Source organism: Suncus etruscus, chromosome 1 (assembly GCF_024139225.1).
Source record: "Suncus etruscus isolate mSunEtr1 chromosome 1, mSunEtr1.pri.cur, whole genome shotgun sequence".
In the NCBI taxonomy this organism is placed as follows: Eukaryota; Metazoa; Chordata; class Mammalia; order Eulipotyphla; family Soricidae; genus Suncus; species Suncus etruscus.
In genome coordinates this window covers 41,484,852-41,606,747 of record NC_064848.1, presented here as the reverse complement: position 1 = coordinate 41,606,747, position 121,896 = coordinate 41,484,852, and the positions used below count along the sequence as shown (strand labels likewise).

Sequence of the window (121,896 nt, the reverse complement as noted above, 5' to 3'; positions counted from 1 at the left end):
AGAGAGACCACAATGACAATGAAATGTCATATGAAATGTACTGATCACTCTGTACAAGAATGGTGTGCTAACAGGAGACAATGTGATATACCTGATATCTCTTCAGTGACAATTAAAAACCACAGTGTATGAAGGAAACAAAGAGGAGGAAGAGGGAAGGTGGGGAGGAATGTCTGCCACAGAGGCAGGCAGGGGAGAGGGCAGGGGGTATGAGAGGAAAACTGGGGATATTGGTGGCAGTAAATGTGCACTAGTGAAGGAAGGGTGGTGTACATTGCATAATTGAAACTCAATCCTAAACAAATTGGTTACTATCTCATGTGATTCAATTAAAAATTGTATTAAAATTATAAAATATCAAAGAAAAAAAAAGATATACATACACCTATGTTCCCATTCCCTTCATTCCATCCTCTCCCCACTTCATGATAATCTGTTTTGTAATTATGGACCAAAAACTTGTTTAATTCATTACTTTCTATTCTTTTGTTTTGTTTCCCTATATACCACAGATGGGTATAATCATCTGTTATTTGTCCTTGCTCCTCTAGCTTAGTTTTTTTAAATATGATAATCTTACAGTTCCATCATGTTGCAGGTGAACTGCATGATTTCATCTCTTATTGCTACCTAATATTTTTTTGTGTATATTTGCCACAGCTTCTTTATGTATTTGTCAGTTTTTGGACAATTAGGTTATTTTCATATCCTGGCTATTATGCCAAGTGCTGCAGTGGATGTAAGAGATTTTGTGAGTTAATGTGTTCGCATTCTTGGGATATATACCAAGAAATGGGATTACCAGGTCATATGGAAGCTCTATTTTTAGTTTTTAAAGATGTTTTCATATTGCTTTCTATAGAAACCAAACTAGATGACTTTCCCAACATTGAATAAGGGCTCTTTTTTACCCACATTCCTGACAACACTGGTTGTTTACAGTTGTTTTGATATATGCCATCCTCACTGTGTGAGATGATATCTCATTGTTTTGATTTATATTTCTTTCATAATAAGTGATGGTGAATGCTTTTTCATATTCCACCCATCTGTCCTCCTTGGGTAAAATGTCTTTTCATCTCTTCTCTTATTTTTGATAGTTATTGATTTTTATCATTGTTGTTGAGTTTTGAGAATGCTTTATGAACCTGGGATATTAGTCAGTCCTTTATCTGATATATGGTATGTGAATAATGAAGGAAGTGTTGACTTTAAACTGAATAAGCAGATCAGTAGAGTCATTTCGGATATAAAGAAAGGGAAAGGGAATATTATTTTATGACCAGTAATAATATCACATTGGCTGAGATGGAGTGTCATATACAACTAGTTTTAGAGATATATGTTTGCTATATTACTTTTAAATTACTTTGACCAATTTCTAGAATTTTCAGAATGTACATTTTGATGTTAGTTTTCTCCTACATAACAGTTTTCTGTTTATAGTATATCATGTATTCTTCCTGCGGAAAATAAAAAATGAAATTTGGTTTTCTGAAGAGGTAAGAAAGGAAGGGAAACCTCCTGCCTAAATACTTTGAAACATTGTAAATATGCAGGTAGTCTCGTTTATTGGAGTTGAATTATAATTTCTTTTCAAAAAAAGCTTGTGATGTAGTAATTTGCACCATTAATGAAGTTAGTCACAGCACTCAAGTATAGTTACTCGATAGCAATCTGAAAAAATGTTGAGAAACTAGTTTGTCCACTAGTTAAATCAAAGTCTGAGCTGTGAGTTCACCATTTAATATGCATATTAACATGTTGGATTCTCCAGCTAATGAAAGTATTTTACAAATGTTACCCTTAAGACCAGGTAGCAGCCTTGTGTTCAGTTCAGTTGTTGCTCAGGATGTGTAATAGTTTCTGTTCAGCCATAGCCACGCCTGGTAGATATTACAGAGTACAGCGATCCTAAGACTACGAGTTATGTGTTTCTGGTTGTAATCTGATGTGGAACTCTTGGGAGACTACCATTTTCTTCTCTACAATTCAGTTGTAAGGATTATGTGTCACTAATTGTCACTAATCAGGTATTTTTTTAAATTTCCAATATTTTCTTTGATTATTATTTTTCTATCCTTTCTTCTTTTCTTTGAAGTGGATGTTCTTTTCAACTTTGTAGTCTGTATATATTTATTTATATTCAGGAAAACACACATTTTAAACAATATAGGCCATTATTTTTGTTGTAAAGAATCTTCTAGTAATCTGAAAACTATTATTTTACATAAAGAAGAATAAAAATGCTGTTCAAAAATGGATGGAGAGTTGCTAGAATTGCTTTACTTGTTTTGCTATTCATTTTTCTATTTCTAATAGCAGTACATTCAGAAATAACTAATGAAATTAATGGAAAATTAAATAATTAGTAAAATTAATATAATTACTGGCATTCACATTTTTGAGTCTTGAGTAGAGTGAAATGTTGAAGGAAAAAAGATACATGAAGTTAATAATATTGAATGTATTGAGAGATTGAGCCATCATTTCTTTTAACACTAATGTCAAGACTGTAAAAATAAGTCTTTTAAGTGTTTCTCTCTTTAGGTAAGTAAGTAGTTTATCTTTTGTATTTTGGGTTTTATGAAATTATTATTTAAAGCAAGTTTTATTGTATGTTATATCTTCTGTGATTTTTCTAAGTGATTTTTAATTAAAAATAATTTAATTGAGTTTGATAATTAATGTGGCATAGGCCTTATCCCTATTACATTTTTTATATATAAAACTATACATTTTGACGGCTATCTTATTTAGACCATTCCGTGGTATTTCATTTGAGTATTTGCTTTTTGCTTTTTTTCTTTTTTCTTTATTGCTCTACTATTTGCACCTTCCATGTATGATAGGAATGGTTCTTTAAAATTTAGTAATTATTAGCTTTATGCCCCTTGTTCTGATAGTATTTTAGCTTTAAAGTACTTTATCAAGACCTGTAATTTATTTTTTTTCCCAAAATGGGGAATATCCTCTTCCAGAGATGCTGAAAGATCACAATGCATTGATGTTGGGAGTGGGGTTACCTATTTATTTACTTACAAAAGGGTAGGTTTTCAGGGGTTGCTGAGTAATATTTCTTTTTAGAAAAAGAGGTGGTAATAGGCCAGAAGGTTTTGGAAGCCTCTGATGTAAGGATTGGCGCCATGAGACTCTTCAAATGATCGTGAAGTGTGGTATATAAGATAAATATGAAATCACTCAGTCAAGCTTGCTATTTTGTTCCCATTTCTTCAATTGATCTCCAAAATAAATTTTACATTTGGTTTTCACTTAATAAGATCGCCTTTAATTTTATCCCCCACATCTCAGAATAATAACTTGTTCAAAGTTTAAATCTTGTTTTGTTAATGCCCAGCTTTAATTAATTTCTACTGCTTAATAATGAACGAAATCTTCGCATTTTAACATGACATCTTTGTGCCTTTTATCATACAATACCACATTTCTCATCACTCATAATTTATGTCAGCAGTTTTTACTATCTCTCACAATTTTAAGTCTTGTATACCGCTTCCTCTTCCTTTGTTTCCGGTATCACTGTCACTTTTCTTTGCCAGGAAAACTTTTACTTAAGACTGAATTCAGGTTTCACCTCTACAATAAGTCTTACCTCAATTTAAATAGTCCTCATCTTTTTTATTTTATATATATTCACACTTAAAGTGGCTTTTATTTTCATCTTATCTACAACTGTGGAACTTATCATATTAAATTTTTTTATTATTCTTTTCCCATAAGACTGTTAGTCCTTTAGGCAAAGATCTTGTCTTATTCACTGTTGTTTTTACAATGTCTTGCATGTAGCTGGTATTATAGTGGAATGGAGTTTCAATGAATATTTGTTGAATTGAGTTCAACTCATTGCTCTAACACTGAAGCATTTCTGTAAGCTCTATGGATCAGTGCTTGCTAGATATCAGTCAGCTGAATCAGAGACACCTGGGGAGCATTTTAAAACATTTTATTGGTTTTTTTTTTTTGTTTTACTCCATAAATAATTATGGTTCAGTAGATCTGGAATTGGCCTACGGACAGTACTTTTATTAAGCTTCTCTGATTCTGGCTTGCTTACAGGTTTGAGAAACATTAGGCTAGTTTCTTATTGTGTTATTCCATTGTATTTTATGTAAGAGACAGATGTCCCTAGATCTTATATATTGTTTAAGATTTACAATTGATATATAAATAAACTATATGTATATATAAAGTAACATTTTTGGTATAAGTGCAATAATATTCTAACTTATTGTGTCTCTTTTGTAAGTTTGATTAATATTTTGTTAACATTCATCAGAAAAAAAGCCTTATTTCAAGAGCAGTCTTAAATTGAATAAAAATATTAATTGAGCTTCATTCCACATGTTCTAAGTTTTGGGAAATGTGTAATTACTTCTGTTTTCAAAATAAAGAAAAAAAATTGTGTGGCTTAAAACCAAACTAAATGTTTTTCAAAAAATTTTGGAGGTAGCTTTTCTACTACTCTCTTGGAGTTCACTTCTGGCATATGTAGTTTAGAGTGTGAGCCTGAACAGGGCCGTCTGCATGTAGCTCATGTGCAAGGGTTGAACTATATCTCTCTGTCCCAGTTTCAGAAATTTTCAATGCTCAGTGAAATTTCATAGACTTTTTATCTATAAATCAAGTCAAAGTAAAAAAATCTACTCCCACCAAACTGGTTTACTTAGTCTTATAAGTAAAAGTACTGAAATATTGTATCTTTTTTGAAGATATGTACTCATTTTTCTCTGATTCACACATGAAATTGTTAGGTTTTTTTTTTTTTTTTGTGGTTTTTTGGGTCACACCCGGCAGTGCTCAGGGGTTATTTCTGGCTCCAGGCTCAGAAATTGCTCCTGGCAGGCACAGGGGACCATATGGGGCGCTGGGATTCGAACCGATGACCTCCTGCATGAAAGGCAAATGCCTTACCTCCATGCTATCTCTCCAGCCCCGAAATTGTTAGGTTAAGGATAATCTTGCATTTAATTTCAGGAGGGAACTTGATAGTAGTTCACAATGAAAATTGATATAAAATTGTATAAAATTTACAGTGAAATCAGAATATTCTGATTATTTTTGTGTTCTTAAGTATTTAATTTTTCAAAAATATTAAAAAAAACAACCTCCCTACAAAGAATACTCAGTATTGTTTTATAGTTACCAGCAATGTTGTTTTATTTTACTCATCTGATTTTTTTTCTCTGATTTTCTCCACCCACCCCACCCCTCCCTTTTAGGACTGTCTTTTCTTGTCACGCAGATATAGCCCTGGAGAATGGGTCTCCGGATTCACTTTGTGATTGACCCACATGGTTGGTGCTGCATGGGTTTGATTGTCTTTGTCTGGTTATACAATATTATTATAATCCCCAAAATTGTCCTCTTTCCTCATTATGAAGAAGGACATATTCCAGGCATATTAATAATAAGTAAGTTTATTAATATTTATTTCTTTATATTATTATTTTTCTCATTGTGAATGTATTAGAATATTGTGCCACTATGGTATTTTTGCTATTAATATCATCAGTGTTGTTAATTTGCTGTTTATTAAATTATGATTGTTTTTTATTGTTGTGGGAACCAATAGTGACACTTGGGACCACATAATGCCCCAAATTACAAACAGAGCCTTAGATATGCCAGAATATATCTCTACCAGTTGGGCTGCATCCTTTATTTTGGAAGGATTTTTAAAAATGGAGATGGTATATATTATTGAGGCATGAATTTCACCATATAAAATCTAGAGAATAAGATGTTTATAATAATACTTTAAATTTTGACATGAATATTTTCTAATATAGTTTATTGGTAGTGTACTGTTTATGGCTAAAAGAATAAGGCTAACATGATATATTGCAAATATACATAACTTTTACAGTTTTCATGTATAGAATGGCATTTTGAACTGACAAAAGCTGTAGGAAATATAATCTCTGCACAAATGATAATACTTACTCATATTATGAAATTAATCCAGAATTAGTACTTATACCAACTTTTCTATTTCATAGATAGTGCCTTCTTCCATGCCTTTCCCTCTCACTCTCTCATTTCTGTTTTGTAATGGCCACCTCTTGTGGTTCACTGGGCCCAGTGGCCAGTCCCTGCACTTGCCCAAAAATTTGCAGTTGAGTGACTGAGCCCTATTGTTAAGGAAGAAATCCTGGCATTGCTGAGGAGTGGACCGATTATATGATACTTAAGATCAAACTCAAAGCCTTGAGCATGCTAAGCATTTGTTCTACTCTATCCATTTGAGCCATATTCCTGGGCCAAAATACCTGTATTTTAATGCATTAAATAAGAGGTAGACTTTGGTTCCAGAGAGATACTATGATGTTATGATACTTGGATTACATTCTGCGGACTCAGGTTCAAATACCCAAGGGCCAGCGAGATAGCATGGAGGTGAGGCATTTTGCCTTCCATGCAGAAGGATGGTGGTTCAAATTCTGGCATCTGATATTGTCCCCCGTGCCTGATAGGGGCGATTTCTGAGTTTAGAGCCAGGAGTAACCCCTGAGCGCTGTCAGGTGTGACCCAAAAAACAAAAAAACAAAACAAACAAACAAACAAACAAATCCCTGATCTACATATGGTTTCCTGATAACTGCTAGAGGTCATGCCTGTGCACAGAGCTAGGAACAGCCCTTGAACTCCATAAGATGTGACTCAAAGACCTGCTTAGACCACCAGAAGTTAGATTTATCATAACAGAATCTGTTATACTTCACTATTAATTTTCTAATTATTTCTTTTATTTTTTTAAATTATTTTTTTTACATGTCAGGGTTCTGGGAACTACTGGTGATTCTTGGCCAGCTAGCCTGGTGATTCCATACCAGGGCTCAGGGATGTAGTGCTGCTTATGGCCTTAGATTTTGGGTACCATCAGGCCTGCCCACTGGGGCTCCAGGACATCTAGCTGGCAGTGTGCTTGAGAGCTCCAGGAATATACCAAGTAAAGCTTATAAGTCACGTGGTACTGGGGTCAAACCTTGGTAGGCACACATGGCATGTGTCCTAATGGCTACTATCTCCTGGTTCTGGTATTACTTCTAATGCTCAAAAGTTTATAGATTTTTATTTTCTTTTTTTTTTTTTTTTTTTTTTTTTGGTTTTTGGGCCACACCTGGCGGTGCTCAGGGGTTACTCCTGGCTGGCTGCTCAGAAATAGCTCCCGGCAGGCATGGGAGACCATATGGGACACCGGGATTCGAACCAACCACCTTTGGTCCTGGATCGGCTGCTTGCAAGGCAAACGCTGCTGTGCTATCTCTCCAGGCCCTAGATTTTTATTTTCAAGTTCATAAAAAGGAGCAATTAAATATTTAACTCAGTTAATTTTGAAGATAGCCTCCCAGGCACCCAAAAACCAACCAAATGAAATGAACCTTATCTATATTTAGTTCAACAGTTAGTGTAATGCAAAAACAGTATTTAAAATGAATCATTTAATTTAGTCCTCTTGGTGGTGTTATTTGACTTGTAAAAATTATTTAATCTTGTGCTTTTGAAAATTATCCTGATATATTAAAATATATAGTTTAAACTTTATGTTTATTGACTTTGTGTTTGAATGGGTTGATAACTACTTTATTTTATTTATTTCTATAGTATTCTATGGCATTTCCGTATTTTGTCTGGTTGCCTTAGTGAGGTCCTCAATAACTGATCCAGGAAGACTCCCCGAGAACCCTAAGATCCCACATGGAGGTATGGAATCTTCAGATTGATCACTTTTACTATGTCATACTTGTTACCTTGATAGATCTGTATGATATGGTAATATGGTATGTGTTTGTCCTTTTTTTTTTTTTTTTTTTTTGGTTTTTGGGTCACACCCAGCAGCGCTCAGGGATTACTCCTGGCTCTATGCTCAGAAATCGCTCCTGGCAGCCTCAGGGAACCATATGGGATGCCGGGATTACCGACCTTCTGCATGCAAGGCAAATGCCTTACCTCCATGCTATCTCTCCGGCCCCTGTGTCTGTCCTTTTTATACATATATAAACTAATGCTATTTTAAAGTATTTGAAATGATTTATTTACAGAATTTTGACTTCTCACATCAGTCACTCTCTGGCTTTCTTCTTTTGGGTTTTCTTATTTCTCTCCCCCACCATCCACCTTAGATCTATGACATGCATTATTAGGGTTTTATTTTATTTTATTCATTTGCTCTCTGCTATTTCATTGGATACAGCAGAACAGTGCCTATCACTTAGTAGTTATTAGGTAGTTGTAGTTATTTCTTGTATGGTTATCTGAGTTTCTGAATATTTTATTTTGATGTGGTGCCAGAGCCAGGGCCAAACCCAGGGCTTTACATATGTGAAATAGGCGCTCTGCCACTAAGTTATATCCCTGACCTGAGAAATTGCTTTTGTATTTGAAAAAGGAATTTTCTTGATGTTACCACCTTACTTATGATTTTATAAAGAGTTTGGAATAAATAAAGCATTATGGCTATGATTGCCTCTATTCTCCAGGTGCTAACAATTTGGATGTCTTTAGTGTCAATTGAATGTAATTTTTGATGATCTTATAACTATTCATACCACAAAACCAAAAATGTTGTGTTTGCTTTATTACTGCTAGATATAGTTTTCCTCCTTTCCCAAATTTCATTTTGATTATTTGCTGTATAAGCTTGCAGAACTCTATGTACTATGTACTTTCTTCTAGTGAAGGAATTTATATGTTTATGATGTCAGTGGATTTGAAACTTATTTGGCCTTTTGCCCTTTTCCAAAATAGTACATAAATAAGTATATGTATATATATGTATATATACTTACATATATAATTCAGCACCTTGTTGCAAATCTACCTTCTTTAAATGAACAAACAAAAAGTTTCCCCCTTCCAAACACCAGATAGTCAATGTAGTAATTCCTTCTGAAAGTTGATTAAGTGACAAGATTCTTATAGAACTTTCCAGATTATTCTTTTTGAGGCCTGATTATTGTTTGATTATTGTCTTTGAGACAATTATGTAAGACTTTACCTGCCTTGTAATTCTGGATATTTAAGTGCTACCATTTAATAAGATACGATGTCTACATAGCTATAGAAATTTGTGAAATTTTTGTTGACTGTTGAGTTGTTTTTTGCAGACAGAAGTAGTATCACTGTCCTTTAGCAGGTATTGTGTGCAAATGCATATGCACAAGTGCATATATGCATATATAGAATTTTTATTTACAACTAACCTAAAGAAAGGGCTTTTAAAATTTGAAAACATACTATATGCTTTAATTCTAATATTGACTGTCCCAGAAAATCAAAGAAGAAGATTTTTTGAAACCCTAGGATGTAGTTCTGATATCTTCTCAGCTTTTGGTTGCTGAATGTTCAATTGATTCTATATGCCAGAAAATAAGTGAGGGACCAGTTATGAAATATTTAATGAGAAAAAACATCATGTCTTATCAAACAAATTGGTCACTCTATAACAAAATTATATAGGAGGACTGGTGGTCTTTGCTTTTAACTTTTTTTTTTAGAAACAGAATTTCCACTTTAAAGAGAAAACCTGTGACTAAAAAATATAGCAATTAATTGAAAATTTCAAAGCATTAAGTTTAAAAGAAATTAAAACATATTATAAGTTTCTTTAGAAGCCATAGCCCATTAGAATCGACTCCGGAGATTGGGGCCAGACAGTGAAGATACTGTCTACTGTTATTGACCCATGTTTCATTGCTGGCACCACAAATGTTCTCCTAGAGTAGACACTACCACCAGGGGTCACTTCTGAATACAGATCCAGTTTTGCATCCACATGAGCTTGATCCCAGACACTATATTTCAACCCTTGAGCACAACCTGAATTTACTCCTGAATTCAAAGTAGGAGTAGACTCAGTGTACCACTCAGTGTGACTCCAAAACTCAAAAAAATGATATAAAAAACCCAAATAGTGCTATTTACTTATGGTATGGATAATTTCAGTTATTTTTGGTTAGTATTTTTTATGTTTTGGTTCTTCCTTTATAAAAACTGCTCTATTTTTTTATAGCTTCTATTTTTATAGCATCTATAATTCCTTTGAACTTTCTGTCCCACCAACACTTATTTTATATTGGTAGATGGGTCATGTAAAGTCTAGTAATTCCTATGTTGGAGAATGTATCAGTCTCCAAGATTGTATTTATGCATGAGTAAATCCTGAGATGGAAAGGGAAAAGACTAATACATAGTTTGGAGTCATATAGAATAAGTTAAAGAGAGTAGTTAATTTTTTGCTACACAAATACTTTAAATTTCTAGGTATTTACCATAGTTTTCATTTCATCCCTAAAGACATAGGCTTGTTTGTATTTGTATATATTAACCTAGTGTGTGTCTGTGAATTGTGTGTTTTTATAATTATTTCTTGTTTTAGATATTTGTATATATAAATTTGTATATCTTGCATTCAACCAAAGGAATGACTCACATCATTTAATGATGAAGGTTGCCAAGGCCTCTTGCTGAATATCATCATCTTGCTGATTAATTTATGGCTCAGACAATAATTAATCAGCAAATTCTTCTTGATTATAAAGTGGTCAGATGGTAAATATTTTCAGCCTTGTGAACCTTATTTTCAGTTGTTCATCTGTATTAAAACTCCTTAACTTGGTTGGAGTTGAAGATGTATAGTGGATAGGGTACTTGCCTTGCACATAGCTGGCATAAGTTCTATAATCAGTGTGCCATCTGGTTTCCCAAGCACTATCAGGAGTAATTTTTGAGAGCAGAGCCAGGAGTAAGCCCTGAGCTTACTGAGTGTGTCCCCAAAACAAAACAAAAAGCCAAAAGAACTCCTTTGACTTTTCCTTTGTAAGATAATAGTAGTCATAAATAATAGTTTTAAGTAGATGGCTGTAATTTACCTTCAAACAAAATTTTATGAACACTAAAATTTACATGCCATGATTTCATATGCCTTAAATAAAATTATGACCGTAATGATAAAGTTTATTTTTACTGTTTATTCCCGAGTCATATGAAATATAAAAACCATTCTTAACTCACAGATCATATGAAAATAAAGGTGGTGGACTGAATTTGCCTGTACCAGCCAATGGTACAGATGACAAAAATACAGCCTTTCTCTGATGTTAGCTAAAGATTTGTCTTTTCTAAGGATGAAACATTTTAGGCCTGAAATAAGTAATTGGTTCTCTAGGAAATATGTTGATTTCTCTAAAATTGCTTAGCATGAATAGATCATATTTATATTGTAAGTCTTTGGTTTAAGAACAGGGGTCTCAAACTCGCGGCCTGCGGGCTGTTTGCGGCCCTCCATACAACATTTTGTGGCCCGCGGCCGGCCTTCAAATAATCGCAATAAAAATCCCATTAGTAAGAAAAAAATAGCATTAAACATTCGCATACCCAGAGCAGTTCCATTCGGGGTATGCAAATGTTTAATGCAATTTTTTGCGATTTTTTTCTTACTAATGCGATTTTTTATTGTGAATATTTGGTAAGCAAAATCTCTTATTGGGCCCTGCCTCACCCTGACTTTGCCTTCTGCGGCCCCCAGGTAAACTGAGTTTGAGACCCCTGTTTAAGAACGTAATGTGGGATTTTATGTTGTCTATTAATGAAATGCTTTACTCAGGAGAGTTATTCTCTGTCTTATCCTTTGCAATGCAGATTTGTGCTGGATGACAGTGTTTTTGAGTCAGTCAGCATGGGCCATATATGTGACCATGATCTCCAGAGTAGTGTTGCCTAGAGGATGTTGTGGGTGTCAGACAGCCAGTGTTTTTTATAGCAGCTCTATTCATTTCCCATTCACTGTGCCTCTTGATATCGTCATTGTCTCTTGTCTTTGGAGTTTAATTTTGGGTTATCTGGTTCATTAATGCTTCTAAGCCTACAAGATTTTCTAATGATACAAGTGAGAGTGACCCGGAGATGAAATCAAAGGTCATCACATTTTGTAGGAGATGGAAAATCAGGGGTTATTTTTCTTGCTAGCCAGGAATATTTCTTTCCACCACAGTTGTAATGTTGAAGAAATAAAGGACAAAATGACAGATCCCTTTAAAAGGTTTTATTTCACTGGAAGCAAAAAGACAATTTGAGGTGGGTCTGTAGAGATGTAGAAAAACTTTCAGTGACATGGGCTTTGGATCAGAAAGGATGTCTCTTAGCACTGTAGTTTTGAATAACAGGAAAGTTTTGTGATAGTTGAAGATTTAGTCTGTATTTGATGATAGTGTAAATTTACTGCTAGCTCTTGGTTTAGAGAATTTTAGTTCTGATTCATTGCATATTATGAAAGTGAATGGTATATTTGTGAGTGCTAATGTAAAGACAGATGAAAATACTTGGAAACTCTAGCTAGCTGTTTGTGGAGAATTACTTACCAAAGCAAATCCTTAGTGTGGAGGGAACCTTTCTGTTCTGGCAAGGGATGTTTGCAGGGACTTTTCTTCCTTGAGGAGACTAAGTCAATGCCAGCTTTCCAGGCATTAAGTGCAGGAAACAGTTTTGCCTGGAGTCAGTGTTTCTGGCTACAAATTAAAACCCTTTGTTATCTGGCACTGTGAGAATACAGAGGCCTTCAAGCATAGCAATACTCACACTGAAAGTGTACTACAGGAGCAATAAGGAGTCATGGACGACCTAATTTCTTCATCTTCCAAGTTAGTCTACTCAATTGCTGTGCCAAAGAAATGGAGAAGTGCTGTTTGGAGAATAACTTAAGTTTGATGATGTTCACACTCTGGAAGAAATTGTCTAATGGCACATTTTTGAGACGTATTCGCTATATGTTAAGTAACACATAATAGATGATACATTCAAAGTTTGTTGAAACCTTGGTGTGTGGGTACATCTAGGTAAGAGGTAAGAAAACTTACATGCATGTGGCATTTATTGTGTTTCTTATAAAATTAATTTTTATGTATCTGATGCCAAGACAATTTGAACCGAATCAAAGATACATTGGGGATAACTTCCATGTTAGAGCTCTTTCTTTGCACGGGTAAGGCACTTGGGTCAATCTCCAGTAGCACAAAGAAACTAATTAATTAAAATGAAATTTTAAATTAAAATGATAATAAAAGATAATTTTTCATTTCATATTGGAGCAAAACGTTTGTTATAGGGTTTATTTAAACTTTCAGAGATAGCAATTCTGAGATAGCAATCACAGAATATTTTCACAACCATATTTTATTTAAAAATTCCTTATTTGGGGGGTAGTCATATAGCAAAGAGGCTCAAGTATGTTTAGAATGAAATGAAGATGCAATTTTGAGCATTGCCCTTTGCCCCAGGTACCTCAACCCTCAAGTGCAGACAGGTGTCACCCAATAATCAGAAAAGAAAAATTGGGCCAGAGATAGTATAGCAGATAAATCTATTTCAATTTTTGGCATTGCATGTTTTTCATTGAGGCCAGTTATGAGTGATCCCTGAACACAGAGCATTGCAAGAGGGGCGGGGGGAGAGAGAAAGTGGGAAGAGAGAAGAAACGGGGAGAGAATAGAGGGAGAATTGATGGAGAGAATTGAGAGAGAAGAGAGAGGTCTTTCATGAATATCTGAAGCTCTCCTCAGAGGCCTAGGGAGCATACCACCCAAAACACTGTTACCTAGAGGCCGCTTCACGGCTGCGCACTCTTTCTAAACAATGAACCCCACCACAACACGCAGAAAAAATCACACAACAAGCGTGACAATGGGGAAACCTCGCAGGCAAACACCATGCACAGAAAATGAAGATGATAGCTCGGATGACCTAAAAAATTCCAACTATCTGATTAACCTCACGGATAAGGAATTTAGAATAGAAATATGGAAGATGTTTGTAGAACTCAAAGCATAGATCGATCTGAACAGAACACAAAGACAGAAATCAGAAAACTCCAAACTGAAATAACAGATCTGACAACTGAAAACCTCAGTGGATGGCCTCTCCAGCAGGGTATTAGCAGCTGAGTACAGAATCAGCATGCTGGAAGATGATTTGAAGAAAAACTCAACACAGTAGAAGAAATTGGAAAAGAACCTTAAGACAAACGATCAGGCAATGGAAAAAGTACTCAAGGAATGCAAACAGATGAAAATAGAAATCTTTGATAAACTCAACAGAAACAATATAAGAATCATTGGAGTCCCAGAGGCCCAGGTAGAAGATACCCAGGAAGAATCAACTGTCAAAGACATCATCAAAGAGATACTCCCAGAGTTAAAGACTACATGCAATCAAATCCTGCATGCCCGAAGAATACCAGCTAAAAGAGACCCGAAGAAAAACACCCCAAGACATCCTCGTTACAATGACAAATCCCACAGATAGAAATAGAATACTGAAAGCAGCAAGATCAAAAAGGGAAATTACATTCAAAGGAGTATCCTTAAGTCTTACAGCAGACATGCCACAAGAAACTCTCAAGGCCAGAAGACAGTGGTGGGATATTGTGACAAGACTGAATGAAATGAACGCCTCACTGAGAATACTGCACCCAACCTGACTCACGTTCAGGTTTGAAGGAAGGATACATAGCTTCATGGATAAACAACAGCTCAGAAATTTCACAGATGAAAAACCAGCCTTAAAAGAAAAACTGAAAGGTCTACTTTAAGACAAGAGAGACCAACAAACACAGCAAACTTATCTACAAAGATGACATTAAATCCTATGACAATCATCTCCCTCAATGCCAATGGACTAAATTCACCAATTAAAAGACACAGAGTGGCAAAATGGGTCAAAAAGATGAATCCAACCTTCTGCTCCTACAAGAAACACACCTGAATAGCCAGAACAAACATAGACTCAAAATCAAAGGCTGGAGGAAAATCATCCAAGCAAACAACACCCTTAAAAAAGCTGGGGTGGCCATAAATATCTGATGACACCAACTTTATACTCAGAAAAGTTGTAAGGGACAAAGATGGACACTATGTACTAATCAAGGGATATGTGCAACAGAAAGAAATCAGACTATTAAACATATATGCACCCAATGAGAGACCAGCAAATTATCTAATTTGAAAGAAGACATCAATAATAACACAATAACACAATAATTGTGGGAGACCTCAACATGGCTCTGTCAACACTTGGTAGGTCAACCAGACTGAAACCCAACAAAAACATACTAGCTCTGAAAAGAGTAATGGAAGAAAGAGGACTAGTGTGTGTGTGTATATATATATATATATATATATATATATATATATATATATACACACACATATATATATATGACACTCCACCCCAAAAAACTGGATGCACATTCTTCTCCAGTGTACATGGGTCATTCTCCAGGATAGACTACATGCTGACACATAAAACATACTTCATAAAATCAAGAGGATAGAAATCTTACAGGCTACCTTTCCTGACCACAAGGCTCTGAAATTAGATGTGAACTACAAAGGCACACAGGAGAAGAGAGAGAATTGATTCCAGTACCAGGGCAATGGTAAAGGGTTATGATAGTATAAGATTGATATCTGGAACTGCTGGTGAGTGTCTTACAGATCTCATATGCACTCAAGGCTCCAAATACTGAACCAATAGCTCGGTTGGCTGAGAGTTGCTGAGAACAGTTCCTGAGCATCCTATGCTTTGCCTGGAAGGTCTCTCACCTTTAAGATTTTAATATATTGATACCATTCTCAAACATTACTGAAAAGAATGATGGAATTAAGATAGTCTCCATATTTTGATTATTTATGTTTTTGCATTTGGGTTTTGAGCTACACCCACTGTGCTCCAGGATCACTCTTGGAAATACTTGGGGATTCAAGTTGGTGCTGCTACTTGAATTTGGGTCAACTGCATAAAAAGCAAGCTCCTTACTACCAAGATAGGGTATCTTTTCCATTTTCTACTATAATCATTTTTTTCAGAATCTTTTATTTTAAAACTATTTTTATATTGTAGCAATATTTAGTGACTGGTGTTTTACTTAGCATTTATATATAACAGTGTCTGCATATACTAATCATTTGGTTTGAATATGGGAGTTCGGTTATTTATTATGTCTATACTTTTAATAAAGTTAGCATACAGTTCAAACATGAGTAATTTGAATTTTTTGAAATTTTGTAAAAGTTTTGGTTTTGGCTGGTGACTCTGCCATCTACCAAGATAGTATCTGTGGATTTGATTAGATTAATCTGCAATGGAGACAAATAACTTTTCTTATTTCTGATTTTTTTTAGCCGTAGTACTGAATAATATTTTCTTCAAGACAGGGTAGAAGATATTGTTCCTTGGTGATAAGTCTTTTAAAACTCTGCTGTTAACATTAAAGACTTTTTTTTTGGCTTTTTTGGGGCCACACCCGTTTGATGCTCAGGGGTTACTCCTGGCTAAGCACTTAGAAATTGCTCCTGGCTTGGGGGGACCATATGGGATGCCGGGGGATCGAACCACGGTACTTCCTTGGCTAGCGCTTGCAAGGCAGACACCTTTACCTCTAGTGCCATCTCACCGGCCCCAACATTAAAGACTCATAAACATCTCATTCTGAAACTATTATAATCCTTTAGACCTAACTGATGTCTTTCTCCAAACTTATACCATGCCCATTTTTAATATTAAAATACAAACATTGAGAAATATTATTAAGGAATATTGGAAAATTATGGAATATTGGGAAGCATTATTAACTAATATTGATACATATTAACACAATTATTATTATTGGAAAATAGAATTAATATTATAATATGATATTAAGAAATAAAATTTTGGAGCCTGGGGAGAGATGGCAAAGATTTGGGATTACATATAGGTTTTGATCTTTGGCACTTTATTGTTTTCTGAGCTCTTCCATCTGTGACGTCCCTTTGTCCTTGAGTTTATTATGGTGGGGGCTCCTCTATTTTCCTTAGGAACTTATAGGGCTGAAACTGTGAATCAATGTTGTTGCTTTTTTGTTATTTAAAAAGGGAATTTTTGGGGGGGGGAATGGGCCACATTAATTTTATTCCTCGCTCTGCATTCAGTGATGATTCCAGGTTTGGCTCAGGAAACCATATGGGGTGGTGGAGATGGAAACTATATGTATGATATGCATGCAAATCATATCCTTCCCATTATACTTTCTCCAGTTCTTATTTCGTCTTTAAGTGTATTTGGGTAATACAATGATAGAAATTAATCTGTTTAAAGTAAATTGCCTTAATGCAACAAACAATTTTATTTATTAAATTTAAAAAATATTCTAGCAGTATGTCATATGCTCATTTTATCCCTTGGTTTGACTAAAATAGAGTTTAAAATTAGAACATATATATGCAAGGGGAATATAATTTTTTAATTTTTAGGTTGGTTTGTTTTTGGGCCACACCCTTGATGCTCAGGGGTTACTCCTGGCTATGCGCTCAGAAATCACTCCTGGCTAGTGCTTGCAAGGCAGATAGATGCCTTACCTCTAGTACCACCACTCTGGCCCCAGGAATTTCATTTTTGACAAAAAAACATTTATACTGGATTTAGAAAAAGCAACATAGCTCAAATTTCAAACATTTCCTATAAGGTATTTTTTAATGTGTTATATTTGGGCCAAAGCCATCAGTGCAACGAACTTATCTGTGGCTTTTGCTCAGAGATCACTTCTCGGGGACCATACATATTTGGTGCTGGGGATAGAAGCTGGGTCTGCCAGCACTTCAAGGCAAGTGCTCTGCCCACTGTATTATTGCTTCATCTCTGCCTGTAAATTATTTTTAAAATTATTGTTAAATTGCAGCATACTCCTTTGTCCTCATTAATAAATTTTATTTTTCGTTTTAGAAAGGGAGTTCTGGGAATTATGTAACAAATGTAATTTGATGAGACCAAAGCGTTCCCATCACTGCAGTCGCTGTGGCCACTGTGTTAGGAGAATGGATCATCACTGTCCATGGTAAGAAATGGGTTCAAAGATGATTACTTAGCAGTTTTAAACAAAAGTTTTGTTATACTGCTTAAAAGAAGCTACTAAAGAAACCTTTATCTGGTCATATGGGTTTATTAACTACCAAAGCCATTTTTCAGAGTTACCATAACTTTTATTTAATATGTTTTGGTAGAAAACAAAACAAAAATAACCAAAAAATGTGTACCAAGAAGTCTGAGATAGTCATATTAAGTAAATTAATGGATATTAGAGTATAGTATATATAGAGTATAACTTTTAGAAAGAGCTTAGAAATAATACTTTTAAGTTTTTACTTTTAATAGGCATATACATCCCTTGGGTTGTGTTTTTATTCTCATTTATTTTATTAAAAAAAAACCCACACATTTTAGGTACCCTGATACCTTTCTCTAATTTAAAACCTCTGGTATGTTAGCTACAGGAATACCTTTTACATGTTCATTGAGTATGTCATTGGTGTAGTGTACTGATTTTACTGAACTGCCAACTTTTTTAGTCAATAGGGGGCTCTCTTGTAATATTTAAAGAAAGCATTCAGTCGAGAAATAGAATTCTGAAAACAAATGCTGCGAAAATTCTGCATTGTATCTCATTTCAAAGCTGTCACAAAAATCTGTGAAAAAGATATTGTATTTAATTCTGTTTTCCTAGCAAGGGACTGCTGTATAAATATTTAAACTGGTATAATGTGGCACTTTATAAATATCTACATACATATATTTATGTTTGTACACACATGTGTGAATATATACAAAGTTGACTACACAATGGACTTTGTAAATTTATAGCTGCATTTTTCTAAAGTTTACTTAAGAGAGGGTTTAGCTTTGCCTTATGCTGTTAATCAACTTAGAGTTTTTCTTATTTTTGGTAACATATTTTGATAGCATGAATTAATATTAGCAAACTTTTAGTGGAAATTTGGCTTTTATTGTATATGAACTATTTGAATGAAATGCAGTTTCTGGAATTAGAATTTTGGAAAGCTAATGCTTTTGGATAAAAGCATCTTGGATAACATCCTTGTTGCTCTATAAAAATCTTTGATTTGTCTCATTTGATTAACAGGATAATATACTGTGTGCCTTGTAGTTGATTTTTAAAATTGTAAATTTAAAATTACTTTGACTTTTAAAGGTAGGTTCTTAAATGATTGTCTAAATCTTTGTTTATTGTTACAATATAAATAGAAATCTTTTTTGCTTTTTTGGTGGTGGTCTATATCTGGTTATACTTGGGTACTCTTACCTTTGTGATTGAGGGGATAAATCCCAATAGTACTTTGAGGATTGTGTAGTACTAGATCAAACTTGGTCCACTTGCATGCAAAGCATGTATGTATTCAGCTAACTGAACTACTTATAACCCCAAAATATAATTTTTAAGTTAGGTAAAATTTGTATTCAGGTAAGTGGTATTCACACTTAAAACCTTAATTTTTGGGGCCAGAGAGATAGCATGGAGGTAAGGTATTTGCCTTTCATGCAGAAGGACGGTGGTTTGAATCCTGGCATCCCATATGGTCCCCTGAGCCTGCCAGGAGCGATTTCTGAGTGACCCCTGAGCACTGCTGGGTGTGATCCAAAAAAAAAAAAAACAAAAAACAAAAAACCCTTAATTTTTATGCCTTTAAGAGTTATATTTCTTTTTTTTTTCTTTTTTCTTTTTTGGTTTTTGGGCCACACCTGGTAACTCAGGGATAACTCCTGGCTATGCGCTCAGAAATCGCTCTTGGCTTGGGGGACCATATTGGACGCTGGGGGATCAAACCGCAGTCCCTCCTAGGTACAGCATGTGTAAGGCAAATGCCCTACCACTTATGCCACTACTCCAGCCTCAAGAATTATATTTCTTTTGAAGAGCCACTTTTGGTAGTGCTTAGGAGACCATGTAGTGCTAGGGAGCAAGCCGAGGGCTTCTGTGTATGCAAAATGTATACTCTAGTCCTTTATACCATCTGCCTTGCCCCAGAAGAATAGTTTTAAAATTTATGTTCTCAATATAGTTGGGGGGATCATCAGTTCCTTTGAAAGTATTACAATAAATTAAGCATAAAAATAACTAAGAAATGTTTAGTATTATGATGAATATTAATATTATTTTTAAAAACTAAAGACTAACTTGATGACTAATATTTAACATGAATTTTAAATTGGGGAGATTTCTCGAGCTCTTGCTTTTACAGATTTAATGAATTTCTCAGAATGATGGTGGAAACATAAAGTAGGTATTGCTGGCATGAGGTCAAAGAGGATAGGCTAGGAGGCTGAATTGATTTGGGCTTTATATTAGAGATTATATCTCTAATAAGCACTGCAGAGAGATTATGATAGGAAAAATGGACAGTGTCAACTGGAAGCAGAGAGAATTTCTGATGTATTCACAAATCACATCTTAACTGCTTAGTATCACTCAGGAGATTTTGTATTTCTGACTCTCAATAGTTTGTTCTGCACAGAACAAACTTTATATATGTAGTTAAGTAGCTTAATTTTCCTTAAAGCACTCTGATTATGAATGTTATGAGGAATCTGACTTTGGAGACACTCCTCTCTCAACTAGAGAGACTTCCTGCCCTTCCCCCCTTTTCCTTTTTTATACCATCTCTAAAAATACTTTCTAAATTTGGAGTTACTGGGTAAGTAGAGGGGGAATTCTATGATTGTAGCAGTTTTATTTGTTTTTTTTGGCTACACCCAGTAACACTCAGGGGTTACTCCTGGCTATGTGCTCAGAAATCACCCCTGGCTTAGAGGACCATATGGGATGCCAGAAAAGTCAAACCACAGTCTGTCCTAGGTTGGGTAGCCGTGTGCAAGGCAAACACCCTACAACTTGAGCCACCACTTCGGCCCTAGGTTTTTTGTTTGTTTTTTGTTTGTTTGTTTTGTTTGTTTTATGGGCCACACCTGGTGATGCTCAGGGGTTACTCCTGGCTATGTGCTCAGAAATTGCTGGCTTGGGGGACCATATAGGACACCAGAGGATCGAACTGTGGTCCATCCTAGGTTAGTGGAGGCAAGGCAAATGCCCTACCACTTGTGCCACTGCTCCGGCCCCTAGTTTGTTTGTTTTTCTTTTTTTTAAACATAAATCTTTATTTAAGCACCATGTTTGTTAAGCATGTTTGTAGTTGGGTTTCAGTCATAAACAGAATACCCCCCCTTCACCAGTGCAACATTCTGACCACCAATGCCCCATTTCTCCCCCGCCCCTGCCTGTATCATGACAGGTATTCTACTTCTCTCATTCTTTAACATTGTCATGGTAGTTGTCAGTGTAGTTATTTCCCTAACAGCTTTCACCACTCTTTGTGGTGAGCTTCAAATTGTGAGCCAGTCCTTCTGGCTCTCCCAGCCCTTAAATTTATTGCCTCTGGGCCTTATTACAGTAATGTCTTTATTTTTTTTAAAAATCCATAGATGAGTGATACTATTCTGTGTCTATCTCTCTCCCTCTGACTTATTTCACTCAGCATAATAGATTCCATGTATATCCATGTATAGCAAAATTTTATTACTTCATCTTTTCTGTTGGCTACATAATTTTCCACAGTCTTTATGTACCACAGTTTCTTTATCCAGTCATCTGTTGAAGGGCATCTTGGTTATTTTCAGAGTCTGGCTATTGTAAATAATGCTGCAATGAAAATATGTGAGAGGAAGGGATTTTTAAATTGTATTTTTTGTGTTCTTAAGGTAGATCCCCAGGAGTGGGATAGCTGGATCGTATGGGAGCTCAATTTCTAGTTTTTTGAGGAATCTCCATTTGTTTTCCATAAAGGCTAGACTGGACAGCATTCCCACCAGCAGTGAATACGAGTTCCTTTCTTTCCACATTCCTGCCAGCACTGATTTTTCTTGTTCTTTGTGATGTGTGCCAGTCTCTGTGGTGTGAGATGGTACCTCATTGTAGTTTTTATTTGCATCTCCCTGATGATTAGTGATGTGGAGCATTTTTCATGTGTCTTTTGGCCATTTGTATTACTTCTTTGAGGAAATGTATATTTCTTCTCCCCATTTTTTGATGGTGTTAGATGTTTTTTTCTTATTAAGTTCTGTCAGCATCTTGTATATTTTTGATATTAGTTCCTGGTTTGATGGGTATTGAGTGAATAGTCTCTCTCATTCATTGGGTGGCTTTTGTATCTTAGGCACTATTTCTATTGAGGTGCAGAAGCTTCTCAGCTTAATATAGTCCCATCTGTTTATCTCTGCTTTCACTTGTTTGGAGAATGCTGTTTCCTCCTTGAAGATGCCTTTAGTCTCAGTGTCATATAGTGTTTTACCTATGTGTTGTTCTATATACCTTATGGTTTCAGGCCTGATATCAAGGTATTTAATTCATTTGGATTTGATCTTTATGCATGGTGTTAGATGGGAGTCTGAGTTCGCTTTTTTTGTGCCAACCCCACTTGTTGAAGAGGCTTTCCTTGCTCCATTTTGGTTTTCTTGCCCCTTTAACAAAGATTATGTTGGGGTCAACTTAACTAAAGAGGTAAAGTACCTATACAAAGAAAACTACAAAAGCCTGTTTCAAGAAATAAGAGAGGACACAAAGAAATGGAGATACATACCCTGCTCATGAATTGGCAGGATTAATATAATTAAAATGACAACCTCCCCAAAGCATTGAACAGATTTAATGTGATCCCTCTAAAGATACCCATGACATTTTTCAAAGAAGTGGATCAAACACTTCTGACATTCATTTGGAATGATAAACACCCACTAATAGCTAAAGTAATACTTGGGAAAAAGAACATGGGAGGCATTATTTTCCCCAATTTTAACCTGCACTACAAAGCAATAGTTATCAAAACAGCATCATATTGGAATAAAGAAAGATCCTCAGATCAGTGGAATAGTTTGCTTTTTAAATCAAATCAAACTTTGGAAATATGAAGGACAGAATAGGATTAGCCATCTTTCAGTAGTCTCTTTTGAAGTATATTTCTGATTGCATATATAAGCACACTTCTTTGAAAACCTAGAAAGTGAATAATAAACACAGTGAAATTTAGAGTTTAAAACACGAGCTCTTAAGTTTAAAAGAAATGCCTTTTACAAGGTTTTGTCAGTTCGGTTCTATGTCATACTTTTTAAGAAGTTTTCAGATATTTCAAATAACAAGACAATATACTAAAACTGACAGTAAGGGTCTGAGTAAAGCAGGTAGAGTCCTTGTCTTGTATGCCAGAGACCCAGGTTCAATACCAGGATGGATTGACGGGTGGAACCACCTGTGTGGTTCATTGAGTCCTCCACTAGTGATCTCACCCCCCCAAAACCTCAATTAAGTAAACAAAGTAGATGATACTTAATATGAAACTCTATGAAAGTTAATTTTTAATTTTTGCTTGGGATTTTGTTGATTCTATATCCTATATATTGAAATTTTGGATGCAATAAAGAAATTTGAATGGAAAATATTTAGCTTGCATTAGGCATGAAAATTTTGGAATAATAGCATCAATCCTTTCTTCCTCAATTAAGATTCTCCATTGTGTTAATATAGTTCTAAGAGATTGATATTTAATATATAATAAGCACTGATGGAGCTTATCAAGAAAAATAATCCAACACTACCATAAAATAGAGAAAAATAACGAACAGAATCTATCTCAAAAAGGAAATACAGAGGCCAACATACATGAAAAAATACTCCACATCATTAATTAATCATCGAGGTGATTCAAATCAAAACAACAATGTAATAACTTCTCACACCACAGAGACTGGCACACACCAAGAAGAATAAGAACAGCTGTGCTGCACTCTCCAAACAAGTAGAAGCACAGATAAACATATGGGAATATATTAAGCTGAGAAGCTTCTGCACCTCAAAGGAAATAGTGCCCAGAATACAAGAACCACCCACTGAGTGGGAGAAACTATCCACCCAATGCCCATCAGACCAGGAATAATATAAAAAATATACAAGATGCTGACAGAACTTTACAAGAAAAAAAAAACATCTAATCCCATCAAAAAATGGGAAGAAGAAATGAACACTTTGTCAAGGAAGAAATACAAATGGCTAAAAAGCATATGGAAAAATGCTCCACATTACTAATCATCAGGGAGATGCAAATAAAAACAACTATGAGGTACCATCTCATGCCACAGAGATTGGGGCACATCATAAAGAATGAGAACAAGCAGTGCTGGCAGAGATGTGGAGAGAAAGGAACTCGTATTCACTGCTGGTGGGAATGCCGTCTAGTCCAACTTTTGTGGAAAGCAATACAGAGATTCCTCCAAAAATAGAAATTGAGCTCCCATATAATCCAGCTATACCACTCCTAGGGATTTACCCTAGGAATACAAAAATACAATTTAAAAATCCCTTCCTCACACCTATATTCATTGCAGCACAATTAACAATAGCCAGACTCTGGAAACAACCAAGATGCCCTTCAACAAACTGTGGTACATATACACAATGGAATATTAGCAGCCATCAGAAGAGATGAAGTAATGAAATTTTCCTATACATGGTTGTACATGGAATCTATTATGCTGAGTGAAATAAGCCAGAGGGAGAGAGATAGATTGAGAATAGTCTCACTCATCCATGGGTTTTAAGAAAAATAAAAGACATTTGCAGTAATTCTCAGAGACAAAAGAGAGGAGTCCTGGAAGGTCCAGCTCACAATATGAAGCTCACCACAAAGAGTGATAAGTGCAGTTAGAGAAATAACTACATTGAGAACTATCATAACAAAGTGAATGAATGAGGGAAGTATAAAGCCTGTCTAGAGTACAGGTGGCGGAGGGGTGCTGAGGAGGGGGATTTGGGACATTGGTGATGGGAATGTTGTACTGGTGAAGGGGGGTGTTCTTTACATAACTGAAACCCAACTACAATCATGTTTGTAATTAAGATGTTTAAATAAAGATGTTAATAAAAAAAAAAAAGAACAGCTGTGCTGGTGTGGATATGTGAAGAAAGTGACTCTCATTCATTCTGGTGGGAATGTCAATTGGTCCAGCAGTTTTTTTTTTTTTTTTTTTTTTTTTTGATCATAGTGGCTTACATATTGTTGACAATGATATTTTAGGTACATATTTACATAAAATCAGGGGGAATTCCCATCACCAAATTGTCCTCCCTACACCTCCGTTTTTGTCCTACCACCCATATCCTCTTCCCTCACCCACAGGGTAGCTAGGATGTGTGGTCTCCTCTGTATCTAGCCTACTGCATAGTAGTCTTGCACCTCTTTGGTCCTGGTGTCTCCCTTGTTTCCCCCTCTAATTGGGGGGGCAGGACTAGCTAGTTCAAGTTACGTGGTTTTGTTTAAAGGAGAGAAAAGTAATAAACTGGGGTAAAAGTCTAATACGCCGAAAATAAGTGGAATGGTCCAGCAGTTTTGGAGAACAATATGGATTTTGCTCAGAAAACTAGAAATTGAGCTCCTATTTGACCCAGCAGTATATCTTTTGATAATATACCTTAGAGACCCAAATGTAAAGCAGAAAAACCCTTCATACTCATATATTCATTGCAGCACTAATTCACAATAGCCTGAATCTGTAAACCCAAGTGCCCGAGAACAGATGAGTGGATAAAGAAACCATGGTACACTTACATGTAGAATACTATGCATCCTTAGGAAAAATGAAGTCATGAAATTTGCTTATACATGTATAGACATGGAGAATGTTATGTTGAGTCAGAGGGAAAGGGACTGACAGGATATTTCTAGTAGTCTGTGTGATATTAAAACAAACAAAACCAACTCCATAAAATAAGAATACTGGGCCTGGAGAGATAGCACAGCCGTGTTTGCCTTGCAAGCAGCCGATCTAGGACCAAAGGTGGTTGGTTCAAATCCCGGTGTCCCATATGGTCCCCCCCTGTGCCTGCCAGGAGCTATTTCTGAGCAGACAGCCAGGAATAACCCCTGAGCAACGCCGGGTATGGCCTAAAAACCAAAAAATAAAAAATAAAAAAAAATAAAAGAATACTACACAATGACAGTAGAAATGAGTGGGAAGAAAAACTACACTGACAACTATCATGAGAATGGTAGTGAGTGAGAGAAATAGAATAACTGCCTTGAATACAGGCAAAGGAAGGGAAGGAGGGAGTTGGGGGGGGGCATTAGTGGTGGGAATGTTGCACTGATGAAGGGAGGTATTTTTTATTACTAAAGCCCAGCTGCAAACATGTTTGTAATCATGGTGCTTAAATAAAGATATTTAGAAAAAATTAGAAAAGGGACCACTATGACAGTAATAGAATAGTTAGAAATGATCACTTTGGACAAGAACTGGGAATTGAAAGGAAATAAAGTTATATGTATTATACCCCTTCAGTAACAATATTGCTAACCACAGGGCCTAAAAGGACAAAGGGGGAAAAAAAGAGAGTGAGAGAGATGTCTGCCATACAGGCAGGCTGGGGATGGTGGTAGGCATGGGTACACCAGGAGGGTAATGGGAAATTGTTGGCAGGAAATGAAGACTGGTGAAGGAATTCTTGTTGAAACATTGAATGACTGAAATTCAACTGAATTAAAAAAAATGCTTCTGTAGCTGGGATTGAGGGGACAGTTGTTCGGGTTACACTGATGGTGTTTCAGGCTTACTCTTGGCTCTTTCATGTTCAGGATTTCTCCTTGCTGGTGCTCAGGACATCAAATACATTGCAGTGGATGCAAATTCATGTTAACCTTGTACAAGGCTAGCCCCTTACTTCCTGTACTATCTTTCTGGCCGTCTCTAAGGATTTGTAAATCAGGTTGATACATTTTTAATTCCTATATATAAGGATAAGTTTTAGGTCAGAAAAATAGTGTATACTTAACAATTATGTCAGAATGGAAAGTTTATATGATTTCATTTTGGATCATTCAGATTGCTGCATACAAATAGAGTAATGTAGTAGAAAAGTTAAACACAGGACAGGTTTCTTAATCTCTTGGACACAATGTCTTTAACTGTCTGTACTCTGGCAAGTGGGTCCACTCCTGTGCTCCTCTTTACATATCAATGAAACAGGAAGAAGGCCATCTGCTCTTCCTACTTCACTGAGCCATTATCAGTTAGAGGGACATCATCTAGATCAATTTTGTAAAATAAACAAGACCATTACAAACATGAGAGCATTTGTGTTTATTTTTTCCTATGTACTCTTTTTATTTGAACAGCATTAGCACAATCTATGAAGTTAAGCCTCTATAAAATTAGTTTTACCAATCTCCAAATGCAGTCTTTTTATGGCTTAAAATATCGTTTCTTTTTTCTTCTTTTCTTTAGGATTAACAATTGTGTTGGTGAAGATAATCATTGGCTTTTTCTGCAGTTGTGTTTCTACACTGAACTTCTTACTTGTTATGCACTGATGTTTTCTTTCTGCCATTATTACTACTTTCTTCCACTGAAAAAACGTAACTTGGTAAGAAATGTTTATATCCATCTAATGTTAGAGCATCTGTAGTACATTTATTACAGTCAACTAACATAAGTTGATTCACTTAAGGGTAGAATATTTAAAATGTAAACCTCTTACATTGAAGAAGAAATATATTGGTTTTGAAAAAGCATTACCTAGGTGATATTCTCTTTTAATAAAATCCATTTATGATGATTTATTAGTGTTGTATGACTTTCTTTGAAAAGCAGTATTATATGTATATTTCAATAAGTATATTTTGTTTTAAAAACTTCTGCCATAATGGAAAAGGGAAAAATGGTTTCTTATTTTGTATTTTTTTTCAGGAATAGTTCTCACATGGAGTATTAAGTACTCCAGAACAAAGAAATTTCCCCTTTTTCGAATTTCAAGAGTAATGACAATATTCATTTTTAGGATGGATTTTTAAAGTCACACATAATTTGTGACGTGCTTTTAGCATTTATTTTTGGGTTGCTTCCCAAGTAGTGCTTGAGGAAAGATATGGCCAGTACCTACTTCTAGCCATACTAAGCACAGCATTGGAGGCCTGGAAGTTTAAGATATGACTAGTGAGTGGTCTTCAAGCCCACTGATGCTACATTCTTGCCTTTTGAGTGTTTTCCAAAACCCCACTTTTCCTATTTTTTAGTGGACTGTTTTGTACTTAGGTCATAATATAAGACTTACTTAAAATTGTGAATATTAGTGGTGCTGGTGATGGTAGTAATAATAGCAACAAGAATTTTGGAGTCCGACTCTGTCAGTACTTTACAGTCCCCATTGGATGTATCTGATTATTCACCTCCACTCCCCACAGTCATAAAGGAGAAAATACTTTTATTTTTAGAGGTTAAATAAGTTACTGAATTCACATTCTAGAAAGTTATTACTCAGTTGGTTTTAGCTATAGAAATGAATTTGATATTGTTTTGTTTGTTTTTTGGTATGTGTGTTTCTGACATTGTTTTGTGTGTTTTCTGTGTGTAAAGTTGGTTCAGGATCCTGATTATTTCTTCTTTGGACCTGGATTGTATTTTTAAAACATCTTTAATATATGAATGTGTAAATGAGTGGGGGATATAAGGAGAGCATGCACAACACACAAGAGTAAAAGAGTAAAACTATATCCTGTTTAGAGATATACCTATTCTAATATTTAATTGGGTTATTTTTGTTGTTGTTGTTGTTGTTACATCTTTGTTATTGAGTTCCTTTCCTCTATGCTGTGTTAATAATATTTTCTTAGATTAAGTATGATGAGTTTTCACTTATTGAAGCTTGTTCTGCAGCTTTGCTAATGTAGTCACATTTAAAAAGTTCTTGCTTTTATTTCTCTTTTGCTGGAATTGTCTTCGAAGATATAACAAGGCAGTTGTTGTGGAATGAATGTCTGTGTTTTATTTTATGGACTTTATACTTTCAGCTTCCAGATAAAATTTTAAATCCCATTTTGTGTTAGCTTTTATGTATAATGATCTAGCTTTATTTTTTGTATGGGAATGCACAATTTTTTCCAGCACCATATGTTGAAGGGAACTTTTCTTTGTTATTTGCTCTTTGCTTTCTTATATTAAAGTCCATATTTATGTGTAAAGTTATATCTAGGCTCTCAATTTTATTCCATTGATCCCTTTTATTTTAGTTTTCTTTTTCCTCAATATAATGCTACTATATTCACTTATGTAGAGTGATATTGTGTCTGTGAGTAGGTTTCTTTTCTTTTTTTCCCTCAAGATTATTTTTATTTTTGGATCTTGTGTAATTTTATACAAATTTAAATATTTTTTATAAACTTAAAGAATGCTAATAGAATTTTGATAGGTGGGTAAGATGGCTATTTTGACTTCTTTGAATGAATTTGTGTTCTTTTATTTTCAGTTTTTCAAAAACATTCGAGAAAGATTGGTACTAATCTTTATTTTTGTCTTTTTGGTCTCACTTGGCAGTGCTCACTGATCACACCTGGCAACCTTCAGGGACACATATTGATGCTGGGGATAAACCCAGATTACCTGTGTATAAAGCAGATATATTGCATGCTGCACTATTGTACTATCTCTCTGGCTTCCCAAATGCACATTCCATCTCCTCCCCCTATTTTCGGCCATACCTGACTGTTCTTATTTCACATGTGTGGCTCTATGATCACTCATAGAAAGGCTTGGTAGATCTTATGGGGTGCTGAGGATTAAACCAGTGTTGACCGTAACCTATTATAAAATAACTCCAGCCCCAAAGAGAGGATTTTTACCTTATTTGGTGGAGGGGAATCACACAAGTCTGCTCTGCCAGAGATTTGCCAGGGCTGGTAACATGCAAGACAGGTATCTTAACCTTTCCAGCCCAATTTATCTTTAAATGTGTGTTAGAATTCATCCAGGAAACCTGGATATGGTTCTGGAGTTTTGTTTGTTTTGTGGGTGTTGATTACTGACTCCCATCTCCTTATTTGTAATAGGTTTGTTCCATATATGCTAATTTTTATGTTTCAGAAGAAGTAGTTTATTTTTAAGAACATATTCAGTTATTTTGAATTACATACCCAACTTACTGGCACTTTATTATTCATAGTAGTCTCATCCTTCCTGCCAGTGTGTGTTGGTTGTAATGCTTTAGTTTCTAAATATATTTGAGTCTCCTTTTCACTTTTTCATGTTAAATTAATAAAAGATTTATCTCCCTTCTTTACTTTTTGAGTTATTTTTTATTTAATATTATTTTATTGTAAACATTGTGATTTACAAAGTCCTTCATAGTTGGGTTTCAGACATAAAATCAATCAGGGCCAATCCCATCACCAGTGTTGACCTCCCTCCACTATGTTCCCAGAGTGTATCTCTACCCTTTGGCCTACAGCCTTCCAGTATAACAGGCCCATTTTTTTAGATTGAGTTTGGGTCTCTTGATTCCATTGTTGTTGACTTTGTTCTCTTTATATTTTTAAAAATAGTTCTTATTTTCATTAGTCTTTTTGTTTTCTTTTTATATCCTTATTGATTTCTATTCTGGTATTTGCTTATTTCTGACTTGTGCTATCTTTGTAATGTTTTCTTTATTTTCTGGTTCCTGGAAATTTCCTATGAAATTTGCCAATTTGAAGTCTTTCTCATTTCCAAATGTAGGTATTAACTGATATGAATTTCCCTGTGAAAAGCTACTTATCACCCTAATCTTTCTATTAAAATGTAATTAAAAATAACATAATACCATATTAATTTTAGGAATGCAACATATTTATTCAATATACATATATGCATGCATATATAATGAAATGATCATAGAAAGTCTTTTTGGCATCAAACCTAGGAGCCACATCTCAAGATTCTTGATATCTCTTTTAATTTATTTTTTGACCTTGCTTTTCAATAGCATGGTGATAAATTTTTGCAAATTTTTACTTTAGATTTTATAATTGTTTACCTACTCTTGCTTTAGGGTGATGTTATATTGAATTTCTTATTTTCAGTTATTTTTGTCAAACAAAATAATTGTTTGAAGTAATACAGTTATTTTGTTCTTTGTAAAAGTAACTCAATTATTTTGTTCTTTAACTTTGATTTCTCTTTGGTTCTTCTATTTTCTATTTTCATTGAGCTTTTTTTTTTATTTATACATAGTTCTAACCTCAGTGAGCTTCTTTATACCCATTATTTTGAAATTACATATATGTTTTACAATGGTGCATTTATTTCTCTGCTTCAATCACATTCCTCTGTGTCTTAATTTGCTTGTTTTGATTGTTGTTATTTTTCTGCTGTACCTGGAGGTATTTTTGTGCTTAGCAGTGATTTCTGGGGTGCTTGAGAAAGTACCAAAGTAGTATGGAATCAGTATCAAGCCAGTTTTAAACTAGTAGACCCACTGCAATACAAGCCTGCCTTAACTACTCTATGGCCTCAGATGTTTTTGAGGCGTGGGTTGGTCCATTTGTGGTGCTCAAGGGCTAGTCCCAAATCTATTTGCTCTCAAAAGTGCTGGGGAATCTTACATGAGTTAAGAGCAAGTCGAGTGCCTTTACCTCTGTCTATATGTCCGCCTCCATATTATACTAGTTAAGTTTATTGATTTAAATTATGTTAAATTCTTCCTCTTGGTTGCAGTAGATAAAATAGTGTCTCTATGGTGTTCAGGGGTTATTCTTGGCTCTGTGCTCAGAAATCATGCCTAGTGGGCTTGGTGGGCCATATGGGACACCTGGGGTTGAATTCAGGTCAGTCACATGCAAGGCAAATGCCTTCCCTATTGTATTGTTGCTATGGCCCCTCCTTCTAGCTTTTCTAGTCATCTATTTATTCATCAATTAACTGGACTTTACTTAGTGCTTTATAGTGTTATTGGGGAACTGGTCCCATACACCATCTTTCCTCATAGATGCAGTGGCACTAGGAATTGGTGAGTCTAGGTAGTCTTGCTTTGCTACAGTAGCCTGGAGGCAGCCTTCACACTCAGTCTCATGTAAATGGTATCCTCTGGAGGGGAATAGAGCAAGACATCTATCTGTGACCAAAAGACTTGGTAACTGTTTTACTATAGGAATGGGTCTTGTGATGGGTTTCAGAGCAAAGGCAGACTATGGTGGAATTTCATTATTGAGTAGAAGTTGAGATTAACCAGATGGTAAAAATGGAAGGTAGCCGTTTCTGGAAATGAAAAAAAAAAGTTCCTGAATAACTGGTTCTAAGGTCATATTTGTCCTAATCCTAATATACTGTATAGTAAATTATTTATTATTTCAATAATAAAACATTATTTCTATTTTAGCTATTTTATTTGGGAAAGGGATACACCTGACAGTGCTCAAGGTTTACACCTGAGTCTACTCAGGGGTCTGTCATGCTAGTACTCAGAGTACTTGTCAAGAATAGAATCCAGCGTAGCATCATGCAAGGCTGGTTTCTTACCCATTGTACTATCTCTTAGATCCTATAGAAATTGTTTTGAAGATTACACCTACTCTAATGTTTTTCTACAGGGAGAAAAAAAATATATCTCTATTACATTACTATTACATTGCCATTAAAATTATAAAAAAAAATAAAAAAAATCTATTACATAAAAAATCTATTACATTGCCATTAAAAAAAGTTTTACAGTAAAAAGTTTGAAAACTAATTCTATCCCTTGGAACTGGAGGGATAGATAGTACAGTTGGTAGGGTGCTTGCTTTGTACAGGGCTGGCCCACGTTGGATCCTCATAGGGACACTGAGTCTATCAGGAGTGCTCTGTGAGTGCAGAGCTAGGAGAAAAGCTTGATCACTGTTGGATATGGCTCTCAAACAAAAGTAATACTGTCTCATCAATTGTTTCATAAGTTCTTCCTTGTGTCACTTTTTTTTTCTCTGAACAAAGAAAACTATACCTTGAAACTCTATCTTGATTATGTCAAGCTAGCCAGAGCATGTCTGATCCTTTGTTCATCTAAATAACTTTCTGTTATTTAGGTCATTTAGTAACTATCTCAAAGGCCTGTAAATTATTTTGGGTGAGCATGTTCATGATAACTTTTCATCTTTCTATTGAGATAATATGAATCATTTATTTAGACCTGAGATTTAGACTTTATATTCACCTCTTAGCCCAACCCCAGTGAAAGCTACATTAAGCTTGACTTTTTCTTTATTCCCTGTCAAATAGCTAGATGGCAGCATAGTATCTTTCCTCATTCATCTTTAAATACTAAAATCGGGACTGCTTATTCCCAGAGTGGAAAACAAAATGTTAACAATACTTAAGCTTTTCGTTTTTAAAGTGATAGTGTTTATACATATTATAAAACGGATTGCCCATTAAACTTTATTGTGAAGACCCTTAACCTGTTATGCTCTTGGGAGGGAGTTGAGAGAAAGCCGACTATTCAGAAACTCTAGGACTGTTTAGGGATCTTTTTATTCTTTGGCTTTGTCAGGGGAAGTCTCACTAAGCTATATTGTTTTCATTGTTTCAACTACCCATTATTTTTAAGAGTAACACAGGGTTTTAGATTTCTTGATCTTTACTTTTAAGATAAATATCCATCTGTCACAGACTTTGAGTGTTTCATATGCTTATAACTATTTGAAGTTTTGAGGAAATATTTTAATATTTAATGAGGGAAGAATGAGTACTAAAACAAATGGAAGGTAAAAAAAAGTAAAAGTATGGCTTTAATTTTACATTGTAAATACTAATAATTTAAGTCTTATACTAAAGGTACCTATGAACCTAAAATGCATTATTTTTGTTACCATTTTGGAATATAATTATTTAAAAATTTCCATTCTCAGTATTAAAATGACAATGCTTATCTAAAAATAACAACTTTAATAATAGTTTATTAAGATATAAGTGAAATATATTTGTAGTCATAGAATCCAAAATCTATAAAATTATAAATATTGACAAATATTTATAAGCCTTTTTTATGGATATTAAATTTCACCATTATATTTATTTATCGTGCTAACATAATGTTATTTAACATTATGCTACACAGTTATCCCCTGTGTAGTAAATACTTCGTTTTACTTACTTTAAGAATTTCAAAATTTGTATATTAGAAGACTAATTTGACATTTTAAGTAAATAAAATAGATGAGTATTCCATTTTTATCCTTGAACAAGGTTTATATTTCATTTATTCACATAATAATTATAAATGTTTATAAGCTATACTTGGCCTTTTTGTATAATATTAAATTATAATAATGTATTTTTGGTTATATTACGTGATGCTGAAACTAATATTACAATATTATAGCTTAATTAAATGAAAGATAGTATATTGTCATAAACAGAATTTGTCTCTTTGTTAATAAGGATATTTTATCATATATTTCATGATTAATATTTTGAGTATTTTTTTTTGTTTTTCGGGCCACACCCATTTGATGCTCAGGGGTTACTCCTGGCTAAGCACTCAGAAATTGCCCCTGGCTTGGGGGACCATATGGGACGCGGGGGGATCGAACCGTGGTCCTTCCTTGGCTAGCGTTCACAAGGCAGAACACCTTACCTCTAGGACCACTTCGCGGGCCCCAATATTCTGAGTATCTTTTATGGTTAATATTTTAAATTTGAGATCCTTGTTTAGCTGAAAATATCAGTTCATTTATATATGCCTGGTAGATATAGTTTAGATTTTTATGATAAGGTGACCTAGTTTCAGCAATTTTTATTATTGCCTATTCATAGGTTTGCTACAGAAAATTGTGATTTGTGCTCATTTTTGTCTACATTTAATTAATATTTTTTGTATAATACCAAACACATCTTGTGTATTTTTCCCTAGGGAAATTTTAGAACAATATTGCTTTAGTTTTACTTGTCTTAAAAATTATAGATTAGAGGGGACAGAGTGATATGATAGCAGGTAGGGTACTTGCTTGCAACAGCGAACCCAGGTTTAATCCAGAGCATCCCATATGTTCTTCAATCACTGCAAGGAGTGATCCCAAAGTGCAAAACTGGGAGTTGCCCTTGAGCATTACTGGGTGTGACCCCCCCAGACTAAATTACAGACTAAAAATGTTCATGCATCACAAAATTTATTTTTCAAAAAAAGTATGCTTCTGATTGGCAAATACATACTTGAATATTTTAATTTTTATTCAGGCATTTTACTTTTTGTAGGTTAATATAAAATTGTCATAATTTATCTTATATGCTACAGTAGGCTAACGTGTTTTTAAAATATGTAACTGCTGGTAATCAGATATTTTAAGCAATATTATTTATATGAGAAAATAAGAGGTTCTCTTTTTTAAATAAATAATTTGTGGCTTTTTAGCATAGAAGATTATGCAACTGACCATTCATGACAAACCAATTTAGTTTTAAAGTTACATCTTTAAATTTGTTTTTGATTAGCTAGATTTGGGTAAATTCCAATTTATTTTAAATATATAATTTCATGTAAAGGGCATAAACATATTAATGGTTTTTAAGGCTATGGTAAAGTGATATAAGTGAGGAAAGAAGGGAAAGAAATTCCATAAAGAACAAATTATTCCAGAATTTAGCATAGGAGAATAATATTTGGCAATTCAGTGAACTCTTTGCTGGAAAGAGACATAATATTCCAATTGGCTCATATCTAAAGTGTTACTAGGGAGTTGGGATTTGGTGTGAGATACAACAATGCCACAGAATTATTTTCCTAGCTAACAAAGAATAGAAGACTTTGTTTCAGGTAGCTTTTTATTGAGTCAATTTTACAGTATACAATTATTTCTGTTCTTTATTGCTATTTAAAAAAGATATTTTAGGTTTTACTTGGTAACTTTCTCTTTTTAATATCTATAAGGTCATTTATTATATATTATTATACTACTAAATAATGAGTTAAATTGTTGAGGTAGTTTTTAACTTTGGAGAAAGCAAAGTAGAAAATAGCTAATAATCTTAGTATTTTAGAACAGATGTGACCTTAAAACTGGTTATTCCAATTACTGCCTTAAGGCTTTGTTCGTCTCTAGCAAGGCCTTCCTTATTTTCCATATGGTTAATCTCAACTTCTACTCTACAGTGAAATTCCATCAACAGTCTGCCCTTGCACTAAAGCCCATCACAAGTCTTATTCCCTATAGAACAACAATTTTCAAGCAGGATCTTTGGCCATAGGATACCATTTATGTAGGTTAGTGTGTGAGCTACCTCAAACTTCTGCAATTAAGCAGTATTGCTCAGAATAATTTAGGTTTGCTTCCTGTGGGAGGCAGCTCAGAAGACACCAATGAACATAATCTTTCCAGGACCCAAACCTGGTAAGATGTCCCACCCAACAAACGTGGGGGCTGATTCCTGCTGTGTGTTTGGGCACCAGAGAGCCATTACAAAGGACTGCTGCCCTGCTCCCTACCTGCTTTTTTAGGTGGAGCCATAGGAGTACAGCCCTTCAGCTTCGCTTTGCAGCCTTGTGCATCTTTTAACCCTTAGTCTACCTCAGCACATAGTAAAAACCACACTACAAGCGTCAAAATGGGGAAACAATGCAGGGCAATCCCATGTATAGAGAATGAAGATAGCTGCTCTGATGACCCGAAAAGTACCAAACAACAGGGTATCCTCTCAGATAAGGTGTTTAAAGAAGAATTATGGAGGATGTTCATGGAGCGCATAGAAAGCATAGATAGACTTGAATGGAACACAAATAAGAATCAAGAGGATATGAAGATTGAGATTAGAAAACTCCATACTGAAATAACAGGTCTGAAAAACTTGGTTTATGAATTAAAAACCTCAATGGGAAGCCTCTCCACTGGAGTAATGGCAGCTGCAAACAGGGTCAGTGAGTTGGAGGATGAGATGCAGAACAACTCTATATAGCATAAGAGATTCGAAGAGAGACTTAAAGAAAATGATCAGACAATGGATAAACTACTCAAAGAATGTGAACAGATGAAAATAGAAGTCTTTGATAAACTCAACAGAAAATACATAGGAATCATTGAAGTCCCAGAAACTCAGGAAGAGTTTAATAATAAGAGGAGTTGGAGGAAGAGGAAGAAGAGTAAGAAGAATAAGGCAAAGAAGAGTAAGAAGATGAAGAGGAAGAAGAAAAAGAAGAGGAGGAAGAAGAGTATGAAGAAGGTGAAGAAGGGGAAGAAGAGAGAAGAAAAAAGAGGAGGAAGAAGAGAAGGAAGAAGAAAAAGAAGACAAGAAAAGAGGAGGAGGCGGCTAGGGATGTGATTCAATTTGTAGAGTAGATGACATATATATATGTATATATATATATCAGTGCCTAGGTTTGATCCCAAATGAGCTCATGTTCATGCTCTATTATTCTCACAATGTGTATGAATTCATATATATCTGTATGTATAAAATAGGATAAACTTATGCATGTTCACATCTAATAAAGCAACTATAAAAAAAGTATGGGAAGGGGAAGGAGTGGGGAAAGAGGGAGGGGCAGTGGTGTTGGGAATGTTGCACTGGTGAAGGGAGGTGTTCTATTTATGACTGAAATCCAACTAGTCATGCTTGTAGTCATGTGCTTAAATAAAGATTTTATTAAAAAAGAAAAGAATAATCTAGGTTTTTGGGTCACACCTGACTGTGCTCCAAACTTAGTCCTGGATCACTCTTGGTAGTGCTTAGGGGACCATATGGGTACCAAGGATTGAACACTGTTCATCATGTACAACACACACTGCCTTCTATACTGTAACTCAGACCCCTGGGAAGAGATTTTATGACTAACTCCCCCTCTGTTGAACTTATGAGGAAAGAGTACGTATATGACCAGTTCCCCAGTAAGAACAAAAACTTTTCCATGCAGGGAGCTAGGTTGAAACACCAGATAAGTAGTGAACAAATAGCTGGCTGGAAACATATATTGTAAATCATCAATTATTAGGGCTGGGAGATGGTTCCTTAAGTCTACCAGGTATGAGCCCTGAATACAGAACCAAGCATAGACTCTGAGCATTACCAGGTATGGCCCCCATACAAAACAAAACAAACAAACAAAAAAAACAAACAAAAAATCAAGTACTTGCAGAGGGGTACAAAAGCACTTACAGTACTGAATACAGGGCATTTATCTTGCATGTCTCCAACTCCAGGGCTTGATCTCTGGTGTTCCATATGGCTCTCCCAACACTACCAAGAATGATCCCTGAGTGTAGAGCCTGGAATAAGCCCTGAGTTCTGCCAGTTATGGCTCAATACTTTCTTCCCCCAATTAAACACTTAAAGCTCATTAAATTCTGTAATGTTTGGGATGACGTTCATTATTTTTATTTCAGTATAATTTATTTTATCAAATATTCTCATGACTATTGGTTTAATAGTCATAATATTTCATTTAATGGAAAACCTTTCTATATTTGGGCATTTGTATTGTTTTAATTTTGAGGTGTCAAAAATAATGTGGTTATTTATCAAATTGTTTATGTCTCTTGGAATCCAAATGCATGTATTTAACTTGAATGTGTAGCTAGAATTGGCAGTCTTGAAAGGTCAACTTTATGTACCATTAGATACTGTTAAAAAGCTTTCCAAAGTGGTCTTATTCAATTCCCGGCTAGTGAAGTACATACTTGACAGCCTCATTAATACTTCTTTAAATCTTCTTAAAAGTATACTTTGTGTGGGGTCAAAAATATATTTTGTTTTAATTTGCATTTGTTTTAGTGACTGATAGTATTGATCCCTCCCTTCCTATTTTCCTTCCCTCCTTCCCTCCCTCTCTTCTTCATTCCTTCGTTCCTTCCTTCATTCCTTCCTTCGTTCTTTCTTCATTCCTTCCTTTCACCTTTTTTCCTTCCTCCGTCCCTACTTCTTTCCTTCTCTCCCTCTCTCTCTCCCTCCTTCCATGACTCACTCACTCTTCCCCTCTCCTCTTTCTTCTTTTTTTCCTTCATCATCGTGCAGTGATGGTGATAGTCAGGTGGGAGTGGGACAGCCCCCTTGTCCCAACTTCTTGTGTCTCCATTAGATAGTTTTCAATGAGAGTATGAAATACTTAAAGTAGCATTTCTTTCAGTTGTAGAAGAGGCAAGTGAAGGAACCTAGTACCAGCTGCATAAAGTGAAATGTATGTGGACAAGGGAAATAGCAGACACTACAGGGAGTCAGCGTCCAAGGGTAGTACCACAGATCTGTTTCATGGTTTTAAACTTCCCACTTTTCCTGTTCTCTGCTATTCTCTTCATGGGGTCTCAGTGAGGTTCTGACCATATTTAGGCATATTCATGGGTTGCCATGGTAACTGCATTGGAAACTATGGCATGATTTTGATATGTTAACATATTTTAATGAGCTAGATTTCTCTCATTGGTCATAGAAGACAGAACTAGTTTTATCTCCCTGGTGTAACAGGGGAGCATAAAACTCTGAAGATTTTACTATCGTAAGTTTAGGATTGGAGCCTTATTGCCCAGCAATATGTTAACCTTATTTTTCTTCATAACATTATATTTCTTCTCCATGCTCTCAACCTCACATATGCCATTTGATACCTACCTCCTTAACACTAGGCCTCAAACCTTGACCTCTTGTGTTCAAAGCATTCACTCATGTCCCTCTTTTAAGAATTGTGCTTGAGTGCCTTTTGGGGAGAGAAGTGTGTACATGGGGGAGGGGTAATTGTAAAATGTTTAGATTTGAGTCCCAATTTTATTGCATGTGATAAATATCTTCTGTGAGTTACCATTTGGTTCAAAGTGGTATGTTTTGATGGACAGAAGTTTTTCATTTCAATTTATAGCCAACTTCTAGTCTTTCCCATTTTGTTTTTAATTTAAGAGGTCCTTTTTTATCCCCCAAGTCATTATATAATTTTCCTATATTGTCCTCAAGACATTTGAATTTTCTTCTTTCTCATGCCTACCTGGAATTGATTTTTATTGCTTTTATGAAGTGCAGGAGTCAGAGTTTCATTTTTTTCACAGATGGATGTCCAGTTGATTTAGTGCTATTTATTTCAAAAATAATTTCTCCTCTGTGCTGCAGTGCCATCATTCCCATAAATCACGATCCCAATGTATGTTTTTGTCTATGTTTCCTTTTTAACTCCATTATATGTTCTTATTTGAACATATTTCCTAGCTATAGTTTTATATTAAATTTTGTTATAGCAGAGAACTGTTTCTCAATGTTTTTCCCATTATTACCTCTTCCCTAAGAAGACTGTTGAGATATTTTTCTCCTCTTTTCCTCTATAAAGTGAAATACTGAACAATGGGTTTTGTCAGATAGGATTGATTTGTGCATAGCCACAAACCATTGAAATTTTTTCTTCTCTTCAGGAATCATATTTTTCATTTCTGGGGATAGTATTACCATGTTGAATATGCATTCAGTAGAACTTATGTGATTAGATAGATAGGTAGATATAGATAGATAGATAGATAGATAGATAGATAGATAGATAGATAGATAGATAGATGATAGATGGTATGTAAATCTGTGCTACAAAGAAAGCTAAGGTAAAATAAAACTTCCCACCAGTAAAGTATAGATTACCCTACTGGGTATTTTTATTGAAATGCATGAATTCTGAATATCAATTTAGAGAGCTGACAACTCTACATTAGTCATGCCTGGCATAATTTTATTTCCATCAGTGACATACTGCTACTATGATGGTGGTTCTAATAGACTACCAAATTGCCTAGTTACATAGTAGGCTGTAAAATCTAGGTTTATGAATTATAGGCTCTGATGATCATACAATGGAAAAACTGCCTTAGAAATACATGTTAAGTGACACATGATTGTACTGAGTTTTGTAGACCAGGAGCTTTCAAAAGATAATTATTTCATGAAGAATAAGACACATGACTAATTCCTTAGTCATGAATTAAAGTGTTTCTCTCCAAGAATATTCATAAGCTTCATATTCATAAGATTTACCAATGACTTCTTGCTTTTCAAAATATAAAGGGAAACAACAATTACAGCCTTATGTACACTTTAATGGAATTGAAATGGAGCAAACACTTTTGCATTCATTTTGTATATGTAATGTGTGTTGAATACATTAACTGTTAAGGACAGTTAATGATGATTGAAAATTATAGAGCAGTTTGGTCATGAATATAAACAACTCCCAAAGAAATGTTAGCAAACTAAATCTGATTATATATAACCACCTAGTAGGTCAAGTTGAGTCTGTCATAGCAATGTAAAGTTCTTTTTGTATTAGAAATCAGCCTATTTTACCACATTAATAAAGTTAGGAGAAAATTGTACTTATAAAGATAAATATTATAATGTTATAATTTCTTTGCAAGCTAAACTTGTTGCTTCTTTAGAAACATAAAAGATATTTTTTATTATTTTTAAAAAAATTTTATTGAGACCAATGTGAATTACAAAGTCTTTCACAGTTGTATTTCAGGAACATAGTGACTGAATCAGGGCTAGTCCCACCACCAGTGTTGACCTCCCTCTGTTATAGTTCCCAGCATGCCTCCCATACCTCCACCTTTAGATGCCTGAACTGCTAGTGTAACATGTCCCTTTTGTATACATCTTGCTGTAGGTTGAGTCTCTTGATGCAATTTTCATTGGCTTTGGTTGGGTATTTAGGCTTGACCATTTTTTATTTTCACTCAATGCTCCTGAGACTGCTTGGCCCCTAGGTCCCATCCATTTTTTTCTCAGTTTGTAGGAAAACATAGAAATATGAGGCAGAACAAGATGATGTATGTTCTATGGTTCTGTAAAAATAAAAAAGGGAGGGAGTCCCTGTCTAGAAGCTATACACATAAATAAAATTAAAAGAAGAAAGAGGGACCAGAGTGGTAGTGCAGCAGTAGGGCATTTGCCTTGCATGTAGCTGACCCAGGATAAACCTCAGTTCAATCTCCCGGCGTCTCATATGGTCCCCCAAGCCAAGAGCCATTTCTGAGTGCATAGCCAGGATTCACCCCTGAGAACCACTGAGTGTTCCTCGCCTCCCCCAAAAAACCTAAAAGAAGAAAGAAAAAGAAGAAAAAAATTAAAATAAATAAAAAAATTAAAATGTGGCAGATGTGGCAAATTTTTTTGTTTGTTTTTGCTTAGGCACAGTAAATATTGGGGGAAATTAGAAAGGAAATTCACTTGGCCTAAGAGACACAGGTTGTCTCTACCCTTAAGCATACTGTCATGAGACCAAGTACAGGCTCCGGATGTGTTTGTTGTCAAACCAAAGGTCTTTATTTATGATACCAGAAACATTCAGCTCAGTGCAGTTGTCAAAGTCAGTCCTCTGTAATTAGAGATCTTGATTTTTGCACAGATGCTAAGACAGAGGGTTTTCTAATTTCATCACCTTTCCATATGTAGAGGTAGCCTCTTCCATCCTTTAAAAAAAAAAAAAAAACACTTGTTTTGGTTCTGCTTAGTAAGAAATTCTAGTAGAAAGGTCTTGCTTGGGATAAGAGCTCAGGTCAAAACCAGGGCACAGAGATTGTATAGCTTGTCATTTTTAACCCCCAAAGTACTAATAATATAATATGACATGAGGTAGGGCAAACTGCCCTTAGATCAAGATTATTGCTGTTTCCTCATCATCAGGGTGTCATATGAACCTACCTTGATAAAAGTTTGATTCCAAGTGCTGGTGCAGGGAACTGTGCCAGTTCTAAGATTGGGATCTGGGGTTTGGTGTTGGACGATCAATGCCCAATCACTTGAGGTCTAATTTGAGTCCTCATTATAAATGTTCAGTGTGGACTGCATCCCTGTATTATAAAATTTATGGGTTCTTATTCCTACTAGATAAATACCTGTTTCTATACATAAGATTTCACAATTTCAATGTGCCTATGCATAAAGAAACCATGTCATATTATATTATTAGTACTTTGGGGGTTAAAAATGACAAGCTATATATTCTCTGTGCCCTGGTTTTGATCTGAGCTCTTATTTCAAGCAAGACCTTTCTACTAAAATTTCTTACTAAGCAGAACCAAAACAAGTTAAAAAAAAAGAATGGAAGAGGCTACCTCTATGTATGGAAATAAACACCTAAGAGTTATAAATATTAAGGAAATAAACATGCAAAGAAAATATTGATATCTCGATTAAGTTTTTTGAGGTAGTCTGAGGGGTTGAGGGATAAGATCCAGGACACATTTTTCTCCCACACCATGGTCTTATGGAGTTTAGAGATGATTTGCAGCAGTAAAGGATCTGGTAGTGTCCTCGGGCTGGGGATTTCTCTGTAGCTGACACCAGTAGGTAGCAACAATCCACATTAAGGGAGGTGGAAGACAAAAGGCCACATAGAATGAGTCAGAGGAGGCGATGACTGCAGCTTTTTGCTGGGGTAAGAGATGGGGGTGCAGAATGAGTGTCCTTTTACTTTGGGAGCCAGGTAGCAGCTTACTGGGGCAGGGGGACCATCTCGATTCCTGAGTAGTTAAGAACTGAGGATAAAGAGGGTTAAATAAGGAGAGATAATAGATCAGGATTGAGGGAATGAGAGGATAGATGGAATTTTATAAAGTGGTGAATGGGGGGGCATAGATAATATATAAATGGGGCTATATACAATATAGACAGGAATGTTTTACAATACAGGTTAGGCAGACTTAGAGGAGTCCACTGTATACACATATTCACACCCACTTACATAGACATTAGAGATCTATTCGTAGATTGTAGTTGGAGGCCTGACCCTTATGGGATGGGTCAGAGCACTTAAAAATAAATAAATGAAAAGTGAAATATAAAATATGGGGTTGGCACATTGAAGGGGAAAGGTTTTCTAGTTTCTAGGCACTTCATCAATGGCAGGGGTGAAGTTTGCTAAATGAAGCTTTCGGTGTTAGATTGTGCATGGAGCATTTTAAGATAACCATGATTTTCACATCTAGAGTACTAAACAATACTGTAGTGAGCATTATAAGAGGAGTCTACCCTATGTATTATCATATACCATGTCTTGTATATCAAGGTTCCTTTCCTGAAAGGAAACTGACAGTATGGGGCATTATGATATAATAGTAACATAGCTTGAATTAAATAAGAAGAAAAAAGAAAAAAAGGAATAAAAACAAAAGTTTTTTCCCCAAAACAAACCAAACACAACTATTGTATATTTACTAATGACATGTTGAGTTCTTTCAAGTTAGGGGACAAAACACTGATGCCCCACTATGCTCAGTATTATCATTGTTTTTCAACAGTGCTGGAGTCAAAGCATTGAAACAGCATGATAGAACTACTAAAATAAATATAATATTAAAATATTAAAATAACTACTAAAATAAATATAATAATGGTTCCACTTAGATCAGATGATTGTATTATTTATAGGTTATTTTGGATTTTATGTGCATTTATATATGCATTTATATATGAGATAAATGTTTGTGGGATCATATGTTACATGTAATGAAACTATTCCATATATAAGGAAAGCCCTCAAACCCCTGTCCCATCTCTACCATTTTGAATTTTTAGGAATGTTTAAGAAAAATAAGTAGGGCCCATAAGTGGTGGCACAAGCGGTAAGGCATCTTAGCCTAGGACAGACTGTGGTTCGATCCCCCAGCATTCAATATGGTCCCCCAAGCCAGGAACAATTTCTGAGTGCATAGCCAAGAGTAACCCCTGAGCATCACCAGGTGTGGCCCAAAAACAAAAAATAAAAAAGGAAAAAAAATAAGTAAAACTAATATTTAGTTTTGTTTTGTTTTTGGCCACACCCGCTTGATGCCCAGGGGTTACTCCTGGCTAAACGCTCAGAAATTGCCCCTGGCTTGGGGGGACCATATGGGATGCCTGGGTAATTGAACCATGGTCCTTCCTTGGCTAGCGCTTGCAAAGCAAACACCTTACCTCACCGGCCCCAAAACCTAATATTTTAATAAATTTATTATTATTTGGATTTTGGGCCAGACCTGGTGGTATTCTGATTCTATACTTAGAAATTACTTTTGGCAGAAATTACTCAAGGGACCTTATGGACCTTATGGAATGACAGGGATAGAACCCGGTTTGGCCATGTGCAAGGCAAATGCCCTACCTGGAATGCTATTGTTCTAGCCACTAAAGAAAGTATTTTTGTTTACATATGTGAGCAACCAGTTAGAAAGTCAAAGTTATTGCAAAAGAATTTACTGAATTGAAAATAGATTAAAACCCTGGAAGTTCCTGAATTAAATTTGACTTTAAAAAAAAGTATAAGATTTGGGGCTAGAGAGATAGCATGGAGGTAGGGCATTTGTCTTGCATGCAGAAGGATGGTGGTTTGAATCCCGGCATCCCATATGGTCCCCTGAGCCAGCCAGGAATGATATCTGAGTGTAGAGCCATGAGTAATCCCTGATCACTGTTGGGTGTGATCCAACCCCCCCCCAAAGTATAAGATCATTATGGCATGGGGGAGTTGTTAGGTATAATGGGGTCTATGTTGTACGTGCATGAGTGTGTGTTGTAAGTTGACAGTCTAACATTTTTTTTTGTTTGTTTGTTTGGGGGCCAAACCTGAGCTCAGTGCTTGCTCTTTGCTTGTGATACTCAGGAATAATTGCTGACAGATTCCAGGAACCAGGTACAGTCCTGAAGGTCAAAATTAGGGCAACATAAAGGACAAGCACCTTATTCACAGTACTCTCTGACTCTTGAAAGTTTAGTTTTAAAATTTCTATAAAAGTAAAACAATCTAGAATACTCAGGCATTAAAAAATTAGGATTGGAGCCAAAGATATAGAATAATACATGCCTTGCACATGATGGACCTGGGTTCAATTCCTGGCACCCTATATGATTCCCAGCCCTCCCATTTTCAGACCCTGAACATCACCAAATATGGCCTCAAAACAAACAAAAATTATAACAAAATTGGATACTTGGCTTACCAGATATAGAAAATTATTGCAAAATAATATTAATTGATATATGTCTCTTGGTATTGGGATGAGCAAATAGACCTAGGAAACAGACTAGAGAGCCCATATCAGATTTATACATGCATGGATACTTAATCTGTGATCATTGAGCTTTTAAAACTACCTTGGAACAATTGGAATCCATTTCATAAAAGTAACTCCAGTCCCCATGTTTCACTGTGGACAGTAACATAAGCATCTACTCTAGAATTAAAGACCTCAATGTGAAAGGCACACTATAAAGGTTTTAAAAGCTTTAAAATATACTTAGGAGAATATTATTTCCTCAGAGTTGGAAAATATCTTAAACAGCTTATAAAAGTGCATTAAAGGAAGATTGTAAATTGAATTCACAGTTAATAAAAATTTTATAAAAAGAGTGAAAAGGTAAACTCAGATTTTTGTTTTGTTTGCTTGGGAGGCCACACCCAGCAGTACTTAGACCTTTCTCCTAACTCTACTCAGAGATCCCTACCGTTGGGTTTCACAAGACCATATATGGGTACTGAGGATAAAATTCTGACTCAACAAATTGTTATGTTATAGTATGTAGTATTCAAAATGAATGAAGAATGAATCAGAAATCTTTATGAGGAAGGAATACACAATAACCTCTGTGTGATTTTATGTTCTTCAGTTTTGTGTTGACCTTTCCACTCCTCAGTTTTTTATTTAGTCGCCATGATTTACAAAACTGTTTATAATAGAGCTTCAAGAATACAATGTTCCAATTCACACCCACAACCTGTGTCAGAATTCCTCAGTCATTGAGGCAAGATTTCCTCTCATGTGATTTGTGTATTCCTATAGTTTGGTTCAACTAAATATGATTTCATGTGTTTCAATTACTTACAATTTCTTACATAGTAAATCACATATAAGTGAACACAATATTATTGCTGTGCTCAGATTTTTGACTTAATCTATCAATCATGTTGTAGCAAAATGTGTTTTTTAATCACATAAGAGAACTTACTATATTTATATATCACTCATAGCCTCATTTTATCAATGTTATGTGTTTTATAAAGAATTAGTCTTTATTTAATTGATGTTTTAAAATAACCAGGTAATACTTGATCACACTATAACATCTTAATTATGCCAAATTCAAAAATGCCAAATTCTTCTAGGTTGGTGTACCATTGATTTTATGGTATGGAATCAAGCTACTTGTTTTAAGTAATTGCATATGTTTAGTGGCTTCCTATTTTGAGATTTATTGTGGACTTTAAGACTTAGTTATCAGGGGCTGGAGAGATAGCATGGAGGTAAGGCGTTTGCCTTTCATGCAGGAGGTCATCGGTTCGAATCCCAGCACCCCATATGGTCCCCCGTGCCTGCCAGGAGCAATTTCTGAGCCTGGAGCCAGGAATAACCCCTGAGCACTGCCGGATGTGGCCCAAAAACCACAAAAAAAAAAAAAGACTTAGTTATCAGTATTTCATAAACTATGCGGGTAGCTATGAAGTAAATATTTTAAGATAACTAGGGGTTATTTTATCAGTCAATTCTAATTATTATTACAAGGATTAATAACTTGTGATTCTTCTAAGGACTATTATTATCTTTTTTTCTTTGTAGGACCTCTTTGTCATTAGACACGAATTAGCCATTATGCGCTTAGCTGCATTCATGGGCATTACTATGTTGGTTGGAATCACTGGACTTTTTTATACTCAACTTATTGGCATCATCACAGTAAGTATATATATATATATATTAAATGTAAAGTAATATACATTTGAATGTAAGTTGAGGGAGAGAGACCAACAGCTAACCAGCTTCCTCTATGCATCTGCCTCAATGCAGGTGAGTGATGCAGGTGAGCATCATCCAATTAAGAGGGAGGGGGAGAGAGAGAGAGAGAGAGAGAGAGAGAGAGAGAGAGAGAGAGAGAGAGAGAGAGAGGGAGAGAGGAGAATCATGCGACCTCGCATTTCTCTTACTCACTGCACCTCTGAACATAGAAAACACCTCACAGCAAGTGTGACAATGGAGAAACAACGCGGACCTCCACCATGTTTAGAGAGAATGAAGACTGGTAGCTCTGAAGACCTGACAAGAGCCAATCACCTATATAGCCCCTCAGATTAAGACTTTAAAAAGTGATATGGAGGATGCTCAAAGAACTCAAAGAAACCATGAAATGAATGAACAAACCTCCAATAAGAATCAATTCTTCATATGAAAGTAGAAATGAGAAAACTTCAAACTGAAGTAACAGGGCTGAGAAGCTTAATAGGCAAAATGAAAAACTCACTGGAAAGCCTTACCAGCAGAGTAGCATATTCTGAGGACAGAATCAGGGAGCTGGAAGATGAGCTGCATAACTTCCCCATAAAAAAGAAGAAGTTGGAAAAGATTTAAAATAAATGTTCAGATGATAGATAATGTCCTCAAAGAATGTGAACAGATGAAAATAGAAATCTGGGATAAATACAATAAAAACATAAGAATCATTGGCATCCCAGAGGCCCAGGAAGAAAACCCTCATGAAAAATCAACAAAGACATCATTGCAGATAGACTTTTGAACATAATCTAATTCTAAAAAGTTGCGACAAGTTTAGAAATTCAAGGAGAAAATTATCTTTAGTCATGTATATATTCCATTTCTATATTCCTGTCTAATTTTAAATTAGTTATTAATTATAAAATAACTAATTTTAAATTAACTAACTTTAAAATAACTAATTTATTCTATTTTTTGAAAGTCTTTTTTTATTTCTAAGAAGTTTATTTTTCTCTTTTATTTTTTTGTTTTATAAATATCTTTATTTAAGCATCATGATCCCAAGCATGTTTGTAGTTGGTTTTAGTTATATACAAAAAATGAACACCCCCGCCTTCACCAAAACAACGTTCCCTTCTGCTACTTCACTCAACCCTTGAGGTGTTAGGAACCAAACCTAGGTTTAGCTAGCATGAGCCCTACCCACTATTGACAGCGATTTTTCAATGAGATTTCAGTGGGGGAAAGAATAGTCTTTCAACATACAGTACTGGAACAGCTTGATAATCGCATGCAAAACAATGAATTTGAATCTATACTACATACCATGTACATAAATCAACTTAATATGATTCATATTTATAAATACATTTAAAACTATAATATGCTTAGTAGAAAGCAAAGGAGTAGATCTTGATCAGGTATTGGTATCTTAGATATAATTGTAAAAGCACAGACAATCAAGTTAAAGATTGGTAAAGATTAATCAAAACTATATATATATATATATATATATATATATATATATATATATATATATATATATAATTGTTTGGGGGCCATATCTGGAAGTTTTCTGGGTTAGTTCCATGTTCACAGGACCATGTGGTACCAGGGAATGAAGCCAGGCCTTTACTATGTTTATTTCTTATTGAACTTTTTGTGCTACTACTGTTGAGAGAAACTGTGTAGTTTTGTGCTTCATGAACATTATCAAGAAAACCAGAAGACAGCTTCCAGAATGGGGGTAAATATTTGCAAATCCTATAGCTCTTGTAAGATTTGAATGTGGAATATAAAGAGCTTATAAATTAGGGATGTTGCTGAGTTTAGAGTACCTGCTTTGTTGTGTAAGAACCTGGGTTCATTCCCTGGCATAGCAAAAATGCCAAATAAACTTCAAACCTTTCAGATTTAAAAGGAAAAAAAAGCCTTCAACAATTAAAAGTCTGTTAGTCTCTTTAAAATAATATCAATGAGTTGTTTTCAGATTTTGGCTATTGTGCATGGTGCTGCAATGAACATAGGATTACATAGGATCCTTTTCTGAAAAGGATATTTGGGCCCTTGAGCTTGATGCTTGAAATAAGATTTCTGAGTCATATGGACACTCAATTCTTAGTTTTCTGACAAGTGTTCATATTGTTTTCCAAAATGGTAAACCAGTTGGCATTCCCAGCAGTAGTGGATGAGGGATCCTTTTTTTCACACATCCCACTAATAATAATTGTTTTTATTCTTAGCAATGTGTACCAGTTTAACTGGTGTAAGGTGATATTTCATTGTTGCTTTGAGTTACTTTTCCCTGATAGTCAGTGATGTAGAATATTTTTACATATATTTTCTTAGCTATCTATCAGTATGAAGACATAAAGACTTAATAAAGTTTTTGCTCATTCTCTGTTATTTGATGGATTTGATTGTTTTTATTTTTTGTTCACCTTTACTAATGCTTTATATGTCTTGGATATTAACTTTTTGTCAGATGAAAAGTGGCTAAAAATTTTCTTCTAGCCTGTCAGTTTTCTTTTTATTCTGGTCATTCTTTTGTGAGGACCTGGGCTCAGTTCCCAGCAATGCAAAATAAAACAGCAGTAACAAAACCCAATATATACAAGTGGATAATAAGTACTTGAAAAGATGCTTAACATTATTAGTCATCATGGAAATACAAATCAGAATCATAATGAAGTATTGCTTCGTTCTCGCTTGGATAGCTTTATAAAACATAGACAATAACAAGCAATAAATCACAACATTCATTATACACTGTTAAAAGGAATGAAGAATGGTACAGCTCCTTTATAAAGCATTCTGGCTGTTCTTCAAATACTTATATACACAAAAATTCACACATAGATATTTATAGTAGCTTTATTCAAAGTAACCCAAAACTGAAAGCATTCGAAAATGTCTATCAGTTGTTGAAATCACACAATGTTTGTTACATCTGTTAATAATGGGCATATTAGTTGGCCATAAAGAGAACTGAAGTTCTGACACATGCTGTAACATGAATTAGCCTTGAAAACTTGCTACATTAAAAATCTAGCCATGAGGGGCCGGGTAGGTGGCGCTGGAGGTAAGGTGTCTGCCTTGCGAGCGCTAGCCAAGGAAGGACCGCGGTTCGATCCCCCGGCGTCCCATATGGTCCCCCCAAGCCAGGGGCGATTTCTGAGCACATAGCCAGGAGTAACCCCTGAGCGTCAAACGGGTGTGGCCCAAAAACCAAAAAAAAAAATCTAGCCATGAAAACGACCTTTTATATTATTTCTATGAAATACCCAATATAGGCTATTATTTAGAGATTAAAAAGTGCACAGGGACTAAGTTTGAAAGATGGAGTGATTCCTGAGCACAGAGTCTGAGCATTGCTAGTTATATCCCAAAACCCAAATAAAAATAAAAAATGTGAATTATATGTATGTGAATGATATCATAATAAATTCATTACCAAGAGAGACTATTAGTATTATTAGAATATTTATTTTAGAGGTTGGGGAAATAGCTTAAACGGATAGGATGCATGCTTTGCACATAGAAGCCCTGGGTTTAAACCCTGAGCATCTCAGGGAGCCATTCTGAGCACTGAACCAGCGGTATGTCCTGAATACCACCAGATATGGCCCATAAATAAAAATGTTTAAAATACATATATTTTATTATTCTGCTTTGTATACCTTATATCTCTTCTGATTTCTCTGATTATAGTACATTACATTAGATATTATGATTACATTATATTACATTAGATGATATTGCTATGTATGCCAAGGATAAAAATAAGTTTTTCTCTATAACCCTTTACATTATATTACATTAGATGATATTGCTATGTATGCCAAGGATAAAAATAAGTTTTTCTCCATAACCCTGTTTTTCTGCTTTTGTAATTGTTACTAATTTCTGCATCATTTTTCTTAAGTCAGGTCAAAATTATTAGACTATAGTTGTAGTTTGAACTTTATCTTTTAAATTTGACAAAATATTTGGTACATAATTATATTCCTTGGTACAAGATTTCTCAAATTTTCTCCTAATTCTAGAAATGAAATTGGCTATAAATATTGCTTCTAAGAATTCAAGTTATTTATGAGGGCTGTTGATTCTATAGCTAAAGCATAATCATGTTTCTTTTTACCTAGCAACTCTAGCAGATGCAGAGAGTGGGATTTGGCAATAAAACTTTTCTTCAAGATCTTTTAATAGCCCTACTCAAAATTTTAGCATTTATTTTTGAATTAATATATTATTTATCTTGTTTATTGGTTTTTAAATCATGTGTAATATGATAAGTTACATCCCAATTCTATACCGAACTTCCAACACAAAAATTGCGTTATTTTCTCTTTTGCTAAACATTTAACTTATGACATAGATGTGGTATTGATTGTGATATATTCCTCAAACAGAGTAGTAGCCATATTTGTTAAATAGTATGCTCTCCAAAATTTGATCTTTAGATATACATATGAATACCTTCGGGATACTGTTTTTGCATTTGTGGAAGACATTTACAAATAATTTAATCATTCAAGAGGGAACAAAGAATATATTTGGTTAGTTTTTTTTTTTTTTTTTTTGGCCACAGTGGAAGTGCTCAAAATTTACTCCTGGCTCTGCACTCAGGAATCACTCCTGGCAGTGCTCGGGGTGTCAGGGATCTAACCCAGGTCCACTATATTCAAGGCAAGCATTCTACCTTGTGCATTATCACTCAGGACACATTGTCTATTTTGTTTTGGGGCCACATCTAGCAATGCTCCGGGTTACTACTTGCTCTACACTCAGGAATTATGTGTTCTTGACTTCCTTCTTCTCCTTCTTCCCATACTGCAAAGAACAAAGGACATTTTGGGATAATACTTTTAGGAATATAATTTCTATATACAATTGTGTATTTATTGGTTTGCATATAGACTCAGTAGATAACAAATAAGCAAAGTAAATGTCATTTATTCATAGGTTTGGACCAAGATTTTGAGCAAGCAGCGTATCAGTTTTAAGTCATGTTTTTATTGTTTTCACTTAAATGATTTTTCTCAAAAATTTTTTCTCTAGAAGGTAAAGGATAATTATGGTAGTGATAATCTGATGTAGTTTTAAAACTAGCAAGATGAGATTATCTCTGACCCAGATAAAATAATTAGAAATTACTTAAACTTAAAAGTAGTGCACTTCTAATCTCATTTCCAAGGTTAAAAGATCTCCACACAACCAAATAATTCTGTGGAATGAATTGATCTTAAAACATTTTTAAGGATTGTTTCTAGATTGAATTTCAAATAGGATTTAAGTGACCTGTGCTTTTTTTTTTTACTAGCATTTATATTAAAGTATTTTTAAAGCAGTTTACTTTGACACAGATTATTTGACACATGCAACAGATTATTCTAAGTATTCCTTAGACTGTTTAAGCCTTTTTTGTTTGTTTCTGAATGAAATGGATAGTGATGTTGTTATTAATGTAATTGATGTTGTCAAGTATTTCTTATTGTTAGAAGTTCACACATAACCCAGAATAATGTCCATTCTACTGAGCAACAATACTAATAGTTCTGGGTGATTGTATTAGTCATGTTTCGGTCAGTAGGCCCGGAGAGAGTTAATCAAGAAGTGCTGTAACAGCTGGTACAGTGCCTTCTGGTGAGGTTTTGACAGTGAGCTATTGTATACCATGACACAGCTCTGACAGTTTATCTAAATTTGTATACAAGCATTTTTGTTTTCTGGGCACCGTGGAGTTTATATAATAGTTTAAGCTTTTGATGGTGTCTTTGGAGCTTCTCAATAACAATGCGATTGAAGGGTAAGGCGGGATTGATGTATTTCATATTAGTCTTTTAGAAGACTAAATTCTCAAAGACTTTTTCATTTGGTTTTATAGATACTACTGTTGAAACTGTACGTGAATGACTAAAGATAGCTTAAAGCAAAGAAAGCTTTTCCAATTAAAAGAAGAAAATTTTTCTTCCTTTAAGACTAGACTATTTTAGGTTGCTAAAATATATTTATAGAGTTTCAAATGCAGAGGTGATTTGCTTGGTTATCTCATTCCGTGAAAGAAATCATATGTTTAATATGTTAAATTAGTTTAAATGACATTATTAAATAAAATTCTCATCAATCAATTTTTGAACTAAATGGATTTTTAATGTATACCCTACAATGTTAATCCTTAATGTTTTTCTCATATATTGATTCAATATCAGCAGCATTTAGCATAATATATATATATTAATTATGTTCAGTATATTTTACTCCATATCAGCATTGCCAATATGAACATGATTTCTAATTATGTTATTAACCCAATTCACTTATCATTTTTCCTCTCTCTCTCTCTCTCTTTCTCTCCCCCTATCTGTCTTTCTCTCTCTCTCGCTTTCTCTTTCTTTTATGAGGGACATGGGGTGGGTAGCAACTGAGCTACACCTGACTTTACTCAGAATTTACTCCTGGCTCTGTGCTCAGGTATCACTCCTGGTGGGTTTAGGGACGATATGCCATGCCAAGATCACACCAGGGTTAGCTGTGTGCAAGACAAGCATCTTACCTATAGTACAGTTTCTCTACTCCTTAATTCACATTTTTCTAAACGAAACTTTCCAGCATTATTTCCTTTCTGAATTATGTTTTTGTTTACTAAGGGCAAAATATATACCTCAATTAAGTGTTTTTGTTATATTATATGAAATAATGTCAGCATTTAAAGTCCTGTAATAATTAATATATAAAATAATGTTCCTTATTATATACTAATATTGGCTACAAAAATTTTATGAATTTGAATGTACAGAAGCTAGTCTTCCTTTGCCAAGAAATGTATTGTTTATATATGCTAAGTTACACTTCGTTGTTTATAAAATTTCTTGCTAGCTTCATAACTATGATGTAGGGCTAGAGAGATAATATAGCAGGTAGAGGACTTGCCCTGCGTATGACTGACCCAGTTTTGATCCTGGACACCCATTATGGTCTTTGATACCCATGAAGAATGCTATCCCTTAGCATAGAAAGGTAAGCCTTGAGCAACACCAGTTGTGTCTCCAAAACCAAAGCCAGGCAAACAAAAATGATGACATGAAATTCAGTTTTTGTTTCAATGCTTGGACCACTCCCAGCAATGCTCAAAGCTTACTTCTGATTCTGTACTAAAGGATCAAGGAGACTATATGTGGTGCCCAAGGAAACTATATGTGGTGCCAGATATTCACTCCGGTTGGTTGTGCAAGACAAACACCCTACCCACTGTATTATCACTCTGGCCCTTGGATACACTTTAGCATCAACATATTCCTATGTAAAAAAAAATCACTTTGTTTAGTATAATATACATCTCAAATGGATTTATTAATGGATTAAAATGAATTAAATGCATTTAAATTTTATTCTTTTTAGTGGGGGCCATACCTTATTGATTCTATGCTATTCCTGGAGCTGTTGGACCCAGTAGTATAGAGCTGATGGTTCAGGCTTGGATCCACACCTGCATTGCAGATTGGACCCAGTCATGCTGCCACCTACCAGGATAACAGTGTATTACACAGTGTCACCTGGGCTACAACCTGTACTTCTTTGATCACTATACAGTGACTTGTTTTAACTCCAAAGTATTATTACACTGGAGGTATTTCAGAATAAAATGGACCAATCTCTTGATTGGATTGATGGATTCATTCATCCATCATATAGAAGTTGAGATAAATAAAACAGGTATAAATCTAATTGTGAAAAATTTATCAGAACAGTGTTGTTATTTTTAATTTAAGATTAAGTCAACAATCATTGGATTGAGTGTAATAGCATTGACCCAAAGGAATGAAGAGTACAGACAATCTGATGATTATGAGTAGATTGAATGGTCTTCGTGGAATCTTTTTATTTATTTATTTATTTATTTATTTATTTATTTATTTATTTATTTATTTATTTATTTATTTATTTATTCATTCATTCATTCATTCAGTTTTGGGGTCACACCTGGCAGTGCTCAGGGGTTACTCCTGGCTCTATGCTCAGAAATTGCTCTTAGCACGCTCAGGGGACCATATGGGATGCCAGAATTCAAACCACCATCCTTCTGCATGCAAGGCAAACACCCTACCTCCATACTATCTCTCCACCCTTCATGGAATCTTTTTAATAGAATATTCTTTCTTTATATTTTTTAGTTAGCGAGATGTCAGAAACTCTTAAAATATTTCCAGAGTCAATCAGGATAGAGTCAACAATAGTTACATCCAGACTCAAATTTAATCATCATATAAACCCAGTAATCAGAAATCCTAGCTATGGATCATATCATTTGTGGAATTATAAAACTAGATTTGGAATTATGGAAAAAATTTAAAATTTTAATTTAAAATAGATTCCTTTGTGACTTGCATGCCTATTTTTATATCTATAAACCTAGAGTTGTGTAATAATTTCTCAGGTGAGAAGGATTCATTAGTGGAAAATATTCAGAAATAATACTTTTCATTCTTTTATGTACAATTGTCAGATTGCCAACCACTATTTAGCACATTTTTTCTCTGATATGAAAATATATATGGAAGAGTATTATTTGGAGAGAAATAATTAAAAGCTGGATGTGCAGTTAGTTATATCAATCAGACAAACAGGACTATATTTTCAAGTAAAGTCTGTTAAATTCTTGCTTTTGTCCTCATCCACCCAATTTTTCTAACAGATATTAAATACCTCATTTTCTCTCTCTGCTCAGTATTTTGAGCAGTTATATTCAGTATATAACTGAAAATATATTTCAGTTATATTTCTACTAGAAAAATAAGTTATTATGAAAATTTCTAGCATGGTCTAACATGTTTCCTAGATTGAACTGGAAAACTTATTTCTTAGAATAAGATCAATTACAGTTTTTTTCAAACAAATATTAGAATTTATATGACACTAACCAGTATGTCTACTATCTATCTTGTGATGCTTGGATTGTACAAGAATCTTGTAGAAAACAAAATAGAGTATATTGTGAAACAACCTGATATATAAAATGGAAATAAAATCATTTATAATTGAGGTTATAAATTATATGCACTTTTTAATACGTTTTATTTTTCTATTAAAAAGGAAGTAGTTTTTAACCAATGAATATTTAATTTCACTGTATTCTTTAGGGTAGCAGGTTTTAAAATACAGGATATACTGAAATATATATACTGAAATATATTCTGTTATATAATTAATTGGTGTTTATTTACAAAAATCCAGGACTATTAGTATTTTGGGGGGTCTTAGAAATGTTCTATTCTTTTATGACTTTAATTTGTTGTTTTGTTAATTTTTAATGCATAGTAAATAATGAATAGAGTAGACTTTTAAAATTTCCAACAAGGTAAGCATAATAAAAAGTTATATCCTAATCAATTTTTCAATAAAATATTTTTTAAAACTGACAGACATGTTTTTTATGTAGGTCCTCTCCCCCCCAAGGGGGTTTTAGTGAGCTGGATAGATAATTTAGAATTATAAGATCTATTATAAGATAAATTAGACACATAAAATCTACATTTAAATCTTTAGAATGAGCTGGGAATGTGATTTAAAATATATAAATATAGAAATAAGTCTTGATAATCAATTACAAAGTATTCATTTTTAATTTTTGATAGGATACAACATCTATTGAAAAGATGTCCAACTGCTGTGAAGAAATGTAAGTATAAAAGTGAAGTATTCAATATTCTGGTTTAAAAACAGAGAAAAACTGGTCACATTTGAAACTTTGTACATGAAAGGAAAAACAATTTGGTAATTTGCTTGGTGCCTTATCTAGGGATTGAACTAGATAAGTATAGTGAGGTTTACAGAAGGCTTCAAGCCTTGATGGATTTTCAGATAAAATAAGTACTGATTTTTCTTGTTTCTTGTATAACTAAAGTAAGTTAAATGACTTGTCCTGAAAGTACATCAAAAGAGGTTTGCTACTGTGTGGTTGACACACATCCTGTTAATCCTGAGATTCTCTTCTGCTTCAAATGTTGGCCTTGGTTGACTGACGACACAGATACAATATCTGCCATCCAGAGTTAAAACTCAGCTGCATGCCATAATGAAAGAAAAGCTGTATTTGTGGTGCTGGGACACAATTCATCAGAGTCCAGTAATGGATCCCCAGCCAAAATGTATTGTTTTAGCTGACTGAAGTGCACCATGGGAGTGCTGTCTCTCACTAATAATGCTGTCTTCTGTAGATCGAGGCCCCGAAAGCCGTGGCAGCAGACCTTCTCAGAAGTTTTTGGCACTCGCTGGAAGATCCTGTGGTTTATTCCTTTCAGGCAGAGGCAACCACTGCGAGTTCCCTACCACTTTGCCAATCATGTCTAAACAGATGGATGGTGGGCACAGATGGGTCCTCCATGCTGGAAATGCGTTACAGGTTTTCTGATAATAGAACTATGACAGTCTTCAAGTCAATTAAAATCCACCCACCAATCTTAGACATCATAATGTGCCCCAGGCTTTATTTTAATAGTGATCTTGATCCTGTTGTGGGACTAATACAAGATCTATATTTAAGTTTTAAAGCATGTTTACTTTCAATTTAGGTTTCCATGGGGATTTTTATAAATGCTTTTGTTAATTTCAAAAGGAAGTGATTGGGATAAAATAATTGTACATAATTTCTTTAGTACTGACAATATAACAGATTTCAATTTGTGGAAAATTTCAGATGTTCATATACATTTTTTCACTCTTAAATACTACTAACCAAATCTGAGTTAATTCTTAAGATTTAGCAGAAGTTGACATACCTTAAATGTGGATTTTATTTTGCAAGTTGCAGCTTAAAAGTATATAATACTTGATTTCATAGTCATGTGTTGCAAGACTTTTTCATGCAGCATCAAATTGAAGAACAAATGTGATGGTAAAAAGGGCAGTGTTTTTTTAGAAATAGTTTTCTACTAATTCTTCTTTCCTCTTCATCAAATTAAAATGAATATACCAATTATATATCTTATTTTAAAGGCATAGTTAATTTTTCTCACTAGCTCTTTACCTCCTTCTCCTACAATATTGTCATTGTTGATTATTGTTAACTTGCTGGCTTCAAGGAAAAATCTGTGATCAGTGGGCATGTATTCCAATTTTACCCTAAAATTTTGACGAGTAAAAAGGGCAGATATTTTGCAATAATTACATAGGTATCTTTTCTAGTGCAGTTATATTAGAACGCATATGTTTTAAGAGTGCTAGTATAAGTAGATAGCATATAATGTACAGTATAAAGAGGAATATTATGCTTTGAAAAAATATATATACATTCACTTTTATTTACCTGTTAGTACGTCAAAATTACACAGTCGTGGTTTATATATAACATATTAGTCAATTAATATTGACATTTTATCTATAGGGATTACGATAAAAATAACTTCTATATTCTTATAATCACCCAAATCGAAATTAAATTGGAATTGGCCAACTATAGCTTGAAAGATTTATTTACTAGGAGCTAATGTTAGGAGATTACCCTGAATAGGAAATACAATGACATATATTTATCTTGCCTTATACAGATTAAATCACCAATAGTGATGGTTTCTTGGAAAGCAGACTATTGTGTGAAAAGACATGTAGCATGCTTTGAAAATAATTCAGCCTTTTAATATTTGCCACTAGAATATTGATAATTTATATTTTAATAAAGTTAGGTATTTGTTTCCCTTAAAGAGAAGGTTAAAGAAGTCTGCTGTCTTAGAGCATATTAATATTATCCTTTTAGTTAATTTTGACTCATACTTGTGATATCATGAAAGGGATGGTTACCATAGTTAACCAGTTATTTATACTGTGACTAGTGCTTACAGAATTTGTAAATATCTTTTAATGTAATAGAATGATATTTTAGAGACATAAGTACCTTGTTTGATTTGAACACTTATCATTTAAAAACTTAGGTTTGGGGCTGTAGTTCAGTGAGAGAATGCATGTTTTGCATATATGAAGTCCTGGGTTCTAATCCCTGACTCACCCTGATCATTCCTCCCCCAAATAGAACCAATTAGATGTAGCAGATGAAGATATTTATTGGTGCTGATACGGTGCATAGTAAGTTTAATACAAGAAATATGTTTATAGAGCTTAATGAACCACAAAATTAGTATGTTTGTTTCAGGTGATGGGTTGAGTTTTGTTCAAGCTAGCTAGCATTGGCTAAATGCAGCCTAGTGACAGAAATGTCACAGGGGAAGTAATATGTAGATAATGTAGATAAATCAGTTGAATGACTTATGATGTTTATATTCCTTTCAAATAAAGTCTCTGAAAAAAAAGGAAAAAAAAGTCCCTGACAAAATATCTGAGCTAAGTGAAAAAGACCCATTAAGAAACTGTATGGACAAATTCATACTTCATATAGTAGCCATTAACTACCTTAAAAAGTAGTAGGAAGATACTCAGTATTAATTTCTGCTTCATTGATGAGTACTGGAGGTGGTCCCTTTCCCACTCTGAGGACTTTGGTTTTTGTTTTTCTTGTATTTGCTATTTCTAGGGTACATTTCCTTTACTCCTTTTTTCTTTACCCATCTTGGCCTCATCCCCTGTACTTGATTCCTCTAAGTTACTAGGGTATACACACTAAGCATAACATACATTTATTTTTCTGCGTGGCAGAAATGCCAAATATCAACATAATTATGCAAAAGTCTATATTAACTTGTGCTGTGACTTTCAGTGTTCCCAAGTTAGCTTAACTATTGTTAGACAATCTGAGAGAAATCCACAGGTAGTTTCCTAGAGAGGTTAACTCTAGTGTTCTCTCTACGCCCTCTTTTGGTTCATTGATGCAATTATACTGACTCTAGAGATTTACAGCCCCAGCATTTAGTTACACAAGAAATTGTATAATTAAATATTGTATAATTAAATTTGAGTGTGTTGGAGGTACAATGAAGGGGAGGCAATATGTACAAAAGTATGACATTTTCTGATGATGTTTTTTATTATGTCATGTCTAATTTATACAAATATAAACACTGTGCTTCTCTTATGTATATTATTTTTATTACCAATTATAAATTTATATCTCATTAGGATAAACAACTGAAATCATGAGTTTTATTTCAAATCATGAGTTTTATTTCAAACACTTATTTTGATGGATTATGTCCAAAGAATTAGAAAAGAGAGTACATTAAAATTACCCATTTATTAAAATTCAACACATTAGCTTCTTTACTGTAGGTTCTCCAAAATTACTTTTATAATTTTACATATAATGTTTTATAATCCTCAGTTTATGGTGGTTCTTAAAAATTAATTATTGCAGTAAAATAATAAGAAATAAGAGTAAAAAATTCTTTCCATAGCCTTCTCTTTTATAAATTTTCCTAGTTATTAAATATAGCTGTATTATTATTTAATCTGAATAATCAGGAAAGTAAATAATGTTGGGTATCAGTAAATAGTCTGAGCAATAAGATTATTGATATGATCTTTATATTGGATAAAGTGTTTCTTTATATATATTCTACTTTATTTTTAGCGAATTTAAAGTTAAGGGATGTTTTAAATGAGCAGAGTCATTTATTGGTCTTCTAGAAATGAAAGTTATTTTTTAATTGTAGTGAAAGGGCCAACATCTAGCAGTGTCTAAGGGCTATATCTGGCTCTATGTCTAAAAATCATAGTGGAATTCAGGAGAATATGTGGCGCTAGGGATAGTACCCAGGTCATCTGCATGCAAAGTATGTAGTCCAGCCCTTTTCAACTGTTGCCCTGGCCCCTGGAAATAAAAGATTTTTTTCTAGGGATTTTTTTTTTTTTTTTTTTTTTGGTTTTTGGGCCACACCCGGCGTTGCTCAGGGGTGACTCCTGGCTGTCTGCTCAGAAATAGCTCCTGGCAGGCACAGGAGACCATATGGGACACTGGGATTCAAACCAACCACCTTTGGTTCTGGATCGGCTGCTTGCAAGGCAAACACCACTGTGCTATCTCTCCAGGCCCTTTCCTAGGGATTTTTAAGTTTCACATCTTGAATGGATATATTCGTTCTTTTGTGAACAAAAATGTTTGTAAGCAAAAGGTTATGGCAAAAACTGAGTTCAGAATCATCCAGACAGTAGACATACAGTTAAAGAAATTTTGTATTCTGTAACCAAGAAAATAGTTCATTTACATTAAGGGATATTTCATAATTTAAAAACCTCAATATTTTACTTAAGAGTTGGACTAAAAACATTTATGATTAACACAAGCTATAGTTATATTAAAATTATAATTAATGCATAACCTCTTTTAACAGAAGAAAACATCATAATTGTAATAGTAGAGAATTATAAACCTAAATTATAGTTTACTAGTTGATTTAATACTTTTGTCAAAAGTAATTGTCTATAAATTTTCTTTAATGTGTAATGATATTGTCCAAGTATAATACTAATTATTATTATTCTTTATTAGGCTTCTTCAATTTACTTCAGCACAGTAATTAGTTGAAATACATACAAGATAAATGTTTTACCCAAAAGACTATATTAATTCTGAATGTTAATCCTGAAATATTGAATATTGAATAGCAATTCCCAATGGGAACATAAAGTGATTTAGACTTAGCACAGCTGAAACTTTTTCTATTTGCAATGCCTTTTTTTGCTTGAGAAATTTTTACATAAACCTAGGCATATATATTTATAAACTAGATACACAAATCAAACATTTAATACTAATAACTTTGTTTTAAAGGCATTTTTTTTAAATTACTTTATTTAAACACCATGATTTCAAGGTTGTTCATAATACAATTGTTTTTTCTTACATTACAAGGTAGTTTGTGCTTTTCAGTCATACAGTGTACAACATCCTTTACCAATGCACATGTCCTGCCACCAGTGTCCTAACTTTCTTTCCTGCTCACCTCCCTGCCCTCTTGCCTGCCTACCTCTTAAGCAGACATTTTTCTTCTTTCTCTTCCTTTGAGACACAAGTTTGTAATATTGTTTTACTGAAGAGGGATCATGCATATCATATTATCTCCTTTCAGCACCCAGATTTTGTCTAGAGTGATCATTTCCAACTATCATTGTGATAGTGGTCCCCTCTCAGCCCTAATATTTTTTCTCAACCTTCAATTCAGTTAATTAACTTCACATGGGTTCTTGAGTCACAGTTCAAGAAATTAGTTGACCATGGTCAGTTTTCTGTTCATTAGATCAATACTAGTTCAAGTGTTTTCATATGTCTTGCATGAAATTTCACTGTCTCTATTCTCTCCCAGTTCACAATGACACCAATTTTCATGAACACGACATAATATTCATTAATATGTTAATGTCTCCTTTAACTTTGCTCTTTACTTTCCTTGTGATTCATGCATGAACTTAGCTTAAAGTTTTCTAATTTAGTTGCTTTAGTAAGGTTTGATATGATCTCCAATATACATAGATATTTCTAGAATTTGTTTAGTAAATTTTACAATCCAAAATTAATAATCCAAAAGTACTATTTATTTCTTCCATTTATATTATTGCTTTATTATGATGATTATTTTTGTTTGTTTGGGTGGGTTCTATACTTGGTAGTGCTCAGGGGCTCCTCCTCACTATCTGCTTAAGATCACTCTCAGCAGTGCTTAGGTGACCAGGTGGTGCTTGGGATCGAATCTGGGCCTTCCATTTGCAAAACATGCTTTGCATGAACTTATCCATTAAGTTCTCTGTCCAACCCTATTACCATTCCTTCCAAAATGCCTAAGTATTGGCAAGTGTAGTAAGATATATTTGGTGTGTTATAACTTGCTAGTATTATTAACCACATATTTAACTTATGAGAAAGTATATTGTTTAAAGTCCACATTTAGTCCTTTGAATTTTCCTATAAATCCCTCATCTCATTATTCTATTTCTCAATTGAATACAATAATGTTCTGCAGTAAAATGTAGGAAAGTAATAGAATCAACTTGCTTACAGTATTTTGAACCAATGTTATCCTAAATATCACTCAATATAAACATTTCTGCTATTTTTAGGAAAGTAGTTAACTGTCTCAGACATACTCTTTTGTTACCATGTGTAATTTTTAACAAAATTTGTACTGCCTATTAACCAGTGTTAATTCAAAGCAGAAATAGTAGTAACATTACTTAAAATCCTTATTGCTTTTGCCAGTTTTCTCATTATTTTGTATTTTTTACAATTGTAATGTTTTTTTTTCCTCTTGTCCATCATAGAGGCTAAGTTGGATTGAGATAGCAATACATTGCTAAAATATTGAATAAAGAGAATAGGGAAACTTACTAGTGTGGAAAGAAAGCTAGAATGTGAATAATCAGGGTAGACAACAGGGTAGATTGAATAGGTTTTCTGTTACATCAGAAAATCTTCCTAATGTTTTAGCCTTATCTCTTGTTCGTACCATTCTACTATAAAAGTAATTAATGCATGTAAGCATTTGGTTTGAATTACTTTATTCAAGGAATTTATGTCATTGTTTCTTTTTAGCTGGTCAATGCCTTTGAAAAGTTACTTTAAAATTTAAAAATTGTAGTTGTATAGCATTCTAATTTGAAGTGTCACGAATAATGTGAAGGTGCAGCTATTTAATGTCAAGGAGAAATGAATAGGTTGCCCAAAGTTAGGAAATTATGAGACCCTTTTTTATTACTCCTAGTGTGAAGAAAGGGTTCTTCGTATTATAGTATTGTCACTAAAGAAAAAAAATCTATTTATATATAAAAGATGATTTTACCTTTAAAATTTGGACTATTTTGGAGTACTTGATTGCTTAAAGATTTCCATGTCTTTTGGTATTATGACTACCTGTAACTTGTAATGTAATGCTTACCACAGTTCAATACTCTGATCTTTTTGGTACTGATAGCTTTATATATTAACAAAGAACAAGAACAAATGGTGTGTTTCTTTATGGCTTTTGCTTGTCTATTTAAGTACAGGGTTAGTTTGAGTAGGCTGTTTGCTAAAGGAAAGCCTGTCTGCAATTGCAAAGCTGTGTTTTACCAGTGTGCATTGGGAGATATTTTACCTTCTGGTGCCTGAAGTTAGTGTTTTAAAACCTCAACAACTAGAATATTCTGGTGCTGCTCACTTTAGCATTGAGTGACATTTTAAATTCTGGTACCAAAGAGTTAATTTTCTTTTGATTGGCCAAGAGTTTTCTTCTCATATACTTGTGTTCATAGAGTAGAATCTAATATTGTTAAGATAGTTTTTTTTTAATTAACAGGTCTTATTTTTTGCACGCTGCTGCCTCAGTTTTATTGGTTTTAATTATCTCTCATTTAGACATTTTAATTTAAGCAGATTAGTATGATTTTTAATTTTATATTTTAGGATAAACTGACTACTTTAAAGAGCAGCTTAATAAGCTGAAATTATCAAAGACAATTGAAGCATTTTGGCGAAGAATTATTTTTATTCCTGTAAAAAAAATACCTTTATTTTGAAAAAGTGAATTATGTCACTTTTTGAGCCCTATTTATGAATACGGAAACAAATTGCTAAGAGAGAAAGTTAAGGGCCAGTTCTGATTACAAAAGAATTCTTCATCACTGTGTTGCATGTGTATCTGTGTTTAATCTTTAGTGGTAGTAAAGATTATTCTCATTTGTCTATTTTGCAGATAAAAATAAAATTTAAGAACACAAAATAAACATGTGTATATGTAAACTTTTCCAAGACAAAGTACAAAAATACAAATATTCATTGATTTAAGCAAGATTGCTAATAGTCTTTGTTTCCAAAATTTCCGTATTTTTACATAAAAATTAGAATAAGATTAATTTTAAAAATTCTGCTGGTAGTTCATTTTACAAACAAGAAAAGAAAATACTCTTAGTAAAAACACTTACAGTTATCCAAATATTATATTCATATACATATACATATACTATTCTGGTTCCTAAATTTTTCACAAATTTTCAAAAAAAACCTCATTTAGTACTCTAAACAGTAGATGAAATGGCTAAAAACTCCAGTAAGATGATAGGTGTGTAGATTATTGAAAAAGTAAGCAATGATATTTAGGAATGAATTGCATTATTTTTAGTCAACTAAAATCAATCTTTCTATAATATAGATACAGTATGTGGTTTTGCTGTGCATTCTGAAGACAAAATCAAGCCTGAAACTTCCATGAAATATGACTTCTATATAATTTAAAAACTATACATATATAGAAATTGAGCTCTACATGTCATGCAAGTAAAAGTAAAAATTATTTCAAAGCAAAATGGGATAATGCAAGATAATTTCTCTAATCTGCCAACAAAATATTTCTTAGTTTGTTGCCACATACTGATTCTAAATGTTTGACTTATCTATGTTAGTTAAATTAATTTGAGTATAGTTATTTAACTCTCCTATCATTGTCACCAAGTGATGAATACTCAAAACATTATATGTATATTCTGCTATGGTTTAAAAAAATTAACTGTGATATAACAAAGAATTTTTACCCCAATCAGAGTGATTTAAACACATGAATTGCAACACAACATGGAGTGGGGAGGGGGTGTTGAGGAGACTGGACAGACTTTTGGGAAAACTGAGATTATCATATGGTATTCCTGCTTTTAGCATTGGTCTTTTAAACATCTGATAGTAAAGTTTGATGAATGGACGAAATCTGTTATTTTGAGGATTCCCAATTTTTATGTCAACCTCAAATTATGTCTAATATATTCTTAAAGTAAAAGTACCGTTTTAAAATAATGGTGTGTTCTGAGTGCCATATGAAGATCCTATTTTATGTTTATCAGGTAATTTTTTGCATTCAGTGCATATGTTTAAGTCTGTGTTGATTTCCTGCATTGTCTTTTATATTACCTTGTCTATTCCTCTGAGAACATGTAAAGAAAATTCTTACAAATATTTATAGTGATAATAAAAGTAGTTTAGATATGAAAGATAGAATGAGAAGAGAAAGGGAAATGACAATGGGGAACCATGTATTTGAATAAGTCTAGATACAAGTCCTACACTGGTTCTAAAAATGACAAAAAATCTTAAGAACAATGTTTTTTAATTTATTTATTTAGTTTTATTCATGCAATATTTCTATTTTTCTTTGAAGATTGTTTTTAATTTAAATTATGGAATTTTTACTTCCCTTCAAATGTATTATGTACTGTATTTTTAGAAATTTTATTTTTAAATAAATATTTTTTAAAAACAGTACTGTTTTTTGTCTTCCATGTCTTTACTTATTCAAATCAATTTGAACTTTAGATATCATCATTACCAATATGATAGGTTTTAGTGTTTTAGTGTTCTAAAATTTGGTTGTCAGTCAACTAAGTTCTTGATTGTTTTAGCATAATATCAATAATTCTTTACATATTCAAAAAGAATTATGTGTATATACTAGAATTTAATTGATAAATACCAATTCACAGATGTATTTATCTTAGATATGATGAAAAAAGGCTAGATTCTCTTATCCAACATAAACTTTTTAATGTATTGGGCCCAGTGCTACTTAATAATTTTTTTTATTTTCAAGGAGTAATCTACATAAAATACAGAATGCTTAAGTATATACATAGAAACTATTTGAGATGCTGCATTTTTACTGAATTAACTTGAACCTTTTGCTTTTATAAAACTATATTTTATTTAAGAGAATCTGAGTAGCTTTTGGTGAGTGTGTGGTATTTGGGGGCTATACCCAGTTGTAGTTAACAACAGTTCTAAAACTTATTGTGTACATACAAATTTTTTTTCACTTATAAAAATTTTTGCCAGTAAATCCAAACAGGTTTTACATATGGAAGTTGTCTTTATTAATATTAACTATATTAGAAATTAAAATTGATATATTTTAGATGTATATTGCATCCTAGAACATAATTTATTTAAATACAATATACCTGCATGTAACATGTATGATATACATGTTAATATAATGCATTTCAGATTCATAGTTTATTTTTAAAACCTTTAGTCTTCATAAAAATTATATGATCATAATATTTTTGCATTATCTATTGCATTATTACTGTTACTGAAGTATCTGGAGAAATTCAGTCTTCTGCAAATAATGTGGTTAGGAAAGGGGGGATGTTTTTAAAGGTAACTTTGTTTTATAGTACTGTATGTTTTTGTTAACTGTCAACATTTCAAACATATGTTACCACACCACTCCAACCATAAGGTACCTACTTTACCCTTTTTTACTGCCCCCTCCTTTCCTTTCTTTTCTTCTGCTGATCTCATTTGTCAGAATCTCAGGATTTTTATTTTTTTAATAAACCTTTCTTTAAGCACCATGATTACAAGCATGTTTGTAGTTGGGTTTCAGTCAAACAGATTAGCCCCTTCACCAGTGCAACATTTCCACCACAAATGCCTCCTTCATCCCTCACTCCTGCCTGTATTCACAACAGGCATTCTACTTCTCTTTCTTTAACATTATCATGATAGTTGTTAGTGTAGTTATTTCCCTAACAGCGTTCGCCACTCTTTGTGGTGAACTTCAAATTGTGAGCCGGTCCTTCTGGCCCTTCCAGCCCTTAACTCTGTTGTCTCTGAACCTTATTACAATAATGTCTTTAATTTTTCTTAAAACCCATAGATGAGTGAGACTATTCTATGTCTATCTCTCTCCCTCTGGCATTTCATTCAGCATAATAGATTCCATGTACATCCACATATAGGAAACTTCCATGTCTTCATCTCTCCTGACAGCTGCATAATATTCCATTGTGTATATGCATCACAGTTTCTTTAGCCACATAGCAAATATTATCAGTGGAGATAAACTAAAAGCTTTTCTATAAAATCTGGTACAAGACAAGGCTGCCCTTTCTCACCACTTCTATTCAACATAGTACTAGAAGTACTTGCCATAGCAATTAGACAAGAAAAAGATATCAAGGGCATCCAGATAGGTAAGGAAGAAGTCAAGCTCTCACTGTTTGTAGATGATATGACAATGTATTTAGAAAACTAAATACTTTGCCAAAAAGCTTATAAAAACAATAGATTCATATAGCAATGTGGCAGGCTACAAAATTAACACGCAAAAGTTAATGGCCTTCTTATACACTAGTAATGATAGAGAAAAAAATGGACATTAGAAAAACAATCCCATTCACATTATTGCCCCACAAACTCAAATATCTTGGGCTCAACTTAACTAAAGAGGTGAAGGGCCTATACAAAGAAAATTACAAAAGCCTGCTTCAAGAAATAAGAGGACACACGGAAATGGAGACATATACCCTGCTCATGGATTAGCAGGATTATAATATCGTTAAAATGGCAATACTCCCCAAAGCATTGTATAGATTTAATTCAATCTCTCTAAAGATAATCAATTAAATTTTTCAAAGAAGTGGATCAAACACTCCTGAAATTCATTTGGAACAATAAACACCTATGAATGGCTAAAGCAGTCCTTGGGGAAAGGAATATGGGAGGCATTACTTTCCCCAATTTTAAACTGTATTACAAAGCAATAGTTAACAGCATGGTATTGGAATAAAGACAGATCCTCAGATCAGTGGAATAGACTTGAGTATTCAGAAAATGTTCCCCAGACATACAATGAACTAATCTTTGATAAAGGGGCAAGAAATCCAAAATGGAGCAAGGAAAGCCTCTTCAATAAGTGGTGTTAATACAACTGGTTAGCCACTTGTAAAAAAGTGAACTCAGACCCCCATCTAACACCATGCACAAAGATCAAATGCAAATGGGTTAAAGACTTTGTTATCAGGCCTGAAACCATAAGGTTTATAGAACAACACATAGGTAAAACACTATATGACATTGAGACTAATGGCATCTTCAAAGAGGAAACAGCACTCTCTAAACAAGTGGAAGCAGAGATAAACAGATGGGACTATATTAAGCTGAGAAGCTTCTGCACCTCAAAGGGAATAGTGCCTAAGATACAAAAGCCACCCACAGAATGGGAGAAATTATTCATCCAATACCCATCAGACAAAGGTCTAATATTGAAAATATACAAGGTACTGACAGAACATAATAAGAAAATCATATAACTCCATCAAAAAATGGGGAGAAGAAATGAACAGACACTTCCTCAAAGAAGAAATAAAAATAGCCAAAAGACACATGAAAAAATGCTCCACATCAATAATTATCAGTGGGATGCAAATCAAAACTAAAATAAGGTACCATCTCACACCACACAGACTGGCATACATCACAAAGAACAAGAAAAATCAGTACTGGCAGGGATGTCTAGAGGAAGGAATTTCTATTCATTGCTGGTGGGAATGCCATTTAGTCCAGCCTTTATGGAAAACAATATGGAGATTCTTAAAATAACTGGAAATTGAGCTTCTATATGTTCCAGCTATTCCACTCCTAGGGATATACTTTAGGAACACAAAAATACAATTTAAAAATCCCCCCTCACACCTATATTCATTGCAGCACTATTTACAATAGCCAGACAACCAAGATGCCCTTCAACAGATGAATGGCTAAAGGATTTCTATTTTATTTTGTCTTATTCTCTGCTCTTATATTCCACATGAGTGAGAGTACCGAAAGACTTTGCCTTTTGATTTCTTTACTGAGCATAATCCTTTAAAGTTCTACCCATGTTGTTGCAGATATCAAGGTTTCATCTTTTTATACATTTGTAATTATTGTATCTGTATATTATATGTATACATACTGATTATGCATTTATATATATTTTACATCTTGACAATTACACTGCAGTGAGCATAGAGTACATATCTTTTAATGAATGCTTTTTTTGTTTGTTTTGTTTTTTTGGATCTCACCCGGTGGTGCTCAGGGGTTACTCCTGGCTCTACACTCAAAAATTGCTCCTCGCAGCCTCAGGGACCATATGGGATGCCGGGATTTGAACCACATTCCTTCTGCTTGCAAGGCAAACGCTTTCCCTCCATGCTATCTCTCCAGCCCCTAATGAATGCTTATTAATCTTTGGATTGATACTTAAATGTATAACTGCTGAATCAAAAGATATTGTATTTTTTTGTTTATTTTTGGGCCACACCCAGTATCATTCAGGGGTTACTCCTGGTTATGTGCTCAGAAATTGCTCCTGGCTTGGGGGACCATATGGGACCCTGGGGGATTCAACCGTGGTGTGTCTTAGGCTAGCACCTTATCACTTGCACCACCGCTCTGACCACAGAAAATGTATTTTTTTAATTTTTGAGGTATCCATAGTCTTCAAAGTGACTTAGATATTCTTAAATAAAACTCAACAGCTGATCATTTCTTAAAGTTTACTTACTTTATGGAATCAGAAACAATATCAAGGAACTTTTCATATTCATATTAAAATCTATTGATTACTTTTTCACTTTGAAAAATGTTCATGACCCATGCAAGAATTTGTGACATTATTTATTTCATCAGTGAAATATATTAAGGTAATCAAATCTTCCAAGTATTGACATATTTTATTCTATAAAATTAAGCTTCAAACTGAATACTGCTACTAGTCTTCCAATATGACATAATTTTGCAAGGTTATAATACCATTTTATTATTTTTAATTTTAATTTTATTCAACAGCTTAGATTTTTTAATATAATTTTTATTTTGATCATAGTGGTTTACATGTTGACAATAATATTTTAGTTAAATATTTACGTAACATCAGGGGGCATTCCCATCACCAAATTGTCTTCCCTTCACCTCCGTTTTTGTCGTATCTCCCATATCCACTTCCCTCACCCCCAGGGCTGCTAGAATATGTGGTCCCCTATGTACCTATCCTACCACATAGTAGTCTTGCATCTGATTGGTCTAGGTGTCTCCCTAATTTCCCCCTCTAACTGGGAGGTAGGCCTAGCTAGTTAAGTTTGCGTGGTTTGGTCTGAAGAAGAGAAAAGTAGTAAACTGGGGTAAAAGTCTAATACTCCAAAAGTGGGCAGAGTCCTTCTAGAGGTTCTCATCATCGATTTGGGGGGCGATGGAGAAAAAAGAAAATGAAACATTCCATCAGTACAAAAAAAAAAAGTGTCCATTATCCAGTGAGGACTCCAACAATAATGGTAAGCACCACACATGCATAAAACAAAAACAAAAACAAAAAACAAACAAACAAACAAAACAAAACAAAACAAAACAAAACAAACAAACCAAAAAAAGCAAAAACCGCCATGGTCTTGATATAAGAAACATGGCTTAGATTTTTTATCATTGGTAATCACAGACCATCAGTAGTTCACTTTGAAATGAGTTTCAATTTTTGGAAGATGTTTGTCAATCCTCTCTGAAAATCATAGTTTTTCACTTGTTCTTTTTTAAACTTTGGAACTTTTTTGGTTTTGGTTTTGGTTTATTTGCCTCACTCATAGTGCTCAGGACTTATTCTTGGCTCTGTGCTCAGAAATTACACCTGGCAAGACTTGGCATATCAAGCCTAGCTGTGTTTAAAGCTATCACCCTACTCCTTGTACTGTCACTCAGGCCCTAATAATCTTTTTAATCTTTAAAGCATCAGAAAATTAAAAAAATAAGAACAGACATTAAAATCAATATATCAAATAAGTTCAAAGGAAACTGCACATTGGGAAGGAAAAAGAATGGATCCAAAATTTTCTATCTTAGCCTTCTCTATTCCCCTTATTTTCTTCAGTTATTCTTTCACATGAAAAACAGTGTTCCCGTATGGGAGAGAGGGTTAAAGCCTTCTTATAAAAGCTCACAAACATTAGTGGTTAGTATAGCTTGCAATTTAGCACAAAAGTCACAATGAGTAAATAATCATACTTGAAAATGCAGAAATGCAATATGTATTTCCTATATTGTCAGCAGAATATTTACAATGTACTTATAGGTCATGATTTATTAACAGTTTTATCACAGTCATTGTTTAGTGATATACTTGTCCTTTTTTAACTTTAATTTTGTCTGCATCTATTTTATAGCTCTGGGGAGAATAACAATGGGGAAAATAGGACAAGATTTAAGTATTTGACATAAATTCTCTTACCTCATCATTCCACATTTAATAAGTCAAAAATTAAATGCTAAAAGAGTTGTTCGTATATTTCTGTGTTTGAAGCATTAAACACATAACTCCCTTGAAGAATCACATCTATTTAGCCTTGCTAGATAGAAACAAAATATCAAAATTCAGGAGTACATTATAATACTGCAAAACCATTTGAGACGTTTCCAGATAGAGTAGATGAACAAACACATACAAATGCTGCTCTAGGCTGACCAATTAGCCATATGAACAGCAATTATATTACCATGCAAGGGCAATTGGAGGGAAAATTGGACCCTGTGGACATCCAGCTGAGCAAACAGGACTAAGGAAGGATAGAGAAAGTGTGTTAGTTTAAAAAAATCTTAGCTTACTTAAAAAAATATTTGCATCAGTCACAGCACATTCTTTATATGTCTCTGGATGCCTAGTATTTTTTGAATTAGCCTTCCAAACAAAAATGTGTCTCTGCCCAAAGAATCAAACACCCAAATAGCAAAGTGCTTGTGTGCCTACGCAGTAATAATTCCAAAAATAAGGAACTTAGAATATAGATATAAATATTCATATCTACTGTAAATATACCTGTAAGTATATTACTAGTTGTTTTATGGTGGCATGGTCTAGATGATATTTATCCTTAGTAATGTAATTTACTATTTTATAAGTATCCTTGGATATAAACTTATGGTAATTTTTGGTAAAATCTGAATGATTGAGGAGCTAATGTAAATGTGGAGACTACTTCAACTCTGAAACTATGAATCAATTCATGGACTCAGTGAATAAGGAATAAATATCAAGTTAATAAAATTTGTTCTATAAATAATATAAACTATCTATAACCAACTATATGTATTCTTTTAAAGATTTTCTTTGGGAGGCTGGGGCCACACCCAGTGACTCTCAGGGGTTACTCCTGGCTTTGTGTTCAGAAATCACTTCTGGAAGGCTCAGGGGATGACCAGGATCAAGAGCAGATCCATTCCGGCTCAGCCACTTGCAAGGCAAAGGCCCTACCACTGTGTTATTAATAGTGGCCATAGGCTGTAGTTTGAGTACCCATGCCTGAGACTGAGAGGAATAGTCGAGTGACAGAGAGAAGAAGGGGAGCTGGAGAGTGTGGTACACATCCCACACATGTCCACTCTGGGCCTGAGGTGAGTTGGCTGCAAAGCAAAACAGGCAGCAGTTGCAAAAACACTCAACATACCAGATAAATGTCCTAAGTGGGCCACATGTAGCTCTGAACCATAGTTTGAGGACCGCTGCTCTGGAGTAAAATCTTTCCATGACTGTTAGACTTTGCTCCATCAACACAATTGGTTTCAGATGAGAATGATCCATACCAATTATCACCTTTGCTGACCTGATCTTGGCAGTTTTCTAAATTCCCTGGTACCCATTTGTATTCAATCCTTTTCTCACCCCAGGCTGATGGCAGTGACACCTTCCATTCTCTATAAATTTACTACTATGCAGTTAGTATATAAATGAATTCAGGCTCTATATTGGCTTTTTTTTTTTTTGCCTGTCTCCTTTCACCTACAATAGTCTTCAAGCTGATTTTAGTTGCTGAATAATATTACATGTATAGACTTACCATTATTTGCTTTCTCATCAGTTAATAAATATTTGGATGCTTTTAATTTGAATTATGTATAGTGCTGTTATTAATATTTGCAAAAATGTGGGGGCTGGAGCGATAGCGCAGCAGTAGGGCATTTGCCTTGCATGCTGCTGACCCAGGATGGACCTCAGTTCGATGTCCAGCGTCCCATATGGTCCCCCAAGCGAAGAGCGATTTCTGAGCACATAGCCAGGAATAATCCCTAAGTGTCACTGGGTGTGGTCTAAAAACAAAAAAAAAACAGACAAAAAGTATATGAGCATATGTTTCATTTCTCTAGACTAAATATCTAGGAGTAGAAATTACATTAGATGCTATATTGTATTTAACTTTTAATAAATTCTCCAACTGGCTTCATTGTGACTATAATTTTCTGTAGATGTGTGTGAGGGTTTTTGTTTCTCCACCACATGAGTTTATTCCTGGTATTGCTCTTTTGATTGCAACTATTCTAGTGATTATGTATTGTTATACTGTGATTTCAACTTGCATCTCTGAACTGGTGATATTGACTTTCTTTTGATGGGCTCATTGATGATGTGTCCTAACCATGTATTTCAGGAAAAAAAATGTCCTTTTTGTTGTGTATACTATTGGCTTTTTATCTGTTGAATCCAATTTTTAGTACATTCTGGTACCTTTTCTTAAGTTGATTTATCATCAATTTACAATAGTATGGAATTTTAAGGATGTAGCTCCATACCTCCAGGTGAGTATAGGACATTCCACACTCACCCTCAAAGTTCCAGTGCCATTCTACAATCAAAAAGACCACTTGACTTTTATGGGACAAATATATAAAAGACTTTATGTCTTTTCTCAGATTACTTCTGTTTTCATGAAATAAAATCAGAGTTAATGATGAGTTGAAGCCTTTAGACACGGTTCTCATTTATACTTGATCCTTCATCTTTATCATTGATAATCATTATCATCTTTATCATTAATAATAATACCATATATCATTAAGCCATCTAAAAAGCATGGTACTTTTATCCTCTAAATTGTTCCTGATTCGCTGCCATTTCCACAACTTGGTGGAAGTTACTTGGATTATATTTTGCCCAGATTCTGCAACAGTGTCTTTCATTTTGGGTTATTTAAATGGATTTTTTCTTATAGCTAGGGAATATCTTAGTATCCTTGTTATAGAACAGTGGAAATGTACATAGCCTCCAAGACATTCCTCACCTCAACTCCTCTGAGTCTTTCCTTCACATTTTTCCAAGCCTAAGGAACCTGGCCTGGAGCTTTATCAGTTTTTAAAGAAAACGTGATCATTAATCTCTTTTATTAAAAAATGGTGTGTTAAGAACCACTTTCTCCCAAATAAGACACAATTTCTCTTAGGATAATACTCTCAGCTGCAGAAGTGTCAGGAATTCTCACCTGTTGGGAAAGAAATTTTGATGTCTCTTTCTCTGACCTTTCACCCAAAGGTCACATTTCTCTGCCAGGTCTTCCTTCCCTGGTCTTAGTTGGAAAGATAGTGCTATTGGTTTGTGATTCTTGGAGAATGGGAAAACTTGTGTTTTACAGTAACACTAATAATAGCCAGGAAACCCTGTTACTTGGAACTAAAATTATTCACCATGTGCCATGTAAATTGTTGAGAGCTTTACAGGCATTATCTTCTCTAATCCACAGGACAAGACTATTAAAATTGTCCTGATAAAAAGTCCACTTTTCTGGTATTAAAATTATGGTGAATATATATGTATATATATATATATATATATATATATATGCTATATAATAGCAAATCCAAATCTCAGGCCTCGAATCTATCATTTTAACTAATCATGCCATTTTATTTCCAGATTATGCAGTTGATTTTTATCCCCTTTGTAGTGGTGTTGAAAGTTGTGAGGTCAGGTAACGATTCATAGATATTTAGAGGCGTTGGTGAGCAAATGCCTAAAGCCTTCTTTTCCCTAAGAGCCTTAGTAACTTTAGGCTCCTATAATAATGGCATAGCTAATGTAGTTTGCAGAAGTTAGTAAGACACACATTGACTCACTGCCCACTTTATACTTGGTCCTAGTTCTTTGGTTCTCTCAGGGAATGAATACTTCTTTGTGAATTAATTTCCCCTGTGGATTTGAATTGATTCTCTTAGGCCACAGGATTGTAATCTTGAAGAGTTCATTTAGCAAATGGCACCCAGCTTTTCTCACTCTGGTTTGCCAAAGGCACTGTGAAACTTTGTTTGAACACAGATCCTGGATGGCAGATGTTTACAAATAACATTTATTTAATTATTCAGACACATTGTAATATATTTTTCTCCTGAACAGTGGGATATCCATCCTTTATCAGCTTTGACACAGAGTACAACTTTTTTTTTCTACTGCATTGATCCAACAGATTAGATGAGCGAAAAGAAGAGAAAGCAGAAATTGTTGGCAGTAACTGTCAACTTTGTCTTTTCATAGCAACAACTTTATGTAAAAATGGATAGATACCCTTTCCGATCCTGCTCTCTACCTCCAACAAACAAAGCCACCTAAGTGTGAAGCACTCACAGCTATTATTAGAGATACAGTCAAGAGAAAGAAGCTGACACAGAGTTCCCTAACAACATATTCAAGAGCACCTGCAGATATTCATTTCTGAATTTAGGGCATTTCAAAGGGACCTGGATTTGCCTGTGGCTGGTACAGCACTCCTCAGGTGTATATAGACACAGAGTGAGCACAACAGAACTTTTCACTCTGTGTGCAGGTACTTCAATCATTTGAATATTAAAAGACATGGGTTAGGACATAAGTATATAACTGCTAGTTTCACAATACAAAATGAAGGTCTTCGGATTTACTTCCAATGATTTTTACTTGATACAGATTCTTTCTACCTCTATGTCAGTGTACCAAGACTTAGTACCATTCTGCTCCATTTGTAAAGTATTTTTAATGATAATATTTAAAACTACACATTTCCTCTTCAATAGGTTTGAGGTGTTTGTCAGTCTACATTCATTTATTAATCCATATATAATTCAGTTGTGAAATGAGGTTTAAACCTTAGAACTTTATTTTTTGGTTTTTGGGCTACACCCAGTGACACTCAGGGGCCACTCCTGGCTCTACCCTCAGAAATCACTCCTGGCTTGGGGGACCATATGGGATGCTGGGGGATCGAACCTCGGTCGGTCCTAGGTCAGCCGCATGCAATGCAAACCCCCTACTACTGCGGCACAGCTCTGGCCCTGAGCCTTAGGACTTTCTCAGAGGAGAAAGTCTTCTTCTAAATGAAGCCTTTGTATGTACTAATCATAAGAGTAATAATAATAATAATAATAATAATAATAATAATAAAATATCCCTGGCTTTGCTTACATTGATCTTGAACTTTTTAGTTCAAGGTTATATTAATTAATTAATGAATTACATTACATTAATCTTGAACTTTTAGTCTCTATACTTTATTTTTATGGTTTTTGCAGTTGGTATGGACATAATACCTACCTCTTATAGAGAGGTTTATGATTAGCTGAATTTGCACATGCAAAACACTTAGATTAGTCTACACTAAATGACCATTAAAGTCTTCAGATTACTATTACTTGAATGGAACCAAAAGTGTCTTATTGAGAAAATTAAGTCAGAGAAGGTCAGCTACCAAATGATTTCTGTCATAAGTAAAGTGAAAAGAAACATAAAAAGAAAATAGGCCATGGATAATGAAAATTGATCCAAGGTTTTGCCAACAGAACTGTCTTCTGGTGGCTATCATACTAATACTGATGGGAGGAGACCTGAAGTGACCTAGAGACAGTGGTGGCACTCTTAAAGTAGGTGTGATGCAGCTATTGTATATCTAAAGCATCAATATAACACTGTTGTGAATCATGGTTTCAAAATAAAAGAAGAAAGAGAAAAGAAGGAAAAAGGAAAAGTGTCTTGTTTTTTTTTAATTACTTTATTTAAACACTGGTTACAAGGTTGTTCATAATAAAGTTGATTTTTTTCCACATGATTGAGTTTCAGTCATACATTGAATAATATCTTTCACCAATGCTCCCAGTTTTCTTCCTGCCCTTCCCCTTGCCTGCCTCTGGGGTAAGCATTTTACTTCTCTCTTTCTCTCTCTCCTTTGTTTTCATTATAGACACTGCAATTTGCACTATTATTACTGAAGGAGTAGTAGTATCATGCATATCACTTTTTTTTAATCTCCTTTCAGCATCCAGTTTTTTTCCTTTCTTTTCTTTTCTTTTTTCTTTTTTATTTTCTTTTTTTTGGTTTTTGGGCCACACCCAGTGACTCTCAGGAATTACTCCTGGCTATGTGCTCAGAAATCGCACCTGGATGGGGGGTCATATGGGATGCCGGGGATCAAACCGTGGTCCGTCTTGTCTAGGGCAGGCAAGGCAGATGCCTTACCCCTTGCACCACCACTTCAGTCCCAGCATCCAGTTCTTATCTAGAGTGAGCATTTTCAAATAACATTGTCCTGGTGGTCCCAGGAAGGTCATGTTTTGGTGTTTGTTTTGTTTAGAATATGGCAGAAGAATAAAATTATCTCTTTCTCCATGTAGCCATTATAATATTTAAGCATAGAAAGAACCTTTAGGAATACTCTAATATTTGTTTTTAATTTTTGCTTTATATCTTACCTCCTTTAAAAATTATTAAATGTGGGGCCGGGCGGTGGCGCTGGAGGTAAGGTAAGCCTTACCTGCGCTAGCCTAGGAGACGGACCGCGGTTCGATCCCCCGGCGTCCCATATGGTCCCCCAAGCCAGGAGCGACTTCTGAGCGCATAGCCAGGAGTAACCCCTGAGCGTCACCGGGTGTGGCCCAAAAACCAAAAAAAATGACAAATCCCACAGATAGAGACAGAATTCTGAAAACAGCAAGATCAAAAGGGGAAATCATGTTCAAGCAAGCTTCCCTGAGATTTACAGCAGACCTGTCACCAGAAACGCTCAATGCCAGAAAGCAGTGGTGGGATATTGTGACAAGACTGAATGAAATGAATGCTTCACCCAGAATACTATACCCAGCAAAACTCACTTTCCGGTTTGATGGAAGAATACATGGTTTCACAGACAAAAAACAGCTCAGAAACTTCACAGACACAAAACCAGTCTTAAGAGAAAAACTGAAAGACCTAATCTAAGACAAGACTACCCAAAAGACACACCAAATTTTGAAATAAAGATGGCGTTAAATCCCAGGACAATTCTTTCTCTCAACGTCAATGGACTAAATGCACCAGTTAAGAGACACAGAGTGGCTAAATGGATCAAAAAACTCAATCCAACCTTCTGCTGCCTACAAGAAACGCACCTGAATAGTCAGAACAAACATAGACTCAAAATAAAAGGCTGGAGAAAAGTTATCCAAGCAAACAACACCCATAAAAAAGCTGGAGTGGCCATACTAATATCAGATAATGCAAACTTTATACTCAGGAAGGTTGTAAGGGACAAAGACGGACATTTTATATTAATCAAGGGGTACGTAGAGCAGGAAGAATTCACTCTCCTAAACATATATGCACCGAATGAGGGGCCAGCAAAATATTTAATACAACTGTTGACAAATCTGAAAAATAATATCAACAACAACACAATAATTGTGGGGGACCTTAACACGGCTTTGTCAACACTGGACAGGTCAACCAGACTGAAACCCAACAAGAATATACTAGACCTGAGGAGAGAAATGGAAGAAAGAGGCCTCGTGGATATATATAGGACACTCCATCCCCAGAAACCTGGATACACATTCTTCTCCAATGTACATGGGACATTCTCCAGGATAGACTACATGCTGGCACATAAAACATACCTCCATAAGATCAAGAGGATAGAAATTTTGCAGACTACCTTCGCTGACCACAAGGCTCTGAAATTATTTGTGAACTCCAAAGGGACTCAGAAGAAACACTTTAACACCTGGAAGTTAAACAGCCTCATGCTCAATAACCAGTGGGTCCGAGATGAAATCAAGGAGGAAATAAAAAGGTTCCTGGAAACAAATGACAATAAAGACACAAACTCTCAGAACTTATGGGACACAGCAAAAGCAGTACTGAGAGGAAAATTTATAGCTTTGCAAGCACACATCAGGAAGGAAGAAGGAGCTTACCTGAGTAGCTTAATGACACAGCTAATAGAACTAGAAAATGCTCAACAAAAGGACCCAAGAATAGGAAGACAGAAGGAAATAACAAAGTTGAGAGCAGAAATCAACGAAGTGGAAACTCAAAAAAGAATCCGAAAGATCAACGAAAGCAGAAGTTGGTTCTTTGAAAAAATAAACAAGATTGATAGACCACTGGCAAACCTAACAAAGAAAGAGAGAGAGAGAAACTTGATAACTCGTATCAGGAATGAAAAAGGAGAGATCACTACTGATATGACAGAGATTCAAAGGGTAATCAGAAACTACTTTGAAAAACTCTACGCCACTAAAAATGAGAACCTGGAAGAAATGGATAAATTCTTGGACTCTTATAATCTTCCACGGTTGAAGGAAGAGGATGTAGCATATCTAAACACCCCCATCACCATTGATGAAATTAAAACAGTAATCAAATGTCTGCCGAAAAACAAAAGCCCAGGTCCAGATGGATTCACTAATGAATTCTATCAAACTTTCCAAGAGGAACTACTGCCAATCTTGGCAAGACTCTTTCATGAAATTGAACAAACAGAAACACTTCCAAATAGCTTTTATGAAGCCAACATCACCTTGATACCTAAACCAGACAGAGACGCTACCAAAAAAGAAAATTACAGACCAATATCACTGATGAATGCAGATGCAAAGATCCTCAACAAAATCCTGGCAAATAGGATTCAATGCCTCGTTAAGAAGATCATCCACTACGATCAAGTAGGTTTCATCCCAGGAATGCAAGGCTGGTTTAACATCCGTAAATCTATCAACATAATACACAACATCAATAACAAGAAAAATAAAAACCACATGATCATATCAATAGATGCAGAGAAAGCATTTGATAAGGTGCCACACCCATTCTTGATCAAAACTCTCAGCAAGATGGGAATGGAGGGAACCTTTCTCAATATAGTGAAGGCCATCTACCACAAGCCAGTGGCAAATATTATCCTCAATGGAGAAAAACTGAAAGCCTTCCCTCTAAATTCTGGCACAAGACAAGGCTGTCCTCTCTCACCACTCCTATTCAACATAGCACTGGAAGTACTTGCTATAGCGATTAGGCAAGAAAAGGATATCAAGGGAATCCAGATAGGAAAGGAAGAAGTCAAGCTCTCACTGTTTGCAGATGACATGATACTCTACTTAGAAAACCCTAAAGACTCTATCAAAAAGCTTCTAGAAACAATAGACTCATATAGCAAGGTGGCAGGCTACAAAATTAACACACAAAAATCAATGGCCTTTCTATATACCAATAGTAATAAGGATGAAATGGACATTAAGAAAACAACCCCATTCACAATAGTACCACACAAACTCAAATATCTTGGAATCAACTTGACTAAATATGTGAAGGACCTATACAAAGAAAACTATAAAACTCTGCTCCAAGAAATAAGAGAGGACACACGGAAATGGAAACACATACCCTGCTCATGGATTGGCAGGATTAACATCATCAAAATGTCAATACTCCCCAAGGCATTATACAGATTTAATGCCATCCCTCTAAAGATACCCATGACATTCTTCAAAGAAGTGGATCAGACACTCTTGAAATTCATTTGGAACAATAAACACCCTCGAATAGCTAAAGCAATCATTGGGAAAAAGAATATGGGAGGAATTACTTTTCCCAACTTTAAACTGTACTACAAAGCAACAGTTATCAAAACAGCATGGTATTGGAATAAGGATAGGTCCTCAGATCAGTGGAATAGGCTTGAATACTCAGAAAATGTTCCCCAGACATACAACCATCTAATTTTTGATAAAGGAGCAGGAAATCCTAAATGGAGCAGGGAAAGCCTCTTCAACAAGTGGTGTTGGCACAATTGGATAGCCACTTGCAAAAAATTAAACTTAGACCCCCAGCTAACATCATGTACAAAGGTAAAATCCAAATGGATTAAAGACCTCGATATCAGCCCCAAAACCATAAGATATATAGAACAGCATATAGGCAAAACACTACAGGACATTACAGGCATCTTCAAGGAGGAAACTGCACTCTCCAAGCAAGTGAAAGCAGAGATTAACAGATGGGAATATATTAAGCTGAGAAGCTTCTGCACCTCAAAGGAAATAGTGCCCAGGATACAAGAGCCACCCACTGAGTGGGAGAAACTATTCACCCAATACCCATTAGATAAGGGGCTAATCTCCAAAATATACAAGGCACTGACAGAACTTTACAAGAAAAAAACATCTAACCCCATCAAAAAATGGGGAGAAGAAATGAACAGACACTTTGACAAAGAAGAAATACGCATGGCCAAAAGACACATGAAAAAATGTTCCACATCACTAATCATCAGGGAGATGCAAATCAAAACAACGATGAGATACCACCTCACACCCCAGAGAATGGCACACATCACAAAGAATGAGAATAAACAGTGTTGGCGGGGATGTGGAGAGAAAGGAACTCTTATCCACTGCTGGTGGGAATGCTGTCTAGTTCAACCTTTATGGAAAGCGATATGGAGATTCCTCCAAAAACTGGAAATCGAGCTCCCATCCGATCCAGCTATACCACTCCTAGGAATATACCCTAGGAACACAAAAATACAATACAAAAACCCCTTCCTTACACCTATATTCATTGCAGCTCTATTTACCATAGCAAGACTCTGGAAACAACCAAGATGCCCTTCAACAGACGAATGGCTAAAGAAACTGTGGTACATATACACAATGGAATATTATGCAGCTGTCAGGAGAGATGAAGTCATGAAATTTTCCTATACATGGATGTACATGGAATCTATTATGCTGAGTGAAATAAGTCAGAGAGAGAGAGAAAAACGCAGAATGGTCTCACTCATCTATGGGTTTTAAGAAAAATGAAAGACACCCTTGTAATAATAATTTTCAGACACAAAAGAGAAAAGAGCTGGAAGTTCCAGCTCACCTCAGGAAGCTCACCACAAAGAGTGATGAGTTTAGTTAGAGAAATAACTACATTTTGAACTGTCCTAATATTGAGAATGTATGAGGGAAATGTAGAGCCTGTTTAGGGTACAGGCGGGGGTTGGGTGGGGAGGAGGGAGATTTGGGACTTGGGTGATGGGAATGTTGCACTGGTGATGGGTGGTGTTCCTTTTATGACTGAAACCCAAACACAATCATGTATGTAATCAAGGTGTTTAAATAAAAAAAAATTATGCATTAAAAAAAAAAAAAGAAAAGCTTATCAAACATAAGCTGACTTTTGCTGATTCAGAACAATTATATAAGAAACTTTGGTCATATTTGTTGGTTACTTGTTACCTTTGGATTGGTCCTTATATTGTCTTCTAATTAGATGTCTCTCGATTGGTTCCTTTGGTCTACATGTTAAAAAGATGTCTCCCCATTGCCTCTTTTTTTTTTTTTGTAGTGTATGTTTTTTTTTATTATTATTGTGGCCAAAGTGAATTACAAATCTTACACAGTGATATTTAAGGTACACAGTGACAATAAATGAGGGCCTTTCCACCAAAAAAAAAATAAAATTATTAAATGTAACAGTTTTAATAGAGATAAGTTTAACATCTCTAAAGAGACTATTATCTAGCTAGTCAAAATTCTAGTCTTCCTGTGATAATACATACATTCTAGGCACACACACTATTTATGATTTTTAAGTTCAGTTAACTTCATCTTTATATTTGGCATAAAGTACTTTATATTCACCTTAGTATATTGATTGATATAATAGTATACTGCCTTTTTATAAATAAGTTGGAACTCCTTGCATTTTATAAAATCTCTACCCTTTTCACTTTGTCATACTGCCTCAGAAAGTACAATGAAGAAGATAGAACAGGACCTGACTTTTAAATGTTATACCAATTTTGCTTTAAGTGAGTTTAAAAACAGATTTCTGGATCTGGGTATGGTTCAGTAGTAGATTATCTGTTTTTCAGACATGAGGCCAATGAGCTGGAACCTCCCCACATATCAGCAGCGTCTAAATTTTATAGCAATTTATGTTTTGTAGTCATATTCTACATTAGTTTACAGAGCAATTAAATTACATGGTTGAGGAGGGTGCTTGAGCACCAAGGTTTGAGATCAACCCCTGCACAGGATCCCTGAAGAAAGCTGAGACTGAGGTGCCCTGGACACGCATGAACAGGGGTGAGTCTGGGTCCCCTACATCTTCACTGAGGGTGTATGAGCGCTGCAGGTCTGAGAGCAGCTCCTGAACAGGATCCCTGAAGAAAGCTGAGACTGACGTGCCCGGGACTCATGTGAACCCCAAGGGGTGAGTCCGGGTCGCCTCCATCTTTACTGAGGGCACCTGAGCACTGAGGGTTTGAGACCAGTCCCTGCACAGGATCCCTGAAGAAAGCTGAGACAGAGGTGCCCTAGACATGCCTGAACAGGGGTGAGTTCAGGTCGCCAACACCGTAGCCACTACTGAGGGCTCCTGAGAACTGCATGTTCAAAACCAATACCTGAGCAAGTTGGGCCCAGAGGAGCACATCTCTAGTAAATGAACTCTACCATAAAACGTAGGAAAAATACACAACAATCATGGCAATGGGGCAACAATGCAATCCAACATCAGAAATATTAAATGAAGATGGCAGCTCTGATGACCCAAAAATGTCAACCACTTAATTAGCATCTCAGATAAGGAGCTTAGAGTAGAAATATGGATTTAAAGAAAGCATAGATCGAGCTGAACAGACCACAAAGACAGAAATCAACAAACTCCAGACTGAAATAGCAGGCCTGAAAAACTCGGTAGATGAAATAAAAATCTCAATAGAAAGTCTCTCCAACAGAGTAACAAAAGCTGAGGACAGAATCAGCGAGTTGGAAGATGAGATACAGAACAACTCTATAGAGCAGAAGAGATTGGAAAAAAAAACTCAAAACAAATGATCAGACAATGAAAAAATACTCAAGGAATATGAGCAGATGAAAATTGAAGTCTTTGATAAATTCAACAGAAACAACATAAGAATCATTGGAGTCCCAGACATCCAGGAAGAAAATCCCCAGGAAGAATCAACAGTTGAGGACATCATTATTGAGAAACTCCCAGAGCTAAAGACAGCATGCAACCAAATCCTGGATGCCCAAAGAGTACCAGCTAAAAGAGACCCGAAGAAAAGCACCCCAAGACACATTCTAGTCATGGTGATGAATCCCACAGATAGGGATAGAATACTGAAAGTAGCAAGATCAAAAAGAAAAATTACATTCAAAGGAGCATTCTTAAGATTTACAGCAATCCTGTCACAAGAAATCCTCAAGGATATATCCCACCAGAAGTCAGGTGAGATATAGTGACAAAACTCAATGAAATGATTGTTTCACCTAGAACACTACACCCAGCCAGACTCACTTTCAGGTTTGAAGGAAGTATACACGGCTTCATGGATAAATAACAGCTCAGAAACTTTACAGACTCAAAACCACCCCTAAAAGAAAAGCTGATAGGTCTACTTTAAGGAAAGAATAACCAACAGATACACCAAACTTCTACACAAAGATGACACTAAATCCCATGACAATTATCTCTCTCAACGTCAATGGACTAAATGCACCTGTTAAGAGACACAGAGTGGCAAATGGATCAAAAAGCTAAATCCAACGTTTTGCTGCCTACAAGAAACACATCTGAATAATCAAAACAAGCATAGACTCAAAATCAAAGATTGGAAGAAAATTATCCAAGCAAACAACACCGTTAAAAAAGCCATATTAGTATCAAATAAAACAAACTTTAGACTTAGAAAAGTTATAAGGGACAAAAATGGTCATTTTGTAGTAATCAAAGGACATGTATAACAAGAATAATACACACTCCTAAACATATATGCACTCAATGATGGACCTGAAAAATATTCAATATAACTCTTGACAAACCTGACAGAAAATATCAATACCAGCACAATAATAGTGGGAAATCTCAACATGGCCCTGACACCTCTTGATAGATAACCAGGTTGAAACCCAGTAAGAATGTATTAACTCTGAAAAGATAAATGGAAGAAATTGGACTATTTCATATATATACATATATGTGTATATAGGTATATATAAATATACATGTGTATATATACATATATATGCACTCCATCCACAGAAACCTGAATACACATTTGTCTCCAATGCACATGGGTCATCCTCCAGGATAGACCACATGCTGGCCCATATAACATATCTCCCTAAAGTCAAGAGGATAGAAATTATACAAACTGCCTTCACAGACCACAAGGCACTGAAATTAGATGTGAACTACAAAGAAACAGAAGAAAAACTTTAACACCTGGAAACTAAATAGTTCAATACTGAACAGAGATGAAATCAAAAAGGAAATCAAAACATTCCTGGAAACAAATGACAATGAGATACAAATTGTCAGAATTTATGGGACTTAACAAAAGCAGTGCTAAGAGGAAAATTTATAACCTTGCAAGCACATATCAGAAAGGAAGAAGGGGCCTATATAAAACCTTAATGACACAGCTTTCAGAACTAGAAAATGACCAGCAAAAGGAACCTAAAATAGGTAGGCAGAAGGAAATAACAAAGCTTAAAGCATAAATCAATGAAATTGAAATAAAAAAAAAAAACAATCTGAAAGATCAACAAAAGCAAAGGTTGGTTCTTTGAAAAAATAAACAAGATCCATAAACCACTAGCAAAATTCACAAAGAAATGGAGAGAGAGAAATCTACTACACCAGATCAGAAATGAAAAGGGAAGATCACCACAGATGCTGCAGAGATTCAAAGATAATCAGAGACGACTTTGAGAAACTATGCCACGAAACATGAAAACCTGGAGGAAAGGGATAAATTCTTGGATTCTTATAATCTTCCAAAGTTAAACCAGGATGATCTTGCATATATAAACATATATAAACAGATACATTAAAATGGTCATCAAGAGTCTTCCCAAACACAAAAGCCCAGGTGGATTCATTAATGAATTCTTTCAAATCTTTCAAGAGGAACTTCTACCAATCCTCTACAGGCTCTTTCATAAAATTAAAGAATCAGGAATACTTCCAAGTAGTTTTTACGAAGCTAACATCACCTTGATACCAAAACCAGGAGAGATGCTGCAATCAACATAATATACCATATTGATGTTAAATCAATCAACATAATATACCATATCAACAAAAAGAAAAATAAAAACCATGTAATCACATCAGTAGATGGAGAAGAAAGCATTTGATAAGGTCCAGCACCCATTTTGATAAAAAAAAAAACTCATCAAGATGGAAATAAAAGGAACTTTTCTCAATATAGTAGAGACAATCTACCACAAGCCAATGGCAAATATTGTCAATGGAGATCAACTAAAAGCCTTTCCTCTAAATTCCAGTATAAAACAAGGCTTTCCTCTCTCACTACTCATATTCAACATAGAGCTGGAATTTCTTGCCATAGCGATTAGGAAAGAAAAACATAAAGGGCATCCAGAGAGGAAAGGAAGAAGTCAAGCTATCACTGTTTGCAGATGATATGATACTATATTTAGAAAACCCTAAAGACTACCAAAAAACTACTAGAAACAATAGATGCATATAGCAAAGTGGCAGGATACAAAATTAACACACAAAAATCAATGGCCTTCTTATACACCTATAATGATAGTGAAAGAAATGGATATCAATAAAACAATCCCATTTACATTAGTGCCACACAAACTCAAATATCTTGGAGTCAACTTAACTAAAGAAAAACTACAAAATCCTGCTTCAAGAAATAAAAGAGGACACAAGGAAATGGATGCGCATGGGTTGAGAGGATTAGCATTATTAAAATGGCAATACTCCCAAGGCATTGTACAGACTTAATGCAATCCCTCTAAGCATACTCATAACATTCTTCAAAGATGTGGATCAAACACTCATAAAATTCATCTGGAACAATAAACACCCAAGAATAGCTAGAGAAATCCTTGGGAAAAGGAATATGGGTGGCATCACTTTTCCCAACTTTAAATTGTATTACAAATCAATAGTCATTAAAACATCATGGTATTGGAATAAAGACAGACCCTCAGATCAGTAGAATAGACTAGAGTATTCAGAGAATGTTCCCCAGATATACAACCAATTAATCTTTGATAAAGGGGCAAGAAATGCAAATGGAGCAAGGGAAGCATCTTCAACAAGTGGTGTTGGCACAATTGGATAGCCATTTGCAAAACATCTAACTCAGACCTCCAGCTAACACCATGTACCAAGGTCAAATGCAAGGATTAAAGACCTTGATATCAGAGCTGAAACCATAAGGTATATAGAACACCACATAGGTAAAATACTCCAGGACTTTGAAACTAAAGGCATCTTCAAGGAAGAAACAGGACTCTAAACAAGTCGAAGCAGAATTACACAAATGGGATTATATTAAGCTGCGAAGCTTCTGCACGTCAAAGGAAATAATGCCTAGGATACAAAAGCCACCCACAGAATGGGAGAAACTATTCACCCAATACTCATCAGACCAGGGAGTAATATCTAAGAAATACAAGGTACTGACAGAACTTAACAAGAAAAAAACATCTAACCCCATCAAAAAACGGGGAGAAGAAATGAACAGACAATATCTCAAAAAAGAAGAAATACAAATGGCCAAAAGGCACATGCAAAAGTGTCCCATATCACTAATCATCAGGGAGATGCAAATAAAAACAACAATGAAGTACCATCCCACATTACAGAGACTGGCACACATCACAAAGAACAAGAACAATCAGTATTTGACGGGATGTGGAAAGAAAGGGATTCTTATTCACTGCTGGTGGGAAAGTCTTCTAGTACAGCCCTTATGGAAAACAATATGAAGATTCCTCAAAAACCTGGAAATTGAACTTCCATTTGATCTGACTATACCACTCCTAGGGTTATACCCTAGGAACCACAAAAATCCAATACAAAAATCCCATCCTCACACCTATATTCATCCCAGCACTTTTTACAATAGCCAGACACTGGAAATAACCAAGATGTCCCTCAACAGATGAATGGCTAAAGAAACTGTGGTACATATACACAATGAAATATTATGCAGCTGTTAGGAGAGATAAAGTCATTACATTTTTCTATACATGGATGTACAAGGAATCTATTATGCTGAATGAAATTAGTCAGAAGGAGAGAGAGACACACACACAAAATAGCCTCACTCATGGGTTTTAAGGAAAATTAAAGACATTGAAATAATTCCCAGAGATGAGGGCTGGAAGGACCAGCTCAAGATATGAATCTCACCACAAAAGTGGTGCATGCAGTTAGAGAAATAACTATGCTGAGAACTATCATAACAGCGTCAGTGAGTGAGGGATATAAAAAGCCTGTCTCGAATACAGGCGGGGGGGGGGGGGAGTAGGGGAAGGAAGAGATGGGAGTATTGGTGATGGGAAAGTTGCACAGGTGAAAGGGTGTGTTCTTGTTATGACTGAAACCCAATTACAATTATGTTTGTAATCATGGTGTTTAAATAAAGAATTCAGTTCAAAAATGTTACAGGGTTGATAAATAGGTTCATGGTCTCTATGCTAAGAAAGTGTTTTGTCTTCATTTCATGATTATCACAGCAATCTAATGAAGAAATTAACAGTGATAAAATGAGCAATACCAGTCCCACCACCAATGTGACCATTCCAAAGATGTCTCCAGTTTCCACTTCACCAAGGCTGTTACCTAAGCAGGCCCAAAATAATTTACTTTATATTATATATACTTTATATATAAAAATATAAATATATGTTTACTTTATTATATATGTCATAATGGTGCTACTAAAATCATTGTCTGAGAATTTACTGAGCTGTTCAAATGCTAGTTGAGCCTTCTGTGTTATTGATTTCACTTGTTGAAGTTAGTGGGCTTTGATGCAACTTTCCCATCTAGTTTTCTATGCTCCTACTGGATTGTCTACTCTGTGAAATTTGGATATATCGGAACTCAGTTCAGGTGCGTTGGAGCTGGAATATCAGCTGCCAATGCCTTTCCTCCATCAGTCAAGAAGCTGGGTTATATGGCTGGAGTGGGAATCATATATAAATGGGTGGAGAGCTGAGCCTTTGGTAGGTGGGGACTCTCTCCGCCCTATCTTGTAAAACTCCAGAGATCTGGGCTAGTCATATCTCAACCTACCTTAAATAACAGCTGTTGACATCTCTCAGGTCAGTTATGAAGGTGAGTAGTTTCTCTAGCTGTGGTGGGAGCCAGGTAAGTGTGAATGGTGTTAATGAAGTTCAGGGCTTTTGGCACTGTGTAAACTCAGTCTGCCCCCTTTCCATGAGGGCTCCAGAGATCTGCACTTGCTGTCAGGCAAGCCTTTGTAGAATAATTCAGCTGCTGTAGTCTATCCAAAATTAGTCAGGAAGCTTTTCTTTATCTCTGTCTCTCTGTCACTGACACACACACACACACACACACACACACACACACACACACACACACACACACACACACACCCCTACCAACTTATTGTCATATCTAGAGCCAGTGTATTTTAAAAGTCACACAAGTGATTTAAATATGACTGCAAAGACAAGAGAATTTAGTTAAGATTAGAAAAACCATCTAATCTAAATTTGTGTGATTTTTCCACCTACCAAATTCTGAACCATGTGTTAGTTGTTTTAAGTGATCGTGTTCAAAGTATATTATTTCTCATAACTAACCAACATAGTACAGCATAGAACTTTGAAGTAGTATTGTGGGAAAATGAAAGAAGAGTAGTGAGAATTACTGAATTATTTTTTTTTACTCCTTTGCTGCCATTTGTTTATCCTTGGACAAGTCACTTAACCTCAACCTTTTTCTAGTAAACCTAAAATGTCCAGAGGTGGGTCATATAAATGACTTTCAAGCTTTTTTTTCATATATGAACCGCCTAAAGTTTTATTGGGAACCAATCATCCTATAAAAAACAATGTAAGCTTGTTTTTAGTTTTCTGGTGATTAAAATGCAGCCAGAGCTCAAGAAGAAATTCTGTGAACATTTTTCCACTACCGAATTTTACTATGAATTTAGAATGTCATGGTCTCCACTAAGGTACTTAAAAGCCTTCCTCTTCCTTCCAACCTACTATAAAAAATTTGGAACTACTGTCTTTTCAGAAAACAAACCATTTAGTTAGTTAGAGATTGTTGACACCCAGATGTGCTCAGGGCTTATTCCTGTTGCTGTGATCAGGAATGATCCCTGGCAATGCTTATGGGACCACATGCAAAGTAGGAATTCAAACCTCAGGTCAATTTGATGCTAGAAAATTCCCTTAAATACTGTACTATTAATCTAGTACTGGAAATCTACGTTGTTTAAGTGAACAAACAAAACGTGTCCTCCAAAGCTATTGTGACTATCCTGGGTCATTTCAGTATTCCCACCCTACTCCAAGGAGGTGTATGATCCACTTTTGGAAATGCTGCTGATTGACTTTATGTGATGGGATAGTTCTCCTCCATAGTCTTCCATCAGTCCTATATCCTGTGTTTTATGTTTCCCCAGCCACTACTGAACTCTTTTCATAACGATGGAAATTGTGACTCTGGTCTTTCTGTATCTGTCAATCTTAGAACAAAACAACTTTATATCATTAGTCAATGTCTCTTGGGGTTCTCCTGTTAATGACAGTTCTTTGATAGAGTTCTTTGACTAATGAATGTAGCTCTCCTATGCAGTATTCTACCTTGACCAATCCTCAGCTCTCTGGGGCAGTGTGAATTTTTGTTTTGCCTTTTTTTTTCTCCTGAGGAAGGGCACACCTAGCTGTGCTCAGGGCTTACTTATGGCTCTATGCTCAGGGAATCACTCCTGGAAGGTCAGCCAACTGCAAAGCAAGAACTTTGCCCACTATATGTCTCTGGTTTCCTGAAACAGAGATAGTATTTATAGATAGCATTTATAGAAACAGATAAGGTATTTAAAACACTTTATCTTCTGCTTCAAGGAGCACTCCTTCCCCATTTGGGCCAGCTCTTCCTACTATGATTGTTTCAGGAAAAGCTTTACCATGAGTTTGCCTTATCTCTCTGGTTGAATAATAAGCAGTAATCTAAGCCTAACTCATTTATTCTCAAATCATAAATGTGACTGTGCATGTATAGTGAGGGAAGAGAGGACAAGGGAGACTTTCTGTAAACTGCATCTATATTGTATGCTCCCTCTCATCCAGTAAAAAGAAATATCTTGACTTCAAACAAAACTGTAAGGCAGATGGCAAAGCCTAAGTAATTACCAGCTTTCAGATGGTGGGTGTGGTTTTCATGAGGCGGATGTATGGGGAGCTGGAGAGATCCCGTTTAGAAAGATGAAAGAGAGCTCCCTTGCCCCAGACAACTAAGACAATGACCCTGTCTGGTGCGGACCATCCCTATCTCTTTTGATTCCCCTTTGAACTGAGCAGTCAGTTCCTCGTAGATACAGATATACCAATTGGCAAGTCTGAAAATCTTCACAGATAGGTTTTTGTTTGTTTGATTTGCTTTTTGAATGATATCTGGTAGTGCTGTGGGCCTACTCTTTACTGTATCCTCAGGGTACATTCCTAAGAGTTTTCAGGGAATCATATGAAGTACTGGGGATTGAACATGGATCAGCTGCATACAAGGCAAGAGCCTTAATTCCAATACAATTTATTTATCCCACTGATAGGTTTTTAGTCCTATTCAAGCTTTTGAAATTAGTAGGAGATCAAGCAAGATAAATGAAGCTTTTTTCATTATAAAGTTAGATTAATTTTTCAATCAACCTTCACTGATAGCAATAATAAATTGTTAGCTGTTTCATTCTATTTAAACATAAAGATCAATAAAGATATTTTTCATAGATTAAAATTTTATTTTTCTATCTCTCTGGGGCTGGAGATTAGCAGGTAGGGTATTTCTCTTGCATATAGTTAACCCAAATTTGATCCTTGGCATTGTATGTGGTGCCCCAAGCCTGTCCGGAAAGACTCCTGAGTCCAGAGCCATGAGTAACCCTTGAGCATCTGGGTGTGGTCTCAAAAGAAAACCAAAATAAAAATCCCATATCTTACATTTTTATGATGAATTAGGTTACTTTTCATAAAGGGATATATTCTTGCCAGCAATTTGCAGATATATCTGCTTTATTCCAAATCAAATTTTTCCTTTCATGAATCTTTACTTTTATTTTGGTGTGTTCTTGGGTTCCATCTCCTCACACCATCATAAACTCAATAGTAGGCTATATGTGAGGTTGGAGCTGAAATGCAGCCTTGTCCTCTGAATACTGTCCTGTACTGGAAAAGGTAAGTTCTATACCAGTCTGGGTACTGATTGGCCAAGTGACCCATGAGAACTCTTTTCTTCTTCTTAGCTCTCATATTCCTTGTTCAAAGCAACAACACACATGCTTTCAAGACTGCTTTTAGCTCCATTCTTCAGAAATGAATATATTGGGGTGTAGACTTTAGTTGTCCAGAGTTATTCACTGAGTGATAGAACATGTCTCCCTGCCCTCCAACTGGTACTGTGTATTATATCTAAACTTCAGAGAGAAACACTGAGACCTTTCATTTTTGATTCAAAAGAATCTCAGTGCCAAATGACTTAAATCTGTTCACACTTCAAATGCCAACATGGGATTTGGAATACATTTTCTCATTTGATCCTCTCCATAAGACGATATCAGGGCAATTATTAGCATTTTTGTTTGACATAAAAGGAAAATGAGGTTTTCTGTTCTAAGTCACTTGCCCAGAATCACATGGTTAGTGATGTTGAAATTGCACTGGAATTAGGGCTTTGAACTCCTAGTGGAAACCCTATATACCTTCCCTTCCACCCTTGAGGAAATGAACACCGGATAGATTTTTATTCTTCCCCATACAGATACTCCCTAAAATTTGTCTTGTAGTTATTGAAATAATAAACTACATATTTATTCTCAAGTTTTTTTCTTCATAAATTAGAGGAAGGACTGAGAGAGGTGGAAAACATTAACAGGAAAATCCCAATAAAATGAATGTGATTGTCCTTGGGTATATACAGGAGTCTCTGTGTATGATTCCTTCAGTTCTATATTGCTGTAATAGGCAAGATTTCTTTTTTAAAATATTTGAGTAGTGTCGTAAACCATTGTGTATAGTATACATATACTGCATTAAAATATACATTCATCTGCTATTGGGGTGTTGAGTTGTTTCCACATCTTGGTTATTGAAGTGTTATGATGAAAATTATATATACATATAAAATCTATATCTATATATAGTTAACATATACAATCATATATAAAATCTATATCTATATATGGATATATAGTCAAATCAGAGTGTTTTGTGTTTGCTTTCTTCAGAAAGATCAATAGGAATTAATTTTCTAGGTCCTACATTACTTTTTATATTCTGGGTAACCTCTATGCTAGGGGGGGAGAGAGAGAGAGAGAGAGAGAGAGAGAGAGAGAGAGAGAGAGAGAGAGGGGAGAGAGAGAGCATAATGGTTAAGGCACATGAATGTCATGAGACTGCTCCCAGACAATCCCCCCAGCACCATGGACTACTGTAATAAAACACGAGAAGGGGTCCCCAGGCTTTCTGAATTCTGATCCCATATCCCAAAGAGTAAGGAGTAGAGAAAGAGGGGGGAGTGGACTAGCATTCACTTTATTGGGTGTTTTGTGAGGTAAATTAGTTTTTCAGCTGAGTTAATAGTTATCCTCATCACTGTTAACACTACAAGTGCCTCCAACAGGAGGAGAGTCCTCCCTCAACAATCTGCTTCAGATAACTAGTGAAGTGCAGTGGAGAGGGTGCTGGGGTGGATCTCAGTGACCAAGCAATTGCCTTAAAGGTGCAAGGCCATGGATTCCTTAACCAAGACAGAAACAAAATGGAGAGTTGGATGGTTAAACTGCATTTGATCTCACAAACATCAGGAGACTGGAGGAGGTTGGTATTCTTACCCTTGTGCTCAACACACACATTTCAAACACAACATTGCAAGTGGCAATGCCTTTAGAACTTTTTTATTTTTTATCAAAATGGGGAGAAGAGATACACACTCTATTCAGAGTACATAGTCAGAAAATCGGCATATAAAATATGTTCATTGATGCATACTACTAAATTTATATCAAGGCCCAGCGTGATAGTGAATAGGGCATTTGCCTTGCATGAGACCGACCCAGAATCTCATATAGTTTTCTGAGCCTAAAGTGAAGAGACAGGAGTACAACCCAAGCACTATTGGCAGTTACACCAAAATCAACAAATAAATATACATCAAAATAAATTTTTAAATACCTCATGTAAGTGAGAATAGTATGTGCAAAATCACTGTAAACAACCAGCATTGACGAGGATGCAAATAAAGGGGCTGAGAATGGGGGATAATGATGAGTTAGACTGAATATAGCATAAAAAAATTGATGGTGCCTTCTGATCTTTGGTCATGGTAAGGAGAGTGATAACTTGTGTTATCATAGTTATAAATATGTTACACAAACTATATCAATTAAATAAAAAGAAAGAGTTTGCTAAGGATGTAGGGTGGGTAGCATACAGAAGGGAATCTTAAGACACTTGTGGAAGGACACTGATACTGGTGGTTGGTGTGAATTGAAATAATGTGTATATGAAACTCTGATATTAACAGTATTGTAAATCAGAGTTTCTAAATTGGAAAATAAAAACAAATTATTTTTATGATAAATGTTTATTATTCTGGGTATATGACCTTAAATATTTTTTCTTTTCCTATAGAGAATATACGAACACAGAGAACTCATATTATTCATTGGTTCCATATTTGAACAAGTTAACATATATTTGAAATCCAAAGTTATACTAAATGTGCTTTTGTGGTTGCTCATGAGCATGCTTAGAGCATTAAAAAATTTTTAATCTAATAAGCCCCTTTTTAGCTAAAAATAAAAGAGATGACTCACTATATTTTTGTTTTAGCTTTATGTCGTAAACAATCTAGTGTTAAGTGCTTTGAGAATTTATACTTTTGTAAACTGCATTATTTTTTATCTTAATTGTCCTCATGGTTTATTTATAATTTGTTTACAATATTATAGGAATTAAAAGTTTCAGCTTTATACTCTTTGTGTATACTGTCCTCAACACTCCAACTACAGAATTTCCAGTGCCATCCTACTACCACCAGACACATTTGTTCAGTTTTTCTGTCCAGTTCCCTTTCTTTATGTTAATTGCATTGTTTTTATTGAGTATTGGAATCAGGGTTGTTATTGACCATTTATTTTACAGAAATATTTTGATTTCCTTTTAGACCCATTGATGGTTTTGTATTGATTTGCTGATTTTTAAAGTGCTTGAGTTTGTTCCCCACTTTCATTTGTGATTATTTTTCTATTTTCAATGCATCATGGTTTGAGAGAATATTTGATACAATTTCTATCATTTTCATTTTATAGATGTTTGACTTTGTGACCAAGCAGTTGGTATGTCTTGGAAAATATCTCATGTGAACTGGAGAACAATATGTATTAGACTTCTGAGGGATAAAAAGCTATGTATATCTGCCAACCCCATTTGTTCCTTTAAAACCGATAAAGCAGCGATAAAGTCTCCAACTACCATGTGTTGCTATCAGGTCTATTAGCAGTTGTCTTAACTATTTTGATAGTCTTTCATTGCGTGCAAATATGGTTAGGATTGTGAGTTCTTCCTGATGTATACAAACTTAAATCATCTTCATCTCCTAAAAAAATTGTAACTTGAAGTCTATGTTATCTGATATAATAATGGTCATCCTAACACTTTTAAAAGAATTGTTTGTTTTAAATATTGTTTTCCAGCATTTGACTTTGGGCTTGTGTTCGCCCTGACTGCTAATGTCTCTTCTAGGCAGCAGAAAATTAGATTCAGTGTTTTAACCAATTTTGCCACTCTAAGAGCTTATATAAATGGTGAAACTGACTTTTTCTTCTGAGTTGTTATCTTCACTCATGAAGAGCAGTGGGGGTCCACACTGCTTCCTCAGGATCTGTTGCAGTCTGGGGCTATAACATTCTAATATGCCACTCGTGCTCCCCTTGGCCCAGACATGCCATTTTCTGGAGGGGAAATGTTTCTTTTTTTCTTCCTTCCTTTCCTATTGACGCTATCCTGAACTGATATATTTTTTTCTAATTAGTTATTTCAAGTTAGGTATCAGAGTTCCAGGAAGACTTTCTATGTTATTGGCAATGCAATAATCCAGACACAGAATAGATGACTGGAGCTAGAATTAAGTTAATGTTACACATTGTGGTTAGGGAGCAACAACTCAATCCAGAATAAATGAATTCACTGCAGATGTCCAACATATCTTCCCTAAGCAATATGAAAGAATGAAATGTTGTAGAGCTGCATAATAGGCTGCTCACTTCTTGAAAATCTTCTATATAGTCCTATTGTTTCAGGGGCAAAACAAATACTAACTTCTTACTAGGGTTTTTTATGCACATATCCAAAATCCAGAATGAATGATTAGGTCTGGGGTAGCATATGACAGTCTTGGAAAAAAAAAGTAGAGGCCTTTCTGAGACAAAAAAAATCTTTTAAAATGTGAGATATGTTTTTCTATTTTATAAGAAATTAAATTTCACTTGTTTTTCTTTAAATTCTTTGAAATACCAATAAAATTTTGTTAATGAATGTCTACAACAAACTATTGTCCTTAATGAAACACCAATTTTTTAAAAATTGTCTAATATAAACTTCAATTAGAATTTTAATATATGATGGTTAACATAAATTTTATTATACATATTTTTATTTAGGTTTGTCTTTTTTAATAATATCTTTATTTAAGCATGATTGATTACAAACATGTTTGTAGTTAGGAAATCAGTTATAAAGACGAATAGCCACCCTTCATCAGTGCAACCTTCCCAACATGATGTCCCCCATCTTCCTCTCCCCACCTGACTATATTCCAGACAAGCATTCTATTTCTTTCACTCTGATGCAGTTAGAGAAATAACTATACAAACAACTATCATGACAAATGGTAGTGAGGGTGAATTACCGTGCATATTTAAAAGTTGAATATACAAGGACTAATAAATTAAAATATTGCCTTTTAATTTTCTCATATTTAAATATTTAAAGATTATAGTCACGAAATACCTATCCATGTAGAGAAATTTATTGAAATAAAATCATTACTCACCATGAATTCCTTTTTTTCCCTATTTGTTTTGAATGTACCATCTGTGCTCAGACCTTATTTCTAACTCTTTGCTCAGGGATAATATCAAAGTTAGATGTGAACAAATCAAGCACTCTTCGTGTGTGTTAGTGTTTTCTATCCATGTATCTTTTTCTTTTTTTTCTTTTTTTCTTTTTTTTTGGTTTTTGGTTTTTGGGTCAGACCCGGCAGCTCTCAGAGGATACTCCTGGCTTTATACTCAGAAATTGCTCCTGGCAAGCTCGGGGGACCATATGGGATGCCGGAATTCGAAACACCTTTCTTCTGCAAGCGAGGCAAATAAATGCCCTACTTTCATGCTATCTCTCTGGCCCAATTCTTCATTTTGTTTATGTTTATGGATCATCTTTGATTATTTAAACTGTACATCTATTACTTCTGTTACCAATACTGTGATAGTTATTTTTTGCCTTTTATTTGTAATTATTTGTTGTTGGTATATGGTATATATTTGTAATGTTTTTTTTTTTTGGTTTTGGGTCACACCCGGCGGTGCTCAGGGGTTACTCCTGGCTGTCTGCTCAGAAATAGCTCCTGGCAGGCACAGGGGACCATATGGGACACCGGGATTCGAACCAACCACCTTTGGTCCTGGATTGGCTGCTTGCAAGGCAAATGCTGCTGTGCTATCTCAGGGCCCTGTAATCTGTTTTTTTAAACAACAATTACTCTTATTTCTTGCAGCTCTTTTACACGTGTGGAATGCAGTTTATTTTTATTATAAAATTTTGTTTTTAAATTTTTAAATGATTTATTGCAACAGAGATTTCCTAGTTTTTTATAATACAGTCATTTCCTGCATTAAATATTCCAACTTCTATCCTACCACTAGTGTGACCTTTACCAGTGTACTCAATTTCCAACAGTCTAACTCCTTGAAAAAACAAATTTACTTTATATTGTTTATTACAATGCATTATCAAAATTTAGATCAATAAGAGTCAATTTTAAAATAATTGTTATGTCTCTCCTGGTGTAATATCAGTCTCTAAGGATTTACTGGGCTATTGTTTGTTGGTGCTAATTGAACTTCTGTGATCGGCTCACTGAGTTTGGGAGATTATGTGACATTCCAATCAGATTTCCTGTGATACTACTGGATGATACTACTATGAAATTTAGAGGCTTTGTACTTTCCAGGCTTTGTAGATTTATAGAAATAAATTTGGAGGCTACAAATTTTGATAAGTTAAGTTGCAGATCTGAGCTGTTGCTTTCTTATTGGGAGATGTAGAGGGTGTAAGGCACTGGGCTGCCCTGTGTTCATGCAGAAAAAGAATATACCCCTACCCAATATGCATTTAAAAAAACTTGATTTATTGATTGATTGGTTTCTGGGCCACACGCTGCAGTGCTCAGGGGTTATTCCTGCCTCTGCACTCAGAAATCGCCTCTGGCAGGCTGGAGGACAACATGGGATGCTGGGAACCAAACCGGGTTCCTCCCTGGTCTGCTGCATGCAAGGCAAATGCCCCACCACTGTGCTATCTCTCCGGTCCCCCTAATATGTTAATTTCACTGAGGTATAAAATCCAACTAGACCACCTGACAAGTATCAACAGACATTATTTTCTTTAGCAGCTTGGTAGCAGATAGAGCTGGGTGAAATTACTGTTAAGATGACGGAAGGTATTGATGAAGGCTGCTCAGATTTTTGGTTTTAGGTCTGTGGGATGTGTGAGGTGGTGGTGGTGGAAGGGTAAGCCAAACTACATTCTGAAAATAATTCTAGCAAAAAAATCTGTTTATTTTTTTAGAGATGGTTCTGTATTTTCTTTTAAATTTCATAGTGTGGGTGATATTTGCATTTAAAATGTCTCCGTATTATGTTTTATATTTTCTTTCTGTGTAGAAGTATTTTGAAAATTTTTATCTTAAATTTTTTAAATTTAATTTTAAATATTTTTGGTTTTGGGGCCACACCCGATGATGCTCAGGGGTTACTCCTGGCTCTGCCCTCAGAAATCGCTCCTTGTTTGGGGGACCATATGGTATGCCACGTGGAAAACAAATGCCCTACTGCTGCACCACCAGCTCCTTAAACTCATTCCTTTCTCTAAAAAGGTGTAAACCAAGGTGTGAAAAGTTATTGGTACACCAGCCACCACCTAAAAGCAGGTAATTGTCCTGTCAAATCAACACATGCTGTGCTATCATTGACAATTGCAGCTTTGCTATGGCCCTGCTTCAACACTCATCTAAGATTCTTTACAGAGACAACAATCTGACCAAAACTCCAGGGATGCTAGTATTTGGTGTGATATCACCAAGACTTTGTATGAGTGAGTGTGGCACCATATCCCTCTCCTTTAATACTTCAGGAAATCCTAGCACCTGAAAACAGTCCCCACAAAAGCCACAGTATCAGCAATAGTGCTTAGAATTTCTGGACAACATGGACAACACATGATTTTTATTTCTTTTAAAGAAAATGCATCACATAGGTGAAATATTTGATCATAATAATTTATTTCTATATAAGTGCGAACAAAGCTGTTAAAATAGTAGGCATCAAGATCGACCTCCTACTCAACGAACCAGTACCCTGCACCCAGGCGAGGGGACACCCAGATAAACCCACACCTCGTCTCCTGAAAGAAAAGACAGCCAACTCCCCTGTGGACTCATGCTGCGAGGCCCTCCCTACTAACTCTCCCTAACGCGGACTGTTCCTTGAAACTGGGCCTAGGTCCAAAAGTATCCCCAATGCAAGAACTCTTCCAAGACCTCCCTGCCGCAAATTTTAATAATCTGAAGAAGGTCAGGGGATGTGTTAGGAAGATGCCTGGGAACCCACACACCACAAGAAAAACCCAAAAGACAATGGGAAAAACTGTACTTCCAACATAGGCATAAAACCTGTAATACACCACCTCTTACCTGCTCTCCCCCAAATGTAAGGTAGTCCTCTGCACCACTTTGGTTCCTTAAAAACTTTGTTAATTTATTTTATTTTTATTTATTTAATTTTTTTTGTTTTGTTTTGTTTTTTTGTTTTTGTTTTGTTTTGTTTGTTTTTAATTTATTTATTTATCTTTTTTAAATGATTGTCCTACATATATATTGGTGAGCACATACTTTTTTAATTCCCCCCCCCTTTTTTTTTTTCCCCCTCGTTTTTGGGTATGTGACCTGTTTCGGTTATCCCATCAATCCACCCACAAATATACAGACATTATAATGTAGCACCACTTCCCCCTGCAAAGGCACACTAAGTAAAGGGGAAATCTTACATAAAAAAAAAAAAAAAAAAAAAAGAGCTCCTATCTACTAGAGATAGGAACTCATAGTTGTTTACAATATGGGGATATCTCCTGCCTTGAAAATATGTCATGTGGAATCAACTTAGACCTCAGGTGATTAGATACCATTCATTCAGCCTTGAACCCTTGAGCCCCGACATAGAAACGGCACAGCTCTTCACAACAGCTGCAGGAAACAAACTTTATCCGGGACAGCCTTGATACGGCGGGACTAACAACAAGGCCCAGCTCTAACATGTTATCCTGACAACGAGGAAAATGCGAACATCTTGACCTTAGAGCAGATTAGCCTACCTTACCAACTAACGACAAGACAAAACCAGAAGTCTTGGCACCCTTTGGTTAGTCCAAAAACCAAGATCGGGATTGGCAGATGACTGGCTGCAAGAACCACGACCAGACTGTATACATCTTGGGACCAATAAAAAAGCCCTAGTTTAGGGCTTGAACTATGACCTGCACAATAATCATGATCCCCAGTCCCAAAAGGTCCGGCAGAGATAATTGTAACGGAATGGGGCTTTTGGAAGCACAAAGAAAGACACCATCCTAGGTGCCACCCTAGGTTCAGTGCAAAGACCAAGATCACCAACCACAGAAGATGGATTAAAATGATACTGAGGTAACAGAACCTCTAGAACCACAAAGACTGACTTCATCATAAGTCCCACCTCAGGATCTGTGCAGATACTGAGACCTCTAAACATAGAGCAGAAGTCTTCCACACACCAAAAAAAAACAAAAACAAAAACAAAAACAAAAAACACCATCGGGAAAGTAAAGGATCCTGATCATGAGCAAAGTCTAGAGTTGATCCCATGACAGTATGCTCCAAGGGTGGAGAAACCCCATATCTCTTAGGCCAAGTGAATTCCTTTTCGAATGACCCCAACATTTACTGTGCCAGGGCAGGAGGGAAAAAACAAATACAAAAAGCACAAAATCTTGGTTATTTTTTATATAAATATATATATATATTACCTTTATTTATTATTGTTATTATTATTTTTGATTTATTTATCTATTTTGGTCGATTTTTCTGTTTGGGTGCGATTATTGAAAGTGTTGTCCCCAATTATATTTATTTTTTTTCTTTCTTCCTTTCTTCTCTTTTGTTATGTGCTATACCATGTTTCTTAATTCAAGATTCAAGACCATGATGTGATTTTTGTTTGTTTGTTTTAGTTTTTTTTTTTGGTTTGTTTGTTTTGTCTGTTCTTTGAGGTGCTTATCGATATAGCTGGAGCCCTCAATTCATGGGAGGACTGCCCTGGTTTGTCTCTAAGGAGGCGAGATTGGGGAACAGGTGACTGGGCTGCTAGAGCAGTTCACATGATCTGTGGTGGTTATTCATTGAAAATGTACCTCATTTTTGGGTATGTGACCTGTTTCGGTTATCCCATCAATCCACCCACAAATATACAGACATTATAATGTAGCACCACTTCCCCCTGCAAAGGCACACTAAGTAAAGGGGAAATCTTACATAAAAAAAAAAAAAAGAGCTCCTATCTACTAGAGATAGGAACTCATAGTTGTTTACAATATGGGGATATCTCCTGCCTTGAAAATATGTCATGTGGAATCAACTTAGACCTCAGGTGATTAGATACCATTCATTCAGCCTTGAACCCTTGAGCCCCGACATAGAAACGGCACAGCTCTTCACAACAGCTGCAGGAAACAAACTTTATCCGGGACAGCCTTGATACGGCGGGACTAACAACAAGGCCCAGCTCTAACATGTTATCCTGACAACGAGGAAAATGCGAACATCTTGACCTTAGAGCAGATTAGCCTACCTTACCAACTAACGACAAGACAAAACCAGAAGTCTTGGCACCCTTTGGTTAGTCCAAAAACCAAGATCGGGATTGGCAGATGACTGGCTGCAAGAACCACGACCAGACTGTATACATCTTGGGACCAATAAAAAAGCCCTAGTTTAGGGCTTGAACTATGACCTGCACAATAATCATGATCCCCAGTCCCAAAAGGTCCGGCAGAGATAATTGTAACGGAATGGGGCTTTTGGAAGCACAAAGAAAGACACCATCCTAGGTGCCACCCTAGGTTCAGTGCAAGCCTCATGCCTGGCTCTTCTCTATGTCACGGGCATGAAACTCCTGATCCCACAAGCTGTCAGCCCTCAAATTCACTCATAGACAGAAAATTAAAATCGGAGGACTCCAAATTTTGGAGGGAGTTGTTGTTTTCTAGGTCCTCAGTGGACTCGGTCTTTTGCCAAACAAGGAAGAGAGGGGGCCAATAATAGGACAGGTAGTGAGAGATCTGACTAAACCAGTGCCCTGGTTTGAATCCCCAGCATCAATTTAGACCTTCTCTGGTGTCAATCCTGAACACTGAGACAAGAGAACTCCCTGAGCATTGGCCCAACTACTGCCTCAAATTAAACAAAACCTGAACTATGGAAGAGGCTCATGGAAGAAGGCCCTGATTGGGGGGCGAGGGGGCCCTCTACCCTTATTCCAAGCTTGCTTCTGGTGGCACCACTCTGGCATGGGGTTAAACAAGGGTGGAATGACACCAAGATTACAGCTTGGAGACAGGGGAAGCATAAAAGTTTAGGGGTTTCCGGGCTTTCTCTGCAGCGAGAAACCTGACCTCTACCTGAACCAAGGAGCTTGGTTCTCTTACAGGTTTTTTTCTCAATGAGGGGCCCCAGTCTTGACTGTGGAGCAGTTGGGGATGGGGTTCTGCACGTCTGGGAGTCACATTAAGGAATTAGGCTGTCAGGAGCACTTATATCCACATGGCTCAGGAGAACTGTTGGTTCTGCTTCTCTCTGAGCTGGTCTTGGCTAGAATGAAAGGGAGGAGCTGCTGTCCCCCAGGTTCTGCCCCCATTGGCCCATTGCTTGGCCCCTCCCACTGGAAAACACTTTGGATCAACTTTTTTGGGTTCTTCTTTCCCCACCTCCAAGCCTCCCTCGCTATTGCACTCAGAGTGAAAGACTCTCTAAACACCCCTGAATCTGATATTTGAGCCTCTTCCCTCCCCCACAGGAATCTGCCTGAGTTTCTCTGCAGCTTTCTCTGTCCACCCTCCATAAGAGGGTGCACCCCAGCTTCAAAACTCTTGTCCCTTGAAAGCAATCCCAAACTTCATCTGCGATCTGGGGGTGTTGTCAAGGCAGCACACATGCTCACGGATCTCTTGCTTGGTCTCGGGCCTTGACTACTGAGACAACCATATAGGCCTGAGTTTCCAGGTGGTTTGTGAAATGAGAACAGTGTGTGTCCTGTTCATCAGTGGCTCAGTAACCAACTTCTCCCATCAAATTCGAAAGACACTTTCCAGACTCTCTCCAAAAGAGTCCCTTCCCATTCCCTCCACAAGTTCTTTGAACCAAACCCAAAGAAATTTAGCACTTGGTTTTGTGAGCCACACCCAGCGATGCTCAGGGCTTTCTCTAAGCTCTGTAGTCAGGGATCACTCTGGAGGTTCTGGGACCATATCAGGTGCCTGGGAGCAAATCCAGGTCATCCACAGGCAAAGCAAGTGTCTTACTTGTTAGACTAGTAGCAAGTAACTCCTCTAACAAGTGAGACTAGTCCTGGAGTGGGAAGGGGGAACACCAGCTCAGAGTCCCGGGAAGTCCCTGGAGGAGGCTGCAGGGGTGTGTGGGGACTGCTTGAAGACTCGGGCCAGGGAGGAAGCAGGCTGAGGGGCTCCTTCTCTGACTTCAGGGCCACATGCTACGATCCCTGGACAGCTACGGCCGAGAAGAGAGGCAGCTGAGCCGGTAGGTGTTGCTCCGGCCACATTGCTGTCTCTGCTCTGTATCGTTTTCGCTCCAACTGCAAAGGTATGAGAGAGTAAAAGACCAATCATCGCTGCTGCATCTAGTAGTTAGGAAACAAACTAGAATTGCTGTGAGGCCACCAGAGGGGCGGGACCTCGGGCTTTATAGGGGGGGGGCTTGTGGGTGTGGCCCGTTTTCTCGAAGCCCATTGGCCAGAGAGAAATCCAGAACCCTTGAGTCCTGACAGCACAATGGGCTGAGTTTTTAGCTGCAGTTGAGTCACAGTGCCCAGGGGGCCCCGAGGGACTCCTCCGCCCGCACCCTGACCTTTCTGCACTGCACCCCAACCAAGATGGGGCTCAGAGCCCAACGCGTCCTTTCATGCACCAAACATTTGGTTTTGTGCATAGGTGGATCACGACTCCTGTTTCCAGAGATCTCGTGCAGAGACCTTCAGCCTTGACTTTCTTTTTTTTTAAATATATTTAAACACCTTGATTACAAATATGTTTGTAGTTGGGTTTCAGTCATATAAAGAACACCCCCCATTCACCAGTGCAACATTCCCATCACCAAAGTCCCAAAACCCCTCCTCCCTACCCTACCCCCTCTTGTACTGGAGACAGACTTCCAACTTCCCTCATTCATTCACATTGTAATGGTAGTTGTCAGTGTAGTTATTTCTCTATCTACACTCACCACTCTTTGTTGTGAGCTTCATATCATGAGCTAAACCTTCCAGCCCTCATTTCTTCTGTCTCTGAGAATTATTGCAAAAGTGTCTTTTATTTTTCTTAAAAGCCATAGATGAGTGACTATTCTGTGTCTCTCTCCCTCTGACTTATTTTACTCAGCATAATAGATTCCATGTATATCCATGTATAGGAAACTTTCATGACTTCATCTCTCCTGACAGCTGCATAATGTTCCATTGTGTATATGTACCACAATTTCTTTAGCCATTCATCTGTTGAAGGGCATCTTGGTTGTTTCCAGAGTCTGACTATTGTAAATAGCGCTGCAATGAATATAGGTGTGAGGAAGGAATTTTTGTATTGTATTTTTGTGTTCCTAGGGTATATCCCTAGTTGTGGTATAGCTGGATTGTATAGGAGCTCAATTTCCTGTTTTTTGAGGAATTTCCATATTGCTTTCCATAAAGGCTGGAGTAAACGGCTTTCCCACCAGCAGTGAATGAGAGTTCCTTTCTCTCCACATGCCCACCAGCAGTGCTTGTTCTCATTCTTTATGATGTGTGCCAATCTCTGGTATGAGATAGTACCTCATAGTTGTTTTTATTTGCATCTCCCTGATGATTAGTGATGTGGAACATTTTTTCATGTGTCTTTTGTCAGCCTTGACTTTCAAACAAGGAGAAGCCTCTGAGCACCTGCATATATAACCCCAAAAGTTTCCCCAGAGCACCTCTCTAATTGTTTGGCCTACTGACTGCAGTCCTAACTGCTGGCACTTCTCTGCTGCTCTCCACACCCCCAACATGCTGCTTGCCTGCAACTCTGTGCTCCACTCTTACCTTCCCTGTTTCATCTACTAGACTCACCCAGGCCTTTCCAGAAATGGCTGTGGGGTTTTTCAGTCCCCATCCCTGGTGGCTATAGCTGTGCTCACCCCTTTTGCCTTTGCTTTCCTGTAAGTGGCTGCTGAACCCAGACCTTCAGCAGGTTTATCCCACACCCAAAGCCCCGTCCAAGACCCCTTCAATGTCCTTCCTCGCCCCCTCATTCTGCCAAATGTGGTAAGTAGCTGGATCCCATTGTTCTGGGGTCTTTGTTGGGAAACTGTCCTTGGGCTGCTTCCTTCTTAGAACCTGTGACTGAAATGTGCTTGCCCAGCTCTCATGCCATGACCTCATGTGCTGCCCAAGCATGACAGACTCAATTTCTGGGGTCATCCCTGGCAGTCCTCTGGGATTTGGGACTAAGTGAGAGAGGGACTGCAATTTGGGTACAGGTTATAATTCATTTGTTTACAGTTAAATAGGAGCAAGATTATTACAAAGGTAAATGGGGCACACATTTGCCTCATTGTTTTCCAATTTTTTTTTCAAATTTAGAATATATATATATATAACATACAATCTAAGATATACATAACATAAAATCTTTCATCTTAACTGTTTCCAATAGAGCAGTTAGATACTATTTACTACATTCGCATTGATGCACAATCAATCTCTAGAATCTTTTCATCTTATAAAGTTGAAACTTTATACCTATTAAATAATAACTCCCCATTCTCTTTTGCCCCTGGCCCCTGCCAACCACAATTTTACATTGCATCTATAAATTTAACTGCTTGTAAGTGCCTCAGATAAATAAAATCATAGTTTTGTTTTGAGGCTGAATGATTTATTTAGCATAATATTCTCAGAGTTCATCCATGTTGTAACATGTCTTAGAAATTTTTTCTTTGTAGGACAGAAAACAATCATATTATATGTATAGACCACATTTTGCATATTTAACTTTCAATCTGTGACATTCGATCTATCTCCATTTTTTTAAAATAAAATTTGCGACTAGTAGTGCAATGAACACAAATGTACAATAACTCTTCAAGATAATACTTTAAATTATTTTGGGTAATAAACCCAGAAATTTAAGGATAAATTGAAATGGAAGAATCAGAAATGAATTCTATATTTAATCTTATGAGGAAATATGCTATTATGAACAGGATGGCACCACTTTACAAACCTATCAACAGTGTACTTGTATTCTCTACATCTTCACCAACACTTGTTATTTGATATATGTGTGTGTATGAATATGTGTATATATATAAATTAATTTTATTTATTTAAAGTGCTGGCTAACATAGTTAATATTGTTGATCACAATGCATTTGTTTATAGTTAAATGGGAGCAATATTATTGCAAAAGTACAAAGGAAGAAAATAAAAGTACAATTATAAGAAAAATTTGGAAATTATTGTATCTTGCAGTTAGGTTATTAAGTCATTGTCAGATGGTTTAGTAATCTCTTGTTGCTAGTTGACCATTCTATCATTTCATTTATTTCTGAACATTAGATTATTTCAAATACACATTGGCTTCTAAAGTATTGTTTTCGTATGGGGATGTCAATAAAACAAAATGGAGGTGTTGTGCAATCCAAGTGTGCCAGAATTATGAGAAGACAGGAAGAAGGTGCCTGCACTCACTCCACAAAAGTCCTGGTGATGTAGAACCAAATACAGCATAGCCAATGTTTTGGGAAGATTTGTATCTCTGTAGAGGGCCATTGAGAAGTGGCAAAAGCAGGGCCATTGGTGAAGTGGTGATTGTGGGTGATGAGTGCAGCAGGTGAGCTTCGGCTGGACAAGGACTTGACCTATCTTCTTCTCCAGAAAGTGCCAGCTTGCAGCTACATAGTTATTGTGCCTATGATTTTTCACAGCTCTGTTTACATCTCTTTTGAGAACAGGGTGAGTCTATGGAGTTGGCGTGGTCTAGACATGGTGACTCTATTTTGTTTATTTTTGATGGAAGCCATTCCAAAGAATAGGAGATGAGATCTCATTATGGTCTCTGTTTATATTATCCAAATGATTTGCGACATTGATCTTTTCATGTGCTTATTAGACATTTATGTGATAATAAAAATGTCTATTGAAGTCCTTCATCTATTTTTTAATGAAGCTGTACCAGAGGCAGATTTTTAGAAATGAAGTTTCATTGTCATACCTCCTCACCTATTCAATGAAATTAAAGTACATATTGCCTGTGATTTTATTGTAATATAATCATAAAGACCATATGTTCCACAGCATCTGAAATACTTACTAGTTGATCCTTTACAAAATAAGTGTGCCAATCCCTTGTTTACAATCGAGAATTGATTATACAAGTGTTCTTCACTTGCATAGTGAAGAGACTGTATACATAGCACTTCACACAAAATCTCAAAAATGATTACTTTTACAAACATTAATACATAGTGTTCAAGAGCAGGGCACTTATGGAGGAGAAAACTCAGAGACTTGTATTTGTGTTTTTATTCTCTTCTTATTCTCATTGCTGTCAGCAATTGCCTTGAGACTATTTCTACTCTCCTCTAATTCCCTTACATGGAAACCTCCTCTCACTTTTTAGAAATAACTCTGCCTCCTACTTTGCAGGACAAAGGATAGCACAGGGCATTCCTCAAGCTTCTTCCTACCATGTTTCTAAACTTGGTTTCTCTCAGAGAGGCATGTGTTTCATTCTACTTTTACATTAAACTTTATAAACATTCCTATTTACTTACATATTAAACTTCTGCATTTTGTCAACATTGACCTATGCTCTCAAACAATGTTTATTTGCCTGAATAGACATGTCATCAACGTCTATCAATTTATTCATCATTTCCCCAACATGCCTTTATTTTAAGTGACCACTCTCTCAGAACTTTTATTTTGTTGGCAGAATATGAGGGAAAATACAATTTGAATAAATTTGAGCAACAGAAATTGATTAAAAGGATCCAAGAGAGAACTGAAGCATAAAAGTCAAAAAGAACTAAGAAGCTGGGGCATTAGGAATATAGTACAGGTGGGGGGTCTATATAACCTGAGTTGTAGAACCAGGCTCAATCCCCAGTACCACATGGTCTCTTGAGCATTGCCAGGTGTGGCCTGGAATCTCTGGAGTGCTGCATCCTGGTACTCTAACAGTGATTCTTCCTTCTAGTTCTCAAGTATCACAGTAGTAGTCCCTGGGCCCACTAAGTACTGCTTGGGAGCACTATGCCCTAAAAAGAAAATTTATCAAAGATTAGTTGATTGTATGTTGGGGAATATTTTCTGAATACTCAAGTCTATTCCACTGATCTGAGGATCTGTCTTTATTACAATACCATGATGTTTTGATAACTATTGCTTTATAATACAGTTTAAAATTGGGAAAAGTAATGCTGCCTATATTCCTATTCCCAAGAATTGATTTAACTATTCGTGCTGTTTATTGTTCCAAATGAATATCAGGAATTTTTGATCACTTCTTTGAAGAATGTCATGGGTATCTTGAGAGAGATTGCATTAAACCTGTATAATGCTTTGAGAAGTATTGCAATTTTAATGATTTAATACTGCTAATTCATGATCAGGGTATGTGCCTCCATTTTCTTGTGTCCTTTCTTATTTCTAGAAGCAGGTTTTTGTAGTTTTCTTTGTATAGGTTCTTCACCTTTTTAGTTAGGTTGACTCCAAGATATTTGAGTTTGTGGGGCAATATATGAATGGGATTGTTTTTTTAATGTCCTTTTCTTCTCTATCATTATTGGTATATAAGAAGACCATTGACTTTTGCATGTTAATTTTATCACCTGACACTTTACTATATGAATGTAAGAAGCAAAAATTTCAAAATGGAGCAAGTAAAGTTTCTACAACAAGTGGTGTTGGCACAACTGATTAGCCACTTGCAAAAACACAAGTTCAGACCCTCATCTAACACCATGCACAAAGATCAAATCCCATATGATCCAGCTATACCACTCCTAGGAATATACCCTAAGAACACCAAAATACAATTCAAAAATCCCTTTCTCAAACATATATTCATTGCAGCACTATTTACAATAGCCAGATTCTAAAAACAACCAAGATTCCCTTCAGATATATAAATGTCTAAAGATACTGTGGTACACATATACAATGCAATATTATACAGCTGTGAGGAGAAATGAAGTCATGAAATTTTCCTATATGTGGATGTACATGGAATCTATTATGCTGAGTGAAATAAGTCAGAGGGACAGAGATAGATACAGAATAGTCTCATCTCTGGGTTTTAAGAAAAAGTAAAGACTTTATTGTAATAAGCCCCAGAGTCAATTGAGTTAAAGGCTGAAAGGGCCAGAAGGACTGGCTCATAATTTGAAGCTCACCACAAAGACTGGTGAATGCTGTTAGGGAAATAACCACGCTAACACCTAGCATGACAATGTCAAAGAATGAGAGAAGTAGAATGCTTATCTCAAATACAGGTGGGATGGGGGAGAAGGGAGCAGCATTGGTGGTGGGAATGTTGCACTGTGAAGGGGGTATTCCTTTTATGACTGAAACCCAACTACAGTCATGTTTGTAATCATGGTGCTTAAATAAAGATTTGATAAAAGAAATAAAGAAATAAAAGTTAAAAATTAAACAAGAGGGCTGGAGCGATAGCACAGTGGTAGGACATTTGCCTTGCATGCGGTTGATCCAGGACAGACCTTGGTTTGATTCCCAGCATCCCATATGGTCCCCAAACCAGGAGCAATTTCTGAGCACATAGTGAGGAGTAACTGCTGAGAGTCATCGTGTGTGATCCAAAAACAACAACCAAAAAACCCCCAAATTTAAACAAGAATGATTGAATACTTTTTATTGTCACAAAGAAAAGAAATGAAAGTTAATCTTGAATTTACCAGTATCTTATAATTGTAATTACTTGCTATAATTGTAATTCTTTTGAGTATTTTGGCCTAACTTGACAAAATTTTAAGGTTCTCTTTACTTCTTGTTTTATGTTTGCTACGCAGTTATTAAAAGGGTCATGCTTGCAAAATAGATAAATAAATTAAATTTTAAAAAAAGGAAGAAAAAGGGCTAAGTAACCATGCTTTACAAGATCATCCCAGATCAACAAAGATGCTTCAGGGGCTGGAGTCATAGTACAGCGGTAGGATGTTTGCCTTACACACATCTAACCTGGGATGAACCTGGGTTTGATCCCCAGCATCTCATGTGGTCCCCTGAACTTGTCAGGAGCAATTTCTGAGTGCATAACCAAGGGTAATGCCTGTGTACTGCCAGGTGTGCCCCTCCAAGATAAAAGAAAAAACAAACAAACATAAAAGATGCTTTAAGATGACAGAGAAGTGCCTGATGTCTCTCTTTCTAGATATTGTTTATCTCTATTTTCTGAATGGCTTTCATTCCCAGAATTCATTAAAGCTAAACCCTTATTAAAGCTAAAAATCATGGCTTTGGGCATCTCCCAGGGGGTAATACTTTCCCAGCATTGCTGCCAAGTGGAACAACCCAGTTTTAGATCCAAATATAATAATCCTAAAAGAGGAACTTTTTGGGTTTATGCCATCCTGCATGCTTACCATAATTGACAAATTCTCTGAACCAGTAGACAGAGATTTTCTAAAGAGGGTAGGCTTGGGTCAAGGACATGGTGTTAGTGGTGGAATTCATGCCTTGCAAGTGATAAAACCTTGGTTCAATCCCTGATGTATGTCTCTCCCCCCCCCAAAGTAACAAACACAACAACAACAACAACAACAAAATAGTTAGGTTTACTATAATTTGAAGGAAGGAAGCAAGGGAACTAATCAGGGAAAGTAAGATGGCATTATATTCTTATCATCATGTTTCTTTTTTATTACAAATTTTTTGAGGCATGGAAGTCCCTTCTGTATCTACTGAGTTCATTTTTATTTATGTAAATTTTCCCTATATTTACACTTTCATCACTTAATTTGCCTTAATAGGTTGTCGATAATTTCATTCATTGGCTTTGACTTCTCTCCAAAAATGTTTTACTTCTCTATTTTAGAGGTACTGGTGATCTGGACTCACAATTGTGATCGGCCTCACAATGTGAGAGGTTTTTGTTTGTTTGTTTTATAGTTTGATATTCAAACTCTATCAGACTGCAGTGCTCAGGCTGCTGGTATTGCTTTGAGTCATATCCCTATCCACTTTCCACAGCTTTAGACCTGGTGAAACTCCCCATTTCTCCTACTATCTCTAAACTCTTACTCACTGTCTCTTTAGTAGTGCCATTTACTCCTGATTCTCCTTCTCTGCTTAAATTTTACTCTGTGTTTGTCCTTGTCCAATCGATATTTCTCCAAAATTTTGATTCAGGGGCCAGAGGGTGGCAAAAAGCAGTAAGGTGCCTGCCTTGTACTCGTAAAACTAGGAGGGACCACGGTTCGATCTCCCGGCGTCCAATAGGTACCCCAAGCCAGGGGCTATTCTGAGTGCATAGCCAGGAGTAAATGCTGAGCGACACCGGGTATGGCCCCGAAACCAAAAACAACAAAAACAAAAATAAAAAAAGGGGCCAAAGTAGTGGTGCAGGGCGTAAGGTGTCTGCCTTGCGCACTAGCCTAGGACAATCCCCCCGCAAGCCAGGAGCGATTTCTGAGCACATAGTCAGGAATAACCCCTAAGCATCACCAGGTGTGGCCCAAAAAACAAAAAAAATGTTTCTTTTTGATTCAAAAAATAACTATCTAATTTATTTTACACACTGACCTTGGGCTTTGTGATGATTTCCCAAGATTCAATTACCACAAAACTAGGGAAATATATATTCAGGGATTCTCAAATTTTCATCTTCTGCCTGATTTCCTATTGCATCCTTTTTTTCTTTTGTATGTTTCCCTGTTAGGCATCTTAGCTGTGAACAGAAATAGACACTCCAGTTTTTCTTGTGGGCCTCCCTTCTAGAAACCTGCCTCTCTTCTGCTTCTATTTTGTCTAGTGACAAGTCATCCTCCTACTCTACTAAACCAAGAATATCATAGCCCTCTCCTAGATTTCTACATAGATAAGATAAACCAGTCCTTTATACAGGGGTTAATGACCCCAGTTCAAATTTCTGTATCACAAATGGTTCCTGAGTGCTTCCAGAGGTCATTCCTAAGCCAGAGTCAGTAGTAATCCTTGAGCACCAGCAAATGTGGTCCACAAACTCAAAATCATCATCATCATGATTGAACTTATTATTTATATATCAGTTACTCAGTACCAAACTCTCTGCCAAAAGTTATACAATATAACTTTCACACATGTTCACACATATATTCACACAAATATTCACACATGTTCTGTATGCTTTTTTTGTTTGTTTTATTTTGGGATAGGGCCACACTTGGATGTGCTCAGGCCTGACATTTGATCTATATGCTTAGGAGTCATTCACAGCAGAGCTTGGGGAACCATAAGCAGTGCCAGGGATCAAACCCAATCAGCCCCGTGTAAGGCAAGCATTCTACTCACTGTATTATCACTCTGATGACATGTAATCCTTCAGTTCTATTTGGATTATTGAACTTCATGTTCCTAAAAGCTCTTTGTCTCCTAATTTGATTTTCCACTTTTGATGGAATAGAGATGCAGCCACAGGAAGGTGTTTTTAATGTATAATTCATTGTCACTCTGGACTTTGTAGGGAATAACATTTTCCTTAGGGATAACTTAGGTTAAAAGCATAATAATATTTCATTTGGTCTTTGTGTCCATTATTGCAGGAATCCATGATAAGGAATGGAAACCAAAATTTTTGGGTTTTCAAACTGGAGTTATTGGCAAACAGGGCCTACTATTTATGAGCACTGGGCCATTAAAATGTTTTTCTTTCCTTAAAAAAACAACTTTATTTACTGTATGATCATTAAATAGTAATAAAAATGATCAGACTTAAACACCAAATCCAAAGCCAATGACAACAGAATCGATACCCAATCTACGACAAACTAGATACAGAGGGGATCACTTATACTAGCACCCTGGGGGGTCAAGGAAGGGGGTTGCAGATGCGTGATGGGAATGGGGAGGGTGGGAGGTCAATTTTGGTGGTGGGAATTCCCCTGATTCAATGTTAATATGTACCTAAAATATTACTATGAAAAATATGTAATCCAGTTTGATCAAAAATAAAAAACAAACACAAAAAAACAAAACAAAACAAAAGAAAACTTTATCAAGTAGGCTCCTGGAAAAAAAACTACCTTATTTAAACACTGTGGTTACATGTTTATTAATAATTCAATTGTTTTTCACAGATGAAAAGTTAGTCATGATTGAGTTTCAGTTAAGCAATGTACAACACCCTTGACCAGTGCATATTTCCACAACCAATATCCCCAATTTCTGTTCCACCACCTCTACTCCTTGCCTATGAAAGAAACATTTTCTCTCTCTCTCTCTTTCTCTTTCTCTCTCACTCACTCTCACTCTCTCTTTCACACACATATAATTTCTTTCATTCCCTACTCCTTTTTAGACACTGTGGTTTGCAATATTGTTACTGAGGGGTAGGGGTGTCATTTATATCACTTGATCTCCCTCTAGCACCTAATTCTTGTTCAGAGTAATCACTTCCAAGTATAATTGTCATAGTGGTTCCTTCTCTGCCCTAACTGCATTCTTCCAATAATTGTGAAAAGCTTCCTACCATGGACTAGTCCTCCTAGTCCTCATATCTATTGCTTTTGGATATTATTACTGTACTATCATTTTTTGATTAATTCCACAAATGAATGAGATCTTTCTATGTCTACTTTTTTCCTTCAGACTCATTTAGCACAACATAATACTTTCCATTTATCCATATATGAGAATTTTATTACTTCACTTTTTTCTAACAGCTGCATAGTATTCCATTCGGCTGCAGACTGTGGGCAGTGTTTGAACTCAAAAGTGCCATTTTGAACTAAGGCTAGTGCATCCAGACAAGAGCATAGTTGGGAGAAAGAAAAGTCATTGGATATTTCGGTGCTCATCTCCACATCCTCGGGATTACATTGGGTTTAATTGCTGAATTTATCTCTGTATGTTGTCTCAATGAAGAAGAAAGAACATACTCTAGTAATAGCTACAGGTTCTGCAACATCATCTCTAAACTTAGACAGTTTTATGTTCCAGATTACAAAACTTTGTCTTTCATCACCCTTATATCTTTCACCCCTCTAAGATTTTGTTGATGCTATTTTATTGACAGGAAATTCCTTTTCTGTTATCTCCACCTAGAAAAAATTACTTGCTTATATGGCAATAAGTTAGCATCTTCTTGGGGACAGTTCCATGACTCTTCAGGAGGCTTCCCTTCTTTGGACTCTATTGGGAAACATTTTATATTGTTTGGATATATCATGTCTCAGCTGTCTATACCAGTATTTAACTTTGTACTGAGCTTTCTGAAGATATTTTGTACATTTTTAATTATAAACAAAGAAGGATTAGATTAATATTTTTAACTCAATGTACTTTTTAAAAAACCACTTTCCCTGCATAAGAAAAATTTTCCAAAACTTCCCTCCATAGCTAACCTTCACCTGTCTTCATTTTTTGTTATTGCAAATATAAGTATAAAATATTGCATAATGGAAAGTTGACCCTTGATTTCTAACTAACTATTTTTATTATACCCAGCTGAGTGCAAATATTCCATTTCACTACTTTGTTATTTTTTTCAATATTCCACATACATATTACTCATAAAAATGTGACTTCCTGCTTTATTTTCAATGTAACCTATGATGGTTCCATAAAAATCTACCCGAGAAAATGAAATGTAGTGCAGACAGGAGATTTTATCTCCTCATGTGGCTCCCCACTGTCGACTAGTATCATGTAATTCTACTTAGCACTTCTGGGCCCATTTCCTTCAAGGTACTTTCCAAGCATTACCTAAGTGATGCAGTATATGTGAGTGGATGGACTGCCAGGAACTTGAGCTGTAAATGTTGAATTGTTAATTACAGTTCTGAGGAAATTAGATTTTTAAATTGGAAAAGAAATGTGGTTCTGACACTAACACCTTGTTCCAGTTCAAATGACCAAACATCCACCTTACTTCCAACATCTCCTCAGTGAGAATAAGGGGGATATTATACTAGATGAAGGGTGATGAAGAAACACTGTTGCAGAAGTTATAAAAACTACCTCCCCTTATCCCAATGGAAGTCACATTAGGGACTTCTCTTTTTCAATATTGAGGGAAAAAAGAACTGCCATTTTTTTTTTTTACAATTAAGACATATTTTACTATATCTGGAAAAGCCAGTAATGTTTTATGTACATTATTTTGTGTGTGCGTGTGTGTGTGTGTGTGTGTGTGTGTGTGTGGTTTTTGGGTCACACCCGGCAGTGCTCAGGGATTATTCCTGGCTCCAGGCTCAGAAATTGCTCCTGGCAGGCACGGGGGACCATATGGGGTGCCGGGATTCAAACCGATGACCTCCTACATGAAAGGCAAATGCCTTACCTCCATGCTATCTCTCCGGCCCCTCATGTACATTATTTTAATTCTAATAATAGCAATTGTGACAACTGCTTGCCAGATGTTTTGCAGACAGAATCTTTAATCCTTTTCACAAAATTTAGAACAAGGTAATTATCCTGTGAAATTGCAGAGTTTTTCTAGTTCTTTCATCTGGGAATCTTTTTAAATTCCATTTAGGAGGGTCTCAGAACTCCCTGAGAGTCTCAGAATCTGAGAGAATTGTGGAAAATGTGAACAAAATTTAAGAAAGGGATTGTGTTCAAAGAATAAACTTTTGAACTTTTCTAATCTGAATGAAAAGTTGGAAGGTTTATAGTTAACATAGTTGTGTCCATTGTAATATAAAACTAGATGACATCAAGGTAAGTGCTCTTCAGTCACCAGTTTATAAACATTTTGTTCACTTGCATTTCTAAATAAAATGTAGGTATGTAGTGACTTTAAATATTCAAATTATTACAAGGGGCAAAAGCTAAACGTTCTCTATAACCAGCTCTTATATTTGTTTGCATCTTCTGTCTCCCAGTTCAATGTCATTGTAAATCTCACATTTCTGACTGAGGACAAGAGCATGCTGCCTCCTTCAGTTTTGTATTTCTGACAACGAGCAACAACTTCACACCTGGTGAGGGATTGGTGATCTTGGATTGAACAAGTTGTCTGCAAGAATTGTGTAGTTTATTTTTTTCTTTTCAATTAGCACACAAAATGTGAAACTATTCTGGTTGTATTGAGATTAAAGTGATATCGTGATTAATTCAGATTATTCAAATTAGTTTTTTTGAGGGGCCACACCCATTTGATGCTCAGGGGTTACTCCTAGCTAAGCACTCAGAAATTGCCCCTGGCTTGGGGGGATCATATGAGAAGCCAGGGGATCCAACCGCCGTCCTTCCTTGGCTAGCACTTGCAAGGCAGGCACCTTACCTCTAGCGCCACCTCACCGGCCCCTCAGATTAGTTTTTAAGACTATGATTCTGAAAATGGTCCATGCCAATGAAATAAAAACCAAATAAATTAATATATTTAATTTGTAAATGATATGTATGTGCTAAACGAAAAGCTCAACAACTCTGTAACAGACTGTGGAATGATGATCACACAGGTTCCAACCATTGACTAGAACCTGAAACCTCATAATCAGCTTGGGGAAATTTGGTCAGTCAGGTAGACATACAAATAACTGACCTAAATGAAAAATGTCCTATACATTATCCATAGCAAGTAATAATGGACTTGTTATGTATGTAGTGTCAGGATTTGAACTGGGGTCAACAGCATGCAAAGCAAATTCAAGTTGCTTTTCTCTCCTCACCTCTATTTTGTGAAACATCCTTTGTGTCCTTCATCTGGAATTTCCTTTGCACATTTTTTAGGCTTCTTCCCTGTGAGTAATAGCATTTATGAAATGTGCATTATAATTTTATTTTTTGCTTCTGCCACAGAGTCATAGTAGAGAATCTTCTATCTCTACTTGGGGTTTCATGTGTTTGTGAATTAAACCTGAGAGTACTTGGCTGCAGACACAGTTTTGTCTTCTAAGTAGGGAAAGTAAACTGAGAAGACCAGAGATAGAATGGACACTGCTCATGTTCAGAGATGGCTCTGATATGGGAGGTAGGAGATGGAGAAATTAATGTTTGGGAAAATACTATCAGGCTTAATGTAAAAAATAAAAGCACTACTCACTTTCCTAAATACCTATTTAATATATTTATTGTGAATTTTTACTAAGGTGCTAACCATCTTTCTAGAAAAATTTTTTATTATTATTATGACTACTCTTGAATTAGGGAAACTTACCCTTTTTAGCCTTTTATTGGACATATTGAGAAACAAAATGAGTAGTTATTTATCTGAATGTACAGGAAAATCTAATTTTGAACTCTGCTTCTGATTACTGCGCTCTATGTACTTTAAGCTTTCAGAAGCACTCTGTAAAGAATATTCTAGTAATGTTGCATAGGATTTCTACATTTTATGGAGATAAAGTGCTAGTACAGTGTTTTAGGAATTTGCCTTGCACTCAGATAATCCAAGTTTGGTCCTCAACACCACATAATTCTGTGCATTTCAGGAGTAATCACTGAGCACAGACCTAGTAGTAAGCCCTGAACACTTCTGGGTGTGGCACAAAAACCAAACCAAAAACAAAACAATGACAACTTGGTTTTAAAACTTGACTGTGAATGAATGAAAACTATCAGTCTATGGTCTTAGAAAGGGAAATATTACAGAGCTATTTGCCTCTACACTTCTACCTATTTTTCTTTGTATATTTGTCTTTTCATAAATATATTTTGCAAATAGTTTTTTAATTAATCTGTGAGTATATATGGAAAAGGCATTGTACTCATGATGCATTCTGAGGTGTTTCTACTGTTTTTAAAATGTTCACTCAAAAGCTGAGTGATGCTTTTTAATTATGTGGTTTAGTAACTTCAATATAGTTTTTATGTTTTAAATTGTTTCAGTTCCATACTTTTTTATGATATCAAATGACGAGTTTAGAGTTATGAAATCTGCTTGGCAGAAAGTAATGTTGTCCTGATGATAAGTCATTCACAATGTCTGAAGGCTGGAGTTGAGGTTGGGGGGAGGAATAGATGAGGGACATATATTATCATATAAATTATTATACTGTAAACATGGAGGACCAAAATGACTAGTATTAATCCATATTTTCAAGAACAACTTTCCAGGAGGTAGTTAAACGTATATGCATTTTGGGTTTCTGAATACCATGTTATTTGAAAATTAATTTCTCAAAAATTTCACACAACTATTCTTCATTAGAAATTAACATCTATTAAACTATGCATATTTTCTACCATTGTTTTTCTCACTAATGTAGCATCTTTTCATTCAAATTGAAGGTCTATATCAATGGTGTTGAAATAGTGTGGTTTGAAATATACATCTTCTTTTCTGTAATATAAAATATAAAATAATATAAAATAGTTCTGGAGGATTCTGGAGGATGTTGGGGCTAAATTGCAACTGTGGGGGATAGCAGTATTTAAACACAAAGAATGATTTGCCTGTTTGCTAGGTAAAAACGAGACTTTCAAATATGATGTGCAGAAATTCTTTATGCATAAGCAGTTTTTTTTTTAATTCATGAATTGTGCTAGGGTCTCTTGATAGGTGATCTAGACTGGTTTTAAGAAGAGGTAATTAGAGACTCCTCTAGCTAAAGGCCAGCATACCTATCAGCATTGCAGCCTGATAAATCTAAACCACAGTGAAAGTATGCATACATTTACTGGTTAGCTTGCCTTGGAGAAAGACAAAGAAATCTTCAGAGAAATTTTCACAGAGGTTTCAATACAGGTACTGGAACAGACAACTGCAGATATAAATGACACTTACTGGGGGTACTCATTCTATGACCTTGGGCACATCAACTCATCTGGACTCAGCTTTAGTTTCCTTATCAGTAGAAAAATGATAAATAATACTAGTGAGTTAATGCATGTAAAAAGATTAACACAATCACTGATACATAGCAAAAACTTGTTAAATGATACTTATCATCCTTGTTATTGTTGTTATTCTCTACTCACTTTGTAGATAAGATTAGACTAAGGACTGTGGAGTAACTGACTGCAGAGTCAGTTTTCCCAGTTCACACAGCCTGATGGAATTCCAAGTAGCATAGGAAGACTTTTCAGACTCTCGGCCTTTGTTTCTTCCATTACACAGTGACATTTAGAACTGGTCTTCTAGAATTTTGGAGACTTTATCTGGGCTTTTCTCCTTTGTGTAACAATAAACCAATGGCCACATTTTACTGAATGGTGACTTAAAGTAGAGTAGGAGATTGCCCTCCTCAAATCTGGTCAGTGATGAACCAATTGGGGACTTTTAGAGGAGGAGAAGATGGAGGAATAAGAAGGACGTAATGAAGATGGGCAGCAATAAAGAGACAGGCTCCCTATCTAAAATATGGTCATTACATGTCCTATGCAAAATTGGCTTGTCTCCAAAACCTCTTAAAACAAATTAGCATTAATCCTTCCTCACCATAAAGTGTTTTCACTGGGATAAAGAAGAGCAGAGGTGTAGCAAAGAAGATAATTCACAGATTTAGAAATTTACCAGAGTTCAATCCTCAGGGCCTTTAGGCATGGAACTCCAGTATTGTGGGTGTCGTTTGGGTGGACATAGGTAATTGCTTGTGAGTAGAGGAAATTAGTTTCCTCTGAACAAAATCTTAGTAGTTTAATGGGAGGAGTAATCTCTTTAGCAGCAGAGGGGATTCCTCTGGGCCTTAAAAATGGGTTTGGCTGGGCCCGGAGAGATAGCACAGCGGTGTTTGCCTTGCAAGCAGCCGATCCAGGACCAAAGGTGGTTGGTTTGAATCCCGGTGTCCCATATGGTCCCCTGAGCCTGCCAGGAGCTATTTCTGAGCAGACAGCCAGGAGTAACCCCTGAGCACCGCCGGGTGTGACCCAATAAACCAAAAAAAAAAAAAAAAAAAAAAAAAGAAAAATGGGTTTGGCCAGGAAGAGAGTAAAGAAAAGGAGGGAAAGGGATTCTTTTTCCTCCAAGTATTGTTTCATTTGCAGAAATTATAGTGTGAGACCCTGGGTTCAGACAAGGAGGAAAGCCATTTTATAAAGA

General features: G+C 35.7%; 1 protein-coding gene across 1 annotated transcript; it reads left to right on the top strand.

The window, feature by feature from the left end:
* Positions 1 to 5,254: 5,254 nt before the first annotated feature.
* ZDHHC21 (zinc finger DHHC-type palmitoyltransferase 21) lies at positions 5,255 to 59,644 on the top strand. Its single transcript, XM_049769385.1, has 7 exons — positions 5,255 to 5,432; positions 7,627 to 7,725; positions 17,776 to 17,887; positions 27,169 to 27,307; positions 47,205 to 47,321; positions 56,990 to 57,033; positions 57,572 to 59,644. The coding sequence occupies exons 1-7, from the start codon at positions 5,279 to 5,281 to the stop codon at positions 57,702 to 57,704; spliced, it is 798 nt and encodes a 265-aa protein (XP_049625342.1). The 5' UTR covers positions 5,255 to 5,278; the 3' UTR covers positions 57,705 to 59,644.
* Positions 59,645 to 121,896: the final 62,252 nt, after the last annotated feature.

Coding starts and splice junctions, on each gene's coding strand:
- ZDHHC21 (XM_049769385.1), top strand. CDS start 5,279: ATGGGTCTCCGGATTCACTTTGTGATTGACCCACATGGTTGGTGCTGC. Junction 17,888..27,168: donor ATGGATCATCACTGTCCATG/GTAAGAAATGGG, acceptor TCTTTTCTTTAG/GATTAACAATTGTGTTGGTG. Junction 27,308..47,204: donor CACTGAAAAAACGTAACTTG/GTAAGAAATGTT, acceptor TTTTCTTTGTAG/GACCTCTTTGTCATTAGACA.